This window comes from Balaenoptera musculus, chromosome 4, assembly GCF_009873245.2.
Source record: "Balaenoptera musculus isolate JJ_BM4_2016_0621 chromosome 4, mBalMus1.pri.v3, whole genome shotgun sequence".
NCBI classification, from domain to species: Eukaryota; Metazoa; Chordata; class Mammalia; order Artiodactyla; family Balaenopteridae; genus Balaenoptera; species Balaenoptera musculus.
Window position 1 is genome coordinate 34853730 of NC_045788.1, and position 144179 is coordinate 34997908.

The window sequence follows — 144179 nt, forward strand, 5'->3', positions numbered from 1 at the left end:
CATTTGGGAGCTTCTAGCTGGTTCACTTAACAGAATCAAGGACTCTTAGACCAGGAAAGTATGTTAGATAACATATAGTCCAACTTTCATTTTGTAGAAGTGAAACTGAGGCTCACAGCTTAAATAAATATTCTGAGTTTCAAAAATCAACTTTTAAAGACTATTTAAGATCAAAATAAGCATGTCCCAGTATTTATTTCTTAAAGAAGTATATAAAATTATGACATAATCTCATTTATAAAATAATGTATATGAACATAGAAAAAGAGTGGAGGATGTATAGTAAAAGCATATACAGATACAGATGATTATTGTCTTCTTTACATTTTCTGATGCTTCCTATTTCCTATAAATAAATAACATGAGCTGCTGTGTTTGATCCCAAGTCTGGGCTCCCTAAAGTTGTTTGCTCACCTCTCCTTGCTCACCCATTGCCAATAGTGAAGGCATCTCCATATAAAACTTAGTTTTCTGTGGAGCAGAGTTTTAAAGTAATTAGGATAAACATTAAAGCAGTTTTCCCCAAATTTCAGTCATTTGTATATCATGTTAGTGAGTTTGACATATCTGAGTACGAGCTGAATATTACTTACCTTATTGAAAGTTTTTAAAAATTATTTTTGAACAGACACTTTAGCAACAAGATATAAGGATACCAAACAGGCACGTGAGAAGTTATTCAAAGTCACTAGTCCTTAAAGAAATGTAAATTGAAACCACAATGAGACACACTACACACCTGTTCCAATGGCTAAAATTAAAAGATTGACCATACCAGTGCTGGCAAGGATGTGAACGAAACGGAACTCTCATACGTTACTGGTGAGAATAAAGAAAGCTAAAACCACTTTGGAAAACAGTTTGGCAGTTTGTTAAAAAGTTAAATATTACTACCATATCCAGCCATTGCACTCCTAGGTATTTATCCAGGAGAAATGAAAGCATATGTTCATATAAAGACTTGTACATTAATTTTCATAGCAGCTTTGTTTGTAATAGCCTAAGTGGGAAACAACACAAATGCTAATGGATAAACAAACTGTGCTGTATCCATACAATGGAACACTACTCAACAAAAAAAAAGAATGAACTTTTGCTATTACATGGATGAATATAAGAATAACTATATTAAGTGAAAAAGCCATACAAAAGAGAGTATACTTTTATAAATCTAACTAACTACATATATATGTGTATATATATATATATATGTAATGATTACATTTACATAAAATTCTAGAAAGTGAAAACTATCATATAGTGACAGAGAGCCAAAAATTGTTGCCTGACCATGAGAGAAAGTTAGGGGAGGGCAGGAGAGAAAGATTATCAAGGGACAGGAGGAATTTTTGGAGAAGGATGGATAAATTTATTATCTTGATTGTGGTGATTCTTTCATGGATATGTACATATGTCAAAACTTATCAAATTGTACACTGAAGTATGTGCAATGAATTATATGTCAATTAAACATTTATCACGGCATTGAAGCCAAAATAATTCCCCCCAAAACTTGGATACTGTAAGCTTATCTGATACAGTATCATTGGTGTTACTAATCAGCTACTTTTTTTGAAGTCTCTATACTTATAACCACCTTTTCCATTCTAGCTGGACTACCACTCACTTAACAGAACAAGTTTTACTAAATTTGGCTTAGCGTGAGTGACATTTGAGACCACAGAATTTTACAGCAGTAGGGAGTAATTGAAAGTTTTTGAACAGCTGAGGAGTGAAATAATCTGAGCTTCTGTTTAAAACAATCAACCAGGGAGTAAAGTGAACAATAAATTGGGATAAAGAAAAGATGAACTTGTGCATTTGTAAGGATAATGATTAAAATGTTAGTGTAATAATTCAGAAAAAAATAAGAGCATTCATGCTGGTTAATGTTGGCTTTGGGAATGGCACGTAGGGGAAGAATTCAAGAGATCCTGTGGAGATAAAAATGTTAGTACTTGGAAACTTCCTGTATGGGTAGTAATATAGAAGTCATTAAAGATCACTTGGATGTGTCAAGCCTAGATGAACTTGGACAATGTTGATTCTATAAAATGTATGGGTTCACTAAAGCATGGGTATGTGAAGTGTCCTGCAGATGGAAGGATAGGTGGGTCTACCATTCAGGAAATACACTGGACAAACTGATGTAGACTTGGTAGTTGTCTGTCATGAGATCATAGCTGAGATAATGAGAATGGATAAAAATAATCAAGGAAGAAATGGTAGAGAGAGGTTGGTTCAAGATGGTGGAGTAGAAGGACGTGCGCTCACTCCCACTTGTGAGAGCATTGGAATCACAGTTAACTGCTGAACAATCATCAAAGGAAGACACCGAAACTACCAGAAAAGATACGCCACATCCAAAGACAAAGGAGAAGCCACAGTGAGATGGTACGAGGGGCGCAATCACAATAAAATCAAATCCTATAACTACTGGGTGGGTGACTCACAACTGAAGAACACTTATACCACAGAAGTCCACTAACTGGAGTGAAGGTTCTGAGCCCCACATCAGGCTTCCCAACCTGGGGGTCCAGCAATGGGAGGAGGAATTCCCAGAGAATCAGACTTGGAAGCCTAGCAGGATTTGATTGCAGACTTCGACAGGACTGGGGGAAACAGAGACTCCCACTCTTGGAGGGCACACACAAAGTAGTATAGCATGAGGACCCAGGGGGAAGGAGCAGTGACCCAAAAGGAGACTGAACCAGACCTACCTGCTAGTGTTGGAGGGTCTCCTGCAGAGATAGGGGGTGGCTGTGGCTCACCACAGGGACAAGGACACTGGCAGCAGAAGTTCTGGAAGAAGACGGTGGAGTAGAAGGACGTGCGCTCACTCCCTCTTGTGAGAGCACCGGAATCACAACTAACTTCTGAACAATCATCGATAGGAAGACACTGGAACTCACCAAAAAAATACCCCACATCCAAAGACAAAGGAGAAGCTGCAATGAGATGGTAGGAGGGGCGCAATCACAATAAAATCAAATCCCATAACTGCTGGGTGGGTGACTCACAAACTGGAGAACACTTATACCACAGAAGTCCACCCACTGGAGTGAAGGTTCTGAGCCCCACATCAGGCTTCCCAACCTGGGGGTCTGGCAATGGGAGGAGGAATTCCAGGAGAATCAGACTTTGAAGGCTAGTGGGATTTAATTGCAGGACTTCGACAGGACTGGGGGAAACAGAGACTCCACTGTTGGAGGGCACACACAAAGTAGTGTGTGCATTGGGACCCAGGGGAAGGAGCAGTGACCTCAGGGGAGACTGAACCAGACCTACCTGCTAGTGTTGGAGGGTCTCCTGCAGAGGCAGGGGGTGGCTGTATCTCACCGTGAGGACAAGGACACTGGCAGCAGAGGTTCTGGAAAGTACTCCTCAGCATGAGCCCTTCCAGAGTCTGCCATTAGCCCCACCAAAGAGCCCGGATAGGCTCCAGTGTTGGGTCGCCTCAGGCCAAACAACCAACAGGGAGAGAACCCAGCCCCACCCATCACCAGATAAGTGGATTAAAGTTTTACTGAGCTCTACCCGCCACCACTCCCTCCCATCAGGAAACTTGCACAAGCCTATTAGATAGCATCATCCATCAGAGGGCAGACAACAGAAGCAAGAAGAACTACAATCCTGCATCCTATGGAACAAAAACCACATTCACAGAAAGATAGACAAGATGAAAAGGCAGAGGGCTATGTACCAGTTGAAGGAACAAGATAAAACCCCAGAAAAACAACTAAATGAAATGGAGAGAGGCAACCTTCCAGAAAAAGAATTCAGAGTAATGATAGTGAAGATGATCCAGGGACCTTGGAAAAAAGGAATGGACGCAAAGATCGAGAGATCAAGAAATGTTTAACAAAGACCTAGAAGAATTAAAGAACAAACACCTAGAAGAATTAAGAACAAACAAACAGAGATGAACAACACAATAACTGAAATGAAAATACACTAGAAGGAATCAATAGCAGAATAACTGAGGCAGAAGAACGGATAGTGACCAGGAGGACAGAATGGTGGAATTCACTGCCACGGAACAGAATAAAGAAAAAAGAATGAAAAGAAATGAAGACAGCCTAAGAGACCTCTGGGATAACGTTAAAGGCAACAACATTCACATTATAGGGGTCCCAGAAGGAGAAGAGGGAGAGAAAAGACCTGAGAAAATATTTGAAGAGATTATAGTCGAAAACTTCCCTAACATGGGAGAGGAAATAGCCACCCAAGTCCAGGAAGTGCAGAGTCCCAGGCAGGATAAAGCCAAGGAGAAACATGCCGAGACACATAGTAATCAAATTGGCAAAAATTATAGACAAAGAAAAATAATTGAAAGCAACAAGGGAAAAACAAAAAAAAAACATACAAGGGAACTCCCATAAGGTTAACAGCTGATTTCTCAGCAGAAACTCTACAAGCCAGAAGGGAGTGGCATGATATATTTAAAGTGACGAAAGGGAAGAACCTACAACCAAGATGACTCTACCCAGCAAGGATCTCATTCAGATTCGAAAGACAAATCAAAACTTTACAGAAAAGCAAAAAGCTAAGAGAATTCAGCACACCAAACCAGCTCTACAACAAATGCTAAAGGAACTTCTCTAAGTGGGAAACACAAGAGAAGAAAAGGACCTACAAAAACAAACCCATAACAATTAAGAAAATGTTAATAGGAACATACATATCAATAATTACCTTAAACGTGAATGGATTAAATGCTCCAACCAAAAGACACAGGCTCGCTGACTGGATACAAAAACAAGATCCATATATATGCTGTCTACAAGAGACCCACTTCAGACCTAGGGAAACATACAGATTGAAAGTGAGGGGATGGAAAAAGATATTCCATGCAAATGGAAATCAAAAGAAAGCTTTAGTAGCAATACTCACATCAGATAAAATAGACTTTAAAATAAAGAATGTTACAAGAGACAAGGAAGGACACTGCATAATGATCAAGGGAACAATCCAAGAAGAAGATATAACAATTATAAATATATGTGCACGCAACATAGGAGCACCTCAATACATAAGACAACTGCTAACAGCTATAAAAGAGGAAATCAACAGTAACACAATAATAGTGGGGGACTTTCCACTTACACCAATGGACAGATCATACAAACAGAAAATTAATAAGGAAACACAGCTTTAAATGACGCAATAGACCAGATAGATTTAATTGATATTTATAGGACATTCCATCCAAAAACAGCAGATTACACTTTATTCTCAAGTGCTCATGGAACATTCTCCAGGATAGATCACATCTTGGATCAAAACTCAAGCCTTGGTAAATTTAAGAAAATTGAATTCATATCAAGCATCCTTTCTGACCACAACGCTATGAGATTAGAAATCAATTACAGGATAAAAAGGAAAAAACACAAATACATGGAGGCTAAACAATATGTTACTAAATAACCAAGAGATCACTGAAGAAATCAAAGAGGAAATCAAAAAATACCTAGAGACAAATGACAATGAAAACACGACGATCTAAAACCTATGGGATGCAGCAAAAGCAGTTCTAAGAGGGAAGTTTATAGCAATACAAGCCTATCTCAAGAAACAAGAAAAATCTCAAATAAACAATCTAACCTTACACCTAAAGGAACTAGAGAAAGAAGAACCAACAAAACCCAAAGTTAGTAGAAGGAAAGAAATCATAAAGATCAGAGCAGAAATAAAGGAAATAGAAACAAAGAAAACAATAGCAAAGATCAATAAATTGAAAGCTAGTTCTTTGAGAAGATAAACAAAATTGATAAACCATTAGCCAGACTCATCAAGAAAAAGAGGGAGAGGACTCAAATCAATAAAATTAGAAATAAAAAAGGAGAAGTTACAACAGACACCACAGAAATACAAAGCATCCTAGGAGACTACTACAAGCAACTCTATGCCAATAATATGGACAACCTGGAAGAAATGGACAAATTCTTGGAAAGGTATAACCTTCCAAGACTGAGCCAGGAAGAAATAGAAAATATGAACAGACCAATCATAAGTACTGAAATTGAAACTGTGATGAAAAATCTTCCAACAAACAAAAGTCCAGGACCAGATAGCTTCACAGGTGAATTCTATCAAACATTTAGAGAAGAGCTAACACCCATCCTTCTCAAACTCTTCCAAAAAATTGCAGAGGAAGGAAAACTCCCAAACTCATTCTATGAGGCTGCCATCACCCTGATACCAAAACCAGACAAAGATACTACAAAAAAGAAAATTACAGACCAGTATCACTGATGAATATAGATGCAAAAATCCTCAACAAAATACTAGCAAACAGAATCCAACAACACATTAAAAGGATAGTACACCATGTTCAAGTGGGATTTATCCCAGGGATGCAAGGATTCTTCAATATACGCAAATCAATCAATGTGATACACCATATTAACAAATTGAAGGATAAAAACCATGTGATCATCTCAATATATGCAGAAGCCTATGACAAAATTCAACACCCATTTATGATAAAAAACTCTCCAGAAAGTGGGCATAGAGGGAACCTACCTCAACATAATAAATACCATATACAACAAACCCACAGCGAACATCATTCTCAATGGTGAAAAACTGAAAGCACTTCCTCTAAGATCAGGAATAAGGCAAGGATGTCCACTCTTGCTACTATTGTTCAACGTAGTTTTGGAAGTCCCAGCCATGGCAATCAGAGAGGAAAAAGAAATAAAAGGAATACAAATTGGAAAAGAAGAAGTAAAACTGTCACTGTTTCCAGATGACATGCTACTACCCATAGAGAATCCTAAATATGCCACCAGAAAACTACTACAGGTAATCAATGAATTTGGTAATGTTTCAGGATACAAAATTAATGCACAGAAATCTCTTGCATTCCTATACACTAATGATGAAAAATCTGAAAGAGAAATTAAGGAAACACTCACATTTACCATTGCAACAGAAAGAATAAAATACCTAGGAATAAACCTACCTAAGGAGGCAAAAGACCTGTATGCAGAAAACTATAAGACCCTGATGAAGGAAACTAAAGATGATACCAACAGATGGAGAGATATACTATGTTCTTGGATTGGAAGAATCAATATGTCAAAATGACTATACTACCCAAAGCAATCTACAGATTCAGTGCAATCCCTATTAAATTGCCAATGGCATTTTTTACAGAACTAGAACAAATCATCTTAAAATTCGTATGGAGACACAAAAGACCCCGAATAGCCAAAGCAATGTTGAGAAAGAAAAATGGAGCTGGAGAAATGAGGCTCCCTGACTTCAGACGATAATACAAAGCTACAGTAATCAAGACAGTATGGTACTGGTACAAGAACAGAAATATAGATCAATGGAACAGGATAGAAAGCCCAGAGATAAACCCACACACCTATGGTCAACTAATCCATGACAAAGGAGACAAGGATATACAATGGAGAAAAGACAGTCTCTTCAATAAGTGGTGCTGGGAAAACTGGACAGCTACATGTAAAAGAATGAAATTAGAGCACTCCCTAACACCATACACAAAAATAAACTCAAAATGGATTAATGACCTAGATGTAAGATGGGACACATAAAACTCTTAGAGGGAAACATAGGAAGAACACTCTTTGACATAAATCACAGCAAGTTCTTTTTTGATCCACCTCCTAGAGTAATGGAAATAAAAGCAAAAATAAACAAATGGGATCTAATGAAACTTAAAAGCTTTTGCACAGCAAAGGAAACCATAAACAAGACGAAAAGACCACCCTCAGAATGGGAGAAAATATTTGCAAACGAATCAACAGACAAAGGATTAATCTCCAAAATATATAAACAGCTCATTCAGCTCAATATTAAAGAAACAAACAACCCAATCCAAAAACGGGCAGAAGACCTAAATAGACATTTCTCCAAAGAAGACATACAGATGGCCAAGAAGCACATGAAAAGCTGCTCAACATCACTAATTATTAGAGAAACGCAAATCAAAACTACAATGAGGTATCACCTCACACCAGTTAGAATGGGCATAATCAGAAAATCTACAAACAACAAATGCTAGAGAGGGTGTGGAGAAAAGGGAACCCTCTTGCACTGTTGGTGGGAATGTAAATTGATGCAGCCACTATGGAGAACAGTATGGAGGTTCCTTAAAAAACTAAGAATAGAATTACCATATGACCCAGCAATCCCACCACTGGGCATATACCCAGAGAAAACCATAATTCATAAAGACACATGTACCCCAATGTTCGTTGCAGCATTATTTACAATAGCCAGGTCATGGAAGCAACCTAAATGCCCATCGACAGATGAATGGATAAAGAAGTTGTGGTACATATATGCAATGGAATATTACTCAGCCATAGAAAGGAACGAAACTGGGTCATTTGTAGAGACGTGGATGGACCTAGAGACTGTCATACAGAGTGAACTAAGTCAGAAAGAGAAAAACAAATATTGTATATTAACACATATATATGGAATCTAGAAAAATGGTACAGATGAACCAGTTTGCAAGGCAGAAATAGAGACACAGATGTAGAGAATAGATGTATGGACACCAAGGGGAGAAAGTGGGGTGGTGGGGTGGTGGTGGGATGAATTGGTAGATTGGGATTGACATGTATACACTAATATGTATAAAATAGATAATTAATAAGAACTGCTGTATAAAAAAATAAATAAAATTCAACAAAACAAAACAAAAAAACAAGAAAAAAAAGAAATGGTAGATGAAAAGAGAAGAAAAGATGCTTAATTTACTGGACACAGAGAGGGAAAGGAGGACAGGGGAGGCTAGTGTAGGCACAGTGATAGCATAGTGTTGCAGAAACTGAGAATTGAAAGTTCAAGAAATATATGTGTTAAAGATTTCAGGACTAGAAATAATGGAGAAAATTAAAGAAGGTTTTCAGTAAGAAGGGTGAGAGTGGACAGCTCAGAGTTAAGAGAGGTTTGTCCAGGCCCAGGATAAGGTTGGAGGGACCATGAGCATCCCTGTAACAGAAGAGCACTAACCTGACACTTTTTTTTTGAGGCACCTTAGAAGAATATTAATCATTTCTTGCTAGAATGTGAAATGGTGCCCTAGCAATTTATTGAAGATATTGGAGGAGAAGAAAAATTGTACTTTATGGAGAAATCTTTTTTACTTTTATATTAACACCTACTTCAAAGAGTTACTGGAGAAATTAATCTGGCCCTGGATTCCTTAGCAGAAAGAAACTCAGTGAGTTTCAAATGAGTGAAAAGCAGTACCGTCAGCTTAATGGACTGGGAAGAGGCTCCATTACCTTCAGCTGCTTTAATACCCGGATACTGGCTCAATTTAGCAAGAATGTGACTGTACTTATCCCTTATCTTGTGACGTCAGGCAATCCTAGCAAAAACACCTTACTGAGATCTGCCTTCCTACCCAGCTCCAGAAGCAGCCGGAAGTGGGCATAACCAGAGAGCTCAGGAAGAGATTATTTTCCCTTGGGAACGTAACTGCCACCTCTACCCAAAACCAACAGGTATCACAGGTGGACTTGGGGAACAGACAATAACTCTTCTATAAAAATACAATTTGTTTGATAGGACAGAAAACATGACAAACCACAATGTTTAATATTTTTGAATCTTTCAATTATATCAGTTTTGTCCTAGTCAAATTTCTTTAATTTTCCTGGCCTAGTTTTGAAAGTTACAATGTATTAATGTGTACTGAATAAACTATTGTGAAGTAGCATTCCCAAATCACTATACTTGAAAAGGTTTTTTACTTTAAAAAGCATCCTGCAGCAACGAGCTGTTAGTTTTACTTAGGAACTGGCATTCAAATATTTTAAACATTCTTAAATAATACATGCACTAAAAGCCACTACGTACATACGTCTGCATGTACAGATCAGATTGAATTTTAAAAAGTTTTCTTTACAGTTGAACTTAAAGAATGTAGGTAAATGCAATAATGTTGAGTCGGTAGGAATGACTGTCTGGTGGAAAGGATAAAGATTGATGGGGTTAAAATAAGCTTTATCTTTGCAAATGAATTGGTACAGCATAAAGCAGAAAACATAAGAGTCTAAAATCAAGATATTTCTATTGCACTTGGCACTGGACTTCCTGGAACATTAGGGATTCAGGAGAAGTTGGGAATCAATTATATTTAAAATATGAGTATATCAAGGTAAGATGCAAACTTCCCCCTTCAGGGGTTGCTTAGAAGCCACATTTCTTTCCTTTATCTTACTTGTCCTAGTTTTGACTATTTGTAAACAGCCCTCTCCCCCCTCCGCAGTCAGAGTCAGAAAGTACCAGAGATTTAAATGTAAACTGTGCCAAGGCTAAACAGCTGTCCCCAATCTGGGTTCTTCCTGTGGCTGCTGCTGTGTAGTATTCAACTCCCTGCTCCTACCCCCAGAGCCAGGGCCACAGATGTCCACAGGAAATGCATCAGAGAGGTCTAACGGGAGTGAATCAGATGCATATGTTTCTTGGTATGTGGTGATAGGCATCCTCAAAGTGCCTGTCACAGGCAGTACTCCCTCCAGGCCAGAATTTGTGCGTTTAGGTTCCAGGCTTGTGAATGTCAAGTGTCCACACAAGTTTGCTGTAAAACCACCTCTCCTTCCCCTTCTCTGTACATGATCAGTTACGGAACTTTGGAGAGTTGCTGTGATGAAACGTGTAATCATCTTGGGATGTGGAGGGATGAGCACATCTTTGCAATTGAGCTTAGTCAGGTCCTCATGTGAGGGGGGAGTGCAGGCTGTCCCCAGAGGGACTTCCCTGCCCCTCAATATCAGAGCACATGGAACAGTTTAGCCAGAGAATAGGCTCAATTCCACGTTTTAAAATGTAATTTTCAGTCAGTTATAGTCAATCAAAAAACTGCTTGATGGGTGAAGCTTGAAGTTACAATGTTTCTGAGCCTTATTTGTTCATCATCACAATTAAGTATTACCTTTGGCACATAACAAACATTTAGATCTTTTGCCAGATTGTCAGAAACAACAAACATCCCATTGTTATGTTCTGTCATATGACAGAAATGCTACAATTTCAACAATTTGTTCAACATTCTATCTACAACTCACCACCACCAGCACCAAATATTCCCTGTCTCAGTGAAGTGATAGATCCAACTATTTTCCCCAAACTACAGGAGTCATTCTAGATTCCTTCTTCTGTGCCTTCAATATTAAAAAATCCTAAGGCCTATGGTTTCCACCTCAAAAATCTCTCCTTTGATTGCCTTTGATCATGTGTTTTTAAGACACCTCTCATAGGAATTACTGCGCTCGCTTTCTAACAGATCTCTCTGCCTTCATTTTTGCCTCCTCTGGCCATGCTTCTCATTACCATCAGTGCGGCATAGGTATTCTCATGTACAACTCGGACCTTATTGCTCCCTTGCACAAATTTTACCATGCTTTCTATTGCATGCAACCAAATGTAAGCAATTTACAGAGCATACAAATTCCTTCATTATCTGGTTCCTACCTCTTCAGTCTTCTCTTGAGAAACTGCTCCCCCCTCTCCTCCCTCCCCATGCCTTTTATACTTCAGCAGTACCAAACTGCTCAAAGTCATCAAAATTTTGCAATGTACCTCATACAATATTCAAGACATAGAGAAGGTTCTCTATGTTCTCTCTGTCTTGAACATTCTTATCCTCTCCTTTTTCTGCCAAATACCTCAAATCAAATAAGAAATGTGTTAAGTGATGGAGCGTTCTGATGTACCCAATGGTAAAAAGTTGCCCTGTCACATATTTCAAATGAACTTTGTGTATATTATTCAATTATAAAAATAACCATGTTCTATTGTAAATGCTTGTTTGCGTTTCTCTTACCCGCTAAACTATGGCTTCCTTTATTACCTAATCGTCTTCTCTTTTGTTTTCTTTGTATCTACCCAATTTTGCAAAGGATTTGCTTGCTTTTTCACTCAACATTATCTTTCTGAGTCATCCATATTGATTTGTTTAGCTGCAGTTGGTTATTTTGCCTTCTGGGTAGTATTCTAGTATTCCATTTTATGAATGTATTACAATATTTTATCCATTCTTCCATCAATGGACTTTTGTGTTCTTTCTAGTTTTTTTCTTATTATTATTATAGACAATGCTGCTATGAAGCCTTGCACACATCTTCAGATGCACATGTGCACAAGTATGTATTTGAAGGTAGACTTGCTGGATTGTGAATCATGTACTTCTTCAATTTTTCTAGATAATGCAAGTATTTTCCAAAGTGATTTGCTAAAGTGTAGTTTTGTTTTGTTTTTTTTCAAAACTATATTGGCCAGTCAAAATTTTATTGGCCAATGCCAGTTAAATGTTATGTTTGGCGTTATCTTTTCAATGGAAATCAGTAGAATCTCTGTCAGAAAAAGTTATTTGCATTGTTTTGAACAACAATCATTTCTATTGCTATCAGTTTCCTACAAATTACTAAATCTTTGAATACATTTACATTACTATTGATTTCCAGAAAGGGATACCTTTTCAGAGTTGTAAAATAGCATGGCCCATTGAGAGTCAACCGCTGTATAGACCAATAGAATCAGTTAATCCTGGAGGATCTGCTAGCCAGGGATCTGCAAACTATAGCTGGCTGGCCAAATCCAGTAGTAGCCTGCATTTTAGGCCCAACATACTAAGATTTTTTTTTTTACATTTTTAAAGAGTTGTAAAAAAAAAAATAAAGCAACAAACATATGTGGACAAAGCCTAAAACATTAACTATCTGGCCCTTTACAGAGTAAGTTTTCCTACCTTTGTGCTAGCCAATTCCCCAAATTCCATTAAAAACAATCTTTTTTTTTTTTTGTAATTTATTTATTTATTTATATTTTTTCTCAGTTTCCCCATTTTTATTTTATTTTATTTTTTTTCACACACACACTGTATTTTATTTTTACAAGAGATAAATAAACTGACACCAAGCATTGTAAATGGATGACCACAACAAAAGCAACGATTGCAATTACCAAACACGAAACACACTCATATTATGTCATAATATTGACATTCAGTCCAGTAATCCTCCACTGTAACAGCTCCTTTACTTTGCAGTGAAAACTGATTTGTATATTTTTGGCCTCTGAGTCCTTGTGGAATCTCTTTTGTCCTTTATAAGGACAATTTTTTTTTCCTCCAGGCAGATTGTACAAATTAATATTCTTACCAGTGGTGTGTAAGAAGTCAGGTGAGTAAAATTTGGTTTTATGTTGGAATTTTAATTGGCATTTACCTATTAATTAGTGAGATTGTCTATCTTCTTATATGCTATGGTCATTTCTATTTAATATTCATTTTAATGCCTGATTATGTCTCTTATTCATTTGGGGTGATTATTTGGCCTCCATTTGCAGTTCTTTATGTACTCTAATAATTTTCCACTTTTATGTGTTGGAGATATCTTTCCCTAGTGCATCGCTTGTCTTTGTATATTCTTTGCAAAGTTTTTTTGGCAAGTAAATAGAATTTAATTTGTAATTAAATTTATCAGTCTCTTTATGTTTTGAACTTTTTGGGCTTTGAAATCACTCCATATCACAAGGTCATAAAGATATTCTCTTATATATATTTCTAACACTTTTAACACTTTAAAAAAATTTGCTTACCACATTTAAATTTCTAATTCATGTATAAGTTTTTGTACTGTGTAGAAATGCAATATTTTTCCATCTGAGGTCTCATCACAATTTAAAGAATTTTAAATCCTTTCTCTATCTGTAATATCAACTCTGCATATATCAAGTTTTCTTAAATACATGAGTCTACTTTTTCTATCCCTATTTTATTCCATTGATATATTTTCTTTGAACCAATAAACTACTGCTAATTAGTAAGTTAGTAAATTACTATTAAAATTACTTTGTAAGTCTTGTCATCTAGATGGTCAAATCCTTTCTAGTGGTTCTTCTTTTTCAGGATTGCCTTGGCTATAATTTTCTCTTTGTTCTTTTGTGAACATTTATAATCAGCTTATCATCTTTCAAAAAAATGTTTTGGGCATTTGATTGACATCTAATTTAATCTATAAATTAAGAATAACTGATATTTCTATAATATTGAATATTCAACTCTGAGTTCTTGATTTGTCCCTCAGTTTACCTGGTTTTCTTCAGTAACTTTCAGTGAAGATTTATAACTTGCATGTCTTTTATGAGATTTATTTCTAGGAAATATCTTTCTGTATCTGTAATTATATTTATATCTATCTGTCTATACAGATATATGTATTACAGATATATGTAATATATCTATATATATATATATATACAGATATATATATATATATACAGATATATGTAAGTCCTGTATTACTGTAGACAGGACTTTTTAAGGTTACATTTTCTAAATTTTATTTCTGTTGTAGAAAAATGCAATTAACTTTTTAATACTGACCTTATATTCAATGATCATATTACTGTCTTACAAATACTAATTTTTTTTATTGATTGCTTTCATTTTCCAGTATTGACGATCATACTATTTTCAAACAATGAAAGTTTTGCCATCATTTGCTTAGTTCTTTCCTTCTTTTTTCTTTTCTCCTTCCTCCTGCCTTCCTTTTCCTGCCTCCTCTCTTTCTTTCTTTGTTTACTTTCTAACTGTATCGTCTCAGTCCTCTAAATACTGTACTTAATGTTGAACCAAACTTGTATTCCTAGTTTTTGGATCATTCTTATACATTGCCTGCATTCAGTTTGCTATTATTTTGTTTTTGCTTTGAAACTCATGAGTGAGTCTGATCTTAATTTTCCCTTCAGATACTCTTCTGTTATTGGTGTCAAGGTTATATTAACCTCATAAAATGAATTAGGAAATATTCTTCCTTATTATATTCTTCAGGAAAGTTTGTATGAGAATGGAATTGTCCATTAATAAGGTAGAATTTGCCTAAAAAAAAAAGTCTAGGCCTGTTTCTTTTTTCTTTCTTTATGAGAAGATTCTTAACTGTTAGTTAATTTTATTTAATGATTATAAGATTATTTAGGTTCTCTATTTCTTCTTGAAACAGGTTTTGCAATTTGTATTCTCCTAGGCAACTGTTCATTTTATCCAATTTCTTAAATATATTGGATATAGCAGAATATAACATTTTCATTATCTTTTAATTTCTGCTTTATTTTTTGTTTTTTCTTTTATTCATGCCATATAATGTTCAATTACAACCTCCTGACTCATCCATCTTATTTAGCCTTGCCAGTTTTATTTGCCTTTTCAAAGATCCGACTTTGGATTTGTTGCTCTTCCCTATTATATATATTTCATGAATTTATTATTCTAAGGTAATTATTTCTTTCCTTCCATTTTCTTAGGATTTATTCTGTTGTTCTTCTTCTAACTCCTTAAGTTGGATGCTCACCTCATGAACTTTCAGCTTTTTTCTTCTAAAATAAAAACTTTTAAGGCTATAAATCTCCTTCTAGATAAGTCAATTGTTATTGATATGCAGTATTTTCATTGTCATCCAGTTATGTTTTTTTAACTTTCGCTATGATTTCATCTTTCATTCATGTGTTATTTATTTTAAAACACAGTTCAATTGAGTAAAATATAAAGATCTAATGGTATTTATCCAACGACTCAGGAAAGAGGCAGCATTCAACCTAGCAGGTAGATAGGAGCTCTGAAGAGCTATACAGGGCAAGAGATTTAATAGACATAAGGGATCAGGAATATGGAAGTTGTACTAGGGAAAAAAAAGCAGATTAGTTATTCCTTTGGAGGATGGCAGGGGTCCACCAGGCAGATTACCTAACTAGTGCTGATCAGGCAATCCTGATTGGCTAGTTTAAAATTCCATTTTTAGAATAGCCAAACCTGTCATTAAGTTCAGTCTCACTTTGGTGTTGTGGGGCTTAACATAAGCTAAACTCCATTTGGGGCCTGTTATCTTGTCTTTAACATATTTAAAAGTGTCTATGTGCATCATTTAACAATTTCTAAATGTACATGTGGTTTTGATTTAGCTTTCCTTAGTTGTGTTAAGTTCCAAGAATGTGTTATTTATAATGAAAAGTCTTTGAAATTCATTGGACCTTGTTTAATGGCTTGGTATATAATCAATGTTTATAAATATTCAATGGATGCTTTAAAAATGTGTGTTCTCCAATTCTTGGGTAAAATGTTCAATACATTTCCATTAGACAAGCTTTTAGTATTGTTATTCAGATCTTCTGTATCATTACTGATTTGTGCACATGGTTTATCAAATATTGTGAACAGTGTATTAAAATCACCCATTATCGTGGTGAATTATTAGTTTCCTCTTGCAGTTCTTCTGTTATTTTTTTATAGTACACAGTTCAACTTTATGCTATTGGATGTAACCAAGTTTAGAATTGTATCACCCTTCTGAACTGATTACTGTCTTTTTTGGTAAATTTTAAGTTTATTTTGTCTGATTACAATATCGCTACACTACACCAGCTCTCTTTTGGTTCATATTTGTTTGACATATCTTTTTCCATCGTTTTGCTTCAACCATTCTATATTATTATGTTATAGGGGTGTCTCAAACAGAAGATAGCTGGATTTTGTTTATTTGTTGTATTACAATCTTTGTCCTCTAACTGGAGAATTGGATCCAGTTATATTTATTGTAATTAATATATTTGGATTTATTTCTACCATCTTATTTCTAATATTTCATTTTTTCTCTTTCCTTATCTTCATTTAGATGGCTTTTTATTTAATTCTAGTTTTTTTCCTTATGTGAAATTTGACCTTATACACTCTATTCCTATTTTTTTGGTGGTTACACTAGTAATTTTTACATGTATAATTAATTTAATAAAGTCTAAAATTAATCAGTATCATTATCATTATATTAGAGTGCTTTAACTTAATTAACACTTTCCCAAGTTACAATCACCATTGTCCAGTATTTTAGTTGACCTTTTTTCCCCCATACATTTTTTTTAGTCAGTGTTTTCTTAGATTTACCTATATTGTTACTGTTTGCTTACCAGTCCTTCTTGCATATCAGATTTTCTATCTAGTATTATTTTGTTTCACAAATTCATTCTCAACAAGTTCCTTTAGTGAGGGTCAGGTGGCAATAATTCTCTCAATTTTTGTTTGGCACAGTCTAGATGGGACCACTTTACTATAATTTTTTAACTTGGGAATTTTCAGGTCGCACAATTAATATAAATCTCAGCCCTACATCCATCTGAAGTCTGGTCTGATCATGAATTTTCACCGGAAGCTTTTTGGTATAAATTTGCCTGCCTGAAGTAGAGGCTAAAAAAGCAAATATATTTATGTTTGGGGAGTGGGAAAGAGTGGAAATGGGATTTGAGTTTTTTCTTTTTTCTAGTTCACCTCTTCACTGCAGATGTTTCTTTTCAGTAGTCTCTGCTTTATGTAGGAATCTCTGACCTGACTTTCACCTTGTTCTGGACTAGGTTTTGTAAGAAGTCACAAGTTGTGTTAAAATTGAAGCTCTAGGTCACCTAGGTTTGACAAGGCCTCCTGAGATAGGTAAATGTCCCTAGGGCAGCACCATCTTCATCACTCAAATGCCTTTCTGGATTCCTAGCTCTCCATTTTTTGGCTTCTCATGTTTTCCTTCCCTTTCTTGCTGGCTCAATGGTGCATTTAAAGGGGCTTTAAAAAATACTTTATCAAGCATTTGTAAGTGTTGCATACAAGTACAGCTTTTAAGGATCTACTCTGCATCTTTCTAGAACCAATGCATTCCACTCTTAATAACTTATGCATGGCAGCCAGGAGGACTACTGTTGTTACCAAAAGGGGGACCCCTTCCAGGGCCTGAGAGTGGACTCTTGTCTAACACTTGGAAATGAATTGTCTGAGGAGAAACCTGTGCTGACAAAGCCAAAGACTTCATTGAGAAAGGGCACACAGGTGGAGAGCAGCAGGGTAAGGGAACCCAGGAGAACTGCTCTGCCACGTGGCTTGCAGTCTCACATTTTATGGTAATGGGGTTACTTTCCGGGTTGTCTCTGGCCAGTCATCTTGCCCGTGTCCATATTTGGCCTGATTCAAGGCCCTCCCTGGCAGTGCACGAGAATTTCTCAGACAGCATGGTTTCCAGCACAAGGATTTCTGGGACGTTGGTGGGACATATTATGGGCTGACATCTCCTCCCTCCTTATGGCCTCTCCCGAATTCTCCAAGTTAGTTTTCAGCAGCAGCACTGTGTTCCTTATCGTGACCTCCTGTTGTAAAACAACTTACACAAGCGGTTATTACCATGCCTGGCCAAGGCGGGCAGTTTCAGTCAGCAGTTCCCTAACATTTTCTCCTCCATCCCTGTAACTCACCAAACTGCATGCCTTTGGACAACCTCTGCAAACCTCAGTTTTCTGAGTTTCATTATCTGGTGCCTCCTTATTAGATCCGTTAAAAGAGAAATTTTTTCAGTTTACATAACCTCCTTCTGGGAAGAGATTTAGCATTTTTGATAAAACCCTTAAATTTCTGGGGAACTTTAATAAGATTGAGACTTCTTGTAGGAAACACACACTTGCTAACAGGCTAAAGTCTCATTCTAAAAATAACTTTACACTTTGATTTTCGTTAGCTGTATACTCTATATCCATTCTTTTCCCCTATGAAATACCCTTATCAAGAGTGAATCTTTGAATTGGATTCCTGCAGGGTTTTTTTTTAATTTTACAGTAAGATAGATAAATATGATATATGCTCATAACTGAATAGTCTGAAAAGTTTTTATTAGCTAATCTTTAATTTTTAAGAAAATTTAAATGAATTACTTTTGTTTTCATCTTTCAGCTCTAAGATTAGAGGCACTATAAACAAATCAGACTATCTTAGTTTCTACTGGAAATAAGATATTCCTGAACTGCAAGGATAAATATTACCTTCCAAAGGAACTTTTTCTGTTTAAAAATTTTGTGCAAATTTGAAAACAGAACCTAGCTTGAAAAGTTTAAACAGAAATGTTAAGACCAAACCTATAAGTTTTACTTGCATTTCCTGTTGATATGCAAATTTGGTGATTATTCTGGCCAAGGCATTCCCCCTCTACCACAAACTTTCATCCTTATGTTAATCAGAAGAGATGTATTAAATTTTTAATGAACATAGCTCCTTATGAAGAAACTAAGGACTGGCTACATGAAAAAAAGAAAAGACTTTTCTAGCTCATTTTAATTTATTGTTAATTATGTAAGTTTGAAATAACATTTTGGTGATTTAGCTGAAAAGTAATAAAAATTAAGTACTGGAGTGTTAGAAAATCTAGATTTCTCACAGATTGAATTTGAGTAAATCACCTTTCTATGCTTCAATATTTTCTATAAAGTGAGGATAACAGTAACTCAGCATTTGAGTCAAAATGAACTGGATTCAAATTCTTGGTAGTTTTAACTTAGAAGAGCTCCTTATGCTTATTTGTGGGGTAATTACATCCATACTGTAATACTGTGAGGATTAAGTAGTGTCTGCACCATGCACCAAGAAAGAGTAAAGAATAGAGATATGAGGAGAGTAATTTTGTTGCCGGTGAATTTAAGGTTCTTTCTTTGTCGCGAAAGAATTCAGAGACGAAGTGATAGGTAAAAAGTGGATTAAGTTAGAGACACCACAGACAGAGCGTGGGCCATCTAGGAAGGCAAGAAGCAAGAGGCCTTGAAATATGGGGTGGTTAGTTTTTAATGGGCTGGATAATTTCATAGGCTAATGAGTAGGATTATTCCAACTATTTTGGGGAAGGGGCGGGGAGTTCCAGGAATTGGGCCACTGCCCACTTTTGACCTTTTATGGTTGACCTCAAACTGTCATGCACTGAGGGTGTGTTCATTTAGCTTATGCTAATGTATTACAATGAAATATGATGAGGCTCAAAGTCTACTGAAAGTCAAATCTTCTGCCATCTTGGATCCAGTTGGTTCTCACTAGTTTTCGTCATGTCCTGTGGCTATGTCATCTTTTAAAGGTGTGCCCTAACCCCCTTCCCTCCTGTTTCATTTTTGATTTTGCTATATTAATTCTACTTATTTAATGATGTTTTAACTTTTCTTAATGTATCTCCACTGTATTCCATTTACCCTTCATTAGCAAGTACCACTTTTCTCCTGCTTTTCAACTTTCTCTACTATAAAAAGGATGCCACCTTTGTCAGTGCAAAGGGACTTCTCTCAAGCACTGCATCATTTTGATGTTAAAAATAGCCAATTGCATGTTCAGGAAAACCCACCTGTATTTCCCTATGAATTCCCCCAGGGTGTGTGTGTGTGTGTGTGTGTGGTGTTGTGTGTGTGTGTGTGTGTGTGTGTGCGTGCGCAAATATATAAGGAAAAGGGGATCAATGTTAAAGCTACTTATATACTTGGCATTGATTCATTGAACCAAAAATCATGGAAGCAAAAAAAAAAAAATTAGAAGAGGTTTAGTTCTTCTGAGTTTATAGCTGCTAAAAACAGCTTTTATAAAGGAATCGCCTTTGTGCAAAAAGTATTTTCTTGTTTTTTACGCCCTTGAAAAGGAATCACATGTCTTACATGAAAATGGTGTGCTGCTTGACTGCAATAAAATGACAAGGGTCCAGCAGACACATTATAGCTAATTTTATTAGGTAGAGCAGACACACTTGAGCTTATTTTTCTCTGACTTTCTCACTCCCCATTCCAGCCCCTCAGGTACGCACGTTACAAGATTCCCTAGAGTCAGAAGATGGGAGTGGAGAGTTTCAGTACAGAATGTAGCTCTGGACATCACCAAGAAAAAGAAAGGAAGGGAAGAAAGAGAAGAGAGGGTAAGCAAAAGGGAGGGGGAAAAGGAACGGAAGGAGAGAAGGAAAAAAGGGGGAGGGAGCACAAGAAAAGAATGAAAGAAAAAAACCAGAAAGCAAGGAGAGAAAAAATAAAGAAAAACTGAGAAAGGAAGGAAGCTTCGCTGAAGGGAGGAAAAGGAGCGAGGAAGAGGGGAAAGAAGAGTGTGAGAAATGTTTTTGTCTCAGGTCCATTAGAGAGAGAAATAGAACCCGTATCAGCACTACAGAATCTCGAAGAGGCAGTGTATTTTCTTGAAAGCCCCGAAGCTAAGCAATTCCAAGAATGTTTGGCAAAGCCCTTTGGGGAAGGGTGAGGTGGGGGACGGGCGTGGGGGGGGGCTTTCTCACACCCCCACCCCCGGCCCCGGCCCCCTCACAGGATGTGACAGGATTTGGGAGACCTAGCGGAAACCTTCAGGTCACCCAGGGAACTGCTCCTCTCGCTGGTCCTGCAGTGGCGAGGCGGGGTGGGGGGTGGTGAGAGCGCCGAGACGCGCGGGGCGCGGAGATGTGCAAGTGGCGAAGCTGGACCCAGCGCAGGCGGGAGAAGCCGCCCGACTCCCGGCGCGGGATCTGCTGAGAGACCACGGTGAGTCTCTCCGGGTGCGGGTCCGAGGGATGCCCGGGTTCCGCGTCGCCCCCGGGCCCGGGCCGAGACGGGTCCGGAACCTCCCGGGAGTCCGGCCTGGGCTCGGCGCCGCCGCCCGCCGCCAGGAGCCCGCGCTGCTCCGGACGCGCCTGGGCGGACGCACCGACCGACCAGCGCTCTGCGGCGCTCCCCGCCGCCCGGCGACCCCGTGCGCTCATTGGTCGGGACGTGTCTGCTCTGCAGCCTCCAACTTCTCCCGAATCCCACGGGTGAGTCCCGGGAAAGCGAGCTGGCACCTGGGAGCTGGGGGGAGATGGGTCCAAAGGGCGCGAGATCTCCCCCGGGGGCGGTGGGAGCCGTTGGGACGGGAGCTGGAGGGGAGCGGCGGCCGCGCGGAGCGGCTGCCTGGGAGGCGCACGGAGCAGGGTCCGCGGCTCAGGTCCGGCGCGATCAGAGCGCCCGGGACCCCGCGGCCGTGGGCGAGGGAGGCGTGCCCTGGGAAGAAGCTGCAACTGAGACTTGAAGAGTGAGGGACTGGGGTTAGAGAGGGTGACCTGGACGAGGGCTCTGCAAGTGATGTCAGGTCGACTGTTCAGGTTCATTTCCATAGCTTCCTGCAGCCTCTGCCTCGGAGAGTTATGTCCGGTTACTGAGATCAGCGCTACGAAATTGCAGCCTGGCTGATTTGGGGGCTGGGAATTTGCCATTCCGCTGTAAAGACACTGTTTCTGTTTGTTTGTTTTTGTTTTTTGTTTGTTTTTTAAAGTAAGGTTTGTTTTCATTTTGGTTTCTGTCAGATTTTCTTCTCATTTGTAACTCACTTTTCTATTTTTACTTTCCCTACCCTGAAGATCTTTTCATTATCCTACCTCTTCATCTTGCTTTAAACCATAGTTTCCTCTTACATGATTTATGCTGATAGAGTGCTTAAATCTCGAGGGTTGGTTGGTGGGAGTGGTGGTGGGAGTTCTTTTGCAGATGAAAGTTTCCTTAATCGGTCTTAACCTATTTGTATTATTTGAACAAAAGAGTAATTGCAACTGAACTGTTCTCTTTATTTATTTATTTATTTTTAAATAAATTTATTTATTTTTGGCTGAGTTGGGTCTTCCTTGCTCCGCGCAAGCTTTCTCTTGTTGTGGAGCCCAGGCTCGCGGGCTCAGTAGTTGCGGCTCGCGGGCTCTAGAGCGCAGGCTCAGTAGTTGTACAGGACGGGCTTAATTGCTTCGCGGCATGTGGGATCTTCCCGGACCAGGGCTCGAACCGCTGTCCCCTGCATTGGCAGGCAGATTTTTAACCACTGCACCACCAGGGAAGTCCCAAGCTGTTCTCTTTAGCTGCTTGATCAAGTTTACTCCTCCCCCATATACGATGCAAATGGTAATTTTATTAAACTGAAAAGAAGTACCTCGATTTGCAGTGTCAGCATTTGGAAGCTACTAGTCCGCAAACCGGCTATGAAGGCATCTAGCTGGCATTATTGCTGGGTTCCAGCACTTTAAAAAAAACTGTCCAACAGTTTTTTGGACTCCATGCTGTGTCTTTTGTTGTATAGCTACACTGCACATGGGAGTAATGTGTTTGGGGCTTTGCGTTCAGAACTCCGTATATCAGATCCGGGAAACACCTACAAGTTTTCCTTGTCTGGAGAAACAAGGAGGTGATTCCTCTACCACATGTGCCTCCTCAAATTTGCAACTATCGTCTAAATATGGAACCTGTTTCTCTCTGTATTTTTTGAATTGAAGTACAGTTGATTTTAAATATTGTGTTAGTTTCAGGTGTATAGCATAGTGATTCAGTACTTTTGTAGATTATATCCATTATAGGTGGAACCTCTTTCTCTTGCTTCCTGTACCTCAGTTTCCATAATACAAACTGTAATTGCATTGAGTAACCTCAGAGACTTGCAGAAATGTTAATGTACTAATGTGTTGTGAAGATGAACATTGTTTTGGTTTATAGACTTTTCAACAAACCAGTTATCCTCTGGGTTCTTTGATTTGACGATGTGATAAAGTAATGTGTACACTCAACTGGTATAAAAATTGCTGCTGTATATTGCTTTGAAACTCAGTTTCTACTTAGGCAAAAAAATCTTTTATTCTTTTGGAGATGTTGTCAAGCTGAAGTTTGCAGTATTCTTGTTAAGGTAGATGTCCTAATCCTCTATCCTCTCTTGCGGAAGTGTCTACTTTTTGGCTTGAACTTTCCAATATATCTCCAATTGAGTTGGAATACTTTAAGGATGTAGGTATGTTTTGGCATATCCTGCTTTATATGGGACTACAAGTATCGACTTTATAATTTTTGTATTCTTTTGTATAATTGCCTCCTTTCCCCCCATCTCTAAAATGGGGTTGGGTGTGGTTGCATTGGACATCCAAGTATCTGAGGGATGGTGATATGTTTTTTCCTGAGGTTCAAGATTCTGACCCCTATTTTCTTAAAAGAAAATAGGGAATCAATTGGAATTACTGGAAATGAATGACAAAGTTAATTAGGAGGTTAAACTTGCCTCATTTCTGCTTTGGTCATTGCTGTTGAAAAGTGTATCTTAGGAGCAAAAGACTGAAAATTTGCAGGACGTTTATAGGAGGCGCAGATGGAGAGTTTGCAAGTGATTCAAAGATGATATTATTTTGATTCAGGTATAAGGACTAAACAGCTTCAGTCACTGCCTTCATTTCTCCCTGTAACAATTTCTGCTGTCTAAGGTGCAGAACCATTAAGAGCCCAGCTGCCTCAGTACCCCAATCTCAAGGGTAAGAAGTAGACGCCAGGGAAAAGTAACCCAGAAAGGAGAAGGACATACCTGCCTACTAGTTTTCCTGCATGGTGGAAACCTGGTGGCGCCAATGAGCAGCTTCAATTTAACCCGTGGCTGCCCTGGTTCCTGGCCCTAGATTTTACTAAAGAAACTAATTGTTTTTTCTAAGAAAGAACTAAAAAGAGAAGTGGGTCATATTATTAATATATCGGGAGAACATTTCTCTAGATTGTTTTCTGAAATATTATTAGAGCAGGGGGAGAAATACTCAGGAAGTGGAAATACTCAAGCAAATGTGATTAATATTCAGATGTTCTTGAAGTCAGTCTTGAATTCATCTGGGAGAAGCGGGAAAATTATTCTTTATTGTTTACCTCTCTGTATGGTGTCCAAGCGTTAAGTGTGTTTCCATCTTTTCTTTCCCCACCCACCTCCCCTATTAAAAATCCAAGGACTACTATCAATGCAATTCCATATCATAACCCAAGAAAGAGGCTGTGAGACTAAGCCAACATGAGTCATATAACCATTAAGACATTTTAACATTCAGGTACACTACATTCCACTTTTATTGAGCAGGCATGGTTTTCATGGTCTAATAAAATATTTTTATTTGATAGTCTGTCCTTGGTTATAGCCTCATGTAATGCCGGGGACAACATGCTTAAGACTTTGTATCCAGAACTTTAAAGTCCAGTTGTGGCTCACTTATTAATAACTCACTGAGGAAATTAAATTCCTAGTTATCTGCTGATAACTGATGGCCTGATCACCCAGGCCATACTTCAAACGTAGAATCCGTTTCTACTTTATCCTGTGCCTCAGTTTCCACAAAACACACTCTCAGAAAATTATGTGTATTCAACAAAGATTTCTAGCTATGAGAGCATCTCTGAGCAGTCACTTCATCTAGGAACTACATTATATGCTTAATTTGCATCAAGCTATAAACAGCTAATCTGTTAGTTTACGATGCTCTTTTCTACAGTCAGGCAGAAAAATTGAACTTGTGTGTTCTAAGCTTTGGTGAATGGCTGATAAAGAGTCACTAGACCTCTAAAAGAAACATAATGAAATCTAATATTTAGGCTAATATCCCCTTAATTTTGCCCCCTAGACTTCTGCAATAAGGTTTAAAGTAGCTATCATTGTATGATGATGCAATTTTCTTTCAAAATGTGTTCTTTGTAATTGTATTCTTTGAAATGTGTTCATTGTAAATGTGTACTTACTTGTGTAGCTTTTGGCAAGTTACCTGGCTTTTCTGTGCCCCACTATCCTAAGGTATAGAACTGGAATATTCAAATCCGCCTTACAAAGATTCAGTGAATTAGTACATGCAAAGCACCAAGAACTGTGAGTGACACATGGGAAGTACTCAATAAATATCGGCTATTATTAGCAGAAGTATTAATATTATTAATTTAAAAACAAGTTAAGTATCTTAACTGTTATCCTGACCTGGAAGGTTGAATTTTTTTAATCATATTTTCTTCTTCTTCAGTTGTACAAAGAAACAGTACTTACAGTTAGTATCTTTCATCCCAGATTGTAAACCATGACTTTTGGTCCAGTGAGTGACCATTTTCAAAATGTTGTCTAACCAGTTAATAGATACCCATATTAGCAGTTGTTGTAATTTTGAACTGTAAAATAAAAGATGTTTTTAAGATGAAAAAAAAAAACTACTACAAGTGTTTGTTCCTTTTTGTTTTTATCTGTACTCATATTTAAAATTATTGCTTAGTCAAAACCTCGAAGCATTAGTCATTGATTTCTAAGCTTATAAAGGAAGCCAGTGGAGCAAGCTATAAAATTCACCTTTGATGTTGTACAAGGTTCAGAAGGATGAGTTTAAAACTTTCCTTAATGATGGTACAGAAGTTATTTTGCTTATGAACTGCTGAAGGAATCCTCCGTGAGTATTTAACTGAGTTTCCTTGTCTGATTTTGCTTGGATCTTCAGTGATATGTCAAAAAAATCCAAAAGATTGTGACCAGGATCTGTCTAACTTATGTGACTATATACTCTTTGCTTTCAGAATCGAAACTTTGACTTTCAGCAAAAAACTTTTATTTCTAATTTAAAATGAGTTAACCTTTTACTTTATTCAGCCACATTAAGCATTTAGAAAATTGTATATAGATCTCTTCTTTTTATCTATTGATTAATTTATTATGATTAGTTTTTTTAAATTTTTTAATGTTTTTTTTTTTTTTTCAGACTTTAGGTAATGGGCAGATCGGAAAGTCAGATGGATATAACTGATATCAACACTCCAAAGCCAAAGAAGAAACAGCGATGGACCCCACTGGAGATGAGTCTCTCCGTCCTTGTCCTGCTCCTTACCGTCATTGCAGTGACAATGATAGCTCTCTATGCAACCTATGATGGTGAGTTACTCACACACCTGTGCCCACAAACATGCAGAAGACAGTGAAATCTTCATCTTAGGTTTTTCCCATCTATTAAACAATGTGTTAAGGAAAGAGACACTTAAAGATGGTGATATAAAGATTCATTTATAAAATGTAGCATCAGTATGCCAGAACAACAAACTTTGACTAAAGTACAATGTCTTTTATGCTTGAGCTAAGTTATTAATTGCCAAATATGTTTAGTGCACTCATATGTATTTTATGAAGATTCTAATGTATAATTTTACTTGATGAAAGTATTCACAGTTTTATGGCCAACTTCAGTTAGTCAACTTTTATTGTGTCATTGAAATTCGAAATGGCTTTACAAGAATTTAAGAGGTCTAATTTGAGCCTTAGAAGTTTTTCACAATAAGGATTAGAAAAGATGGGTTCATTCATGGAAAAAAAAATGATTACCAGACTAAAACAACTGATGTTTCAACTTAATAGACCTAGGGCTTAGTGGTCAGGGATGATATAAGAAATACATTTTTTTCCTTCATTTAAAAAATTTTAAATTTAGGATTTGCTTATTTTATTCCTCTATATTTTCTTCTAACTACTGTCAATGATATATATAATACTTAGGTTTTAGTTCTTGCTTTAAGGAATTGATTATTTAATTGAGCGTCTATAAAAGAACAAAAGGTAGGGAGAAAGAATATGTGTATTGCAAATATTTATGCATATATCCTCCTTTTTCTAGACGGTATTTGCAAGTCATCAGACTGCATAAAATCAGGTAAGAAGATAGTTTTTAAATTTAATAGTTTTATAATTAATGTATAACATTTAAAAATCAAATGCTAATAGATCTCTATATTTGCTTTGTGTATATTTTTATTTGTTATAGGTCATTAATTAATAGTCAAAGAACATCAAAATATACTTTAGTAGATTTGTTAATTTATTCATTCCAAAAAAGAATTCACTCTTTTCAACCCCAGAGTTTATGGTAGGGTAGAGATGGAGAACTATATCTGTAGCTTTATGGAGCTTGCCATGTAATTGGAGAAAGAAAATCAGCACTTGAAATGGCACGCATCATATCATTAAGTGCTAAAATTCTCAATGCAGATCATTAGAGGGGTAAGAATGAAAAAGGGAGTGACATATAGTCCTGTAAAGCAAGGTGGAGAAGCTAGATTTGGGAGGGGTCTTGAAGCAGGGCTAGCATTTGGAAGTGGAAGTACAGAAGAGGGAATTCCAAACTAGGAGAAAGAACAGGAATAAATCGTGTAGAGAAAGCAGTGCAAACGTAGGCATGATAGATAGGGACATGTTATGGAGAGCTTTGAAAATTCATGTTTAGCCTTGATTTTGTAGTAAAAGAGAAAAGGATGTTTTCCTGAACAGATCACTCGTTAAGGCAAAAGTTGGAAGATTCGATTCTGGGAATGCTAGGCTGGGTGGATTGAGTGAGAAGCTAGGGAGGGAGGGCAGGTAGGGGCTGCTTCTGTAATCCAGGTGTGAGTTTAGGAGGGCTGCCTGCGGTGAGATGAAAGAGCTATGAGACAATGTGAGGAACAATGGGATGGCTCAATAGCACTGACTTGCTAAATGAAGGATATGAATACTTTGAAAATGACACCAACTTTGAAACCTCAAGGGACTCGGGAGACTGTGGCAGCTCACACAGAAATAGCAAAGTTACGACGTAAGTTTGTTTTAGGGAAGAATGTGATTAATGTGGATTTAGACCTATTGCATCTAAGTCAGGGGTAACATCCAAGTGGAGATAGACAGCAAGAAAGTAGAGATCGAGTGAATTTAGGATCTGTCAGCCAAGGGGTGATAGCTGAAGCCTTGGGAATATTTGAGTTCCTAAAAGTAGAAGAAGTGTAAGAGCTGAACTTAAGAGGACATCAAGAATTAGAGTAGAAGGAAAAGAAAAGTCAGAGAAGGGAACAGAGAAGTGTATGGAGCTATAGAAGTCACATCAATTAGAATGTGGTGAAGAAAAGAAGAACATTTTGACAAGGAGAAGAAAGGTGGTAGCTGGCATAGCACCTTGGATATGAACACAGTATTTATGCCCTTTGACAAGAGATTCTAAACTTCCTTTCTGATGCCTACATTTCTTCCAAGAAATAATCTGTCCCAAATGATTTTTAACCATTTTCTGTTGGACTGTCTTATCTGGGTTTTTGTTATTCACTGACCTTTGCAAAATAGTAATGGGAAAATATTTGGGGATTCTAGGTTATAGTCTAATGTCCTTAGTATGTATGTGCTCTTTGTTTTTCTGTATTGCTTTTTGCCTTTTTTTTTTCCCCCACTGCATCTCAAGTGCACATGTACACTCTGGGACATGATGTGGGTAGCTTGAGGGAGACCTGCTTGGGATACCAGCCATTTGCTCCTCAGTGTAATAACATGCACTTTCCCATCCAAGGGCCTTCCCAGAAACAAAAGAAGTTTCTTTATTCCTCAGGGAAATGGCTGCACAGGTGCCTTGGCTGGGAGATGCCCAGGGTCTCTGTGCCAGAGTTGGTATGCGCCCAAGTTGTCAAAGTTACCATTTGCTTCTCCCTAAATCCTACCTCTCCTTTCTCTCTACCAGCTGCCCTATTATATGCTCATGCTATTCTGTTTTGAGTAACTCCCACTTATGTGTTGCCCTCTAATTATCTCTAAGTTTCTCAGTCCTCAATACACTTGATGCATCTATTAAGTCTCTTAATCTGTAGGTTCTCTCAGATTTTTCTCCCTCTCACTCTTTTTTCTTGGATTTTATTTTTGAAGAAACTAGATCCTTTGACTAGGTAGGCGTATCTTTGTAAAATCCTACAGGTGATTGTACCCCAGAGATCTGAGCAGGTTCCTTTAGTGGTACCCACCCAAGGAGCAATATGACATTTGGAATCTGGAATCTTACATGTGACTTAATGTTTAGAGGTATGGCTTTGGCTTTTTTTTATACTGGTTGGCAAGGCTTAACTCATTAAAATGTATTTAAACTGTATCCTTTAATTGTAGTTTAGAAATCATACCAAATGTAAAAAGCACCTCACAGAACTATATCTTGGCAGAGAAATGTATACAATAGAAATAGCTTCAGTGGTAAACAATGTTGCTGAATAGCTGTGTGTTTTTCTTCATTCTGCTCTGTTGGTTCACAAGCTGCTAGAATACTTTCATATTCGTAAGTTACTATTCCTCCCTGGGGGGAAAATGATGAAACTCACTCTTATGGATAAAGTTTTCACGCCCTACACATACACACACGCACACACACACACACACACACACACACACAGAGTCCTCTACTGGTTAGAAAATATTTTCTGCCACAGAAAACATAACTATTGCTTTTAGAAGTTGCTTCAGATTAAGAAAACTCTAGGGGAAATCTTGGACAGAAAAAAAAGGGAGAGAGTGAAAGAGTGGCGTGGATGGAAAGAAAAGAAAGACAGAAAAAAAGATGTTGAAAAAAATATAAAGTCTCCTACCAGCAATTCTATAGATTACTTTAAAAGATTGGGAGAATTCAAACCTGAGCACAGAAATTGTTGAGAATTGGAAAAGTTAGGTATTGATACCCAAGGTGCTTATTTCAAGTGAAAGTTGGTTTTAGCTGAAGTCTTTCTCCTCATGGAAGCGAAAGTCATGGCAAGTGTACTTCTGTCTTTGATCCTTTGAAGTCAATGGATGGAGGTCAAGCCACACCAAGGCAAAAATAGAATATTGCAGAAAGCTGTGGATCATCTTGAAATTTGTTTGGTGTTGGGTCCTTAAGTCTGAGCCTCTACAAATTTAAATATTTGTAATATACATAAAATGCTGTTTACAGTACATACTTTAAATTAACTTGCCTGTATAAGAAATTCATCCCTGTGAAAGATTACACCAGACCTAAAATGAAACAAGCACTTCTTAACAAATAACAAGTTAAGGCAGTGTTCAAAACCCTACTATTAAAGTATGAGTAATACTATTCATCTCTTATTTACTATATAAGATTGTTAAAAACATGGAATTATAGAGCTTGGATGTGATTTCTCAAACGTCTCTGTGTAAATCTAAATCCTGAAACTGGCTTCCATTGCATTGCAACCTTACTAAGATTTCAAGGAATCATATACTTTAAATCAGGGTTTCTCAGCTTCATCACTGTTGACATTTTGGGCTGGATAATTCTTTGTTATGGGGAGGGGGGCAGCTCTGTGCATGGTAGGATGTTTAACAGCATCCTTGGCCTCTACCCACTAGGTGACTAGCAGCACCTTCTCCAAGCTGTGACAACCAAAAAGTATCTCCAGACATTGCCAAATGTCTCCTTGGGGCAGCAGTATCATCTCCACTTGGGTACCACTGGCTTAAATAATCTCAAGAGATCATCTAATGCTTTTCCCTTTGTGGTAGACAGAATAATGCCTCCCTAAAGATGTCCACTTCCTATCCCTGGATCTTATGAATATGTTACCTTATAAGGCCAAAGGTACTTTACAAAGATGATTATTAAGTTAAGGATATTGGGGAGATTATCCTGAATTATCTTATGTGATCACAAGGTCCTTATAAGGGGAAGGAAACAGGAGGGTCAGAATCAGAGAGAAAAATGTAACAACAGAAGCAGAGGAAGCCAAGTTTGAAGTAATACAGCCAAGAGCCAGGGAATGTGTGCAGTCTCTAGAAGCTGGAAAGGGAAAGGAATGGTTCTTCCCTAGAGCATCCAGAAGGAATGCAGCCCTGTTGACCCCTAGAGCCATAAGATAATAAATTTGTGTTGTTTTAAGTCACCGTTTGTGGCCATGTTTTGTAGCAGCAATAGGGAACTAATAATACACCCTTCCATAGTTCTTTTATTTGGGGGCTGTCTTTGAAGAGTTAAAACACACACACAGTTTTTCTTGCTAAACTAGTGTTTTATTACTAAATTGAGGTACGTAACATACAATGATAAGGAAGAAATGTTAAATAGGTTAATAGAGGGGTATAACAATACAGGAGAATATTAATAGAATATAATAAAGTAAAAATAGAAGATAAAATAGAATAATAATAGCTAACACTTACTGAATGTTTATGTGTCTGACACTATTGTAAGCAGTTTACATTTGATCCTCATAATGACCTTGTGAGGTAGGTACCATTATACATTCCTTTTACAGATGAACAAACTTGAGCTAGGATTGCACTCCAGGCAGCCTGACTCCAGAACCTGTATTCATGACCACTTTTCCCTGTTGCCTCAAAGGAGACCAGGAGTCTATCAAACTTCTAATACTCTATGCCTGTACATACAGTATTTGAGAGCAGATTGCCTCCGCTCATGCTAGAACTTGGAACGAAAGGACATAAGATGACTCTCAGAGAGTTGAAATAATTAAATACAGACTAAGAAGGAGGAGAATGAATATCTCTTTGACCAAGAAACAAGCTACTTTACTAAGGACATATGATGACTCTCAGAGAGTTGAAATAATTAAATACAGACTAAGAAGGAAGAGAATGAATATCTCTTTGACCAAGAAACAAGCTACTTTACTAAGGACATATGATGACTCTCAGAGAGTTGAAATAATTAAATACAGACTAAGAAGGAGGAGAATGAATATCTCTTTGACCAAGAAACAAGCTACTTTACTGAGAACAGCGATCAGCTTTATCAGTGATTTTAGTACATCAAACACAACATGGAATTGAGGGGTTTAAAGAAGCAAACATTAACAGTGTAGTCCTAAACTCTCCAGGGGATAGAGAAACCAAGTTAAGGTACATGAGCAATACAGTTCTCAAGAGAGAGCAAGACCATCTGTACAGTTGTGCAGGTTGTACACTGCACAATTGTGGCAGCCCTGAGGGACAGGTTTGTGGAGCGTCAGGACCTGGATGAAACCTCTCATAACTATCCATTTCCTTTACTTTAATTCTCTACTCATCAAGCAAACTTTTGATGAGTATTTAAATATTAATACAAGGAAAGGAGGCATTCTGTTCACTTGAAAGATATGTTAAGCTTGGTGAGATTATGTATTCATATTCTGATTTATAATCACTTTTGTGTGGCTTGAGCTATAACCCTTGAAGTAAATGAACCTTCCAAATATCTGATCATTTCTTCAAGGGCCAGATCCTGGTAGTGCCCTAAGTGAAGTATCTTGTTACCAGCTGGCCTTTTCCTGGCAGCAACAAGGAATCTCTGCATTGCTGTGGGCCATGGTCCCTCCTTTCTTGCCTGTTAACACCCTAGAAGCCTCCACGAAGAAAAATGACACAACTGGATGAGTACAGGAAAGACCACGGACTGACTCTTGAGGGCTGCCAGGCATGTAACAGCCTTTCAGAGTGGGAGATGAGGCTATTTCATTATGTAATTTAGCTTGAAAAAATCCTTCAGGCAATAAGAACGCAGCCGGCATCTTAGTGGAAAGGCTGCTGAAGCACACCTTTGTTAATTTAAACGTGGCATGTGGCAGTTTGCTTTGGGCGGCTTCCCTGACACCATTCTCCTGACAATTGTGTAGCAATACTTGCTTCAAAAATTCTCCAGTCAAAATTAGCATCTGTCAATCACATCCTTTCCAAGAAAGGGAATCAGTGATGTGATAAATACATATGTAACTTTTTTTTTTTTTTTTTAACCTTCTGGGTAGATTTTAAGCAGTAGTGCACCATCTTTTTTTAGTGCAAGGTCAAGGTATTGAAAACATAGATAAGTTGGACTAAGTGGTTAAAGGGAAAGAAAATTAGCGATGCCTGATAAGCTTATTTGGAATCTTAAGGTTTATTTTACAGCTGCGAACGTTACCTGTGCGTAAAGGAGTGGATATAAACTCCAGCTTGCGGGGGTGGGGGGAGTGAGGACTCCAGCTTTACATTCAACATTGTAGACTGAGAAATATGGGAAGACCCCTCTGCAGTTGAAGGGTCTTGCTTTGTCCTGCTTGCCAAAATCCATGGTGTAGCAAGGTGCTTCCCAATAAGCCTTTGATATAATATGAAGCTCCAGTTAATAATATTAATAGATTTTTAAAGGGAAATTGAAAAATAAAGCGTTAAAACGCCTATAAGGGGAAAGTTACACAAGCCCTTGAATCTTGAAAAATTTTGTTCTCTGAGATCATTCAGAAAAGGAAATTCTGGGGTGGGGGTTGGTTGTTTTGATCCGATTTCTGAGTGACTGAAGACTGGAATAAATTCTCTTTGTTCAAAACACCCTCACCCCATACCCACTAGAAGGGCTATAATAAAAAAGATAGACAATACCAAGTGTTGGTGAGGATGTGGAGGTTAGAACTATCATACATAGCGGGTGGGGATGTAAAATATTTCAGTACATCCCAATGCGATATATAAAAACCATTTTGGAAAACATTTGGCAATTTATGTGGAAAATTAAACATACATTTTCCATACAACCCAACAATTTCACTCCTAGGTATTTACCTAAGAAAAATGAAAATACATGTCCTCAAAGGGATTTCATGTGATTTTTAAATTACAGCATTATTCATAGAAGCCAAAACATGGAAACAACCCAAATACCCCTCAATAGTTGAATAAACAAAATATGGTATGGCTATAAACGGGAATACTACACAACAGCGAAAAGGAACAAACTATGATACATGCAACAATAAGGAACCTCAAGAATGTTATACTAAGTAAAATAAGTCAGACAATAATAAAACCTGCATATTATATAATTTCATTTATATGAATTTACAGAAAAGGCAAAACTATAGAGGCAGAAAGTAGAATAGCTATTGCCTAAGGCCTGGGAGTGGAGCAGGGATTCCTGCAAATGGGCACAAGGAAACCTTTTGGGGTGATGGAATTTTTCTAAATTGGATTGTGGTGATCGTTGCACAGCTGTATAAATGTATTAAAAGTCATTGGGTGAATTTTATGGTAGGCGGATAAAAAGCAACAAAATCACCCTTATCCCTTTTTTTCCCATCGCTCCAGTGTCCATTTGTAAGTAATTATCTTCTGTTTTGATCTTATGCTTGTTATTGTAATTAAATGTTGAGTCCGTTGATTCCTATTTCCACAATTCAAAGTGATTATGTGTAGTTTTCAGTGCCTACCAAGTCACTAAATAACAAGCTTCTCAGTTTGAGTGAGTACCTATTATTTGATCATATTAGTGTTATATTGATGAAAAGTCTGTGGAAATTGTAAATCAACTAGGAAGTTGAAATTATTTCGGAATTAGACATTGGAAGCATTGTTTGCATGTGCTGGAGTTTCACTTTCAGAGGAAGTGAGAGATATATGTGGTATGGTAGGGCCAGGTGGACCCATCATCTCTAAATCAAAGGCAGAATACTGGGTCTACCACAAAGTAGTTACTGGGGATTATCATGCTTCTGGGAAAATGTGTTGGTTTTTCATAAGGGTTCTATGAAATTTTTCACCTTGACTATGAGTGTGTCAAGAGATTTGTTTTTAACCTATAATTATAATCTTTGTATACACTTGATTCATTAGCATTATTCCTGCCCTCCTCTTTCTTTCTCAGCTAATGTATTTGATTTTATTTCCTGTATCCCTGTAAGGCCACTTTGAATTCTTTTATGAACAATGTAGGTTAATAATTAGATGACTAGAATATAGATAAATTCCAACAATAGATATGTGCAGGAGCAAGGCTGTTAAATAGTAAACTTTATTTCAAAGAGATGCAAGTGTTATGAATAATTAAGGCACAATCTTTTGAAAGATTACAGCTTTTTTTTCCACTAAGCCAACAGCATGGTAGAACTAAGATGTAAGTTCAGGCCACATCCTGTGTTGTTAGTATGCGATCTTAATTAAGTCAGTTTAGCTCTCTGCATTTCATTTTCCTTATCTACAAAATTGAAATTAAAAGTGTCTTATTTTACAGAGAAACAGCAAAGATTAATGACAGCCTATTTCACGTTATGCATCCTTCAAGGAGATGCACCACAGGTATAATGCACAGATATAGCCCATCTAATGTGTTCTTTCATGAAAGTTACAGATGCGCTATTTAAAGCTATTTATTGAGAAAAAAAAAAGCGATTTAGTGAGAATCAAAAGAAGGCAGTCAATATATTTTTTAAGTGGAAGGTGTAGCCAAAAATAGAGAGAGGGTAGGGGGTGGAGGGAGAGAGAGAGAGAGAGAGAGAGAGAGAGAGAGTAGTACATTTTAGATAGTCTCGGGTAAAAATGTGTCATCTCTTATTAACATTTTCCTTGACTACTGTGCTCTATCTTAGCACAGGGAGTGACAGTTCAGCCTGTGAATGAACTGTAAAATGAACACAATCAGAAACGGGCACTTGGATCCATGTTTCCTGTAAAGCAAAACGCTTTTTTTTGTTTGTTTTCTGTAAAGCCAGTCAAGCACAACTTGATTTGAACACGTAGCTATTCTGTGCTCAACCTTGCAGACATTCACTGTTAGCCCTTCCCTCCCCAGTGATTAACCCCTAAAAGTAAATAAGCCAGAGGCCTGTGGTAAGAGGAGAATAACTAGATTCTTGTTATTCAAAGCGTGGTCTACTGTACCATCAGCACCAGCTGGGAACTTGCAAAAATGCAAATTCTCAGGCCCCACCTCAGACCTATTGAATCTGCAGCTGCATTTTTAGTAAAGTCCCCAGGAGAGGAGAGTGCACAGTAAAGTTTGAGAAGCGCCGAAGACTAGTGATTCCCAACTGTGGCTGCTTATTAGGATAATTGGGGAAGCTTTTAAAATATACCCATGCCAGACCTCCCTCCTCTCTGACACGCAGAGTTCCAATTCCTTCAGCGGAGTGGTCTCTGATAAGTGTTGGGGGAAAGGAATTTAAGTAAATAAATTGACATTAAGATATGTAGGAATTCCCTGGACATTTGCATTTTTAAAAGAAGGTATATGTTAACCAACTGGTTGCTTTAACAGGTGCAATTTCAGACTGTGCTGCTCAGTAAAAACTAAGTCAGAGCGGAAGGTCACTAGGCCTGTTTTTCTACTAATAATGGAGAAGCTGAACCTGGACTGTCCCCCTGAATTTCCCCAGTAGAAAGCGGGCACGGATGTTTTCATAGAGAACAATGTCTTTCCTCATCCATTCATCTATTCCTTCGATCATTTTTTTATATTTCTCAAAATCATTAATTGTGCACCTTCTAAACATTGAGCACTTTTCTAGACACTGGGAGTATGAACTAAGATAAACCCTGCCCTCAGGAAAGTGACAGTCTGGTCAGCATGACAGACCAATAAACAAAATTACCATACGGTTTGGGTAAGTGCTAAGGCAGAGAGAAGCAGTGTGCTACAGGCACTCTGAGAACAGGGTGCCTAAACCACATCAGTCATTATAGATTGGCAGCTAGAGTGATTGTAACTAACAGGGCCAGGAAAGCATTTGCAAGAGGAAATGTCGCCTGCTAGTTCAGAAGGCCACTCAGAGGTTGCCAGGCCAGTGGAGCAGAGGGCAGCATGTGCCCAGGCTGGATGCAAGACGCATGCAAAGGCTGGGTGAGTGTAGGACCTGCAAGTGGTTCATGATGGCTGGAGTGTAATGCGAAATGCGCTGGGTTATAATTCCTCTTCAAGTCTATAGAAAATGAATAAATATGTTATGGGGAGCATCTAAAGGATTTTAAGCAGAGGTGGGGCGTATTCAAGCTTGCCTGCTGGCTAGCGCAGACTTGGTGAAGTGGAGACAAAGATTTACCCACACAAGGGAATACTATTTCTGGGTCCCGGGTATGAGGGAGAGCTTAGCAAGGTTGAAGAACTGGAAGAATGGCTATAGGGCTGAGTCACAGCGGGCATGAATGTGGATGTGAGGGGGGGTGAGAAGGGTGTTTGAGTGCTGGCACAAGAGCTAGGCAGAAACTGAATCTTGCAGTCTGTGGTAAAGTGTTTGAGCCTTCCTAATAGCAATGGGAAGTTACAGAAGGAAGGGTTTTCAGTGAAACATGACTTGATCAGAATTGTTGAGAAGGATCACTGACTGTACCTAAAGAATGACTCTGGGCAAGGAATTGGGCTACTGCGCACTTAATCTGGATGAGAGCTAATGGTTGCCTGGATTTGATGGTAACAGGGTGGAGAGAATAGATGGATCTGAGAAATATTTAGGAGGTAGAGTTTATAAGACATAGTGTTTATGTAAATATGTGAGGTTGTGAAAAAGAAGTGAGTGAAATGTAACTCAAGTTTCTGGCTTGAGAAACTAGGTGGTAAGTGTTGCCAGTCACTGAGCCAGGGAACACAGAGGAAGAGCTGGTTGGATAATAGGCTGGGGCCCATGCAGCGAAAAGTTCCCTTTGAGACAGTGTAGATTTGAGATACTGGTGAGTCTTCTGTGTGGCGAAGTTCAGGAAAGTCAAGGTTGGAGACAAGGATTCAGGAGTCATCAGCGTAGGGGTGAGGTGGTTGAGATTTCCCAGGAAGGAATGGAGATTTTTAAAAAGGAACTGAAGAGGAGTAGGCAAGGAGGTACAAGGAAAATCAGTAAAGTGTAAAATCACTGAAGCAAGAGTTAGAGAGTATGTTAAAAATCAGAGTCTGATCACTGAAGTTAAATGCAGCTGAGAGGTTGAGTAGGACAAGAAATGAAGGCAGAAAGGAAGAGGTTGGAGATTCCAATGGAAGATGGGAAAGTTGATGGATCTTGTTCCTGGGGATGTAAGAGAGGATATATCCAGAGAAAAGATGGCAGGACCACTCTTAAACAGAGGAGGACCCCCTCTTCCTCTCTTACCAGGGGGAAAGCAGCAGTGATAGTGTGCATGCAAGTACGGTTAGAGGCTGAGAAGGACGGGAAGCCATGTGGCTCAGCATCCAGTTACTTCAGTTTTCTCTGTGTGAGAGGAAGTAAGGGTATTGAAGGCTGGAAAGGGCCAGTGTATGGAGTGGGAGGGAAGGCTAAGCAGGACCACGTAGAAGGGCTGTGCACAGAACTGATGGCCCTGTTGAAGCTGAAGGCCATAATTTGAAATGGCATTAAACCAGGAAGTTATGGGGTTTTCCTAGCCTCACAGGTAATATCTTCCACAGATATTTACTGAGTACTGTTCTAGTTGCTGCAGATGCAGAAGTGAACAACACAAAGTCCCTGCTCATAAGGAGCTTGCAATAAAAAAGTCGATCAATACATCTGTAAAAAACATTCTTAAATATCTTAGCCTAGAGTTGGAAGGGAAAAGGTAGGCAGCTGGGAAGATTCAGGGTAGGCTCATTTGCAGGGGCGAGGGAATGAAATACTTTGCTGGGTTGATGGTTTAAATGATGACACCACAGGATGTAGGCTGGATAGAAGGTAAAAGAAAGACAAAGGAAGAACAGGGTGAGCATGAAGTGAGAATTCTCAGTAAAGTAGAAGAGCAGGTGCAGAGGGAATAAAGAAATGAAAGAACTTCTAAGGATGGGAAGGCCAAAGTGTAGGTTACTCAAGTTGAAGATTTCAAAGGTAGAACTATTCTTGGTGATAGCAACATTAGGACCATGAAAATGCAGGTACAGATGTGGAATGGAGGTGAAGGTCATGAGAGTTTCTAAGGTTAAGAAATTCTTAAGCCAGAGAGTAGCAGAGATTGTCCACATAGTCCCTGATGTTACTTGGGAAGATGGTAGAACATTTGTGGAAGGGAAGACTGCGCGAGGTGTTGAGTCTTCAATAAACAAAGATGAATGTCTAGGAAGTTAGTGGATGACAGAGATAAAGTAGATGAGGTGGGTGGGGATGGTCAGCTGGCAGAAGCCTAAATAAACACAGTGGAGAGGAATGATTTGGAGGCTGCATAGAGTGATAGAAGAAGACTGGTTTTGTTTTTCAGTGTGCAGAGTGCTGGGGGAGAGAGAGCTTCAGGGGAGAGGGTTTCCCTTAAATCAGAGAGCTGAAGGGAGTATCCATGAGTAGGCTCAGGGCTTAATAAATCATGCCTTCTTGCCCAAGATGACTCAGAAACGCTCTTCTAATCCTGTTTCCTCATACAACCCAAAGCCCTTTCTTTCATTCTCTAGAGGTAGGTTTGTAGGAGATACCCTTCTGAATGGAGGGAAATGTTTGCTGACAAGAGTCAGGTTCTAGAATCATAGTATGTGCCACCCGATCTAGAAATTAGTCCACACGGGGTAGGGTTTTCGACTTCTTTGTTGTCACATGTGATAATATCACTCCAGTGGATCAACAGCAGCCGGTAAAAGGAGACCCTGGAGGGCTGCTTGTCTGGCATGTTGTGCGGGAACTCCGTTTGATGGAATTAGAATTACTCATGAATTCATTTTTATTTATTTTTTCACCAACCTAGATAAAAACTCCAAGTGAATCAGTGAGTTCTTATCTCAAAACAAAATGTTTGTTTAAACATTTTTCAGAGGCACGATCTTCCTTCAAAATTAAAAGAAAAAAAAAATGTCCAAACCGAATTATCACATTTCAGATACCACATGTCTTTTTAAAAAAACTTTTCAATCCAGAGAAGTCTGACAGTAGGTACCTTAGCTTGAAACTAATAAAAAGCACAGCACAGACTAAAGGATTAGGAAGTCAAACTGAAATCAATTAGCAGGTAACCAGTAGCCAGCAGTGTATCTGTTTCTTTGTGCTTGATGCTTAAAGCAAAAACAAGCAAGCCAACTATAAAATGGTGAAGATGGCTTAGGCCATATCTTTTAAGTAGTTCCCTTTGTTAATCAAGGCTTTCTTGAACTTCCAAGAAATTCTTATTTAAAGAACTCCCAAATCATTAAAGACTTATAATAAGATGTGCTTGAGGATCTAGTAGTTATTTAAAAATACTTCCAGGAAAGAAAGTTTTTGTAAAATCTAGGGGCTTAATTTTCTGGTATGATGAAATTAATTGAGTGAAATTAGGATGTTTCTGATACCTCTGCCAGTCTGAAGCCAAAATGAATTCATTATCCCTGAACACATGTATATAGCAATTAATGATTTCACTAACTTAGAAGCAAAGAAACAAAGTATTAATAATTGTATTTGTTCAGAAAAATAATTTAATTATATTTAAGTGAATCAAATAAAAAAGCAATATATGAAAAGTCATTAACTGAACAGAATATTTCTCAAAGCCCTGTGTATATAATATTCTGTAGCAAGGAAATGACAATGTGTGAGAAGAAATGGCACAAGTGAAACCTTGAAAGTCCCGTTAAACTCGTATCCATGCAAATATGAATCTTTAAAAGAGAATATAAGTTAGCAGCTATAGATGCTATGAAACTTTACATGATGTATTTCAACAACTATGTAATAAAATTAAAACAAAGAAAAGAAGTGGGAAGATTTGCAAAGCTGACAAACTGGTTGAGTTCCATGAAGGCCCTTGTTGCAGGATCAGCCCCATTCCAGGCCCAGGCCCTTACTAAGAGCAAGGTCAGCGACTCTGGCTCCATCTCCAGTCAGTCTCACGTCTGGTGAGCTGCCTCTGACCCCAGCTCTAGTGAGTGGGTTCCTACCTTGTCCCTTGGGACCTCACTTCTGGCTCATTCCCTAGCTATGGAAATTGAGTTTCTGCTTTTTCTTCCCTGTCTTCTGGGACTGAAACCCAGCTTAGTTCTTAACCTCATTGCCTTTTCTTAAAAATAAATTTATTTATTTTTATCTTTGGCTGCGTTGGGTCTTCGTTGCTGCACGCGGGCTTTCTCTAGTTGCGGTGCGCGGGCTTCAGTAGTTGTGGCACACGGGCCCAGTAGTTGTGGCTCGCGGGCTCTAGAGTGCAGGCTCAGTAGTTGTGGCGCGTGGGCTCAGTTGCTTTGCGGCATGCGGGATCTTCCTGGACCAGGGCTCGAACCCGTGTCCCCTGTGTTGGCAGGCAGATTCTTAACCACTGCGCCACCAGGGAAGCCGTCATTGCCTTTTGCCTGAAGAACTTTCTTGGATCACCACACACCGTCTGCTGGGTAGAGCTCCCTCATCACAGCTGCCTGCTGCTCCTTGCCCCTGTGTAGCTTCTCTCCACTGCTCTTAGCCAGGAACTTCCTCTGTCGCTGATTCCTTGTAGTCTATCTAAAATAGGATTCAGTCTCACTGGATTGGCTCAGACTACTTCTACCTGAGCCCAGTTTATGTACATGACACACATTTTATATGGAAGAAAAATGTTTCTTCATTTGCTGAGGAAGAAACGACTCACTAATGTTGTATGCCAACACAGAAAGCCAAGGATCCGGCTTTTCCCTCAACCATCAGCCAACCACACCTATTAATTTTAAAAACTTAAGGAGGGAGGAATCAGTTTTTTGTCTTCTTTTATTTAAATATAAGAAAATCTAATTAAGTGTTGAAAGTTCAAAATTTTTCAGATACTGCCTATCTGACTTTAAATGAACAATAAAAGCCATTTTTATTCGAGTGTAGTAACAGGCAAAAGAAACGAGTATCAAAATATTTTAAGATCTGATAAAGTAAAAGTATGGCTTTTAAATAACAGGTGGTGATAATTTCCTAACAGAAGACTTAATTGAGAATGAAGGATTCTTTTGCAGTGTCTGTTATGAACTAGTCATTGTGCAAGGTGTTGGAATTAGAATCGTTGCTGTGGGTAAAGGGTGTACCTATAATTATCATTGTTTTTATATTCTGTGGATTACCTGGAAATATACTTTGAGTTATTTCTTAGAAACTGCACATCTCATACTGATAACTTATTTCATGGTTGATGGTCTAAGGCTCCATCTCTCACCTAGCCATACAGTCATACAAATGATGCCATGATGTATGAACCTTACAGAAGAGGTCGTCCAGCAGCTTAACATCTGCAATCCACGAGAACTCTGTCTAGATTCATGGGGAGACCTTGTCCAAGCTAGGGCTCCTGAAAGCCTAAGTTGACTTGGCAAGGGCATGTGTTGAAGAGATGATTTGGAACTTTTTGACCAGCCATACAGATAGATTGAGGATGAAAGGACCCGCTTCTATTAGATGCCCAAGATAAGGACTTCTAGGACAAGGCTGGCTGTTTCCTGCAAGTTCAGCAAGAGTAAATCTTTCTTCCCATGATCAGTTCTCTTTCCTAAACCGGACAGGGTGACAAAGGCCAAGCCCCTGACTATTAGTTCCCACAGGTCTCTTTCCACCAATCAAAGACAGGTAGGGTTCCTCCTGGGATGCTGAGGCCCTGGGGATCTAGCTCTTCATTCTTTATCCATCCTGTATCCTTCCTTCTGAGAATGGCCTATCTTTCCACACTCACAGAGAGCCGCTCTACACTCCAGTCCTCTTTCGGTTGCCTCTTTTATCAAGGCTGTCACTCACCTTCTCTGCCTGGACCACAACTCTGTTCCTGACTCAAATATCTGTTGAATGAATGAAGGAATGAAATGCCTTCCCTCTTCCATCTTTGCCTAGCTAACTCTTTCGCTCCCAGCACATCCTATATGCTTACCCATAACTCACGTCTCACTTGTAGTTAGTTGTCCAATGTCTAGTTTTGCCCCCTGTAATAACTATTTCTATCTTACTTATCAGTCTGTTTCCAGCAGCTAGGAAGGTGCATGGCACATAGTAAGTTGTCAATAAATATTGGTTGCATAAATGAATATTTTATTTATTTTTTATATTTATTCTGTCAGGTTCCTTATCTTGGTCACAAAACCAATGTTGTCTAGGCAAGGTGTTTGTTAGGGCACCTGATACACAAATACAGCAGCAAAGAAGTGGTCTCATTCTGGCTTTGTCCCACATATGTAAATCAGATTTCTCAGTTCTGTATCTCCCTGTCAAATATCCTGAGTTTAGCCCTTTTCTGTCTGATCTATCTCCTTTACTAGCAGTAAAGTCAATTACTCTCTTCCTTGGTTGTTTAATTTACCTAGTTAATTCTACCCTCCTAAGCTAGAACTGGGTCAACAAGGAAACAGTTTCTGTATGCATTTCTCTTTCCCACTATTTTCCTGTTTCAGGGAGATTTTTCAACTCATTTCCTACTCAGGTAAGCATTTCCAGCTCCTTGTGACCAAAATCTCCACTAGTCTGGCCTTTCTTTTCCAATTCCAGTTCTCTCAGAGCCTCTTCCTTCTCAGTAACTCATCTCTGCTCTCCTTTAATGAGGCCCTGTGCTCGCCTTCTCTTGAATGTCTCTATTTGGCTAAGTGCTGCTGGTTTTTGATCATCGTCCTCGAAGTTTCCTCTATCCCAGGTTGCTTCACTCATAGTACGCTCATTCAGACTCCTGGTCAGCTCACACATACACGCATAATAAGCCTATTTATAGACGCACACTGCAAGTGACTCCTTACCTCTAAGTTACAGAAAATAGGAGCTTTACTTGTCAACTGAATACTACATAAGTTCAGGAATTGGAAATGAGAACAGAGCATAACAACCCTTCATTTCTAGATATAGTTACATTATAGGAGTTCATATGCATCATGAAGAAACAGTCTTGTGTCAGAGGAAGCCCTGCAAATTCTGTGAGGGCAGGGATTATATCTGTTTATTCACCATGACATATAATCAGATCCCAATAGTGTCAGACATGTAGGGGTACTCAAAAATAGTTGTTGAAATGAAATGAAAAGTTTCAGAGTCTTTTCATGGTCCACAAGGAAAAAAGTCTTTTTTGGAGAAGGCAAATGATTTAGCATAATCCTCTGAGTCTTCTATAATAGAACAGAGATACGTATTCATTAAAAAAATATGAACATGTGGAGCCTAATACCACCTTGTGTCAGCTAAATGCCTAGTTTGTTAATACATACTAAATTTCATAGTGCCCACTGGAGAAGAGTTTTTTTTTTTTACAGTTTTGACTTCGCTTTAAGTAGCATTCTACAGCACCAGTGACCCAGCTGATCCTTTTGCTGTGATCTTTTTGTACCACTCCCTAACCAAAACTGATGCAAAGGCAGAACGTTTTGAGTTACTCTCAGTAATTACATATTACTGAAGTTGGACTGATCATTTTTGTTCAACAGTGTGATCCAAAATAGCAAAATGTTTAAATGGGAGAAACATGGGTATGTAATTTCATTGCTTCCTCTTCAGAAACATCCACCAGTGTCCAGGAAGCTTGGGATCTAACTGATGAGAGTTACTTAGGGAACAGTGTAGCCTTTTCATAACCTTCTATATCTTTCCTTAAAAAAGGAACATTATTATTCATTAACATTATAATCAACACAAAGCCTTGATAACTTATTTTAAGTGATATATTGTATTTAAATTGCAGTATAATCTCTAATAGTTTTTTGCCAGCAAAGACTCTTTTTGGATTTAAAATGCAAATTGGACTTGAAAAAGAAAATTTATTTTTAGACTTACAGCACTTTAACTTAACTGTAACACAGTTTCAGGGCTTCCATTTGTTAACAGAATGTTTTTGGTTGTGAATTTTGGAGGAATCCCTACTGGAAAATTATTGACTGTCCTCTCTTGGCTGTGAGCCATTCATTTAAATGGGCTATGAGATAAGGCTGAAGAATTTCACTAATTTGGGGAGAGCCAACTAAGGATTATTACTGTAGGTCCATTAGACTTGAGATTTCTGTAATTATCTCAGCAAGTTCTAAAAATCTAGGGTCAGACGAGGTGAAAAAGTTTATGTAGCTATGCTCATGTTATGGAGCAATAAAATCTTAATTGGGCATCAGAAAGACAGTGATTGCTACATAATTTAATTTGGATTCTCTCTCTCTGTGGAGCTTCCAAAATTTTGTTAATGCTATTTGGAGTTACAGAAGGATGATACTGTAGAAAAACATCAGTTTAAAATTAGACCTAGGCTCTATCTAAAGTCATATTGGTGGCTTTGGGCATGTAACCACTCTATGCCTAGGTTTCCTTAAAACAGAGGTAACATGTCCTATTTATAGAGCAATGGGAAGATATTACAAGGAAGAAATATAATTAAAACCAGAGAAGCAGTTTAACATCATAGTTAAGAGCCCAGGCTTTGGCCACCAGACTGCTTGAGGATAAACTTCAGTTTTGCTACTTACCAACTGTGTGACTTTGGGTACAGATTCCTTACCATCAATTTCTATAGCTCGAAAGTGGGGACAAAAATATTGTTACCGTATACAGTTAAATGAGAAAAAGTGTCAAGGAATTTAGAAAATTGACTCGCATGAAGTAAGCACTTGGTGCCTGACACAGGTCAAACATTGACTTTTTATTATTATTATGACATGAGCATCTTTGGCTGAACCCTAATGAAAATCCTGTAGTTTACATTTTGCCTGTAAATCTGACAGTGAGTTTATCTGTAAATCTGATAGCAACTGGATTCCAGGTTAACTATGTATAGCTTGTGCCTGTGTGTATGTGGGTGTGAGTGTGCGTTTGTGCCTATGCATTCAAGGTAAATTGGTCACATGTGTACATGAAATACAATTATAAACTACTCGTCAAGCTAAAACACAAAAAATAGTTCTCCTTTCCTGAGAATTGCAGCTCTACAGAAAAAATTCACTATCTTGGAACTTCCCTCAAATCTACTTGTGTAAATCCACAGGTAATTTCTGAACAGTTGTATAGAGATGACTTTTCTTGGTGCTGACCAGTTGGACTAGTGCAAGACTTGACCTTGGCTTAGCTGGAACTTACCCAGTGGCTGACAGGGAGTGTTTGACTAAATGATTAACTAGCAGTCCTGATTACCTCCAGCATCGGGTGTTCCCTCCCGTTCTTCCCCCCAACCTTTCTACAACCAAGGTATCACAAAAGCAATTTGAAACAGGGATTTTGTTTAAAAGAGAGGATTGGATTTTGCAAGAATCCAGAATGTTTGTAAGGAAAACTGTTTGGTTTTATTAGTATTAGTTTGTGTGCTTGCTAATTTTCAGTCATTTTCTCTTTAGGGATGGTCCCCCAGATTCTAGTTTCCACATTGCTGCCTTCTGAATAGAGTCCTTTGTGACCCATTGTGATTACATTGCATTTTCCTTGTGTTCTTTCACAACGTTCTGACTCTGCCTTAATTTTGGTCAGGGGATGGTGGGAGGAGGGTGGCAGCAGGGGAATGAGGTCAGCAATACTTTCAGAATGTTGTCAAAGGAGATTTTTAAATTGTCAAAAATTGCCTAGTAAGTAATATCAAGCTTGGTATCTATTAATAAAGCAAACATTTAGGATAGGAGTTTTGGGTCAGAAATGAATGTCCTAAGGCCTTCACAGGAGCATTTGCTCCTGGGTGCCCCAGCATTTCTCTGACCTCTTCTGGACACTTCCATAACAGTCATAAGCCAGGCTGATGATTACAGTGATTTTTAAGATACCAAAATGAAAATGTTGTGTGAAAATGTTTTGGGAGCAAAAAACCAAGGGCATAGGCCGATTGGGAGAGAACAAGCTGAAAACAGTTTTGCTCGTAAAGGCTTCCTTAAACCTTACTTACACAGGGCAAGAACAATCAGTGAAGAAATTTTGCTACCAAGCCAGATATGTGGCATATATGTTATAAATAGATGCCTAGCCTATTTAAAATGTTCAACACCAAAATATATATTGACCAGGATTTTTTTAAAAATACAGTAGTAATTGAGAAAGAAGTGATTTGAAACCATTCCCACTTAATACTGTTGCTTGTTTTGCACATTTTCCTGGATATTTTTTAAAAGCCTCAAAGAAAAAATGGACAAAAGTGTAGTCAATCCTAATCACTTACAAATTTCCTATTTGCTAATTCACCTACTGGCTAAAATTTATTTGTTACCCCCAAATCAATACTCACGGTGCTTTCGAGGTCATTTACAGACATACACAGGTTGATGAAAGATTTCCATCACTCTGCACACGTGTACCCAGCTGAGGTCCAACAAGGAGATTGTAAACAAGGGTCCTTCTCTCAGTCTATTTAGTGCCATGTTTTTCACATATTCTGTGCTTTTTGTTAGTGATTTAACTGTTTAAAATGGCCCCCAAACCTAGTGCTGAAGTGCTGTCTAGTGTCCCTAAGTGCAAGAAGGCTGTGATGTGCCTTACAGAGAAAAGACATGTGTTGAATAAGCTTAATTCAGGTATGAGTTGTAGTGCTATTGGCTGTGACTTCAATGTTAATGAATGAATGATATATATTAAATCAGAAATTAAACAGAAACACACATAAAACAAGATTATGTATTGATCAGTTGATGAAAATACTGTGTGATCAGAGGCTCATAGGAACCTAACACTGTATTTTCCAAAGGTCAGTGATTCAGTATTTGTTAATTCAATGTTAGTGTTGACTTTAGAACAAAACCCCATCAAATAACGAGAATCAGCCCTATGCATAATTCCTGTTAATTCATTCGCATGGGAAAGCATCAGTGATCTACTAAGTAGGGATCCACATTAAATAAAATTAAACCCACAATTAAGTGCCAGCAGAGAGCTTCATGCTATCCAGTTTATTCATTTGCTGCTTGTGGCAATCATATTTATTTGAGATTTTCATTATTTTACTGAGAGTCTCCCCAGGATTACTCGACACATGCAGAAATCTCTTTAAAACACACATGAACATTCACACACACAGGACCAGAAAAGTAGCCTCTATGGAATGTACATGTATAAACATAGAAATATTTCTTGTGTATAGTGCCTAAAATTCTATTTTCAGTTAGCAAGCTATTGATGCTGTTGGAAAGCATGGCATATAGATAAGAAAGGGGGATCATGTGACATTGGAAGCCATTGGCATTCAAAGACAGACCAAGGATTGCCCCTTCTTGAGGTAGACATGTAGCAGGTTTCCAGTGTATCTGGAATTCTGCCATGTCTAATCATGTCTGGCAATGAGTAGAGTGGTTGTGTCTCTGGTCTGTTGCCTGAGAGGGCCAGGAGCCTCCTCAGAGAGAGCTCATCTCAGAGGAATAAAAAGTCAAGCTCAACAAAAATGTCCCTTGAATAAAGCCTTTCCCATCAGAGAAGTGATTCCGAATATAGTTTAGCTTTTGCTGTTGCAGTCTTCCCCCAAACCAGGCCCATTGGTCCTTGTGGTTCTTGGGAGAGGGAGGCATGGAGATAAAATCTAAGAGAGCTCTTCACCTGGAGGCACCATGAGCCCTCCTCGGAACTCCTCTAGGACAATGATGATGGAAGAGAGGCATTCTCCCTGTATCACACGGCTCCCACCCCAGAGGTTATGGATGGGGTCTGGGGCAGGAGGTCATGGAGGTAAAGCCAGTATAGAGAGTGGAGACCTGAGGAGAGTGGATTTGTACAGGAGACACATGTGTGGCTCCCTGCCATCCTGTGCCAGGGACTCAGAAGGGACAATTGTACTTAGAAATATGGGTTGTCATGACATGGGCCCATTTGTACTTACAGACTGGAAAGGCAAGAAGAAACAGGCCTGATTCATCTAAGTATGGGACCATCTTTACTTCCTGATCTTAGATTCCCTTGTTTTCATCTTCCATGTTTCTCTATTGTCTAATCTGATAGTTCTCCCCTGGATGGACATTAGAATCACTCAGGAAGCCTTAAAAAATGCCTGGACCACCTCAAAGATTCTGATTTAATTGATCAGGGATCTGTCCTTGGCATCTGTATGTTTAAAGGCTTCTAAGGTGATTCATATGGTTAGCCAGGGTTGAAAAATACTGCTGTACAACGTATCACTGAGAATTTTCACCCTCCGTCATCCATCCTGTTCTATCCAGAGGAAGGTTAGGCAAGAACCCTGCTACGTGTCCACCTCAAGAAGATGCACTTCGGGGTGTGCCTTTGAGTACGAAAGGCCTCCATGCCGCTTTCCTGTCTGTTTGCCCCACTGTGAAGAATTCATCTGTTTTTTACCCTTTCTTCCCGGCTACAGACTCCAAATTCTCCAAATTCTGGAGACTCCAGATTCTGATGCTTTCTCCTTCCTTGGACTCAGCACTCGTTGCTGGTGATAAGGCTGACACTGAGGAGGGAGGGACGCTGTGGCGACAGAAAGGCAGGGAGCAGACAAAGTAAAGAAGGGGGCATGGCAAGGGGAGAATAAAGGCTAATTGGGAAGGAGTGGAGGAGGAGAAAGCGCTGGAGCATGCTCTCTGCTTCTCACACACTCCCACCTGATGCAGCCAAAGTGTGGAGGGGAGAGGGTGAGCTTGGGGCCACACACACCTAAGTGCGAGTCCTGGGTCTCCATCATTTACTAGCTGCTTGATCTTGGGGAAGCTACTTATTCTTGTACAACAAAAAAGTGGGGAAGCTCAGGGATTCAAAACAAGTCTGCCTGATTTAAGCACTCCAAACATTTTCTCAGCTTATACAACATCTCCTAATCCATACCCTCACAATAGACCCTGGTAATGAATACAGTAATTAATAACATCCCAGACGGTAGTTGAGCTTGTTTTTAAATTCCTATGGTCAAATAAGTTGGGGAAATGTTACAAGAAGATTAGTTGGGAAAAGAATGGTGTGCCATTTATTATCAGCGTAGAACATTCAGAATTGTCATTCATAGGAAGTAAGCTCATTATTAATAGATTACTTTGCTTGTCTTTATGTGACTATTTTCTTAAATTAAAAATAAAGTTTTTTCTTATTGCAAAAGCAACACACGTTCATCTAATACAAATTGGAAAATAAAGATAAGCAAATAAAACAAAATTAAACACACTCATAATCCCTCCACCCAGGTATAACTGCTGTAAAGGCCTTTTAGACTTTCTTTGTTTTTATACAGATTTTCAAAAATCATAATATACACTTTCTTTCACTTTATAAACATCTGGTCAACAGCATTCCATGTCAATACATTGGCCTTTACTACATCACTTTTTATGTCTGCTTACTAAGGTGAAATAATTTTATTTGTTTTTAAACCACATTTGTTTACTCAGATGTCAGAAACCCACAGATAAGGAAACATCTGAAGAGCCCAAGTGTGGCTATGTGGAGAGGCTGAGTAATTCAACGTGCAAAATATAAAAACAATTATAACCAGTTTGACAGTGGTGCGTCTGTTTCCTGTGGCCCTTCTACCCATGAGTTTACCGCCGACTTCAAAGAAAAGTCAGCACAGAGGGGGTCCAGAGGATAAGGTGCAAAACGAGAATCAAACCCATGATAAGAGATTAAAGGAAGGTTGATCAAAGCCCCAGCATAAAAGTGCTAGCCCATGACTTGCCTTGGCCCATGGCCCCAAAATATTCATAAGAGCAGAGCTCTCTTTGAAGTGATTGGAAGCGCCTGTGCTCAGATGAGCTCTCTGGTCAAAGGGCCGTTTTAAAAGTGGCACAGAAGGGGTTGGCAGAGTTGCCTCTCCCTCTCTTGTCTGCACATCCCTCACAAATTGCTTGAACGCTGCTTCTTTGGTTTGTTGTCCAGATGTAAGTAGTGTAACTGGGTATCAAGTGAGCAATTCAACCTAAGAGGGAAAGGATCATCTTTTTCCGTTATGGGAGATGTGGGAAGTAGGGCTGCACGATCATGGCAGTGGATTTGCACTCATGAGCATGGAACTGCAGCCACTGCTCATCCTTTTCAGGTGAGGCAGGTGGTACTTCCAGAGAGGCATTGAGACTTGTTCATTACTCTCCCTGTTCATTCTACTTGCTCGTTCCTTGTTCGCTGCTCTCCCAAATAGGAGTTTATGGCTCTTTGTGGTGTTAGGACATAAACCACCCATTTCCTCAGAGAAGAGAAGAAAATAGAAGTGCCCCCAAAATGGCAGTTGCCTTTACAACATTCAGCTTACATTTTGTAAAGTATGTTAAAAGACAAGAGTTAGGGCTTCCCTGGTATCGCAGTGGTTGAGAATCTGCCTGCCAACGCAGGGGACACAGGTTCGAGCCCTGGTCTGGGAAGATCCCACATGCCGCGGAGCAACTAGGCCCATGAGCCACAACTACTGAGCCTGCGCGTCTGGAGCCTGTGCTCCACAACAAGAGAGGCCGCGATAGTGAGAGGCCTGCGCACCATGATGAAGAGTGGCCCCCGCTTACTGCAACTAGAGAAAGCCCTCGCACAGAAACGAAGACCCAACACAGCCAAAAATAAATAATAAATAAATTTTTTTTTTAAAAAGTAAAAATTAAAAAAAAAAAAAGACAAGAGTTATATAAAATTGCTAAAAATGTGTGCTTAGAATGTCTTTATGTAGCAGTTCTTTCAGGCTCCAATTTTCTGGTTTTTCACTTTACACGATAATCTTCTATTCTTTAGGGTCTTTATTTTTACTTCCCCTGTCATCAAATCTTCATTTCCTTCAAAGTGCAAGGGATTTGCATTTTCTCTCTACCTTTTTAAGGTCAATTTCTTAATCTTTACTTGAGGTTTCAAGTTAGAGTTTTTGCTGACAAGTCTTTACTGAGCACAACATTAGGCCCTGAGAGAAAACTGGAAAATGCATCTCCTCCTTTTCGGGAACCACAGTCCAGGTGAAGAAACAATGAATTTTCCAACAAAATAATGAATATGATGTCAGTCGATATGGGCTTTGTAAGGACGGTCCTTCGTGAAGAAGGAGAATTTGAACTGGGCCTTGAATATGCCTGAATTATGGTCAAAGTTACAGAAGCAGAGAACTGTAAGTTGTCTCATAGCAGAAAATGAATACATTCATTTAACTGGGGCAGATGCCTCACATTAGAAAGTAGTGAGAGAAGCTTCACTAGGTATATTAGGGTTAGAATGTGCTGTGAATCTGGATTTTATTATGAATGCAAGAGGATTATATTGAAGACTTTGGCGTGGAAAATGGCGTGCTGAAATGACAGGACAATGTGAATCTGACTGACACACAGGATGAATGGGGTGGGGAGAGACCTGGGGCCATAGTCTGGTTGAAAGGGCATGAATAGAGCCTGAGAGAGGAGGGCCCAAGAAAGAATAGAAACTGGGACCTGGAAGGATGGGATGGGCTCTGGAGGCTGTGAAATGCGAACTGGTCTGACCTGCAGGAGCTGGGGAGGGGGACGTGTAGGAGGAGGGAAGAAGAGGACTCACTGATGATTCAGTAATGTCATCACACATAAACTTAACTGCATGACTTTTACTGAAGTGCTAGGTGATGGGGTTACAAAGAGGTTAAGTTCATCAACGGAATGGCTAGGAAGACACAGTAGGTATTCACCTGAGAAATTCAAAGTAGCCTCATCTAAAGCCTCTTTTAAGACCGAGTGAGGCAGTGAGCTCTCAGGAGTTCAGAGAAAGAAATCTTCCCTAAAGTTTGGAGTCATGGGAGCTTCAGGAAGAGATGGGACATAAGCTGAACCTTGAATAGTGGGTAGAATTTGGAAAGAATGGGAGGAGGAGTTAAAAGGGTGGGGTGAGGGGGAGAGAAACAAAGGCACGAGGTAGAGAAGCACAGGAGTGTTTGTGACACGTGGAGTTAGCCCATCTGGCTGGAGCAGAGTTTGTATGAAAACTCAGAGAGGAAAAAAAAGATAAGGTAGAGACTTTTGATTAGCCAAGTTAAAGAGTTTGTAATTTAACCTGGGCAACGTCAAGCCACTGACATTTTTGAGCAAGGGAGTGGCCAGAGCAAAAGGGTATCTGGTGAAGTTTAATCTGTGAAAGATACGTGACATATGTATAAAATTAGGGAGATAATACTAGCAAGAGGAGTAGTTAGGTGACTTCTGGTCAGAAGGGATGAAGATGTAAGATAGGTTAACACTGATCATCTAAAGAGTATAGAAAAGAGGCAAAAGAGTTACTGATAAGCCCAAGGGAGAGCAAGAAACACAGAATTTTACTCGAGATTTCAAACATGGAAGGCTGTGATAACGATTGTGCTGTAGACCAAAGTATAAACGTCCAGAGAGGACTGGTTTGGAGGCAACCCAGAGAGTTTAGTCTTAAAGAGATGGAACCTGAGATGACAGCCAGGCAAACGTGTCCAGAAGCGGTTAGAAGCGGGGGCTTGAGGCTCAGCTGAAAGAGAGATTTACCATTCCAAGTTGGAAAAATCCACAGAGCTCAGCAGTCCTAAAAAGTGTTTAATTAACTTATTTATTCAGAAAGTGAAGTATTTTCAGAAGCTCATTTGAGAATTTATACCCTCTTGATGCAGATGAATTCTCAACTGCTCTTTTGTTTTCCTTGCGAAACAGTTCAACTTGTATGAGAAAGAACGTGGGGAGGGCAGTGGAAGGGTTTCCTCACTATTCCAGGTGTAGAAATTGTGGGCATTGAGCCTCCTGTAGGTAATATTCTTCTCTTCAGTGGTAATACTTTATGAAAATTTTACACATCTTTCTATCAATTGCCACACCCATCACAGTCAGTGTTTTGCACACTGTAAATACTCAGTGTTGGTTGATTTGCACTTTCATCATAAATCTCAAAGATAAAATAGTGGACATAAGAAAAACTAACAAGCTTACAGCTAATCTTATAATGACAGACTCTACATAGACAAATGGAGAGCGGATATCAATTTTGAATTGCAAAAATGTTGTAAGCGAAGTACGAGAAGCAATAACTGTAGTTTCAGATCTTTACTAAAATGATAAAATCCATTAACAATCCCACATGCCTTGGAGCCAGCCTCCCAGACATTCAAAGGTCACAGCACCTTGAAGAGCGGAGTCAACAGCCAAAGTTATCAGAGTGAAGAGTGACTCCAGGCCCAGGACGGATAAGGCAGACCTGCATTCACTTTTTCATCTGAGATAGGAACTAGCAAGAACCTCAGTTATTTAAAGGAGGGGGTGAGATACAGGATAGGAGGACCCAGACCTCTCAAGAATAAAACCAACCAACTACAGTAAAGGAAGGAGGACTATACACAGATAATATTCATCATTCTACCTGAATCCACAGTTACACAAGTAAAAAGAGGAGCATCAGTCTGGTTGACTAGATCATAAAGAAGCAATGTGTCTCTTTTTTCCCCTTCCAAACTTACAAAAATACACCCTTCATGTTATCTCATCCTTTCTGTGGTCTTTCAGCCGCTCGACTGATCCAGAACATGGATGCCGCTGCTGAGCCTTGTACAGACTTTTTCAAATACGCCTGCGGAGGCTGGTTGAAGCGCAACATCATTCCTGAGACCAGCTCCCGTTACAGTAACTTTGACATTCTAAGGGATGAATTAGAAGTCATTTTGAAAGGTTAGTAGTGGAGTTTGTGTCTGTGCATCAAAGATTTCTCTCTTAATATATCCATTTCTTAAGATACAGCTCTTAGCGATTACAGGGAGTATCGCAAAACATTAAAGTCGATAATCCCTCCAAGTTTTGGGGACCACCACTGAGTCACTCTGAGGGTGGTAGACGCTGAAATGGATATGTTGGCATCTCTTAGCATTCCTGCCTTCATTTGTAGGTACACACGATAAAGCTCTATTATCCCTGGAGATGGCATCTTTATGCCATTTTATTACAGAAGAAATTAAATTATTGCCAGTAAACACCACCTGCATGTTCTTTCTACCCTGGCCCTGTGTTGAGATCACTGTGAGATGTTACTGAGATTTACCTTCCCAGAGTAGGTATATCTGTTCTAACCCAGTTAAGACACTCTCCCTGGGAAGCTGAGAAAGCAGTGTCTAGTCCTTTACTATCCTCCATTCTCTGTTCTCCTCTTTTAGAAGTTACTTTGTAAAAAAAAATTTTGCTATTTTCTAATATCCAAACAAGAAGAACAGTACATTCATTTCATCTGGAGCATGAACAGTACAATCACACAAAGATAATTATTTTCCAACCATCAAGAAGACTATCATATTAAATTCCAAATTCCTCTGTAGTATTTGTTTTCTTTTTAATCTCAATTTCAAAAAAAGTAACTTCTCTATGGTAGAGCAGTACACATCACTGTTCCCCCCCCAAAAAAAAAAAAGCTAATCTAGTCAAAAAGACTTTCATCTAAGTTGGGTAATGAAACTAACTCCCAGTTCTGCACCAGGAATAATGATCTGGTGTAAGGGGTTTGGTTTTTCCTATAGGGTTTTGGAATGGGAGATGTGTGAACATATGTACAAAAGTTTTTTTTTTTTTACCAAACCTGCATTGAAAATGTTAATTGCAGCTGCAAATAAGCAATTATACTGATGTGTTTTATCAATACCCTATTTCAGATGTCCTTCAGGAACCCAAAACTGAAGATATAGTAGCAGTGCAGAAAGCAAAAACATTGTATAGATCTTGTGTAAATGAATGTAAGTGCTCTGTATTTTATTTTATTAGGAGTATGCCAAAATATGCATAGTCTTCATAATATATTTATATTCATTATTTTCAAAAGCTGCTATTGATAGCAGAGGCGGAGATCCTCTACTCAGACTGTTACCAGATATATATGATTGGCCAGTGGTGACAGAAAACTGGGAGCAAACATATGGTAAGGCAATTTTCCTTCTTTTAAAAAAAATTATTTCCATATAAAATCTGTTATTATTATAGTATCATATTAATGCACTAAAGCATCTAATGATATACTTCACCTTTCATTGCTTTAGGTTCTTGGACAGCTGAGAAATCTATTGCACAGCTGAATTCTAAATATGGGAAAAAAGTCATTATTAATTTTTTTGTTGGCACTGATGATAAAAACTCTACGAACCATGTAATTCATGTAAGTTTGTGTGGCCGACAGCCAAAGTTACTTTAAGTTGCAGTAAAACTTCCACACGCATTGTTGTTATTGATATTTAGAAATAATGCATATTCTCATTTGAATTGCATGAGCAAGGTGGTAATAAGTTCAAGGACAGATGCCTGGATTCCCAATTTTGAAAGTGTTTTCTTGATGCTGTGTTTTAGACATTCAACTCTCCTTCCTGCTACCTTTGTTTTAGATACCTCTCCCTTTATAAAAACAAATGATAAGAAAGGAACGACTTCGGGTCTCTCCTGTTTAGAAAAAGCACCTGATTTCTCTGTATGTTCATGAAAGGAACATGGTCTGGTTTATATAAGTAATACAGGTCAGAAATCAGAAATGCCTAATTGATTCCAAAAAGATCATAGAAATGGGATTTTTAACACAATTTTGGTCCTTGCTAAAGAAAGTCTGTACTTTTTTCTCAATTAAGGTAAACAGAATCCCATTCTTTTTAAATGGCTTTATTTGATTTTTTTAAAGCGTAAGCCATTCATTTAGGTTTACCTAGGATTTACTTAACGAGTTTGTTCGGAATAGAGTGAAACATTTAGGGAGCTTTTATTTAGTCTCCTGTAAAAGAAACTAACCAAAAGTTGCAGGTCACAGAAGCATAATTATGTCACTGTTGCATAAATCTTTATGCTCATTTGTATTAAAATCATGAAAGAGATTGAACCCAACTCTTGCCTACAGTGGACCCCTTTCTTCCTGCGTTCTCTCCTTTGGCTCTCAAATGCCAGTATCCTGCATGATCGCCATGAGGGGGTTTCCTAAAGAGGGTCAGGAGGTTGGAGAAGGAGTAGGGCTCTGCCCGTGGGGATGCCTTCTGGCTCTTTCCTTACCAGTCCTCTGGGTTCTGTTTCTTTTGTATTGGCCTGGCTCTTTACAGCTGCTAGGATTCTCACTCTCACCCATAAACGCTCTAGTTTATCTTACCCATCTTACCGTGCGGCGCGTAAGAGGGACTCTCCCCAAGCCGCGAGTACGTCCAGAAGCTTTTGCTAGGTATCCAAGGTGGACTGGGCATACTAGAACCGAGATGAGTTGCCTCTTTCTCACACTCAGCTGGCAGCTGGGTCTGCTGACGTCCTGAGCAGGACAGCTTTGGCGAGAACCGAGGAGGAATCTCCTCTATCCCCTTAGGGTAGAGGATCTCAAAAAAATCTCCGGCAAGATTTCTGCTAGCTTAGAATTTCTTGAGTTACCATAGAGGTTTTCCACCTTTTTTTTTTTTTTTTCTGTCCCAATTAAGGGTGGGGGTAGAAGAGAATGTCCCTCAGGGGAGCATATTAGAATCTCAGGAAGCCAAAATGTCCTGTAAAAGTATAATGCTCCCTAGTCCTAGATTCTAACATGTATTTGTTCACCACCCCCTTTATTATGCATTAAAAATCCTTCCCTGTGTGCTTTTTTTTTTTGTTCAAGATTTCTTTGGTTTTTCTCAGATATCTGCAGCACAGACTTCCAGATTATCTAGCTACCCATCAGTTTAACACTTGGAAGCAGTAGTGTGGAAACCATTTCCTAACTATGTATTCACTCAGTGTCTGCTTGTTACCCTTATAAAGAACAAGAACACTAGGATCTTTATTTTTTTTTAAACATCTTTATTGGAGTATAATTGCTTTACAATGGTGTGTTAGTTTCTGCTTTATAACAAAGTGAATCAGCTATATGTATACATATATCCCCATATCCCCTCCCTCTTGCGTCTCCCTCCCTCCCACCCTCCCTATCCCCCACCCCAGGTGGTCACAAAGCACCAGCTGATCTCCCTGTGCTATGCGGCTGCTTCCCACTAGCTATCGATTTTACATTTGCTAGAAGAACACTAGGATCTTGCTCATACATAGATAGGCGTGCTTGTAATTTGTCCAACTGTTCTATATCAACTGAATACTTTATTTTCTTCTTCGCATATTTTTGTATAGATTGACCAACCTCGACTTGGCCTGCCTTCCAGAGACTACTATGAATGCACTGGAATATATAAAGAGGTAAAAACAAAAACAAAAATCCAACAAAATAAAAAACTACAGAATTTAAACTTAACCCTCTATGTCCTTCACTCAGGCAGATACTGAAAATCACATGTGATAGTGAGCTTCCTTTGACTGAATGAATATTCTAAACTAAGAAACAAAGAAACTTGAAATTCCTTGTTCGTGTCTTGATCTTAGTACTTAAGTCACGTGACCCATTTTGAAAAGTCAATTTTAAATGTTTTATTTTCTCTATAAATTTGATCATTTAAAAAATGAACAGATTAATCATGGTCTAGGTCAGTGCCAGTGAAGACCAGGAATGGTCCAGTATCAGACACATCATACACTGCAGCACTCTTCTAGAGCCTTCTGATTTGACTTTCCGAGGACTACCCAGATAGGGGCATTGGGTTCAGACAAACCTTTGCAGTCACCTTCTGATTCTAACATTCATCATACCCAACAGAACTGCTTCTCTTTGCCTCACAGCCTTGCCTCCCTCAGGCTGGTGTTGATGTGCTTTTGCTTCTTGATATAAAGGAACCATAGATGATAAACTTAGCAGTGTAATATATTATTAGGTATTTGGGGAAGGTGTTGGTTCCATAAATGTTTTCCTCATTATTTTGTAGCTCAGAAGTAAGTTAAGTTTACCTTTGATTATTCTAATGGGTCACAATGGTGGTGTGGCTGAAATTACTTCTTAATTAAAATTATTAGCTTTATATGTTTATACTGAGTGTGCATTTTGCCTCATTATTAAGTTCAAAATAGCATGGAATAAATTCATTGTAAAGTATCTTTTTGAGTGGCTACACAACATTGAAATGAAGAAAAAGATATATTGTAAAAGTCCACAGTTAATAGCACAGACAGTCAAATGGATGTGGGATATTTGAGTTCATTACAGGTATTGTGTGGGTTGCAGCTATTGGCTTTATGAGCTGTCTAGCTGCTTCCTATTGCAGAGTTGAGGGTGATTGAAGAATTCTGGCTCATTATACTACATTTTCATTGTCATCAACTAGGATGTTTTTCAAATTTAGGATTTTGTCCTAAAAACATAGCAAATTTGTCCAATCCTAAAAAGGTGTACTTTTTTTTTTGTATTTTAACATTCCTGATATTAAAGTATACCCAGCAGTTAGTGTATACATTTAATGTGGTAAAGTTTCTTTTTTGTGTTTTTTCTTTTGGAAAGGATCCTGTTGTTAAGATGATAGTGTATTTGTGCATTTTATATTCAACGCTATCTCATAATCAAGAAAATGTCATAATCTAGAGCTGTCTTTCATGGGCTTGGGTCATATGGAAGCATTTTGTTTAACCTGTGACTGTTTTTTTTTTTAAATTTTAGATTAGATTATATTTTGAAAAATGCATATTGTATTCCTCTGGTTATTGTTCTAAACTTAAATACCTCAATTCCTTTTTGTTTTCTGTACTTTCCTTCCTAAAGAGAGAACAGGCCTTAAGGCAACAGAAACTCAAAGATATATATTCTTATATTTTTTACATGGCAGAATGGTATGTTTTCTTACTAGTTAAGGTTACTTATGCACAGACTTTAAGAGCTAAATGGGACATTAGAGAATTTAGTTCAACCCCTCATTTTACAAATGAGAAAACAGAGACCCAAATAAGTAAAATGATTTGCTTAAGTCATGGATTAGAAGATCCACGTGTCAGGAACATTAATTGTAAGCAATAGAAACCTACTCTAACTTAAATTCTGTAAAAAAAAATGTTTTCTGTTTGTCACACCTAAATGTAAAGTTCTAGGGATGAATCAGGCATGGTTGGTTCCAGGGGTTCAACTGAACCATCTTACCTCTTTTCCTGTTCTCAAGGTGCTACTTTCTTCTGTGTTGGAGTCCTTCTCTAGCAGGCTTTCTCCGTTGTAGCTTCAGAGATGATCCCTGGCTGCCTTAGAATCCAGAAAAAAGAAACTCTGTCTCTCTTATTCCTATCAGTTTCTGAGGAAAGGGCTCTGATTGTTCCTGCTTGAGCCACCTGCCCTTCTCTTGACCAATCACTGTGTCCAGGGAACTGGGCTCTCTGATTAGGTAGTTGGTACTGCCAACCCATCTCTACAGCTCAGGAGGGGAGACCCCTTGATCGATAGTTCCACCAAGAGGAAAGAGAATAGAGGGTTCTGTAGCTACTATAGCCCCCCTCATCATGATCCTGTCTCCTGGTTCCCAATCTATCTTTCCTTCTAGATGGTGCTATTTCTACAGAAAAACCTGGAGAGCAAATCTCATTTAAAATTATGAATTAAGCCAGCTCATGTGGATGACACAAGGTGCCAAACAAGACTACATAAACACTCTTTTTCCAGGAGTTTATAATGTAAATTTAATAACACAGTGTTCCTACCAAATGTAAAATAGATAGCTAGTGGGAAGCAGCCACATAGCACAGGGAGATCAGCTCAGTGCTTTGTGACCACCCAGAGGGGTGGGATAGGGAGGGTGGGAGGGAGACGCAAGAGGGAGGGGATATGGGGATATATGTGTGTGTATAGCTGATTCACTTTGTTACACAGCAGAAACTAACACACCATTGTAAAGCAATTATACTCCAATAAAGATGTTAAAAAAAAATAACACAGTGTTCTATAGGCCAAATATTAGTCAGAAGGCCACATAGCCATCTGTATAAATACTGAACAAATACATACATTTATTTTAAAAATTGGGATTTATCTGTGTGGCACCTTGTTGTGTAAAGTGTCCTTTCCCAGGAAATAAATAGAACTTCCTAAATGTCGTGGCAGAAGAAACTGTTCTCAAAATGGGTTCATCAAGGAGCCACTCATGCTGGATGTCTCTTGTTAAAGAGATAGAACCTTATTTCTGAGGTATTCTGATTATCTGAAGAGATCACTTAATGACACATTGCTACCTCAAAGGACAGAAGTAGTGAGATTTGAAACAGTTCTATCCCATACAAGAGTATACATTTCTATGCTAGGAAAACAATATGAAAGATACATATTGCCCATAAAAAATAATCATCCCATTCATGGAATTTTAAAATGGAACCAACCAACTACTTCATGTGAGAAAGCTCTTGCTTACTGATTCACTGAAAGGAATGACAACCTTAATTTTCTTGAAAAATCACCACCTCCAGAAGAGTCTCTGAACTCTATTGGGATGAATTGGAATTGGTCTCAAAGTTTCCCTTTCTCTACCTCTTTAGCTTTTCAAGGCTGATTGCTGCCTTGTCCTCCTTCATAACGAATCTGCAGGTTAGGTACCCAAAATATTTGAGCATAATTGGATTATAGATATGTTTATGTTCTGTGTGTGTCTGAAAAGGTAGAATTAGCCAGGGTAGTGGTTTCTGAACCTAAGGACCACTTTGTGTGTGCCAATGACAGTGCTCTCTGTAGCCACACCTTCATGTTTACATTCTTCAAGATTCATTTTACTTATTTATACATTAACAAAACATTATTTGAACAGAGCATTTCAGGGCTAAAAGAAAAGTGAGAAAACCACTGATCTAGCAAATGAGAGCCCTAGGAGGTAACAAAGGAGTTGGAGATTAGAAGCTATATAGTATAATGCTATGGGGCCTGGCAAGGGTGGAGGAGGAGGCCAGAGTCATGAAGAAATTTAGAGCACTTAGAAAAATTTGATGTTCATTTAAAAAAAAAGGAAATATTTCAGGGATGAAGATAGAGGACTTGGAATATGGCCAGGATGGTTAGAAGCCAAAAAGAGGTGATCTGGGGCCTGTGTACTAAATAAAACACAGTCCAGGGAAATTCTCTAAGCTGTACCTGCTCTGGAAAGAGCACAAGCTGAGTTTTGCAGTCCTTTAGATGAGCAGGTATTGGAACTGAGGGTAAACCTAGAGAGGATTTTGTTTGCCCACTTACCCAAAATACAAGCTCAGAGAAACTGCTCCGGACTTGGACTGCCATTAGAAGCCTGATGACATAGGAGGTGAGGGAAACTTACTCAATATACTTACAATTTAACTTTATTTTTATTGAGCTTCTACTATGTGATAGATGCTTTTCTAGGCAGTAAGGATACCAAGGAAACAAGGCAGAAATGGTCCTTATTCACATGGAACTCATGTTCTAATCGGAGAAGATAGATGATAAAGAAACAAGTAAATAAATTAAATAAGATAAATGGAGATAGTGTTATAAAAGAAATAAAACTGGATGATATGATACAAGGTGAATGACTGGGGGTAGCGGTCGGTGGATAATTTAGACGTGATTTGATTTGGTTTTTAAAAAGATTGCTGTGACTGCTGCTTGGTTGACTTGATAAAACGGATCCTGCAAAGGAAACGGCTGACCTCATTTTGTACTTTCTGGGCACCAGGTGACTAATAGACAGGAGGTTTCACCCAGTCCACAAAAAAAACATAAAGGAGCTTTTGAACTTGGGACTTCCTGGATATGACAAAAGAAATTTTTTAGATCAACTGAACTCAGTTTGTAAAAAGAACTACATGCACCTTCCCAAACATATGCAACAAACCTTAGAAGTTACCCAATAAGTTCTCTCATATGTATCTGCAGGCTCTCTCATTAATAACTTGATGAAAGCCCCCAACAGTCTCCATGCTGGTCCATAGTGGATCCTCTTGTATCCTGTGTTTCTCCTGCTCCAGAGCCCTGCTAGGATTGGGGGGCTGTTTCTCACTTCCTGTCCCCAGGAATGGCTGCGTGATTCTCTCTGTCTGTGCCCATCTTTGGGGAGTAAGCCTCTGTGTTCTGGCAGCTGCATGATCCCTGACATGCTGCTTCAAGTGGCAAAAAATTCCAAGCCTTCTGAGAGGAAACATCTCTCTCCTGCTGGGGGCCCCTGTGTGTTCCCTCAGGAAACTTTTCTGTGTAACACTATTAAATAACACCACCCGCATCAGTGGCTTAGGAATAAGACAGTTCTGTGACTTTTCAGTCACCTCACGCTCCACATTATGTCTTGGAAAGGGAAGCGCAGAAAATTGGTAAGAGCTAGGTGTCCCGGAACAGAATCTTTCAAAGTGAAACCCCTGGTCCATAGTTGTTGGCACACCAAGGTGCACAAATATCAGCCAACCGGTCCAGAGAGCTATCTGTTCCTCCCTGGGACTTGCTGTTACTTATTAACAAAGATACCAAGTGTGAAGGACAATAGTGGAATGGCATCGCTCTCTTGCTCTTTGGCAACTCTAACAAATATCAGCTTTTTTCTAAGCAGGAGAAGTCCGATTTCTGAACAGAGCCAATATATAAATATTATTGCCTGGTCCTGAAATATGAAGATAGTCCTAATTAGAGTAACAATTCATGGTGTTGGGTATTGGTAAATATCATCTCACCAATAGTGTGTAATTTAAAAGCTCACAAAACTGCAATTAGGGATTTTACCCAACCGTTTAAAACCAATTAGCATCTTTGAACCTGCTATTATAAGCATTAGGATTTACAGTTGTTCCTTCCTTCCTTTTTATTTTTAAAGCAAGGACTACATAGACATTTAGGTTTTGGGGGTTTTTTCATTTGTTTTTGTTTTTGTTTTTGTTTTATCGCATAAAGGATTCACTGTATCAAAGCTTCAACTAGGCTACCTTATGACTGTCGAAAAAGGTAGCTGCCTCTGACCCTTGTCGTAATAACTAGTTGCTCTCTTAGTGACAGAAAAGAAAAATTGACATCTGATTTTAAAAATATCCTGGCCAATGTACTTTTTAAATGTTAAAATATGTGTTGATTACTTTCTCCCCAAATTATGACAATTGCTATCATTTGGCATTTTACAAATCTAGAAGTATCTCAAGGAAGAAAATCAGTACCTTAAGGTAGAATCATATCTTGTAGAAAGGATTTAACAGCAGCAGTAAGCCTGGGTTCTGACAGCTACTAGATAAATTTGGAAGCCAGGAAAGATAATCAAGATACTAAGACGTGTTTTCATCAGTCACATTGTAATAGGTTGCCAGGTAGTGGAGCTCATTAAAGGAAGTAGTGTATTCCATGTAAGTGTATTAAATATTCAAGCATCTCAGAAATTCATGGTATAATATGCTTCCAGTTTTCTGGGAAACTTTACCAGCTCAGAAGACTAGAAGCATTTTCCAAAGTTCTTCTGCGTGCCAAATTCTATAGTCTTTAAATAGATCTGTAAGGATAAAGATACTGGAGTAAAACCAGTTTGCAGAGTCAACAAAATGGAGGAGAACACTCATTATTGTTTTCTCACCTCATTAATGAAAAAGCATCCCATAGAGTAAAAAAAAATATCTCAGTAGATTGATACTGGAAAATTTAAATTACCATTTCCTTCGTAGGCAGTAGTAATTCCCTGCTGAATGCAGATGAATGTATATGATTTGAAATGCTGTTAATTCAAAACACTGCATGCTTGTACTTTGGAATAGTTGGTCCCATGAGGTATGAACTCAGACATATTTGTTTTCTTCAAAGTGAAACAAGAATTCTGATAACTTTTTAATAGGCAAAGAATGGAGTTAGCAAGAATATACATAAAAACATCCTTTTATCCCTGTTACCTTAGTGATTTGGTTTTTAATACAGACACATGGCTGAAAAGTAGTTTGTTCTATTGAGTAGCAGATCCAGGGATAGAGATGCCAGCCAGACAGCCTCACAATCGCTCCATATCCTTGAAAGAGAGAGCCCTCTCCCTGGGAAATTGTTTACTTAGCATTTAGTAAAGGTCATGGAATGCCAGTATCTAAAGATGTCCTCTTGAATTTGAAATTAATGATGACTTTGTACATTTTGCTTAGGTTCTTGCTTGATAAAATATTTTCATTGCCCCATAAGTTTTATGTTTGATCCTCTTAATGAGTCACTGTGAATTTATTTTATTTTTATGGCTGTGTTGGGTCTTCGTTTCTGTGCGAGGGCTTTCTCTAGTTGCGGCAAGCGGGGGCCACTCTTCATCGCGGTGCGCGGGCCTCTCACTATCGCGGCCTCTCTTGTTGCGGAGCACAGGCTCCAGACGCGCAGGCTCAGTAGTTGTGGCTCACGGGCCCAGCTGCTCCGCGGCATGTGGGATCTTCCCAGACCAGGGCTCGAACCCGTGTCCCCTGCATTGGCAGGCAGATTCTCAACCACTGCGCCACCAGGGAAGCCCAGTCACTGTGAATTTAGATGTGCCTTTGCACTCACAGTGACTAGAAGGGTACCCCTTTCACTGATAATCAATTAGTAGGTTGTAAAAGCCCCTTGAAAGTGTGGAATTGTTAAGCACTCTACAGCTTTCCTTCATATTTACCCTGTGTGGACAAGTCTTTGAAGCATAGAACTACCCACTGATTCCAAACTTGTGTGGTATGGCTTTCCTAATTGTGGTCATCTGCGTGTCGCCAAACTGGTGCTGGGACTTGAGTTTTGAATAAATTTGAATGTGGTGGGATCATAATTTATTTTAACTGCTGATAGAAAATAATAGCTAAATAGCAATGTTATGAAAGTGGTATTAAATTTCCTGGGTTCAGTGCCACTCTGAACTTGAATAAGGTATTTATATATTCTATAAAAGGTCAATAATAAAACTAGTTTATAGCTTATCTTCATGAAGTTAAAATGTGTGTGAAGATAAAATGGAAAGAATTTGAGTTCTTAGAAGAAAGCTGATATTCAAATCTATGGTATCTTAGAAATTTCACAGTAATGACAGCCAGCTTTGGAATTAACTAAAACCCACAGATTTGTGTTGGAGGAGCTCATGAGAACACATTCTCATTTAAAAAAAAAAAAAAAAAAACTGCTTGGCCAGAGAAGACAAATAAAAGATGTCCTGATAATGTAATATGTTTGTGGCCATCTCTTCATGGATAGTTGAAAAAATATATATATGTGTGCAGAGAAAACCTGATAAAAGGAAATTTGGCAAAATAATTTATTATTATTTAAGAAAAAAATACTAGGTTATTGCTTACCAAATGTTTTGCATCTCCATTCTTATTAAAGCAATTTAGTTTGATTAAAAGTTGAAAGTTATAAAATCTCTGTAACCAAATGGTTATAAGTTACTTAGTACTTTCAGAGTGATCCTTTATTGTTCTGCTATAATTCAAAGACACATTGACTTTCTGAGAATCTGTACAGGTCATTTCTTTTAGGATTCAGGAATGGATTTCTATTTTGTTGTGCTTTATCTGTCACCAAAAATTAATACTGAATTGAAAATAAGTTTTAAGTTAAAGCGCCGTGATGAATATTTAGAAGGTTCTTCAGCAATGTACTGTCATTTATTTCTTGCAGGCTTGTACAGCATATGTGGATTTTATGATTTCTGTGGCCAAATTGATTCGTCAGGAAAAGGGACTGCCTGTCAATGAAAAACAGCTTTCTTCGGAAATGAATAAAGTTATGGAATTGGAAAAAGAAATTGCCAATGTAAAACACATTTTCTCTGATACACTGAACAATGTCAACCACTTTTTATTTCTTTCTCTTCTCTATCGTATTTTAAGGGTAAAAGGTACATCTCCTTAACTAAGTGATAAAAATGCATAGCTCGGTAATGGATCATTAACTTCAAGAGGACCTTTAAAACTGGAATTTTACAGTAAACCAGGTTCCAGACATCCAGGAGACATACTTAATTTGACAAATATTAAACTAGATGTACTTAATGACCTATTATAAGTGGATTACATCAATATCCTAACTATTTACAGTCAAACTGTTGTTGAGATGCCCTTGAGATCAGGACACACTTGATTGCTAGCTATTCAGTAAAGCTGTTTTAGTTTTGATATGTACCATTTTACTTTATTTTATTTTAAAGTTTAAGGTGACCACAGAAATTGTCTCTATCCCTTTGCTAAGAAGTATTAGCCTCTGAACATGGCCACACTACAGTACGATATCACTGAGTTCAGACTGTCAGGCTGCTTATTAGCTCAGGGGAGATCCAAGAGGAGGAGTTTATCAGCAAAGCCCAAGGGGTGTGTTCCTGAGTTTCCTCTAGTTCCAGGTCAATCCTTAGAGTCTGAGTTGGCACATTCTTGTCTGAAGTTCCTCTGACGGGGTCTGCAGTCTCAAGCGAGTGAACTCTGTAAACAGCATCCAGGTTATTGATTGAACTCACGGTCAGTTTCAGTCTAGGATCCACAGAGCTCTCTGACATTGCAAACAGCAACCTGCACTCCTAAATCCCCGTCTGCTTGTCACTTTACCATCAGAATCTTGAAGACTGAAGATCTTTGAGGGCAATTTTGGCTTTCCTGGGGCTACATGAAACCGAAAGTCTAGAATCAGAACCAAACTTTGCTTGGAGCTGCAGCTGGATGAATGGCAGCTTGATGGGTTACATGTGGTTCAGTGTTGGAAACAGAATTTTTAGAGAACAGTTTATTACCCTGGGTTTTTACCTCTGGCACCTTCCAAGACCGTGTTCTCCTTTGATCAGCCTCAGCTTCTGTAGTAGTTGTATCTTACCTCAGAATTCTTTGTGTCTACATTTTCTCTCCCCTCTGACACTCTGAGATTGTAGTGGGATCTCAGTCCTCCCTGAATCACCTGTGTGTCTCTAACAGTGTCCAGCACGTTATTGCATGCAGATGTTACAAACATAGTTTTTAAATGAATAAATAAGTGACCTAAAGGGGAAATTGGAGCCGTTGTCACTTGAGAAATAATTCCCATTTTTACATTTTGTTTCTTTTCACTTAAAATTGCTTTTACTCCTTTCAACCACTAGTTGGGCAGTTGCTATTGAAATTTTCTTTTTTGATTCAATGAAAAAAATAATACTGGATGCTGTTGATAACACTGAACTCGTTAGGCCAGATGAGCGGACAGTCACAAAAGTAGATGCTAGAACTCTCTTCAGATAATTTGCCACCTACCTGTGTTACGTACTAGGAATTTTCTCAGTCTTACTTGCTTTAAATTCTTGTAGAAATCATTGTGCTTTTTTCTACTCTTTTTCCTGTCTGAATTTTAACTGGGACACTGAATGGTGGTAGGTGAGAGAAAGAGTATTTGAGAGATAAACTGGAAATGACTATATTCAAGAAAGTCATTATCATATGAAATAACCACAGACACAACTGAGCTGCCCATTTAGCCATAGAAGGAAAGAGGCCTGTAAATATTGCTGATGTGGTTTGGCAGTTATGAAAATATAAAAAGATTTTTAAAAAATTTTATACTTGACACTGTAGCCAAATCTTGATAATTGTTACTGAATATACTTAAAATCTCTTATATTTCTCTTTTCTTCTTGATAGGACAAAATAAATTATAACACAAATACAGAATAGAACTTAAATATAATTATGTTGTACCTATGCCATATTTCTTTTTCCCTTGTATATAGTTATATTTTTCTAAAAAGTTCTTGATCCAAAATAATGATAAGAAATTAAATCCATAGGCTACAACTAAATCTGAAGATCGAAATGATCCAATGCTTCTTTATAACAAAATGACATTAGCCCAGATCCAAAATAACTTTTCACTAGAGATCAGTGGGAAGGTAAGTAGCAGTTTTATGTACTCTCTTATTGTGCCATTTCTAAAATTATAATATTAAAATGCAGTTTGTTAAAATGTAATGATTTTTTTATTTATTGAAATAAATTGAACATCAAAACGAATTTAGATGACATCAACCATTTGACTTCATGAAAAAACTTGAAAAAAAACTATTTGAAATAATTATATTTATATTTAATTAGAGTGAATTTCAAAGGTAAAAGTCCTTTCAAGGCAGCTATGTAATAATATTAGAAATTATCATAGAAAAGGGTTTGGAAACATTAAAAGCAAAAATCCTTCTGAAAGACCATTATATAGCCATTGGACTTGGACAGTCAAATAATATAAGTACCAGATTTCTTTTTAACTCTGAAAAAGGATAATTTATTCATAGAACTTGCCATGTTCTCATCAAGGCCATCTATGGAGGTGTTCAGAGCAAGAATGGAGAAATAGAACACAAGAAACAGAAAAATCTATAGATTCCATTTATAAACATCAATTGACATCTTTTTGCTTAGTTGTAATTCCTTAGCTAGTATCTAATCATCTCTTTTAAGGCTATGCATGTATTCTATGTATTAGTTGATGCACACAATCAGGTAATGAAGCAACATTCATGGAAAAATCTACAAACCACCACATTCAGTGATGGAATTCTCTTTGGCACTAATTGCTGAAAACAAGGACTTTTTAAAGGCATAACCTACTGAGTTAGGAATTTGTTACTTAGAGCTTTTTAATATAATAAGTGTTTAATAAATATGTTTTGAAATAATGGTCCAAACTGCCAAAGGAAATCAAGAAAAGCACATAGCATCTCATACTTAGCAAGTGATCAGTGTATTTATATACTTCTAGGCATATATATATAAAATGATAGAGCCTAAGATATTGGTAATCTTAAACATTCTCAAACATTGAAATGTGGCATTTCAGCAAGATCTGCATAATCTCCACTTCTGCTGTTTTTTCTTATATCCATTGGTGGTTGAATAACCACAATTCCCATTTAAAGAATAATAGATAAGACTCCATCTTCTGGCAACTCCAAACCCAGCTTCTGAAGTGTGAGAACTGCATGCCTGTAGACCTGATATTGATAGCTTAAAGTACATTTTGTTCATCTTCATTGGACCATCTGTGTTGTATCTATACATCTACTATACCTCTGCTAGGACAGCAGTGTGCTTTCATTTACAACACGAGCTCCACTGAGATGTATTACTGTGTTCAAATGGATTGTTTATTAATATCTACTTTTAAGAGATAAACATTTTATACCCATTTAAATTTTTGCATAAACCTAGGAAACTTTATGTTTACAGCTAAATTTCTTTTTCTTTTTCTTTTTCTTTCATATTGGTTAGACCAAGAATTTGACACTGAGCCTAATTTCTAGCATATGTTCACTAAACTTAGAAGCTTTGCTTTTGCTCTTAAATGGTTGGTTTAATTCTTTTATTTAAATAATTATGCTACAGATCTAATTTTTATTCAAAAATTGACTGAAGCAATTAGAGAAAAATCCCAAACAGATATCAAACTGACCATTGTGATAATTATATAGTGATGCAACTGACACTGTAACCTGTCTGACCCTGTAACCATAACTGAGTCTTGGAACCAAGAAGAGAAATCCATAATTACTGAATGTTTTGTGCCTGCTTTTTTCCAGCCATTCAGCTGGTCAAATTTCACAAATGAAATCATGTCAACTGTGAATATTAATATTCCAAATGAGGAAGATGTGGTTGTTTATGCTCCAGAATATTTAACCAAACTTAAGCTCATTCTTACCAAATATTCTGCCAGGTAGGTATGTCCGAGCGCCCATGTCCCCAAAGTTTACATTTAATATCACTCTTTAGAAGCTTTGCAGCCTCATCTTTTCTGTTGCTGGGTGGTGGGTTTTTTTATGCAGAGATCTTCAAAATTTAATGTCCTGGCGGTTCATAATGGATCTTGTAAGCAGCCTCAGCCGAACCTACAAGGAGTCCAGAAATGCTTTCCGCAAGGTGAAGAAAAAATCTCTCTTTTCTTAAGACTTAAAGCATAAAACGATCCATGGTTATGAAGGCTTGCCATGTACATTACTAGAAGTGGTAAACTTTGCCAAGAGACAAAATGCCAAATGCTGGGTATGTTGCCTGTATTTAAGCCACGTTGCCTAGGAAAGCCAGTTTTCGGGTGCTCTGTGGTCCTATGATTGTCTACTCTGGCACCGTGATTGAATTGCCCGGGAAGGGCATGTATTGGTTATTTGAGCAGTTCATGGAAGAATACTAGCTTGGTTTTTTGTTGTGTTCAAAGTGATTTCAGGGGTATCTATCTCAATTAATTTGATTTTTCTGGTGCTTGTAACATACCTAGACATTCAGACAGTTGGACCACATTGATGCGGACAATGCCCTGAAAATATACCTACCTGGAGATAGCCTTAAGACCTTTTATTAGACTGGACCTACATTATTGAAAGAATCATCATTTTTGTCCTATTGTGAGGGGAGAGGGCAGGAGGGATTGAGGAAGGAGAAATTCTCACAAATGTATTGGTTGGTGTCATGCAAAGGAAATAACTCCCTGATTGATTGAAAGTTTTAGTTTTTACCCTTTAAAAGAAAATGTAGACATATTTTTTAAATTAGAGAATGTAAAAATGGTGTTTTGCTAAATTTCCCTTCCGTAAGTTAATCCCTTTATTGGTTCTTAAATTTGTACACATGCAGTTCTTCTAAGTACTGGAACTTCAGCAAAAACTTTAGAAAACAAGAATGTGTTTTCTTGTATACCAGATCTCTCCCCTGTTACATTTATTGAATATTACTTCACATTTATGTTTATACAGTGGCAACAGTGTTATTTTGTTTGGTGGAGAGGGTTGTTTTTTCTAACGCTGTCTAGAAGGATATTAACTTGCAATAGTCAACAGTTTTTCTAGGACGTGCTACTGAAAATATACCTTATTTCCAGATCATATGTAAGTAATAATTCAATTGGATTACATTTTATCCTATGCAAGGACATCCTGACATGTGAGGAGAAGCAATGAATATTGCAAGAATTTAGGAGACATAAAGAATAGAGTCCTGTGAAATTTGTGCTCTTACCACACTTCGGCCGTCTACTCTTGGTCAAATGCCATTTCCTTTTTCTCTCCCATAGGCTCTTTATGGCACAACATCAGAAACGGCGACTTGGAGACGTTGTGCAAACTATGTCAATGGGAATATGGAAAATGCTGTGGGAAGGCTCTATGTGGAAGCGGCATTTCCTGGAGACAGTAAACATGTGGTAATGTTTTCTGCACAATACTCTATCAGCATGTGTTTGCACTGATGGGCAATTACAATAGTCCATCATTTGGTTAAAATTTTATTAATTGGCAGAGAACTTCTGAATCACAATTTGCCATTATTTCCCAATAAATCTTATTCTCCCTCTCCCGCAGGTCTGGTTATGTTTCTGATCCTAATATTGTTTAACCCAAAACCAATTGTCCATTTTCCAGAAGCAATGTATTCACAATACCCAGTCACATGTTCTAATGATACAGTCATTTGTAATCTCTTCTGTTACCAAAATTGACTAAGAATTAGTATTTTCTTAAAAACCAGAAAGTAAACCAGGGTTTATTTGAAGTGTAAGACATGTACTTTATTTTTTATTGTTACTGAAATGAATACAAGGGAACTTAAAGACATGGTGAAAGAATCTATTGAAATGCTACCTCATGCTTAACTAAACTACTAATAGTAATGACAGTATTTTATGTTAGTTCGTCTTTCATGATAATGGAAACCATACATTCTGAAGGTGATTTGTATTAATGTATGCATTATGACCTATTTAATCATTAGTGTTGATAGTAGCAGTGTTGCTTTAAAAATATAATTACCCACATATATCCATTTGTTTAGATCACCAATTTGTTTATAAATTTACATTTATTAACATATCACTGAATCACATAAAGACAGCTTATAGCTCTATTTTTTTTTAAATTTGTGTTATAAAAAATTAATTCATGGCCTAAATTTGCCTTCTGTTCTTTTGGTTTAAGGTTGAGGATTTAATTGCACAGATCCGGGAAGTTTTTATTCAGACTTTAGATGACCTTACTTGGATGGATGCTGAAACAAAAAAGAAAGCTGAAGAAAAGGTAAAGAGCAAGGCAGGGCGAATTATCAAAGAAAAATCTATAAGAAAAGATTAGCTTTTAAGAAATTTGGGGAAAACATAGTATTCAAAGATTGCGTAAAATAAAAGCAAGCTCCTTCAAGATGTAATGTTTCCAGGAACGCTTTTCATGGTTGAAGATTTTTTTTTTCCTATGATTTTCATCTTTTATTATCTCTTTGTAACTAGCTCCTACTCTCCATGTTTGGCTCAAAACTTTGAAAGATCTCCAATTTTCCTTTTTTATTTTTTTAAAGGAAGTCTTCACAAAACAAGAGGAAAATCTTGTGTGAACAAGAAAGCATTAAAAGATATTATCAGTGGTTCATATTTTTCCTCCTTTTATGAAAAATATTTAAAAGACCTCTACCAATATCTAAAAATATCCCCTAATCTTTAATGTAAACTTCTAGCTAAATTTTTTTTAAGCATGCACTATTTAGTTTTTTTTTAAATGACCTAGGGAGAAAAATACTAAATTTCTATTCAAGCAAATGTAAGGTAGTGCATTATTTGAGTACTATAAGGTGACCTACAGTGAGAGGGATGTTGAAGGAGCTTTTTATAACTATTCTTATTTACCCCCATTGTGCACCTTTTATTGGGACTCTTAGTATCTTGCATTAGAATAAAAGTGAGATGTCTAAGGAAATCTCAGGTTTAAATTTACTATGCCATTGTGTTCATAACTATATAAACCTAAACAGAACCTGTCCAGTGAAAACTGTATGTGTTTATGAGCAGTATTCACATGCAGCCTGATTATTGCTCTGTAGTTAGGGTAACAGGAAGAACAGACCATTCTTTGAACTAACACAGAAAGAGTCCATAGATCTGTTATAATAAAAGAATCAAGCTGTAGTCTAGTTCTCTTTCAGGATTAGGTCACATGGAAGGATTATCTTTTTCAGCTATCACAGAGCCCTGAGTGGGTCAGGTCTAGAATTTGGCACCCCAGTATAGCTATCTTTCCATCATTCTGTAGGTCCTCAGAAGTTCAGGCTGGATTTGCTCCTTTCATGTTCTAGCTATCACAACATGGTACTATTTGATGTAGCCAATCAAATTGTTCTAGGTAATCATTTCCCAAGGTGGTGTCATGAAACTCTGGACCTGCCAAGTTGCTCTATGAAAGAGTCCCATGGTCAAAAAGAGTTTAGGAAACATTTCCTGCAGGAAGGCTTCCCTGATCCCACCCTCGACTAGGTTTTATACCTGTAGGGTGTGATTTTATGGCACCATACATCACACTTGAGAGTTAATATTCATTTTATTGCCTACCATTGACCATTATAGTAAACTCTCCAGGGGTAGAAATGTTTGCCTAGCATTGTGTCCTCAGCCGCTTACAAAGTACCTGGCTTGTTGTATACCCTTAAAGACAAATTGAATGAATAAATAGACTAATTCATCCCATTGGACACTTACAATTACTTAATTTTAGACTCTAAGAAGTCTTTCAATGAAGAAGCCTGCTCAACGTTTGTGTCACAGTATTTACCCCAAATATTTGACAATATATCCTTTTCTTGTAGTACCTCCTATTTCTGTAGATTTTGTATCCCTTAGAACACCTTTTGGGGAAATATCTTCTAGAAAATAAAGTGCCATTGAGAGGGAGATGATTCGTTATGGGCTGATGGTATGGAAAGGAAATGGGCTTGGCCAAACTGATTTAGTGACACATCTGTCTGATCCACTGGGGAAATCCTACGCTTATGAAACAGATTTGTAACAAAACCACATCCATTTGATGGTAAAACAAATAATTCAGAGATGCAAGCTTAATATCCCATGAAAATATTAAATTAGTTAAATTATTTAAGAGTAATGTGATATGACAAAATCAAAAGTCAACTATCTTTGAGAAAAATGAGAGAAATAAAAAATAGAAATAGAAATAGCAAGTAGTAAACAAGTGGTACTGATGAAATAAATACAATAAGTAAACAATTTTAAAATAATAAAAATAGAAATAGTAGTAAGGTAGTGGTAAATATGAGATGGTATAACAAGGAAAACCCTGTTTTCTACTTGTTTAACTAATGTCATTCATTTAACCACGGGAAGTTAGGTACACTAGCTCTGGAGACCAAAGGAGAACATAAAAACTCCAGGAACCAATATTTAGAAAGAATATTAGCATTAAACCTGTAAGCCCACATCTGTTTTCTCAGCCAAATCAGTGAAGTGAAAAGATAATTATAAGCTGCTAGAATGGAAGTTCTAAATATTACTCCTCCTGTAAAATTGAAGAAAAAAAGCCTTTCAGAGAAAAAGTTCATAAAAGTACAATACATGTGGAACAATGACTTGTCAGTTTTCATTTTGGTTTTCTTGGGAAAGCTGCAGCCTATGAGAATAGGGTATTAGAAGCTAAATTTCAGAACTATTTTTTGTTTATTTTGAACTCCAAGAAAAAAGCCAGTGCAAAAGATCTCTGTTTAAACGTTGTCAGATACTCATCTTGTACACAGTATGGAGCAGGTTATTCAACTGCTGTCAAGGGCAAATTATAATGTTTGCATTTGAAAGTTCATAATCATGCTCACATTCAATATTCTTATTTTCATAGGCCTTAGCAATTAAAGAAAGGATCGGCTATCCTGATGACATTATTTCAAATGACAACAAACTGAATAATGAATACCTTGAGGTAAGTCTTTATAAAGACTGCACTGATGATGCCTGGGGCTGGTGGCAATGTCATTTCTAGCTATGGGGGGGGGGGCCAGAAATTATGTGAAATAGCCTACACCCAGAGGTCTTATTATATTGATATTAAGCCTTCAACACTGAAGCCAGAACTATGTTTGTTTTAGTTTTAGCCTACTGTTTCATGGGCTGGTCTGTATTTGGTTTTGTTATTTTGCTTTCCATATATTCCATTTTAAGAGTAGTGATAAAATCTGGTGTTTTTAAAGAGCATTAAGACATAGACATTTAAGTGATGAAACAGGCAGTACTCAGGCTTCTTATCTCATTTTATACACGCCTGAAAAGTCAGATCTTCAGCTTTCCTTCCACTTTCTAATTATTCCTCCACTGGGTAAACCAGGTCATGCCTTCTCTATTTGAAAAAAAAAATCTACTATTTGAGAATGGGGAACTATTTTATTCCCCTTTGGTAATGTAACAATGAAAAGAAAACAGAGTTGATTGAAGTCATTACAGTATTGATTTCAGACTCAGCTAAAGGTCCTGTTGTTAACCTTGCAGTCACCGCAACTACTTGAAACCCTGGTGACAAGGTGACCCTTGCCTAGATCTGGGGATGACAGCGATTCCTAATCCGTTGAGTACACGGGAGTTTGCAAGGCACAGTGTCCTCTTTTCTTTTTCCATTTGCAGAAAAGCTTTGACTTTTTAAAAAATGAGCTGGCTGTAACATGTGAGTCCCCGGGGCCCTTGTGCAGGAGTCCAGTGGCTGAGCACATAGTCTCACAGCTGAATTGCTTGGGTTCAGATCTCAGCTACACCTCTCACTAGCTGGCCAGGAGCATAAGCTCAAAGCCGGACTCCTAGGGTTCAAATCTCAGCTCCATCACTCATTAACTTGGGCAAGTGACTTAACTGTGCTTCAGTTTCCTCAGCTTTAAAATGGTGGTAACGGCCCACCTTCATAAGATTATTATGGGGATAAAAATGTGATATATGAAGTTCTTTATAACAGTGTTCTTATAACATAGTGGGTACTAATATGAATGCTTTTATCTTGTCTGTCTGTAAGGTGAATATCAATATGGGAAAAGCTTGTTTGACATTTAGTTTCATTTGACTCATTACAAAAGAATAGACTGAAGTAGTGATTCAGCCAGCGCAGCAGTGACCTGTAATGTAGAACTAATAAGCTAGTTGGAACTTAACTTTTCTTTGGCAAGTTTTAACGTCCTGTTAACTTTATTAAGTGATAGAATTTAAGAAAATATCTCTTCATGCTATTTAGCAAAAACTTTGAAGATACCGGTTTTAATATTTTTCCCCAAATCTTTTAAATCAATATAGTTGAGCTACAGGGAAGACGAATACTTTGAGAACATAATTCAAAACTTGAAGTTCAGCCAAAATAAACAGCTAAAGAAGCTTCGAGAAAAGGTGGACAAGGATGAGTATGTATATTCCAGTTTTCTAACATGTTCATTCGGAAGAGGGCCTTTGTCGCATTAAGAGAAAGAACCTGACTTAGAATAATGTTAGAAGGTGTAATGTTCTCTTTCTGTTGAGTACTTCTAAGAGCATCTAAGAATGTACTAAAGATGAGTCAGGGATTTAATCAAAATTTAAACTTTTTTCATTAAGGCGTCCTTAGACTACCTTTGGTTTCTTCTCATATTACTGTCTGTCCCCTCTACTTTGTCTGTGGAGAGGGCTCTCAAGAACACCTTAGCCTAAGTAATCCATAGCTCCTTCAAGCCTTCTCTGAGGCTGTATTACTGTACTCAGCATTATCATCTGCCCTCAGCCCCACCTGTGTTCTATCGGTCCGTCATCCTGCAACTCCATCCCCTTCCTAGATTGCTCCAGGTAACACTTCTGTCAACCTTGTGGTAGCCAAATATGAGATATCAGGAATCAGTCTCATTCGTAGTTTTCAAATGCTCTTAATCTCTGCTTACTAGTGGCATGAGTACATTGTAGTAACTATTAGCTTAATGTTCATTTTTCAGTTAAATGGATGTGTCTAACATATTTATCAACATAAGTGTTTATGCACTTAAATCCCTAGAACTGCTTGTGCTTTTAGCTCCTAGAGAACAAGGGACCATTCAGCACAGTGCTGGACACATAGGAGGTTTTCAGTTAAAACTAAATTAATGAATGAGTGAGCAAGTGAAAAGTCAATATACTAATTTGATTTTTGTGGTAACTGACACAATACCATACCAAGTCCAGGTGTCACTGGGAACTGGGAGAATCAAAGGTGAGCTTTGATTGTATTACATTACATTACAACAGCAGAGGGTATGGAAGACGTGTTATAATAAACTGTATCACCAGGAGGGAAATGTGCCAAGAAAGGTACAAAGTGCAGAAGGACTATTTGATAACAGGGCTCTTCTATTAGTAAGCCAAGTCCAGGTTGGACAAAATTCCTAATATGGAAATGCCGGTTTATTTCAATCCGTGTACAACATTTTGAGCCCTTAAGGTACCCCGAAAAAGAGATTGATTTCTTTTGCTGACCTCTATGTTTACACTGGAGCAAATGTTATATTGTCTGGTGCTAAAAATGAGACAGCAAATGTCACAGAATGTTTAGTGTCCCAGGTGGGAAAGAAAGATGGAGAATGGGCACATATGGTTTGTGTTATAATCGGTTGTCAATCCTTTCTCTAGAAACAAATAAAAAGTCATCAAAAAATAATATCCTGTGGGAAAATTTATAATCTGAGAAGCTCCTTATAAGTCTGAATATTTTTATTTCTTTAAAACTACATATAGTTACACTTAATGGTTGTTAGCACTGCGTAAAATATCTACATACAAATATCATCAAATATTCTTTTTGAAAATAGCTAATATAACCTGCACCCACCTGACATCAGAAGATTTCTTCATAATTTTAAAAATAGTTGTTGAATTATTGCTTGATGTTTTCTTTAGAAGTTAATATAGTCCCAGCTCCATAATCATTTTGTAATATGGTGTGCAGTTTTCATTCCGTTTTATCGTATGTGTTGATTTTCTCTGAGTCTTTTTCTCTTTACTATAGATAATCAAAAGTGACAGTTGTATATAATATTTAAATGAATATTTGCTCAGTAGCATGCATAGCTCAGTAGTACTTTGGATCCTTTCCATGAGCTTCTGACTGTTAATCACAAGTGCAATAAGACGTATAAGGTCTTCTCTGCCGTACCAGGCTAGTTTTTCTTCCTTCTCCATCTTCTGCCTGTATGCTGAGTACAAGGGTTCAAAACTCAGGCTGCACTTTAGACTCACCTGGGGCAGAAACAGAGACACAGCTGTAGAGAACAAACGTATGGACAGCAAGGTGGGAAAGTGGTAGGGTGGGGGGGTGGTGGGATGAATTGGGAGATTAGGATTGACATGTATACACTAATATGTATAAAATAGATAACTAGTAAGAACCTGCTGTATAAAAAATAAATAAATAAAGTTCAAAAAAAAAGAAATAGTACTGATTCCCCAGGTCTACACCACCCTAGATTGTGATGTACATACCTGTAGGTGGGGACCCAGGTATTGGTATTCTTTTTAAGTCCCACGCCCCCTTCTCAAGTCAGAACCCCTGCGTTAGTGTTTGTTCCTTTTTGTGTTGACTCATACTTGCTCATATTCAATTTTGTGAAATTTTTTTACAAGATGATGTCTTTAATTTGGCAATTTAGCTTTAAAATTTAGTGTTTGTCTTCCAAAATATTGGAAGTACTTTTGACAGTGATTGCATTAAATCATTAGGACTGTACCCTGTAGATTACAACATAATAAAAGTTCTTCCTATTTTATTGAGTTTTCTTATAGTGAAAGTTTTTGACTTAATTTGTACCTGCTTAATAGCAATAAAGTCACTATGTTTTCTTTCCTTTTTCATATAACATCAAGTTCAAGTCCTCACTGTGTATGTTCAGGCAGATAATATCTATTGCTTCTACTTTATTCATGTAGCCTGCAGTTAACTCAGAGAATTACATTTTCAGGTGCTCAAGTCCTCACTCCCAGGGTCTTGCAGGATAAACAGGTGTCCATATCCACAGTAGATGAGACAGAGATGAGAAAAGCTATTGATTATAGTACGGTTATATTGTAGGGTATTATAGAGAAATGATGATGCATTAAATTTTCAAGGCAGCAATTAATTTAAATAAATTCAGTCAATTAAACAAATAGTGAACTTCAGGACTTTTTCTTTTCTCACTCCACATGCTCTCACCGGGCAAGCTCGTATACTTATTTGCATCTTCTACTATCATTATGACCACTGAATATATGTATCTGGCCCAGGTCTGTTTGCTGCGCTCCAGATCCAAATGTCTAGCTGTCAATGAAACATCTCCATGCAGGTGTTCCATTGACCCTACAAACACAGCATTTGCCTTTTTGAGCAAAAATTTATCATCTTTCTCCCTTGATCCCCCTAGTTTCCAACTTCTATCTTATTGCTACCAAGACAGAAACCAGGGGTTCATCATCCTAGACCAATCCCTTTCTATCGTCTCTGATGTCTACAGTGATACCTACTTCAAATCCCATCCAAAAAAAAAAAAAAAGTTTACATCCACCAGCTGCTAATTAAATATTTTATAGGCATGAGGGGCTGTGGATCTCCATCTTAACCATCTCCATTGTCATGCCTTAATTCAGACATTTCTCATTGTTCACCAGAGTGATTATAATATTTTCCTAATCTTATCATCAATCATCACACAGTCCTTCAGTCAACTCTCCATGCTACTGCCTTAGAGAGCTTTTAAAGACACAAATTGAGTCATGTTATTTTCTGATGAAAACCTTTCAATACGTTTGTTTTGCCCATCTCATGAAGCGTGTACAGGGCTCTGCGTACCTCCCTGTAATAGCACTCCAGAATTCCTTTAGAGTCACCCTACCCCACAGCATTGCCCCAAATCTCCACCCACAGGAATTACTGTAAAGTCATTGCTGCATCTCTTCCTCCTCCTTATCGCTTACCTTGGGCCACCCTTTCTGCCCTGTTCATTTAACAGAAACCTACATGGTGTGATTCAACTTGAGCGTTATCTCCTTACTCATAGCACCCCCTTACATTATTCTCTTCATCTTGTCCCTGTGCTATACGTTACACACATTTTAGTCACAGCACCAGTACATTTGATTACATTTAGCTGGACTAGGCCTTGTTGAAAGCAGAAACCATGTATTTGTATCACCAGAGATTGAACATTGATGAGCAGAATGTCGACCTTTCCTCAATGAGGATGGAGTGAATATTGATAAAATTGCCAGTTTGTAATAATGCTTATAAAGTGAACTCAGCCACTAAAGTAAATATTGACACATCCAAGCATTTCACCATCATTGTTGGTGAAGATGTCCAACATGATCTCTGCTGTTCTCTCTGCTTAAAAATTCAAAAAATTAAGGAGGTCAGGAAGTCTGCATGTGATATGCCTGAGTTAATCATCTGGCTAAAAGGACTTCTGCCCATTTGAGCCCCTGGCAACTGCAAAGGACAAAGATTTAAATTTAAAAGGCTCTTGGCTCATGTGGTTTCTGAGTGCCTAGCTTGTGTTTCCAAAATTATCTCAAACATCATGTTCTCTGGGGACTTAACGACAGTTTGTAAAGAGTTTCAAACATCATGTTATCAAATAGTAATAATGTTAAATTGAGACTGTAATATCCATTGGCAAAATTATTTAGTGATATATCTAAAATGATTTACTTCCAGTAACATGATTATTCACTTAGACTCCATGGAACAAACGTAAACCTCTGAAAAGAAACAATGTACTAGAACAAAATAAAATGAATTCCTTTTCTTATTTTTAGACTTGATATTATTTTGTTAGTTTCTCAGGACAGAATTTTCTGTAATATAATTGGGACAGATAGTGCCAGTGTTTGTAAATTATGACCACTGAGCATGTGGAGTTGCATTTTGTAAACTACGAAGACTTATTTCATTGCTGCTTCTTTCCTGCTGTTGTACATCAAAATAAAAACAAGCTGACATTAACAGCAGCCAGCTCAATAAACATTTTATCCAGCAGCTACAGTGTGCAAAGCACTGTGCTAAGGATATAGCACAGTAATTAATGAGTAAGGATAAAGAGGATAAAGTAATGAGTAAGACTCATAGCTTGTAATCTAGTAGAAGAGGCAGGTGAGCAACAATGAAAGCTGATAGAAAGCAGAGTTGGTTGGTGCTATTACAAGACAACAAAGTGCTAGGATAGCACTGTTTTTTAAACCACAATTAAACCTTAACTTATTAGTAAAACATTCTCTGGAAACAACATGTCAGCATTTAAATTAATATTGAGGTGAACAGAGGATTCACTTAAAACAAAACCAGACAGAATGGTTGGTTCATTTCTGTCTTCTCCTTCATTGCTTCAAGTCTGCTGTCTTTTCTAATCTGGGCTAATTGAATGTTTGCAAGCCCCTGAAATGAGTGGTGGTACTGAGGTTGGCAGCCCAACAGCTGTGGCTTTATGTGGTTCTTCCTGAAAGGCCAACACCACCAAAAATAGCAGGGTGACTGACCGCCATAGTTTTGCCACTGCCGTGAGTTACTATCACTTTTTCGTGTCTTAGTTCTGCCAGTTACTATCTGTGGCCTTTTAAAAGCCATGAAGTTTCCTTATGTATAACATGAGCAGGTTGATTTAGACTCCATAACATCTCTAAGGTTCTTCCCAGCACTAAAATTTTCTGGCCCTTACTGTGAAGTTTTGACAAGAGCCAGGATGTTTTACTCCCTGGCTTCTCCACATCAAGTGACCCAAGAGAAAAAGAACATGTTCTTGGGAGGTAGGGAAGCACCTCACTTCTCTCTAAAATATCTCTTCTGATATTTCCCCTTCACTAATGTTTCTAGACTCAATCTTCTAATTAAGTCTGTATCATTGAACTTAAAGAAGAATAGTTATAGAGGACTTATGTGGGTAAATGAGATGGCACACAGGTGGAGAGTTGATAGGACCTGTCCAGGGTGGGCACGCAGAGTGCTGGAGACTGGGGACACAAGTGACTCTCCATGATGTAGATGTATGGGGAAGATACACCAAACAGATTATTCGGCTCATCAAGTACTACTCAGCCAGAAAGACAGAATAACAGATAAACTGAACTTGGACAAGTCACTCTAATTCCCTATGGCAGTATCTGCCCTGGTGTGCCCATGTTCTACACATATTGTAATAGATTAAAATGTTAGAGTTCCATCTTTTAGATTCCCATTAAGCCAACAGACTATGCAATTTTTCAACATGTTTTTGGGTTATAAGCAAAATACATTTTACCAGTAAAAACATTTCTGCATTTTAATTAGCGCCCAAGCAGGGTTTTGTTTTCAGAGGGGGAAGAAGAAGTAGGGAGGGAAGATAAAAGTTAAAAGGTTTAAACAGGGAGAACTTTGCAAAAGAAGTCTAGAACTTTATACCAGTATACCCTCTTGAGAGGGCAATGTCCAGATAGTACATGACTTCCAGTTTCCATGGCTCTCTACAGCCTGCATAACACCTAGGCTTAGTGCCCTCCACCCTCCCAGGGTCCCAAGGATGAGAAGGGTCAGTACTCTTGGGGCTTGGAAGGACCTACTGATATGCCAAGACCCAAATATGTATTGAGTGCCTATCATGTTCCCAACGCTGTGCTAAGCCCTAGAGATACTATTAAGAACAAAACATGAAATGCACAATTGGGACTACATTGAGCTTAAAAGCTTCTGCATGGTAGAAGAAATGAAAAGGCAACCTAAGGAATGGTAGAAAATATTTGCAAATCGCATATCTGGTAAGGGGTTAATCTCCAAAATATATGTCACTCCTACAATTCAATAGCAAAAAAATTAATAACCCAATTAAAAAATGAGCTAAGGATTTGAATAGACGTTTCTCCAAAGAAGACATACAAATGGCCACCAGGTATATGAAAAGATGTTCAACATCACTAATGATCAAGGAAATGCAAATCAAAACCCCAATGAGTTATCACATCACTACCGTTAGGATTGCGTATTGTTTTTTTTAAAAAAAAAAAAGACAAAAAGTGTTGCTGATGATATGGAGAAATATGAACCCTTGCACAAATGGTGGGAATACAAAAGGGTGCAGTAGCTATGGAGAACAATATGGAGGTTCTTCAAAAAATTAGATATAGAACCACATGACCCAGTAATCCCACTTCTGGGCATATAGCCAAAAGAATTGAAATCAGGATCTCAGAGAGATATTAGCACTCCCATGTTCACTGCAGCACCATTCACGTTAGCTAGGATGTGGCAACAACTTGTTTCCATCGACAGATGAAAGGTGAAAGAAAATGTGGTCTATATATGAAATGGAATACTACTCAGCCTTTAAGAAGAAGGAGATTCTGCAGTATGCAACAACATGGATGAACTTAAGAACGTTATGCTAAGGGAAATAAACCAGTCACAGAAAAATAAATACTGCACGATTCCACTTCTATGAGGTATCTAAAATGGCCAAATTCATAAGGTCAAAGGAGGGAATCATGATTACTGGGAGCTGAGGGGAGGGGGAAATGAGGAGTTGTTCATCAACAGGCATAAACATTCAGTTAAGCAAGATGAATAAGGTATAGCATCATACCTAAGGTCAGCAACAATGTATTGTACACTTAAAATGTGTCAAGAGGATAGACCTCGTGGTGAGTGTTCTTACCCAAATTTTAAAAAAGAACAGAACATGGGACATTCCTGCCTTCATGGAGTGACTGTCTAATGAGCTAGGCAACAATGGACTTATAACATCACGTTATATCATTGCTGAGGGTTATACAGGATGTAAGAGCTTTCATTTCTTTCTTGAAAGATCGCAAGGTTATTCTTAACCAGGAGAACAAGTACCAAAAGAAAATTCTGACAGAAAAAATCCACCCACCCATATATGTTCCAAATTGGGCATTTCTCTGAATTTGGCCCGTGACCCACATGAGGGCACACGTGCGTGCATGTACACACATATAGAGTTATTGAAGACTAAAAAGATGGAGTCTTGCTGCCAAACTTAGAGCCTCACACAACCAACTGATGACTTCTAGGAAGAAAATTAGAGTAGCGATTTGTGTTGCTTTCTGTTGAAAGAGAAGTGGATTCTCCCAATGTCATGTCAGCATAGGAGTCCTGGCTCTCACCTCTCAGAGGATCAGGTGAGTCACTCAGAGTACTTCAGTCATGTAAACAACTCTTATGCAACAACAGTGAACAGTGGAATAGGCTCTTTGGTCCTACCGTGCTTTTGCCTTTGGGTAAAATATTGTACCTTAGGCAGCAGTGGAAAGAGCTTGTGCTCTGGAGTCGGGGCTGTGATGGGAGGTGGGGGGTAGACGGAGTGGGCAGTCCTGAGGTAAGATTCTTCCTCTGCCACTTATTCGCTGTGTGAACTTAGACAACCTACATAATACCTCTGAGCCTCAATGGTTCCTTTATAAACTGAGGATAATAGCATTTACTTTTGCCTTGTGGGTCATTGTGTATTGTGTAATGTGCTTGCCACATAACTTAGGTGTTCATTAAACAGTAGCTGTTGTTGTTAAGATCTGGTCATGATGAGACTTCAGGGTGGCGTAGAGGCCAGCATCCTAAAGCTTGTTAGGGAAAGGGGCAGCCCTAAATGTGAAGCAGTCTAAAAATGAGCACTTTCATTTTAAAAGAGGATGGCAAGGAAATGGCATTCATTTTTGTGATGAAATTTTATGTGTGATGCAGATCAACATGTTAGAAGTAGGGGATTTGATTGGAAGATGAGAGGGTCCTCTTTCTCCCTAGTTTATATATCCTTTTCCCAGTTGTATTGCTAAGTCTGTAAATAGGAACAAGAGTTTGAGCTATGATGTGCCTTAGTTTCTACACCTGAAAATTGGAGGTGTCCTCTATCTTATATGTATGGTTTGAAAGGTGAATGAAAATATATAGAAAACCTTGAAGTCTTGATGAGGGAATATTAATAATATAAAGCATTACAGTGGCAACTGCAATTACAAAATGAGAATCCTCCTTTCCAGAAGTACTTGAGGAAGGAACGAGAAACCATGTATTGTACTGCTGATTTCAAAGGAGTTGCTTCGAGGCCACAAGATGCTAAGAACTTGACCGCTTTCAGGGAAAGGGGCATAACGATTTTTGTTGCTTAAATTTTTTAAACGTCACAACATGAGTGAGCAAAAGAAGTTTTATTCCAGGTGCCTTTGCAATCCAGTGGGTTTATTATTTCCATAAGGCTTATAGGATCAGCTCTGTAGACTTCTGCTTTTCTTCCCTGCAGTAAAAATGATGTCTGTGTGCTTTCATCTCATCACCACTTAGGTTCTTCAGGGTAATCAGAGATAGAAGAGAAACACACCTGCTCCCCCTCTCAAGGGTATTTCAGTTATATTTCCCACCTACATTGTTAGTTCAGCTTCGAGGGCCATGCTGCTTATAATGGCCCTTTGTTCTACTGTAAGTGCCCCAAAACAAGAATAAGATTACCTGACAAAATTATGTCTCAGAAATTTAAAATAAAGTTTGCTTACTTCTTGCTTCCCCACCCTTCACTTTATACCACACACACCCATACTCCTACACACATACCGGAGGCAGGAAGAGAATTCAAAGAACAGGGTGATATCTACTCCATCTCTCAGGTTCAATACCTGCTCTAGGAGATGCTCGTGTCTGGCCCCCATACTTTAAAGGTATCTTCAGATAACCTGCACTATCCATTATGTTAGTGGATACTTGGTTTTCTCTTTAGTTGTGCAATTTCTCTTTTCTATGCTGCTATTCAGGGTCAGATCTGTCTGTTTTCCATAAATGAAAACTTCTCCTGAAACTTTGAGGCTGCATCCAAATCAAAAGAACTTACATTTTTTGTTACACATCACCATTTACTTTGAAAAATATTTTCTTTGTCCTATTAATTTGGCTTTTATAGTAACATAGTGAAATATTTCATGATTGACCACAAATGTTAGACATTGAGTCTGTAGCTGTTATCATCACTTTAAGATGTAATGATCCAATCACAGTACCTCAAGTTCTCATCATTCCCAGCGACAAAGTGCCCTGTACTTTTGAATCTGGGTAATTACCCAGAGGTGGTCTGAGGACACACTGTGAAAGATCTCAAGGAAGAAAAGGCACACACTACACACTAGTGCTCTGTGAACCTAACCACCATAATTCTAATTTTATTTGAGTGTCCTGTGGTCATAAATAGCTACCTATTTTCGTGAAGGTGTAATTCACAGTGGACATTTTAATATGTAAAACCCTCCCTGCTGGAAAGTTACAGACAGTAATCAAAGTGCAATCTTAAACCCCCTCAAAGTAATGTAACAGAAGAGCAGAAAAATCACTAAAACAAAAGGTGTGACATTTATTTTTACAAAAGCAATAAACATGAGATGGGTAATATAAACTTCATTCATCTGTGTCCTACTTCTGAGATCTGTTGCTATCTGAAACATTAGTTTCCTATATCTAGTTCCTTTCCTCTGTAATATAATAATTTAAAAAAAACAAAAACATTTTGAAGTGGTACCTTTTGTATTTCATTATTAGCATTGTGCCTGAGTCCAGAACCAGCAATTTGCATATTATTTGTTACTACCCATTAAAGTCCATGCAGAGTATACTATCACTAAATCAGAAGTTCATAATTGAACAAATGAGACCTGAAAATATGTTAAATTAATTTTTATAAAAATTGAAATTTAATAATTTTAATAATTATAAGCTGTTTATGCATAAAATCTACTGCCATATTTGCTATTACCAGGGAGGAAGAAATTTTCCTCTACCCTTCTAGGATCTTCTGGCTGGTCTAAGAATTAAATTGACATGAGACAGATTAACAGGAGAAAAGTCAAACAAAGTTTAATAACATGTATACATGGGAGAGACCCAGGAAAACTGAGTAACTTGCCAAGATGGCTGAATCCCTCACCTTAAATACCATCTTCAGCTAAAGACAAAAGGAGGTTGGAGGAGTGGCTGGAGACTTCAAAGGGGAGGAGGGCAATTCACATGGAGATGAAAAAGCAAATGTTTGGTAAACACTTGTTCTCTGGGTCATGCTGAGACAATGGGATACAGAGTGAACTCTGATCTCTGGGCTCTGTCAAGTTTCTCCCGCCACACCTGGCCCATATTCTTTGAACTTACCTCTGCTGATGGCTCTATTCCTGGAACAGGGCCTCTACCTAAAAAATTTTTAGGCAGTTAGGGGGCAGGTCAAAGTTTCTTCCTGAGTCTTTTGGGCCTTGATTTGTTTTCAGGTCAAAATAACCCTCATACCAAAGAGACATTTTGGGGTGGCAAGTTTTGCTCTCCTACACTATCAGAATGTTGAGGACACATCAGAGATATGTTTCTAAAGTCACTTCAAGGAACAGCGTTTCTCCTCAAGAGTAGTATGAGCACATTTCCTATTTTGCCCCTCCTGCCAGACAACCTTGAACCAAACTTGAGTCATAATAACTGTGTGAATATATATAAACATAGTCCTAATACATCATTTTCCCTGATCCTGAGTTTTATTTATACAAATGTTTTCTTTCATAATCTTTTGGGTCACACAAACAAAATCAACCTGTCCTATGTAGTTTCTGATCTCTAGATTTTAAACTAACACCCCTGGGATTACAAGTATATGTTTTTGTTGCGAGTCACCACAAAGCATGTGGGAAAAGGTGGAGTTTAATTAAAATAGATAAAATTATATGCTTGTAATCAACAATTTGCAAGAAATTAAAATATTGATGACTCAGCTGTGATGCAATTAGGGAAGACTGAGCTATCTGTCACACCATCCTGTCTGAAAATGTTTTCTGTTTGCAACAACAAAATCAAACCAAAGAAGAAACACATTGATCAACTATTCCCCCACCCACACCCTCCATCTTCAAAGTTATTTTCTTCCTAAAGAAAAATTCACAGAAATTCTATCTGGATTTTCTTTTCAAGTCCCAAATCCTTTATATGAAAGTCTTAGTCCTGTTATTGGAGACAGAATTCATGCTTAATTAGAATTTATCAGACAGTTGTTATATGTGGCCCTCCCTGAGTTATTTTTAAGAGATCAAAATAGGACTCACATCTGAAATCCGACAGTAGTTACTGAAATTGTAGCTAAAATGCTGATTTAGGGGTGCTGACTTTGTACTGCTTACCTTGCAAAGCAGGGTCTGGAAACAGTTCTGATTTAACCTCATTGCACTAATTACTATAAACTCCTTCCATGAGTAGGATAATAATTGCCACTCTAATTGTTGCCCTAAAAGTGGAATAACTACAATGCAGCCATTAGATAATAATATATGATTGTCTTAAGTGTATGCGTGTGTGCTGACATTTAAGGAGGTCTCTGAAGTCAAGCAGTACCCATTTTTCAATGAGTATATAAGGATATGTGTAATAGTCTATTAAGATGGTAATATTACTCCTGTTGCACAAAAGTGTTTAACAGTGATTATTGATGTGCGGTCTTCATAACATCTGAGCAGAAAGACATGGGAACACTGGCACCATCCTTTAGCTTAACGCTGGCTGGGTGGTTGTTGTTTTTTTTCTCATTCTGTCTTGTATTATAGTTATTTATGCCTCTTTATCATCTCCTCAACTAGAGTTTTCTAAAGTCAGGAATTGTATTTTATAAAATCTTTAGATTCAATATAGAGCCTAATTCATGGCATACACAGACAAATCTACTTAAGAACCACCTGGATTTCATTTTACAGTCATTATACAAAAATATACCTTTGCTCTCGTAGCTGGTATGCCATATTTTAAAGAAATAATTTTAAATGGCAATAATCAGAGGCGGCACATTACCCAAAACTAAATACCTGCCAAGGGGATCTCTTAGTCCCCAGAAAGGCTCCTTGTAATCTATGAATTTAAAAAAATTTAATTCGTAGTTTACAAAGAGTCTGAAATTTTAGCAACCTGTATTTCGATATTCTGTCAACTGCTCCAGAATTGTTGGCATAGTTTACCTAGTATCAGAAACACGGAGCTAAATACATTCCAATATAATTTTAATCCATTGCAGTTTCCAAAGAGATACATTAGAATGGGTTTTGTACTGTCGATTGCCTCCATTAAAAATTGATGCAAATTAAAAAACAGATTGCAGACCTGGATATATTCCTATATTTCAAGAAGTGGAAATACTTTCAATGAACTCTCTCACCTAGTGAGCTAATTTTAATTTGTTGATCATATTTTGAACAGAAAGTTAAGATTCATCTAGGAACAGTGATAATGCTTTTATTGTGGTGAGCAGATTAAATCAGATAATGCAGTATCGTTTGTAACAAGTTCTTATGTTTTCTATAGGTGGATAAGCGGAGCAGCTGTAGTCAATGCATTTTATTCTTCAGGCAGAAATCAGATAGGTAAGGTCTACTCCTAAATAATTATTTAATATTTCTCTGTTGTTCCCAAGCGGTAGTGCTTTGCGTGACCAATTTATTTTACTCCCCATAAAAGCACAGCGAGACTGAGTTACGGATTTATTGAATATCCTCCTTGAAAGTAAATGCATCCATGTACCTCTTTTCACTATAATAGCAAAATTTAAATCAGTATAAATCACATTAAGTAGTTTTGTTTCTTTTACAATATTCTCATTTATAGTTGAATGGTTTATCATATTTCTAACTACTTTTATTTTATTTTTAAATACTTTTTAAAAGTCCCTTATATCTCCATAAAGTTATATTAACTTTAGGACTTTCTAAGCATCAGCATCTTAAGTGGTTTAAAATTCCAAGAACCAAATTTTCAGAAATCCAATTTTTCTGTCAATTTTGTACGCTGGCACTGGTAGAGATGGTCCTGTTCTGTATCATCTTTTTTTCTAGAAGATTCCAAGAGGCTCAGAAAGTTGAAAAGTCAATTATACTAGGTTGAACCATGTGCAATTTTATTTATTAACCACTTTTGATCAAAAAAATTTTATATGTTCCCTAGTAGTAGTATCACAGAAATATGCATAGAAATTAATACATGAGTGAATAATATAATGAATAATGAAATGGCTTAATATAACTAAGATATATTTTTTTCTTTTCCTGGGAATACTGCGACATCTTGAAACTCTCTCTTAAGTATCTCACAAATAGACCCATTTTTTCCCAAGGGTTTTTAGTATGTAGAAAGGCAACCAACTGATTCAGTACTTCAATGGGAGTATTCTAAACAAAGAGTACAGGCAACTTCTCCAGGTGCACTCAGTCCAGCCCTTCATTTCTAAGTGTAATCAAGAATCAAGAGGGAAGATAAAATTTGATGACACTTTTCTCCATTGCTTTTATTTTATTTTTATTTTATTTATTTATTTATTTGGCCACGCCACGCAGCTTGTGGAATCTAAGTTCCCCGAGAATGGATTGAATCCGGGCCCTTGGCAGTGAAAGTTGTTGAGTCCTGACCACTGGACCACCAGGGAATTCCCCCCCCACCCCCATTGCTTTTAAACCTAGGAAGTGTTAAATTAAGAAATCATCCACATTTTCTTCTAGTATTTTTATAGATTTTTATTTTTGGAGCAAATCTTTAGTCTATCTGGAATTTATTTTGGTACATGAGATGAAAATGAATTATGATCAGAAAAAAAAAAAAGTTTGTCTTTATATAACAAATAGGTAATAAGTAAGGCATGTGTACTGGGTTAAAGTCAGTTAGTTCGAAGTCTAGGGTAATACATCTCCCAGATAGTGAAATGATTACCTAAACCTAGATCAGAGCCTGTTTAATGATCAACTCAGAACCCATGCAGTCTATCCTTTGTAATGTATTCCTAGACACCATTCAGACCTTTTCTTAGAAGTGCCATTATCTTGGGAGAGTCTTCACTTTGAAGACCTCTTGAGGTCTGTCAGTGTAAGATCTAGTTCATTGTAGACTTGGACAGAACAGGATAATTGACTTTTAATGGAATCCCAGGGCAAATTGAGGTGGCCTTGACTTGAATTCTGCATTAGGGCAGACTAAGGGATATTGCTTTATTTTAATCCAGCGCAGGATCCTATCAGACCTGACACTGATTTATCCCCATAAGAAGAGCCATACAGACCTTCTGTGGGAACATTCTGGCATGTTCATCCTTTCATTTCTTCTCTAGAGCAGGTCCACCCAGTTTAGGTCAAGACGGGCCTAGTTTGGCTTTGAACTACCCGGTATCCCTGAGGCTGGCTCAAAATTGGTCCGCCTCAGAGATTCCCTGATCTGAGAAGACCTGGGAATGTTCTCATTTTGAATTTAATACCCTCAAACCAAACAAGCGTACAGCAAAAGGAAAAAGAAGGTAAAAGTTGGCTAACATTTCACAAAGTAGACAAATATCCTCTGAATAGTCAAGAATTGGCTGTGATAAGCATCCTTAATATATAAGAAAGACCTTTTAAAGATACTCAAGATAAATTCATATGATGGAAATAAGAAATCCGAAAAATTGCTAACCTCTTTTCGTATGCTTTTCATATGCTTATCTGCTAATAAAAGCAGTTCGGAGAAAGGGAAAGTGTCATGCAAGAGGAGAAATATTTGACATGTGTACATTTTCTCCTTAACAATTCATTTAAATCTCCGAAGTGGGGATTGTCTTAACTAAAAACAATTGAAGATCCAGATCTGTATCTTTCTTCTTGATAAAAGTGTATTTGTGTGTCTATCCATACCTAGACATATAACTTTTGCAGCACTATCTTAATGAACTTGATATGATGTGCATTACAGAATTAGAATTGGTATAGAATAACATGTCTCATAAATGATCCTCCCACCTTCACACAAATACCCTAAGCTAGATCACATACAGTTTCTCATGGGATTAGTCTTTTTATGTTATGGTGAAAAATAACTTGTTTTATTATTGTATAGGGAATTATTCATATTAGTAATTTCTACTGTTTAATGCAATTCCCACCACTTTTGTCATAACTCACACATGTAGGCTACATTCCAATTTTTATGCACCCTCACCACTTCACATAAATAAAAAAAGCCAACCTCCAGGACAGGAAGGCATGCTGAAAGTGTTAAATTCTCTTGTTCCTATTCCTTGCATAGTTACTCCATGGAACTTTAGGAATCTTTCATGCCGTAAGGAAAGCTGCGCTTGAAAGTTTTGTCAAATGTTTCTCTGTAAGTTTCAGACACCACTCAATCATCCTATTAAACTTTCAGGTCGTTTCCAAGGAAATGATCAAGTCACTTGGGAAGTCTTACTACTGCTGCATTCTCCTTTTTCATTAACAAGAAATTTTTTTTCAATTTTAGGAAATTTATGGATTATTTAGTGTATTCAGTCTGGGTGATCTATGACTACCTTGACATAATTAAATTTTCTAAAGTTGTCTTAGTCATTGTTAGGAGTCTTATTTTCAGACCTGAGAATTAAGAGTAAATGTTTCTGAGCATATTGCTATTTCATTTAATATAAAAAACAATGTTTAATTTTTTCCACCAAAATTGAGTTTATCTGAATGCACTCCGAGCTTTATATCAAAGGTTCTAAAGTCGAATTGCTTGCAGCCTTAAAAAAATAAACCAGGGCAGTGAGTGGCTGGGGGTGGGGAGAAACAGCCTTTTGTTTCATGGACCAATGACTTATTTAATTAACTAACTTGTTGACAATCATGAACATAAAAAATGCACAACTAAGCAGTTGGTTATTATCAGGAGTTGTGATGTCTACTAGCAACAGTGATAAGGCTAATGGGGAAAATCCTCATCATAGACATTTAGCTGACAGAGTAAAAGGAGAAATCATAATTTGCAAAGTTGAGCTTGAAGACTAGTATTTAATATGAGCCATGAAAATCTTATCACTTGCCTGAAGAATGGCATATCAGGGTATAATTAAAGCAACAGGATCTTTACAGTTAATGTTTAGTCTTGATAGCACATTTCATAAGAGCATTTTATATAATGGATGGATTTTAATCAAAGTACATAGTGTGGGAGATAGTGTTCACTTTAAGTTAATAAAGTACTGCACATAATTTTTGTACTTCAAGCTAAAAATAATTTCTTGGCACTGTTGATAGCTCAGGCAGCTACATGTGAGGTATAACGTTCATCAAAATTCTCCAAGGACAAAAGTATTTTTTTTGTAATTTTGTCATTTTGAATGTTATGGCAACTTTCCAGATTTTTTTTAAAGATCTGGAAAGCACTTAAATTGCCCAGTGTATTTTAAAGTCTCCTCTGTAAATATCTAATATTTATCCCTGAAACCCTTGCAAGGTTTTGTCATACTCACCCCACCTGAATGACAAAGAAACAAGATTTGCTACTCTGTATTAGCTAGGTCTTAAATTTCTTAAGGTCAGGGCCTTTCTCTTGTACTCTTGATATCCCATGTAGCAATGGCCCAGGGCTTTGCATGCATAGTAGGTGTTGAAACTAATGATTTATTTTTCAATTATAGAACATAATGCTTCAGTGGATACTAGAATTGTAGAACATGAAAGATAAAATTACAAAACCATGGACGTTATGAGGGAAGGGGAGAGTATGGGGGAGGCGGAGAAATAGAAGACCATAGAGACAAAGGCCAGGAAGAAGAGGCTGTGTTTAGTTAGGGAGCAATGATAAGCCATCAAAGGTGTTTTAGCAGAGGAGAGATAATGACTACAGTGGCACTTTAATCGGCAGACAAGATAGGTTAGATTTAGGATAGATTGTAGTAGGGTGAAACTGGAAGTAAGAAGACTGGTTAGGAAATTAAGTTCTTGAGGCAAGGAATGAGAGTGTGAACTAGGAAGGTGGCAGTAGGACTGATAGGAGGAGATAAACAGAAGATATGCTACTGGAAAGAAGGTACATGACCTGGTCTTTTCCTAAATAGATCATATGAGACTTTGTAAAAGAAAGGAGACATCGAAGATAGATAGAAAAATGTTCAGTCTGGGTGACTGAGACCCTTCACACGCTATTAGCAGAAATAATAAAGTCAGAGTGATGGCTTCGAAGGGAAAATGATGGGTTTGATGTTTGACACATGAAATTTAAATAGTGTGAGACACCTAAGTGTAGAAAGTTAGCAAGTTAAGACAGATGTCAGGGTAGACATAAAAATTACAGTTTTTTTACTTGCAAAATCTTTAGGACATCATAGGAAATTCACTCATTCATTCATTCATTCATTCATCATCATGGATTATTCATTTATTCAACACATTTCCTGAGCACCTGTTATGTTCCAGGCACCATCCAGTTTCAGGTGCTGGAGATAATGAACTGAGAATTCAAATGGACTCAAAAACAAACACACACATGTATGTACAAACAAATCTCTGCTCTCAAAGAGCTAATATTTGAGGTGCCATGGGGACAGACAAGAAAAAGAAGGACCAAACAACCATAAATAAATAAATAAACAGTCATACATGCCTTGATGAAAATAAATAAGGGTGGTGTAATTGGGGGATACTTTCGATTGAGTGGCTCTGTTTATTTACTAAGCTATTGTAGATGGATAAAATATTAGACACCTTAAAAGTAATACTTCCATTATTAAGTAACTATTTCTCCCAAATATTTGCAGCGGGGAAAAGACCTTCTGAATGAAGATGATAATTTTCCTTTGCTCTAAACTCCTTACAGTGGGAAAACAATCTTAATAGATGTTACAAAGTCAATTATGATTATAAATCGCAGATGTGGTGCCACTCTGAGATGAACTCTTCACTGTCATCAACAATAAAAGACCTGCATTTGTTTCTATCACAGAAGATTTTTGTATACAATTATAAGTGAAACTGACATACTGGAAAACAGCTCAGCAGGCAAGAAGCCAACCCCAGCCCTGTCATCACAGAATAAAACCACAAGTAGTCTTAACTATCTTCTTTCCTCGTAGTCTTCCCAGCTGGCATTCTGCAGCCCCCGTTCTTCAGTGCCCAGCAGTCTAACTCATTGAACTATGGGGGCATCGGCATGGTCATAGGACACGAAATCACCCATGGCTTCGATGACAATGGTAAAGTGCAATTGATGCTTTTCTTTGGCTGCGATATACCCTAGTAAACCTCATTAAGAGTTATTATAATTTATCAATACAAAAACACATTTATTCATCAGCATATCATTGGTCTAATAATCACCACACTTTTAGTGTTCCTTTTAAATTGTTGCTTAAGAAGATCAGAATTTTCTAATAGTGAGGTTAGCAATGTGTGCTTTTTACTCTGACAGAATAAAACAAATATTCATATTGAGAAAACATTGTGATATTTGTCAACACCAATGATAATGTTTGGTCTTATTTCATGATTGTTTATGTCTTATCTCTCTAGACTTTTAGAAGGCAGAGTCCATGTCTTAAAAATCAGATGTAAACTCAGAAAGTAAGGTGCCCACAGGACTTTTAACTGCTTGTGGTCAGAGACTTTTTTTTTTTGCTGCATCTTACACCTACTACCTAGGTTCAGGGCCTTGAAAACAGTAGGCAATTAAACGTTTACATGCTGCCCAAAACGCAAAATAGTTTTAGAAATGAAATTTGAGAGGAATGGAAGTAAGGATGTGAAATATGTAAAGAGGTAATAGTTGAAGTTATAACAAAGATCGATTCACAAGTGGAAAGAAAATAACAAGAGAACAGTAGAGGGAAAATAATTAAGCCTTAATCCAACTTTAGAGAGCCAGAGGAAGAAAAGGAGACAAGAAGGACTTAACTAAGCTTCTGTTAACTCAAACTATACAACAAACTTCACAGGTAGGTATTAATACTATTTCCATTTTTCAAACAGAAAAATATAGACGCACGTAAGACTTGCTCAAAGTTACAAAACTGGGAATTGGTGGAACCAGGATGTGGGTTCAGGTAGCTTGTCTTTATAGCCCTTTTCTTATTCACTACATCATAGATAACTGTTTAAAAGATAATAAGATCAAGTATCAAACATATGACGTATATAAATGCTGCTAAAGCTCAAAAGGGGAAAGATCAATGTAGTTAAGATTAGCAACGGGGAAGGGTTGGGCAGAAGGGATAGTTAGGGAGTTTAGGATTGACGTGTACAAACTGCTATATTTAAAATGAATAACCAACAAGAACCTACTGTGTAGCACAGGGAATTCTGCTCAGTATTATGTAACAACCTAAATAGGAAAAGAATTTGAAAAAGAATAGGTACATGTATAACTGGATCACTTTGCTGTACACCTGAAGCTATCACAACATTGTTAATCAACTATACTCCAACATAAAATAAAAAGTAAAAAAAAAAAAAAAAAAATTAGCAAGAAAGCTCCAGGAGAAAAGGTGACTTTTTCTTTGTACTTGAAGTATAGCAAAACTATGAGTCTGCAATGTCTAATGAAGGGTTTGAGATATGAAATGAATGCCAGAGTGAAATATTAACATCTTCACAATCTCAAAGCATCAAATTAAACAGATTTGGTTCAGGTGAAAACCATCCGACAGAAGCAGGTCATGATTTCAGGAGTGTTTGTCTGGTGGCCTTGGCTGAGACATCAACAGCCAAGTGGGTGAAATACCTGGATTAATACTAAGACACAACAGCAAAGAAAGTCCCAGCAGCCCGGGTTTCATCAATTCTGGATGAGAAAGCAGAACAGTTTATCTCATCATCTGTCCAGTTTAATGTTCTCTCACATACTGGTATTTCAGTCCTTGCACTTTGAATTAAAGATATCTTACTGTAATTGATTAATTGTAATAAGTTCCCATTTTAGTTAAATAAATATATATTCCAGGCAGAAATTTTAACAAGGATGGAGACCTCGTTGACTGGTGGACTCAACAGTCTGCAAATAATTTTAAAGACCAATCCCAATGCATGGTGTACCAGTATGGAAACTTCTCCTGGGACCTAGCAGGTGGACAGCATGTATGTCATCAGCATTCTCTTGAAAAGTTATATTCAATCTTAAGTGAATTATTGATGCTTTCTTAACAATCCAAACATAGTTAAGGGTCTTTAAGTGTCTTTTTTTTTAACAGCTCAATGGAATTAACACACTAGGAGAAAACATTGCTGATAATGGTGGTATTGGCCAAGCATACAGAGTGAGTAATAATATTTTCTTCCCCTTTTAGTGATTGGAGTGTATATTGATCATATTTAATCATTCATTTAAAGCCTTTTGCAAAAGATATAATGTAAGCAATAAATGGATGACTAGAAAATGGAAAATTCACAAGGAGAAAGGGGATTGTAAATACGCTAACCAGAAGGGGCAATACAGTTGATATGATTGAGCTGAATACCAGTCTCTAAGCTTTGAAGAAGCCAAGCAGAAAAGGAAACACAGAATATTTGAATGATAGAATTGAGATAAGCAAGTTCCACAGAGGAGGCGATATTTTTCTAAGAAGTAACCTCTGAAATAGTTCTTTTAGAAAAGATAGTATATAGAAAGGTTTATTTCAGAGTCATTGATTGATGTACTGAGCATGACCCTCAGTTTCATGGCAGATGAAGCAGTATTTGAGAACAATAATCAACATAAACCACAGGCATAATATTAAACTACAGTCCATTACAATGACAGTGAGGGACTGAAGTGATATGGTCCCAGCATGTGGCCTTGTAATGGTCTAAACCATTAGACTCAGAGGAATGTATTGTTGGAGCATCCCTTAGAATCTCATTTGGGCTTCCATTCATTCTTAACATTCGACGATACTCTCTGAGGGCTTTACTCTGTGTTTGGCACTTGGTGCTGGAGATCCAGCTTCACACCCTCCATAAAATACGCCATTATTTGATGATTTGAACAAGGATTAAAGATGGTCTAGTGGATACTATGTGCACAAGAAAAAGTAGGGGTTTTCACAAAACAGTGGAGGAATAATGGTCTTGGAAGCAGCAAGAAGTGAGCATGATTTTGAGTTGTTTTCCCAACGCTGAGGTAGCCCACATGTGGGAGAAAAAACAGAGTCTACTTGAGAGGGTACAGGGTACAAGGTGTCCACAGGATAGAATCAGGCTACTGACATAAAGATGGATGGAATGTTCATTGGAGTGGGGGAGGATATAGGGTTATTTGTTCTCCATCGAGATGTTTGGGTTGGAGGGGAGGAGGGAATATCAGAGCAATGCGGGAGAGATGACTGGTGGGGCCTGTGACTTGGCAGTGACCCTGGATGATCAAAGTGTGAGGCTTGGGAGATTAATCTGGCTGCAAAGTTTCCAAAAGAATGAGTTCCAGCCAAGTCCTGGGAGATGGTAGATTACTGCTTCTTTGAATACTTGGAAATTTTTTTACTGGATGCCAGACATTGTGCATTTTACCTTTTTGGGTGGTGGATATTTTTGTTTTCCTCTAAATATTCTTGAGCTTTATTCTAGGATGCCATTAAATTCCTCAGAAATGGCTTGGTCCTTTTAGATCTTGCTTTTACAATTTGTTAGGCATGTCTGGGGTAGTGCTCAGTCTAGGGATAATTATTCTTCACTGCTGAGGCAAGAACCTACAGTATGAATCTTGAGGTCTTTCGTTCTTGTCTTGCATGATACCAGACATTTTTATCTCTAATCCTTTTCTGTGGTTCCTTCCCTAGCCTTGGGTAGTTTGCTCACATGCATACTCAGGTACTCAGCTGAATACCTGAGGGGCCATTGATCTCTGAGAGTCTCTTTCTCTGCAGCTTTCTCCTCTTCATTACCCTTTCCTTGGTGTCCCTGAATTCTCAGCACCTTCTCCTCACCCTCTCAAGGAGTCCGCCAGGCTCCCACTGGGGTTTCCCACTCTATTTTGTGGCCTGGAAATGCTCAAGTCAAAAAGCTGGGGCAATCGTAAGGCTCCTCCTATTTGTTTACCATCTCCCAGAGATGACTTTCCTTTTTGCCTGATGTCTAGTGTCATGCAAACCATTGTTTAATATATTTTGTCTATCATTTGGTCGTTTCAGTGGGAGGGTAAATTCGGTCCCTGTCACCCCATCTTGCCTGGAAGTGGGAGGCATTGGGCCTTTTAAACTCCATGGTGATTCTAATACCCAACCAGATTGAGAATCACTGCTGTAAAAATTCGGCCAAAGTCTGGGTTAAGGGTACTTGCATGGAGATCCTCATGTAGAACAAGTACAGATTTATAATAATGAAGCAAATTACAATTGTGCAAATATGTTATTATACATGAAATCTTGACTTGTAATGCTCCCTGCTAGATTGTGAGCTCCCTAAGAGGAAGAGGATCAAGTCTTTCCCATATCCCCAGCATCTTTGCACATTACAGACTCAATAAATCTATGTTGATGGCAAGTAAGAAGAAAAGAAATATATCTTCTGTGTATCTAGTATCACCTTTCTTTGTATTAAACTGAAACTAACACATCTCAGAAAGTTTGTTGTCAATCCCTTTCTTAAGTGTATTTAGTAGAGGAAAACTACATTTTTAATAGTGTCTATAGATCCTTAAGAATTAAGAAAATTTCCTGATGTTCAAGTAATCTAAATTCCTTCTTCTTAATGCGACTGAGGTTCAATCTATTTTGCCCTGTCTTCAGGGGGCCATAATAATTGCACATCCTTATTCTTAGAATCATAGGGTGCTAGGCCTCTAAGGGCTCTTAAGAGACTCCCTTGACTTTTGTCAGGAATCACTCATATGAAGTCTGGTGTGAGTCTCTTTTGCTGAGAGTAGTAACCAAGCCAAGTACAGCAATTACAGACTCCCTTGGCAATCTTTTCTTCCAACTGGCTAGAATCACCCATCTATATAACAACATTTAGATAAGTTTTTCATCACTATTTAAGTCATCCATTCATTCAGCTAACATTTGCTGATCATCTGACATATGCTAGGCTTTTATCATCTGTTAATCATTAATCTTGTTCTTTTCAGAGCATTTGTAAGTAAATTCTAGTTTTCTTTCTAATCCATTAAATACTTGTAGGTTGCCATAACTAAGTATATTATTATGGTGATTCTGACATAAAAGGTTAATTACTTGGTTACATGATCTTTGCATAGATTTATATATAAATTTGGAAATTATAAACATCATGTTTCTCTTTCATTAACTGCCTAGGCCTATCAAAATTATGTTAAAAAGCATGGTGAAGAAAAATTACTTCCTGGACTTGACCTAAATCACAAACAACTGTTCTTCTTGAATTTTGCCCAGGTATTGTATCCTTCTTGATTGATAGATATGAAAATCATTTTGAGTTATAATTTCATAGTAAGTTAGATATTGCATGCTGAGTTTTCTTGTTTTAATCAATTGTGGCAGAGCATTTGATTGACTAACTTTCATTGTGTGTAACAGACTGTCAGACCATATTAATGATAATTATGTTCCTGGCTGCCTATTATTGAATATTATTTGAAGAGTAATTGGTTGAGGAATGCAGAATTCCGATTTAATTTTTACAATAGGAAGTTTGCTTTGCCTCCAGATTGCCCAAACAAATAATCCTTGATGGAACCTAAGTATGCTGCTTTCTTTTTTCTATTTCTGTCCCTAGGTGTGGTGTGGGACCTACAGGCCAGAGTATGCAGTCAACTCCATTAAAACAGATGTGCACAGTCCAGGCAATTTCAGGTGCGTGGTTATGAATAGCTGTTGAGGTGCTCCAATATTGGCTCCATTATTTCAAATTTGGAGGGTTTTTTCTAACTCTGATTCTGTAAAATTTGGAAATCCAGTACTTTTCTTTTTCCTTCTTTTTTTTCTTTTTTCTTTTTGAGGGTCTCCGAAAGGAGTAACAGAACACTTCAGGATAGATGTCATGTTTACACAAGCATAGCCGTGACTGCTCTTATCCTCAGAATGTATGTGACCTAGGCCCAGTGCTTGATGAATTCCAACAAAGATGTCACCTCAGAAGAGTGGCTCTATTTAAAGCTAGCAGAGGCATTTCTAAGAGGCTGCAAAAGGCTTAGGCCTAGAACCAATGAGTAGCTGTTCCAAAGAAAGATTTCCATTCAACACAGAGGGAAACTTTCCAGTAATTAGAGGTCCCAACCTCTAATAACTTCGGAGCAAAGTTATCCCCAAAGCTCCAGGAGAGAGTACCATGAAGAAGAGGTCAGAGAACAACCTGCTAGGGATGCTGGAGAAAAATTCTGTGCAGAGTGGAAAGTTGAGTTATAAGATATCTAAAATCCATCCCAAATCAGAAAACCTAAGAGAACACTGGATTGAAAGAGAATCAACCAACCAGCATTTGAATGTCAAATTCTAGACCCCCATGTATCTATTTTAGGACTGAATTCCTAATTCCTACCCCTTCCGCAGGCACTAAAATCTTCATCGCCGATTCACTGATCAACAGCAGCACCCCTCAGGCATGAGTGTGTGAAAAACAAATTAAAATTTTTGTAGGTTTGTTGGAAAACAGAGTTTGAGAACAAAAGAAAACTAATGGGCCAATTTTAAAAGATCTTCCTAAAATAGACATGAACATACTGCCCAGATCATTCACTCCTGAGGAAAAAACTCATGCAATTGTGAAACAATAAAATAGCACATTTAAAATTAAACAATTTACTCAGCTTGTTCTAGTATCATCATCATCATCATTTGGTGTTTGCCTTAACAGTTTTTTCAAAATTCATTCACTCCACAATTGATTATTGTATGCCTATTATATGTATAGTGCAAGCTAAATTTAGTCTTGCTAGGATATACACATTAGCTTCTTTTTCGGTGATGAGCAACGAAAGTCCCTGGATCAATTGTCATTATGGTTTTGTAACTTTAGTTTTAATTTTTCTTTCTTTTCTTTTTAAAATTTTTCTTCCAGTTTGATTGAGATAATTAAGATACAGCACGAATAAGTTTAAGAGGTACAGCATAAGGGTTTGGCTTGCATACATCATGAAGTGATGACCATAATAACTTTATTGAGCATCCATCATCTCATATAGATACAAAATTAGATGAAAAAACCATTTTTTCTTTGTAATGAGAACTCAGGTTTTACTCTCTTAACTGTCATGTATAACATACGGCAGTGTTAATTATATGTATCATGTCATACATTACATCCCTGGTACTTATTTATCTTATAACTGGAAGTTTGTACCTTAAGTTTGTACCTTTTGACTACCTTTATCCAATTCCCCTCCTCCCCATCTCCCACCTCTGGTAACCACAAATCTGATAGCGTTTTCTCTAAGTGTATTTGTTTGTTTGTTTGTTTTTGAGTATAATTGACTTACAACACCATGTTAATTCCTGGTGTACAACAGTGATTCAATAGCTTTAATTTTTTAAAGTTGTCTTTTTCCTTACTGAAGTTTCAGAGGTTAAGATCTAACAATCTGAGGATAACAGAGTATTTATAAGCTCACACAAATGACCATAACAATCTAATTTGTCAAAGTTCTGCCCTACATATCCTCAGGAACCAAAGCATATATCCATAAAAAGCCTAGGTGAATTTAAGTAATATTAATATAGTACCTTGTACATCTGGCATCCTCAGAGAACAAGAGGTGGCACATTAATTTTTGACAGCTAACATTTGTCTCTTGAGTATTAACATTTTTATCTTAACCCATGGATTAAAATTTCTCTGTTTAAAATAACTTTTCTAACTGCCTCCCTTATTAACACAGTATCCTGAAGAAAACCTAAGCTTTCGTTTTTTGATGACAGACTTCTGTTATGACTATTACTTATGGTTTCACTGTTTATTAGGTTAGTGAAAGCCTCAGAAGCTATAACATGTGGAGTTATTTATTCCTACACTACAGAGCCATTAATGGTGATTTTCTTGACTTTTCAGTTTAGTTTTTTATTAGAGTTTTTCTATTTGTTTTTCTCTTCCCTAGTTCTCTTTCTTGTTAAGGTATTGCTTGCATTCAGCTGTGCCATCCCTCCATTCCAATTAGCTCAGAAAACATATCATTATAATTTATGGTAAAAAATGAATGCAAGCTTTGAAGTAAGAAACCCTTGAGTTCCATCAATGGCTCTGCTGTTTATGAGCTATTCCTTAACCTCTGGGTCTCAATTTCTTGATATATAAAGTGAGGATTAAATTACCATGAGAGCTGCTAGGAGGATTAATGTTAATGTATATTAAGTGCCTATTACATATATGTGTTTGAAAATTAGTACTTGAATTACTTTTACATGAGAGAGATACGAACAGAATAAGAGTTCCTATGAATAAAGTATATGGATTTTGCAACATTCCATATTTGCTGACAGTTAAGGGCTTTTTTTTTCTTTTTTTCTCATTTCTTATGTCTGCATAGCTCAAAATGTCAGTAACTGATCACTGGTTAAGTGATCATGTAGGTAAATATGTAATTGTTTTCTACCCCCAATTTTAAATTGAGAAAAGTATTTTATTAGAAATATGTGGAATTATTTGTAACTTTTATTTTCTTTGTTCTGGTCCAAAAGATGCCTCTTTGACTATTTTTCATTCATAATAAGAGAAGTATGTGTTGATTTTTTTAAAAGGGTAAATGGAATGCCAACCTTTTGTCAAGGAAATTATTATTTTCTCTGGATGTAAAGGGATTTCCTTGGCAAAAGGTTGAGGTCACATTTAGTTTTGGAAACAGGCTGCTTCCTGGCTGTGCAAAGTAAAACACATTTTTTTAAAGAACCTTAAAAACTAATAGACATTGAGTTGCTATTGAAAAATTGTGCATGGTGGTTTCTGTAGAAACATTTCTGAAACAAAGGGCGATTTTGTAACCTTATGCTTAAATAACCACAGTATCAAAAGCAAAAGGCAAAGTATAACTATAAAGAATCTATAAAACCGTATAAATCTGAATCTATAGGTCTAAGATATAATTATTTTATTCTTCCTAACTAAAGTTTTTTGTACTTTAAAATAAACTTCTAAAACTTTAGTATTTAAAGCAAAACCATTTCCCTCTGATATTCTAGAAATTTAAATGACTTCATTTTGGAAATCCAGCTTCTGTTAGCTGTCTACAGTTGCTTCAGGGAACGGTTGTTATGATAATATTTACTATATGATCTATAAATGTGTTTCTAAAGTTATTCAGATATAATATTTCTTTTTTTTAACATATTTATTGGAGTATAATTGCTTTACAATGGTGTGTTAGTTTCTGCTTTATAACAAGTGAATCAGCTATACATATACATATATCCCCACATCCCCTCCCTCTTGCGTCTCCCTCCCACCCTCCCTATCCCACCCCTCTAGGTGGTCACAAAGCACCGAGCTGATCTCCCTGTGCTTTGCGGCTGCTTCCCACTAGCTATCTATTTTACATTTGGTAGCGTATATATGTCCATGCCACTCTCTCACTTCATCCCAGCTTACCCTTCCCCCTCCCCACGTCCTCAAGTCCATTCTCTACGTCTGTGTCTTTATTCCTTTACGGCCCCAGGTTCCTCATACCCATTTTTTTTTTATTCCATATATATGTGTTAGCATACAGTATTTGTTTTTCTCTTTCTGATTTACTTCACTCTGTATGACAGACTCTAGGTCCATCCACCTCACTACAAATAACTCAATTTTCATTTCTTTTATGACTGAGTGATTTTCCATTGGTATATGTGCCACATCTTCTTTATCCATTCATCTGTCGATGGACACTTAGGTTGCTTCCATGTCCTGGCTATGTAAATAGAGCTGCAATGAACATTGTGATACAGACTCTTTTTGAATTATGGTTTTCTCAGGGCATATGCCCAGTAATGGGATTGCTGGGTGGTGTGGTAGTTCTATTTTAGTTTTTTAAAGAACCTCCATACTGTTCTCCATAGTGGCTGTATCAATTTACATCCCACCAACAGTACAAGAGGGTTCCCTTTTCTCCACACCCTCTCCAGAATTTATTGCTTGTAGATTTTTTGATGATGGCCATTCTGACTAGTGTGAGGTGATACCTCATTGTAGTTTTGATTTGCATTTCTCTAATGATTAGTGTTGTTGAGCATTCTTTCATGAGTTTGTTGGTGATCTGTATATCTTTGGAGAAATGTCTGTTTAGGTCTTCTGCCCATTTTTGAATTGGGTTGTTTGTTTTTTTGATATTGAGCTGCATGAGCTGCTTATAAATTTTGGAGATTAATCCTCTGTCAGTTGCTTCATTTGCAAATATTTTCTCCCATTCTGAGGGTTGTCTTTTCATCTTGTTTATGGTTTCCTTTGCTGTGCAAAAGCTTTTAAGTTTCATTAGGTCCCATTTGTTTATTTTTGTTTTTATTTCCGTTTCTCTAGGAGCTGGGTCAAAAAGGATCTTGCTGTGATATATGTCATAGAGTGTTCTGCCTATGTTTTCCTCTAAGAGTTTTATAGTGTCTGGTCTTACATTTAGGTCTTTAATCCACTTTGAGTTTATTTTTGTGTATGGCGTTAGGGAGTGTTCTAATTTCATTCTTTTACATGTAGCTGTCCAGTTTTCCCAGCACCACTTATTGAAGAGACTGTCTTTTCTCCATTGTATATCCTTGCCTCCTTTATCAAAAAGAAGGTGACCATATGTGTGTGGGTTTATCTCTGGGCTTTCTATCCTGTTCCCTTCATCTATATTTCTGTTTTTGTGCCAGTACCATACTGTCTTGACTACTGTAGCTTTGTAGTATAGTCTGAAGTCTGGAAGCCTGATTCCTCCAGCTCCGTTTTTCTTCCTCAAGATTGCTTTGGCTATCTGGGGTCCTTTGTGTTTCCATACAAATTGTGAAATTTTTTGTTCTAGTTCTGTGAAAAATGCCAGTGGTAGTTTGAGAGGGATTGCACTGAATCTGTAGATTGCTTTGGATTGTATAGTCATTTTCACAATGTTGATTCTTCTAATCCAAGAACATGGCACGTCTCTCCATCTGTTTGTATCATCTTTAGTTTCCTTCATCAGGGTCTTATAGTTTTCTGCATACAGGTCTTTTGTCTCCTTAGGTAGGCTTATTCCTAGGTATTTTATTCTTTTTGCTGCAGTGGTAAATGGGAGTGTTTCCTTAATTTCTCTTTCAGATTTTTCATCATTAGTGTATAGGAATGCAAGAGATTTCTCTGCATTAATTTTGTATCCTGCTACTTTACCAAATTCATTGATTAGCTCTAGGAGTTTTCTGGTAGCATCTTTAGGATTCTCTATGTATAGTATCATGTCATCTGCAAGCAGTGACAGCTTTACTTCTTCTTTACTGATTTGGATTCCTTTTATTTCTTTTTCTTCTCTGATTGCTGTGGCTAAAACTTCCAAAAGTATGTTGAATAATAGTGGTGAGAGTGGACAACCTTGTCTTGTTCCTGATGTTAGAGGAAATGGTTTCAGCTTTTCACCATTGAGAATGATGTTGGCTGTGGGTTTGTCATATACGGCCTTTATTATGTCGGGGTAAGTTCCCTCTATGCCTACTTTCTGGAGAGTTTTTATCATAAATGGGTGTTGAATTTTGTCAAAAGATTTTTCTGCATCTATCGAGATGATCATATGGTTTTTCTCCTTCAGTTTGTTATTATGGTGTATCACATTGATTGATTTGCATATATTGAAGAATCCTTGCATTCCTGGGATAAACCCCACTCGATCATGGTGTATAGATATAATATTTCTGTATAAGATATAAGGGTCTGATCATTTTTTAAAATAAATAAATTAATTAATTTATTTATTTATATTTTTTATTTTTGGCTGCATTGGGTCTTTGTTGCTGTGTGCAGTCTTTCTCTAGTTGTGGCGAGTGGGGGCTGCTCTTCATTGCGGTGTGCGGGCTGCTTTTCGTTGCGGTGTGCAGACTTCTCATCATGCTGGCTTCTCTTGTTGTGGAGCACGAGCTCTACACACGTGGTCTTCCATAGTTGTGGCACGAGGGCTCAGTAGCTGTGGCTCATGCGCTCTAGAGCGCAGGCTTAGTAGTTGTGGTGCACAGGCTTAGTTGCTCTGCGGCATGTGGGATCTTCCTGGACTAGGGCTCAAACCCATGTCTCCTGCATTGGCAGGCAGATTCTTACCCACTGCACCACCAGGGAAGTCCCTGATAATTTTTTAAAGTAAGTCCAAATAGACAAAATGATATCAATGTCTGCTACCTAAATAGTAATGGTGCTAATTTAGATACTTATATTGCTTGAGATCATCTTCCAGTCAGAATAAAGGACACTTTATAGAACCTACGCCACTAATAATGCTAGAAATGTTTTCCACAGCTTAATATCTAATACTTTTAAAAAAATATTTTTTCTAGTGTTTTATTTAGACATTTTAAAGTAATATGGCTATTTTTTTCCTTATTATTCTATGATTTAGCATGCCTAAGCTAAACCCTCTTTGAAATACTGATGTTTCCTCCATTTACCTTAAATATTAGCATTGGTTTCTGATATTTTATAAATGGTGTGGATTTTGGTGGGCCTTGTAGAATTTCTATTAGCACTTATTAATCTTTAGCCCATACCTGGGAATCTATTCAGGCATTTATTTCTTCATGAATTTATAGAGTAACATGTGTAGACCAATGTGACCTTACTTTAAAAGAATCCTGAACATCAGTTAATGATAAAAATTGGACAGTTTACTCATGAATGAAGCTGGTTAACCTTGTAGCCCAGTTGTTTATTTAAGAGAAGTAGCAAAAGATTGTCAGAGAACTCATTAATTGTAAAAAGCTCATTCGGTAATGAAAAAAAAAAAAAAAAAACAGTTAAATTCAAACAGGAGTAGTCAGATATAAAGTTCATTGTTGGTTACATGATGTTCAATTCCACATCTCTTAGGTATTTTCAATACAAGTGATTATTTGCCATGGGAATAAATAGCAGTAGTATGATAAAACAGCAGCAGTATATATTTTATATAATAAAGTAAAAATTTCAAGTAACTTACTTTAGGAAATAATCAGTAAAAACCTTTATTATCTTCTGTTATTATAAACACAACACAAAAAACAACCAAACACTAATTAGAGTCCTAGGAAAATAAGTGAAGCCCTGGTACATTGTTGACCTAATTATTCAGAATCATATTATCTAAATGGAAGTTTTTGGATGGAAAGAGAGGAGCTGGAATGGAGACAGAGGGCTGAGTGTGCATTAGTTTGGGTGTTGCTGCATGGCCAAATCCCAGTGGTGTCTTGTGAAGACTTTCTTGTTTTAAGGTTTGTGTTTTTTTTTAATTTCTTTAATATTTTTAAGAGAAATGTAGAATTAAGTCTTGGGTTTGGACAATTTTACTGAAGTACTTATCTCCATATGGTGATATCTGAGACAACAATCCCTTGAAAAAATGTTAATAGAGTAAAAAACAAAAAAGAGCAGCTCTTTCAGCCAATGACCCTCAGATGCTTACCCTGTCCATCAGGGAGCTTGCTCCCCAGCTAGAGGAACAGTCAGACCACCAGAATACTGTCCCTCAGCCAGTGTATAGGGCTTCCTAATGTAGGAAGAGGATCAGATTAAATGAATCAAAGCACCTCTCTAACTCAGAGTCTGTGAGCCTAGAACCTTAAAGACTAGGTACTAATATAAATCCCCAATGTCTAAAATCTTTATATTCTTACATATATGATCACTTTGACCATGTATCAAGTGAATTTGTTCGAACTTTCAGGTGTAAGAAATGACACATTATTATTATTATTATTATTAATCAAATTAATTCAAACTCTAGGCTCCCACCCTAAGCCAAGAGGTGAGAAATTTAATTTCAGTCATTTTCAGTGTACTCCTTTCTAGGGTTATACTGGAATCCGAAGGCATCTCATGAGCCTAGAAATTAGGGAATAACCTCCTTTCCCAGCCTGCTATGGGTGCTGACATCCTTGCAGTCTGATCGCCCTATCTGAAGTCGGGTGGCTCCATTTCCTTCCATTGGTCATGGTCAAGGGAGGCAAGAACCGCCACTCTGGACATTCAGCCTCCTCGACAGCCACGTACCATCCTATCAGAAGTCCTCTCAGGGCCCTGCTCAGAGTGACAGGCATGTCCTTGTCATTCATATAACCTGCCTTTCCTGGGCCCCTCTTCAGTCTTGGGGAGGCCAGTCTTCTCCCTCTCCAGCCAGTGGGTGAATAGATGTAAATTCCTCTGCTCTACCCTCCCCAACCTCAACCCCCAGCCCTTCATACCAGAGAGATTCCTTTCAATCTTTAAGACTCCTCTAGGAGTCCTCAAAAACATGCAACCAAAAAAGTTTTCCTCCCTGAAGGATAGGGGAGTTTGAGAAATAGCTGATGTGGTGATGGGTGACACAGTAGGAAGGAGAACTTTTAGAAGTTCGACATGGAATGGAGATAGGGAAAGGAAATGCTTTCTTCCTCTCTGGTTGGTCCACAGTAGCAAATAAACCAAAAACACTGAGCAGTGTTTTTCTTCGTAATGCCCTGTTACTCTCTGCATCTAATCACCATGGCCAGGTGATGGGCTCATTCATTATTTCCGGAGTCCTGCAATAAGCAAAGCACTGTGCTGGGCTTTGGTGGTGCAGCCGGGAACAAGGTATACACAGTATTTTGTCCTCATAGAGATTATAGTGTAGAGAGTATGTCGGGAAGTAAAGAAGGAGAGAAAAATCATTGCACATCGTGATAAGTGCTGTGACAGGCTAGCACAGGTGGGAGAGACTCACGTGGACTCTATTCCAAGAAGACCTCTGAGGAGGTGTGTTGAAGCAGGGGCATGAAGGCTGAGAAGGAGCTAGCCGTGTAGGCACCAGGGAGTAACTTTGCAGGGAGTGTGGTCGGCAGGAACAGCAGGTCCGGAAGAGGGCGAGAGCTTGGCGAGTTTGCATGATGGAGAGTGAATCCGTGTAGTTTGAGCTTAATGAGGAACAGGAGGAGAAACAGACCATGAGGAGGCCTGGAAGGTAGGCTGGAGCCATCAGGACGTTGGAGACTGTGGAGAGCAGTTTGAATTATCCTTCAAGCCCCTGGAGGGTTTTAAGGAAGAGAATGACTGAACTTGATTTAAATTTTCAAGCTCCCTCTGACGGCTGTGTGGAGAAGGGGTCAGAGGGGAGAGAAACGCTAGGACGTATACACGTCCACACATCTGCCATGTAGGGAGATGTCAGCAAGTTAGAACGACCTCCTAGCTTCCCACCACTCCAGCCCACTTGCCTCCCAGCCCCCTGCCCCCAACCCAAGGTGGCTGAGGTGGGATGGTCCCAGTGGGAAGAGAAGGGAAGGAGCTGGTTCAGGCTTGATGGGAAAACATCACCTCTGCATCACTGTACTGACCTGTCCGTCCCTCAGATGCTGCTTGGTGCCAGTAATGAGCTGGACAGTGTTGTTTTTGCCTACTGGGGTTAGAGTTAAGAGGAAATTGACATCTTGCCAACCCTTTCCAGTTACTCAGGCTGGATCCAGTTTCTGATATCTGTGGGGTTCTTTTGGGAAAAAAGAAAATAATTGTTATCTTCCCTATTAAATCAAATATCTATTTAAAGTCTATTATATTGAAAGTTATTGTGTGAGGCCTTTCAAGATACAGTAAGAAATCATAATTTTATTCTTTAACCAAATTCTTCTTAAAATAACTGCAATTCCAAATATGAATTATTCACTTATCTTACAAACACATGTAGAGTGTTTATAAATTAACTCCCCATACCAAGCCTAAGATGCAGGTAATATTATTATATGCATTTTACCGAAAAGGAAACTGAGGCACAGAGAAGCTAAATAAATACAGTTCATAACCAGGATTCAAACCATGCAGTCTGTCTTCAAAATCTGCTTTTAACTCCTGTAGTTTGCTACCTCTGCATTTAAACATTCTGTTAATGAAAAGGAATGGGCTCATTCTACCAGTTGTTTTTTTTTTTTTTTTTTTTTTCTTAATTTCCTTTTAAACTGAAAGTTCCAAACCCACACAGCTGGCCTACATAAAAAAATTCTGTAGAGCTCCTGCATGGTATGGACATGAGTATCAAATGCTGATGGTGACTTTTGTTTGTTTGTTTCACAGGATTATTGGGACTTTGCAGAACTCTCTTGAGTTTTCAGAAGCCTTTCATTGCCGCAAGAACTCATACATGAATCCAGAAAAGAAATGCCGGGTTTGGTAATCTTCAGAAGAAGCGGTGCAGTCCTCGGCTAGACTTGCCTACATCACAGAAATGGGGAACTCTATCTGAGAGAGAAAGGGCCAGAGAGGTCACTGATTACGTGGAGGTAGTTCACGGGGATGAGAGCAATAAAAATGAAACTAGGTTACTCTGGAAAAATATGGAGGGAGGAGAGGTCTAATGTCTATCAAATCAATCACTTCTCACTGTGTAAATAATGCTTAATCTCTAAAGAGAATATTGCCATTCATTTCTGTTTCTCATATGATCTGCCAGTTTGATGTTTTCTCTTGATGTAGACCGGGATTTCTAATCAAAGGGAGAAAGAAGAGGTGGAAGAATTCAGTTGGCACCAAAAGCACAGCAGTGACGTGAGAGTTAAAAACATGTTGCTGATGTACTTATTTTTACTTTTATTTGCAAAATTTATGCTCCTTCAAAACTCTTCCAAAGAATTCTTATACATATTGGGGCCTTGGGACTTAATGTAGTTTTAATCTAATTTTGCCAATCATCAGTTTTTTTCATTCTGAGAGCATTGTATTTTAAGCACTCTTAGGGCAAAAATGAGTGTCTAAAACTGTTTTTTGTTGTACCTGCTTTGACTGATAATGAGATTCTTGAGGCTCCCTGCAATTTTCTAAGCAATTTCTTGTTTTCTCTCTCAAAACTTGGTCTTTTTAAGAGATTTGTAGTAATGTGTAAATAATAATTTTTATATTTAATTATTAACTACACTTATGACTAAGTAATTGTTATTATAGCTAATCATTGAATATTGAAGCTTCAGACCAAGATAAATAGTTATGAACCAAGATCTGTAAAGTGATGTACAGATGAAGAGTTGAGACTTTTTAAACTTATAAATCATATTGATGAAAAGCTTTAAACACAAACTTCGGGTTAAAAATTGCCATTGGACAGTGGTCTAAAGATACATAAGAGTTGTGGTTTACAAGCAGGATTTTCAAAATTAAATCTGTCCCTGAAGGTGGCCATGATAAAAGGGCAAAACTGCATCTGTGTAGCGCTGCATCTCCTTATCTTTTCAGGTTTGTCATCTGATGGAAATATTTTGATAATAAATTGAAATTGTGTACCCATTACTCACTAAGCTTATTGTGCCAGCCATCTAGCTTTGGAAAGCGCATTTCTGAATAGAAATGAGAGGCCTCTACACATCGAATGGACTTGCTTCTAAAATTCTACCTCACCTAGAGTTTTGGGAGGGGGAGGTCTAGTCCCTGATAGCAACTCAGCTCTTAAGGCTTTTATGTTCTCTTTTCCTGTCCTGTTTGCTAGTTTAGTTCATTTCATTACTTGATTAATATTTTACAAAGAAGTCCAAAATCCTTATTTTTCCTAACAAAACATGAAAGTGAAGGAACATCCAAAATATGAGTGTTGGTTTTCCTGCCTCTTGAAAAATGTCCATTTACATGTTTTTTAAAAATGGTATTAAAATATAACATATATACCAAAATTTAAAAGCATAAGTGTACAGCTCAATGAACTTTCTCCCACTGAACATGTCCCTGTAGCCAGGACTTCTGAGAAACAGAACATTACTAGCACCATAGAAGCCCCTTCTCCCAACTATCACTTCACTCTTCCAAGGACAACTACTGTCCTGACTTCTAATATCATCCATTAGTTTTGCCTGTTTTTGTCTTTTATGTAAATAGAATCGTTCAGCATGTATTCTTTTGTGTCTGGCTTCTTTCACTCAGCTTTCCGTTTGTGAGATTCATCTGTATTGTTGCATGTGATTGTGGATTCTTTGTTCTCATTGCTGAACAATATTCTGTTGTGTGACTATACTACAATTCATCCCTCCCATTGTTGATCCACTTGAGAAGTTTCCAGTTTGGGGATGTTACAAATAGTGCAGTTATGAACATCCTTGTGTATTATCATCTTTATGTACTTGAGATTTTAATGGACTAATTTCCACAAGTCCTTCCTAAAATTATTATAAATATTGAAAATACAGTTTCAAGCTATTCATGGATAAAACTTTATCTTTTTCCCCTTTATCACTACCACCTTTATTGTGGATAATTCAAAGTATACTTATATGTATATTTCCTTAAAGTAAACTTAAGACATTCCTAAGTAATATTAATAGTTGGAGCATCCAGTGCTGAAGAGAAAAGCTATCTCTGAATTATTTAATTTCCATCCTGTCAGAGCAGCTGAAGAACCAGAACTGAAGAGTGACTAGTACAGATTATAAAAAGGCACTAGACTCCCCACTGCCAGCTCTATAAAACAGCCGGCTCCCATCCTTATGAAATAATTTGAGTGAAATTTTCTGGAAAAAAAAGTTTCTCCAGTGCCTGGATCTTTTATCTCTAGAAATATAAGACTTTCTGAGGCCAAGGGCTAGACCAAAGTCAGAATACCAATACCTCCCCAGCCCTCACACGTGCGGACATCACTAATTGTACGTGGCACAGTTGTTGAGTTGTATGGGACGTTATGGTCTCTCATAACCATTCCCAATCACTTGGTGTTATCCCATCAGTTAAAACCTATCTGTAATGATCTCACACGTAAGTCTAACCATGCCCGACTCCGGGTCAAGGAAAGAGTTAATAAGCTGAGACACCAAAGGTTGGGAGCTGATATCACTCAGGGATGAAGATAGAAAAAGTTCTTGGCAACATCATTGGTAAGGTGTCTGCTCCATGCTGCACTGTCTATGTAAATTCTAGGTGCAAGGTGGAAAGGACGCCATCCTGTCCTGGGAGAAGAGTCTTTTCTTATTCTAATCTGATTCTGCCACTAATGGCAAAGTGACCTTGGGCATTTGATCTCTTCTCTTGGGCCTCTGCTTTCCCCACCTGAAATAAAGAGAATTAGGTTTTGTTAGTAGTTCTTAGTAAGAGAAGGAGAATACATCCAGTGCTGTCTTAATCTATTCCCCAGTTAAGACCCATTGGATAAAATAATCTCAAAACTCCCATGTAAATGTCTGAGTCCAGTTAAACCACATTATAATCCAAAGAACAAAGACCAAAGTTTCATCGAGTTTGGGTCTGTGCTGTTGTTAGAGTTTCCTCAAAAGCCTTTATCATTCCTGTCGTCCCAGATGTAGTTCTTCAAGTAGACGATAACTGTTAGTTTGGAAATAAGACTCCACCCTGCCAAAGATGGAAAATCGGGAAGTTTTATCAGGTTCCAGTCTTAAAAATGCAAAATAAAAACAAATATTTTTCATACTATTGCTTCTATTTCTAGTCGGCTCTGTTCCAGCCTCCCCACCACCATCCCTCCCACCCCAGCACCCCCCATGTAAATCCTCACAGCATTTATGTCTTGAAAAATGTTAAGGCCAAATGGAGCTTTTATCTCTGTAACCTTACACTTCCTGCTAGCTTCAAATTGAATCTTTAAAAATGAATGATAGGGCTTCCCTGGTGGTGCAGCAGTTAAGACTCCTCCTGCCAATGCAGGGGACACGGGTTCGAGCCCTGGTCCGGGAAGATCCCATATGCCACGGAGCAACTAGGCCCGTGCACCACAACTACTGAAGCCTGTACGCCCAGAGCCCATGCTCTGCAACAAGAGAAGCCACCACAATGAGAAGCCCGCGCACCGCAACAGAGAATAGCCCCCGCTCGCTGCAACTGGAGAAAGCCCGCGCGCAGCAACAAAGACCCAACGCAGCCAAAAATAAATAAATAAATTTATTTTTAAAAAAAGAATGATAGAAACTATTTGACCAATATTTTCTTGTTTTCACCACCCCATTCTTGCAAAGATACCACAGTTTTCTGATCTGATTTGTTTTCAAAAGTTAAGCAAAAAAGGTGGCCAAATGCTATAGGGAATTACAGGCATAATCAGGTGACTCAGGCGGGAGCCAAAACTGTTTTTGTTTTTGTGCACTGTCCCTGGACTGAGGGACTTGACTTTTGGTTGATCAGGTGAAGAGAGGAGCCACGTGTGACTGGTGTCCAAGTGGCACATATTTATTGCATTCTAATCTTTAACAGTGTTGTCTTAATTTCAACTCCTTTTTTTTTTTTTTTTTTGCATTTCCTCTAAAACAGTGAGAAACTCTACTAGTGTTTTCATCCTCATAGACAAACTGCTTCTATTTTGTTTGACAAAGCAGATCCTCTAGGTTGTGCAAGCGAAGTCTGGCAGAAGAATGAGCATTGGCTCTTGCTGGAAACAAGGTTGAGCTCTCATCCTGGGCAGTGAAGAAAGACGAAGTTCAGCCATTGTGACTAATTTTTATACTTCTGGATTTCCTTTCTAGCCAAAACTAACAATTTTTTCAGGTCTATCAGGCATATTAACATCTGATTCCACTTCTGTAAGTACACTTGCTGTCATTTCTGACTTGATCATCTCAAATTATAATGCATCCTGAAAGTTTACTCTATATCCAGAAGACAAAAATGGGATCAAGTACCTGGATTATCGATTACCTTGGTGTTAATCCTTCAACACACATGCTATCCAAGCTCTGTGTTCCCTACAGTACGTCGTCAAAGATGTAATGGCAAGATGGTCACAGCAGCTTTATCCATGACATCAAAGAAAAAAACTAAACAGCAGAAAATGTTTAGATTTGTTCAAAGAAAGTATGGAAAGGACAAAGTGCTGAGTATGCGTCATGATTTCAATCATGTTAAAATACTGTTGCATAGGAAAAGAGTTGGAAGAATATATGCGAAAAATTAATAGGGAATATCTTTGGTGATATTACAGGTGATTCTTATTTCCCTTTTTTCCTGAATTTTAAATATTTCTATAATGTGAAAACAGTACATTTTAAGAACCATTTTTAAAATGTCATTTGGAAGAAAAGAAGAAGTATGGGAGAAAAGATGGAAGGGAGGGAATGATGGAAAAGTTGACCAAAAAGAGAAATAGAATTCCCCTGGGTTTAAGCTGTGTTGATTTATTTTAGAAGCTATTCACTTTGGTATCTCAGTCTACTTAGATTCAAGGAATTCAGGGCAGAGAATTTGGGTCAGGAGCTTCCCCCCACCCCCCACACCCCACGACAGGCCAGATCTCAGATTTATGGGGTGGCTTTTACACACATGGCGTAATGTAGGGCAGAGGGATTTGGCAGACTTCCCACTGACTGCTCGAAGTGGTTCTGTGAGAACAGAGCATGTAGTCCAGAGGGGTGTGTTTGGGTTCTTTTACCCCTGAAAATACTAAAGGGCTGAACTGATCCGGCCACGCTCTTCCATTGGTCTCCCTCCACACAAAACCCTAGCATTTGCCAAACACTGACGAAAGTTAAGGATACAGTCTCTGACTGTGAAACAGAAACCAGTGAATTATACAGTGATCAGACCTAAATGCTCCACCTGGTAGGCACCATGATTTACCTGGGGGTCAGATGCTAACGTTCAGAGGTGGATTGGGAGGAGGGAGCAGGATACAGCTAATTCTAGGCGATTCACTGCTTATATTTGACTTTGGTTACAAATGTGAAAATCAAACTCATGCTAGTTTAGCCAAAACTGGAGATTGTGTTGATCCCCATAACTAAATTTGGGGCAAGTAAGAGTAACTGGGCCTTCTTTCCACGTGGTCTGCTTTATGATTGCCAATAGACTTTCTCCACAAGGAAGCCATGCTGGTCAACCATGACAGCCTCAAAGATTCTCTGCTTCCTTCCCAGGGGAAGCACAGCCTCTAACTGCAGTACCTTTGACAAATCCTGGAGAAAAACCAATTAGCCCATTTTGGAAACATGCCTACCCAGGTGAATAGGCCATGGGGAAGTGAGAAGGTTGTAGAAATTATGATCATTGATCCCCTACAGAGTAGGAGAAGGGCAGTTTCCCCAAAGAAGAAAAGCACCATTCCTAGAAGAGAAAGGAAAAGACACGGATGTCCGAAACGCCAAGTTATACTAGATATTTCTTAAAAGCTTTGCAAAACATCTCAGTTTGGATTACATTGTGCATATTAAGTTTCAAATGTGTCAATTTTAATTTTATTTGACCAAAATGAAGATATTATGCATTTTACTTAGATTTAATTTTTAAGAAAAAAGTTTTTAATAAAAAAGGGTGGGAAGGAAGGAAATAATACATTTTATTTATTGTGAGTAAGGCCCATGATTTAGGTTGTTTGTATAAAGTTTCCATTTAATGTAACTTTCCTGTGAGTTAATGTTAGTACTCCTATTTTACAGATGGTGAATTTGAGTTTCAGAGAGGTTAACTGATTTGCCCAGATTCACAAAGATAGTAAATGACAAGGGACCAAATCAAGGTATGTTGAAGTCCAAAATCTATATAAATTTACTATCAGAGTTTTCTGTGTCACTAAAAAATGCATTTTAGCCTATCAGAATCAACTCATTTGTAGCTAATAATTCCCAAAACATATCTTTTATAAGAAACAATATATTTTCTAATTTATTACTTTACATAAGCCTTTGTTATTTTTAAAAGGATGTTTAGTGTTTTAAGCAATTATAGCAGTGAACACATTGAGCATCTGCTATGTTCAAGGTACTATATTAGAAGGAAAAATAAAAATAGCTAGAAAAGAAAAACAAGATAAACTGATATTTTTGGTTGGCACTACAATTGTCCACTACACCCATTCACTTACTCATTGACCAAATGTTCGGCACCTTTTATGTGTGATGCACTATATCACATATAAAAGAGTCCTTAGAAGATTCTTCTACTGGGGTCATTAGAAGATAAAAATAAATGAAAACAGCTGGCCTTTTAATTTAGTAGAGACATTAAAATGTACACAAACACATTATGCAGCTGAATGTGCGATATGTCAAGAGATACAGAGAAAACACAATTTGAGAATTCAGGGGAATTTCCTAGTATGGCAAAGACATCTGATGGAAGTAACACATTGCATTTGACAGTATGGATGGGGTTTTGACAGTTGAAGAAAGAGATAAGGAAATATTGCTGTGTACACCTCATATACAAAATTAGGCAACTAAAAAGCAAGAACCAAATTAGTCTAGGTAGAAATGCTAATTCTGGAAGGAGACAGCCAAGGGGAGTATGCACTCTGAGATTGACACAATTGTTCATTATTCACAGTTGGCTCTTGACATGTCTTATACCAAGAAAAGCTTTTTAAATTTTTTCAGGTATCTTATGCTGTTCTCAAAGTTTATGCATTATCATTTTACTTTGAAAGAAGTTCTGTGCATTTCTTGCATTTGCTAGAAGTTGGGTGATAGGATAACGTTTGTTTCTATTCTTGGGAATTTAGAATACTACTCTTATTCCAGTCCTGTTGCTAAGTCACTGCATTGAGCACATAACTAATTTCTCTGCATTTTCATTGTCTCAGAATTAAAATCAGAGTAAAGATCAAGCCCTTTTCCAAACCAGAAGGCAGGCAGGTGAAATGTTTTGCAAATCGAACCTTTTGGAGATGGCGAAAGATATCAGAGTGCAGAACTAGGGCACAGTGTCATGGAAAAATTTGAATCCAGAGTGATCCATATAGACCCAGGGACACGCGGTCAAAGCAAAGATCAGCCAAATGGCTACATGGGAAACATTTGACTCCTCTCAGCTTCAATTTCCTCCTCTTCAGAATGGTCATAATCACTGTACCTCTCTGGAAAGGGTATTGTACCAGTTGCCAGCAAATTGTATTTTCAACCACATTGAAGTTTAGTATCTTGATTAAGCCTGTAGGTCTTTAAAAACATGAGGACTTTTGGCTTAAAGACTAGAATTTTATATTTTTCTTTTTACCATATTGTCTGTTCTGTTGCTCTAGGTGAGTCGCTTACTTAATCCCTGTTGAATCATTTTCTCACTAGACACTCTTGAAACAGAAAAGGCACAAAACGTGCAATCCTTTAAATAGCAGAGGATTTCTTCAAAAGTAAAAAAAGCAAAAGGAGCACACTCAAAACAAAATTGAAGTTTTGAGCGAGATGACAATTTGGGGGAAAACAGTTTATGCAAGTACCTTTACTTTGCTCAGAAAATGGCACTGGCCCAGAGATCTTGGGAAAGCTATTTAACCCCTTTGAAACTTAGTTTGCTCAGAAGTAAAGTGTAAAAATGTAAATGTATTTTTGTCATGTGATTATGTAGTAGGCAGAATAATGCCCCCCTCCCCACTCAAAGATATCCACATCCTGAGTCCCAGAACCTGTGAATATGTTAGGGTACGAGGTAAAGGGGAATTAAAGCTTGCAGATGGAATATAGGTTGCTGATCAGCTGACCTTAAGGTGAGATTATCCCAGCTTATCCAGGTGGGTCCAATGTAATCACAAGGGTTCTTAAAAGTGAAGAGAGAGGTAGAAGTCAGAGCCATGTGATGTGAGAAGACAACCAGCTGTGGCTGATTCTGAAGATGAAAGAAGCGGGTCACAATCCAAGGAGTGCAGGCAGCCTCTAGAAGCTGGAAAAGGTGAAGGAGCAGATTCTTCCCTAAAGCCTCCGAAAGGAACCAACCCTGCCAAGACCTTTATTTTGGCCAAAGGAGACCACTGTCCGATTTCTGACCTACAGAACAGTAATGTAATGAATTTATGTTAAATCATTAACTTCATGGTAATTTGTTGCAGCAGCTATAGAAAATACACGATATAAATAAATATTCACTCTATAATACTTAAGAATTATTTAAACTTTTTGAAAATTATGCCAAGCTTAGATATTATCTTCTAATGGTAAAATATATGCAACTATAAAAAGTTGGTCAAAAATATTTATTATTCTTCACTTATCTGTTATTAGATTGTGAAGTATATGGATACAATACCAGTTTGAGATAACTAGATATGAGTTACCAGTATTTTCAACTAATGTGAGTAGTCATAATTGATTCACTCATGCAAAGACTAAAACATTGGCCTTTATAAAATAAACATAATCCATCTTACAGAAGTTAGGTATTTGACACTTAACGAGCCTTGCCTATCACCCACCTTTCATCTCAGCATGCAAACTAATTAACCACAAAGAGTACCTTACTTGTATAAGCATTAATATGCCAGGAAAATATTTATAGCTTTATCCACTAAAGTAGCTAAAATATAAATTGTTTAGGCAAAGCTTTGAGAAAATAGAAACCCAGGACCATGGAAGTACTAACAAAGCAGCCTTAAGATCTTACTGTACTTGGCACGTTGCATTTTCCTGAAAGATTATTTATAGGTATTATTTTTACCTTAGGCAAGCTAATGAATTGCCATGTTCTCAGGAACTTCTGTACTTCAGCCTCAGAAGTGTGTTGTAAAAAAGATATGTTGCCCCAATGCTCAAATATTAAAGAGATAGTCACACTGGCAAGTGCTGTTGTCCTTGGTAGCAATACCAAGAATGTTCCTAATTTTTTAATGTACAACACCTGTAAGTTTCACATTTATGTTACTTAGGGCTTCTTCAATATTTATTGAGTTCTGTAGATAGCAAAAATGAATGAACAAAGCCCAACCCATGATGTGCAGGAGTCAGCTCTTACTAGCTCATGAGAGCCCATTTTTAAATTTGCACGGATTTTGCAAGCCAGTTGATGTCATCTTGGTAGTTTGACATTAGCCAACACTACAAATCAGGGTTGTTTGGTTGGTTAGTTGGTTGGTTGGTTGATTGGTTGATTTTCCCAGAGAGCCAGCTATTCAAAATTTACCAGCACACCACTGACCATGACCAATGGCAAATCACAACCTAGTAAGTAAAACCAGAGTGACCATCTAAAGGCCAACACTATCTAGGGGACTTCTTACATGTCTTAGATATAGTAGATTTGTATAGTGGTAACTTTTTCCACAGATGGCTATATTTTTTTTTATTCTAACATGTAACAACAATTTTCTAATAGATGAAAGTAAAATATCTTGAGGAAGGGGTACTTTTTTCTAATTCACCCAGTGGCAATGTGTGGGCTAATGGTAATTTAAGGGAGTTAAGTCAGAATAACTATGGTATAGGATTTAATCATGATACAGATGCTGAAGGAGTTCAAATGAGGAGACCACATCTATTTGCAAATATTTGCAAAAGCTTTAGGAAGATGCATCATTGAGCTAGGTTTTAAAGATGGAGAGACCTTCCTCAGGGAAAGTAGCAAGACCGGAATTGCAAGAGAATAGAACAACCTGGACCAAGGTTGGTAGTTGGGACAGTTCTTCAAAGAGCCAGTTGGGTTGTCTCAAACTAACCAGAAGAAAATTCACTTCTCAAGGTAGTTTGTGGCCTAATTGTAGGGATCTAGAATTCCAAACAAAGAAGTTTAAATTTGGAAATGCATTTGTGTTTTTAAAGCCTGATTTTCTGCCAGAAAGGGGGTTGTACTAACATGAAACAAGAGACCTAGTTAACAACAGGAGAATTCACGTCTGTTTTATTCACCATTGTACCTTCAGGGCTTTGTATAGCACCCAGTTCATCACAGCACTCAAATTTTTTTCTGTTTGGGGACCATGAGCTGAGTTTATGCCATTGTCCTTAATCCTTCTACCACAAAGCACACTTGTTAAAATACCTTTAATACATCCCAACTAATCCAATACTAAACCATTTCTTAAGTCATTTTATAAAGTGACTTTTACATTCTTTCCTCTGGTGAGGTATTTTGCCAAATTAAAATTAAGAGGTTAAAGTTAAGATGCAAGACTAATGATAAGGAGACATAATTAGCATAGAAAATTGTGACACATGGCTAGAATAAGGGAGACTTGCTTAATAGTGTGGTTCTCATTCTGTCACTAGAGCCTTGAATCAGAACCAGCAAAATGGTACTCAAAGAGTGGCCAAGACAACAAAAGAAACAATGGAGTTCAATGAAATGGGAGGATACTTTAGTAAAGAGGATCATTTAATTTCAGCCTCAGGATCGTTTGTTCCTTGAATAGAAAGTGTGCTAGGCTGGAGCCCTTCCCTCTTCTGACAGTCCAAGCAAATCAATAGCAAAGGCCAAGGGTGGTAAGGTAGCAAGGTTTGGAGCTCTACCAGATAAGGCCTCAAGCCCTAGATCAAATAGATCAAGAACATTAGCTGTGAGGTCCCTATTTATAAGACAAGGAGAGATGGTAGAGAAAATGTCACAGTAAGTGTCACTAAACGGTCTCCCTGTCTTCACTCCCATCCATCATGTAGGAACAAATTCCTGATCCCCTCAACTTCCTCTCAAATATTTCTGAGAGTCCTGTAGGGGCCTCACACATGTACCATGTCAAACCAAGTTCAGTACTCTTGACCACTTAAGAATTCTCTCTGGCTCCACTTTTCTGCAAAGACTTCTATTAATGCCAATTCCTTATGCAGCAGCTATGCTCCTGTGATCACAGAGGGGGCTACTGCTGCTAACCCCCACAAAGGCACAGCCATGTCCCCAATGATACAGCTCTCAGAGTGTTGAGCCAGACACTGAGGACATTGTCATCTGACTGAAGGGCTCTGTCTCTTGTTACTGCCAAAGACTCCAGCATGGAATCTTTCCATTGCATCAACTACCATGTTATTGACATCTTGTGTTCCCACATCCCACAAAGACTTTTATTTTTATTGGGGAGGAGGAAAAAATATATATATATATATATATTTATATATATATATATATTTTATATATATATATACACATATATAATGATGCCATATAATATAGTTGCTATCTATATAGTATTTGCCCTGTTATTGCAGACCCCTTGACTTAGGACTTAAAATCTGAACTCATGGCAACATTCTGAGTGACAGACAATGCACAATCTCCCTTCTTCCAAGCCAAACTTTTGAATCTCAACTCTCACTTCCCTGAGGATAAATTATTTCTATGAGGCTCTTCACTTCACTCTAAACAAACTCCTGTTGAGCTTTCCCCATCTTAGACAGGGCTAACACTCAGCTGGTAGGTGTCTATATGGGTGTGCCATCTGTTTACAGCTGGCACCCATCCCGATTGATTAATAAGAAATATTTTGGCTAGTCTCATGCTTCCAGAACTGCTTAAATCCGAGGGAAAATACAGTGGAGGCTCACAGAATGACACTTTTAAAAATATCACAGGAAAGTATATTTTCCATGTCTTCATTCCTTAATAATGGGAAAAAATATAAGATTGCTATATGATAAAGGTATTGATTATTAATTTCAGGGAATGTCAATGCTTCTCATTTGTAAGGGTATTTACTATAGAACAGCACAAAATATGGCAAACAGATCCCTTCTGATACTGAAACATGGCCAAAGGTCCCAATGTGGTTAGGTAAAAACTGCTGTGTTCCCATGTCCCTTCTCCTCTTCTTCCTTTTTATAAAAGAATTTCTGAGTTTTGTCTGGGCACATGGCTACTCAGCTTGAGACACATTTTCCAGCCAGGGGTGGACATGTGATTATTTTTCAGCAGATAGAATGTGAACAGAAGCCATATATACAATTTCTGGGTCATGTAGTTTAGGAAGGAGATTGCTTGCACTCCTCGGTGCAGACTCAGACATACAGATGTGATGCTGATGAGCTAGAATCCACCTGGGATGGAAAAGTAACAAGACGGATAGAGCCTGGGCCCCTGGGCAACCTCACTCTGGGCCTATTCTGGACTATTTAATGAGAGAGAAATAAACTCCTACCTTGTTTGAATCAGAGCATTTGGGGGTGAAGAATAGGACTCTTACAGCAGTTTAGTCTGTGTGCAAACAAATACAAGGAGTCATTATAAAGTCATCAGCCTCTGGAAGGAGGACACAAAGGTTTGAATATCTGTATTTGAATGACCAGAGAAATTATGTCATACAACCTCAGGGACTGTGCAGTCTATGTGGGAATAATAGCTATTGAGAAAAAAACTGTGGACTTAAACTTTAGATGTGCAATATTACATTACAAACTATACAAGTCTGGAAATCTGCATTTAATATGACAGAATTATATTAGGGAAATTTTCTGATGTCCTCTAAAGCCACCACTTCATATTAATTCCTAGGCCATCATAGTCAAATGAATACATAACTAAAAGTTAAAAGACAGTTGGATGTGTCTAGGTAATTACTACGAGCTACCATAACAAACACTCCCCAACCTGGAGAGCACAATCACAGAACTTCTCCTTCACATGAAATCCACTGGAGCTGGGCAGTTTTACTGGGTGGCTCTTCTCTTACCCATGACTGTTACCTGGCTCCTTTTTGTATTTTTACCCACTGTCTTAGAATTCTTTGCTTCCCACCACATGGATGGGGGTTGAGAGTTGGGGATGTAGAGAGAGGGCCTGAGGAGGATACACAGAATACACTATCACCCAGGCGTAGAAGTGAGAGGCAAAATTTTCACTCACATTTTATTGACCAGAACTAGTCAAATACAAGACTGGGAAATATAGGGAGCTCATCAATATTCATGAGTATTTTCAGTCTCTTCCACAACAGCCATTTTGAAAGCAACAGCCCAAAACATATTGGTTATAATCTGTTGTCCCCTTACACACTTGATCCCCTCAACTCTGTGAAGTATACCCTGAAGTGTAGTCTATAACATATGTCAGAGTTAGGAAGGATTCAGAATAGCCCCCATTCTACAACATTGGTCCTAATTTTATGAGAGCTGAGAGATTAAAATTTATTTTCTCATTATTTCATTTGAAACCCTTGATGAAATGCTGAAATTACATCTTAACTTAGTTCCAACTCAGAATTTAATTGGCCTTTTCAGGTTATACCCATAAACTGTTGTGGGCAGTGATAAACCACCTTTAAAAAAAAAAGCTGTGTCAGGAGACAGAAGACTTGTGCTGTCAATCAAGCTGTGTCCCTAACTGGCTCTGTGGATTTGGGAAAATCACCCTGTCTGGGCTCCCTTTTCTCATCTGTGAGAAAATAAGCGAGTAAAACATTAAAGGCTAGAGAAAAAGGAATTGAAATTAATGATTTCTGTGGTGTCTGCCACATCCAGTATTCCATGGATCACTATTTTTTTTTTAATTTTTAAAATTTTTTATTTTTATACAATTTTTCAAGGTACTTCCACTTATAGTTATTACAAAATTATTGGCTATATTCCCCGTATTGTACAATACATCCTTGAGCCTATCTTAAACCCAGTAGCTTGTACCTCCTACTCCCCCAACCCCTATATTGCCCAGCATCCCACTCCCCACTGGTAACCACTATTTTGTTCTCTATAACTGTGAGTCTGCTGCTTTTTGTTATATTCACTGTTTTGTTGTATTTTTTAGATTCCACATATAAGTGATATCATACAGAATTTATCTTTCTCTATCTGACTTATTTCACTTAGCATAATGCCCTCCAAATCCATCCATGTTCCTGCAAGTGGCAAAATTTCATTCTTTTTTATGGCTGAGTAATATTCCATTGTATATAAATACCACATTTTCTCTGTCCATTCATCTGTCGATGGGCATTTAGGTTGCTTCCATGTCTTGGCTATTGTAAATAGTGCTACAATGGACTTTGGGGTGCGTGTATCTATTCAAATTACGGCTATCTCCAGATACATGCCCTGGAGTGGGATTGCAGGATCATATGGTAGCTCTATTTTTAGATTTTGAAGGAACTTCCATACTATTCTTCACAGTGGCTGCCCCAATTTACATTCCCACCAACAGTGTAAGAGGGTTCCCCTTTCTCCACACCCTCTCCAGCATTTATCATTTGTAGACTTTTTGATGATGGCCATTCTGACCAGTGTGAGGTGATACCTCATTGTAGTTTTTATTTGCATTTCTTGAATAATTAGCGATGTTGAGCATCTTTTCATGTGCCTTTTGGCCACCTGTATGTCTTCTTTGGAGAAATGTCTATTTAGATCTTCTACCCATTTTTTGATTGGGTTGTTTGTTTTTTCTGATATTGAGCTGCATGAGCTGTTTGTATATTTTGGAGATTAATCCCTTGTCAGTCACATCATTTGTAAATATTTTCTCCCATTCTGTAGGTTGTCTTTTCATTTTGTTTATGGTTTCCTTTGCTGTGCAAAAGCTTTTAAGTTCAATTAGGTCCCATTTGTTTATTTTTGTATTTATTTCTATTACTCTAGGAGACAGATCCAAAAAAAATTATTGCTGCAATTTATGCCAAAGACTGTCCTGCCTATGGTTTCCTTTAGGAATTTTATAGTATCCAGCCTTAGATTTAGGTCTTTAATCCATTTTGAGTTTATTTTTTTGTGTATGGTGTTAGAGAATGTTCTAATTTAATTCTTTTACATGTAGCTGTGAGTTTTCCCAACACCATTTATTGAAGAGGATGTCTTTTCTCCATTGTATATTCTTGCCTCCTTTGTTGTAGATTAATTGACCATAAGTGCATGGGTTTTTTTTCTGGGCTTTCTATCCTGTTCCATTGATCTAGAAATCTGTCTTTGTGCCAGTACCATACTGTTTTGATTACTGTAGCTTTGTAGTATAGTCTGAAGTCAAGAGGCATGATTCCTCTAGCTTCATTCTTCTTTCTCAGGATTGTTTTGACTGTTTAGGGTCTTTTATGTTTCCATACAAAATTTAAAATTATTTATTCCAGTTCTGTGAAAAATGTCATTGGTATTTTGATAGGGATTTTATTGAATCTGTAGATTGCCTTGGGTAGTATAGTCATTTTGACAATATTGATTCTTCCAATCTAAGAACACAGTATATCTTTCCATCTGTTTGTGTCATGTTCGATATCTTTCATCAGCATCTTACAGTTTTTGGAGTACGGGTCTTTTGTCTCCTTAGGTAGATTTATTCCTAGGTATTTTATTCTTTTTGATGTGATGGTAAATGGGATTCTTAATTTCCCTTTCTGATCTTTCATTGTTAGTGTATAAAAATGCAACAGATTTCTGTATATCAATTTTGTATGCTGTAACTTTACCAAATTCATTGATGAGCTCTAGTAGTTTTCTGGTAGCAACTTTAGGATTTTCTATATATAGTATTGTGTCATCTGCAAACAGTGACAGTTTTACTTCTTTTTTCCAATTTGGATCCCTTTTGTTTCTTTTTCTTCTCTAATTGCTGTGGCTAGGATTTCCAAATCTATGTTGAATAAAAGTGGTGAGTGGACATCCTTGTCTTGGTCCTGTTCTTAGAGGAAATGCTTTCAGCTTTTCACTTTTGAGTATGACTTTAGCTGTGGGTTTGTCATATATAGCCTTTATTATGTTGAGGTAGGTCCCCTCTATGCCCACTTTCAGGAGAGTTTTTATCACAAAGTGATGTTGAATCTTATCAAAAGCTTTTTCTGCATCTACTGAGATGATCATATGATTTTTATTCTTCAATGTGTTAATGTGGTGTATCACACTGATTGATTTGCAGATATTGAAGAATTCTTGCATCCCTGTGATAAATCCCATTTGATCCTTTTAATGTTTTGTCAGATTTGGTTTGCTAGTATTTTGTTGAGGATTTTTGCGTCTATGTTCATCAGTGATATTGGCCTGTAATTCTCTTTTTTTGTGATATTTTTGACTGGTTTTGGTATCAGGGTGATGGTGGCCTCATAGAATGAGTTCAGAAGAGTTCCTTCCTCTGCAGTCTTTTGAAATAGTTTCAGAGGGTAGATGTTAACTCTTCTCTAAACGTTTGGTAGGATTCTCCTGTGAAGCCATCTGGTCCTTGACTTTTGTTTGCTGGGAGTCTTTTAATCACAGATTCAATGTCAGTACTTGTAATTGGTCTGTTCATATTTTCTATTTCTTCCTGGTTCAATCTTGGGAGATTGTACCTTTCTAAGAATTTGTCCATTTCTTCTAGTTGTCCATTTTATTGGCATATAGTTGCCTGTAGTAGTCTCTTATGGTCCTTTGTATCTCTGTGGTGTTTGTTGTAACTACCCCTTTTTCATGTCTACTTTTATTGATTTTGGCCCTCTCCCTTTTTTTCTTGATGAGTCTAGCTAAAAGTTTATCAATTTTGTTTATTCTTTCAAAGAACCAGCTTTTAGTTTCATTGATCTTTTCTATTGTTTTCTTAGTCTCTATGTCATTTATTTCTGCTCTGATCTTTATGATTTTTTTCCTTCTACTAACTTTGGGTTTTGTTCTTCTTTCTCTTGTTGCTTTAGGTGTAAGTTTAGGTTGTTTATTTGAGATTTTTCTTGTTTTTGAAGGTAAGATTGTATTGCTATAAACTTCCATCTTAGAACTGCTTTTGCTGCATCTCAAAGGTTTTGGAGCATCATGTTTTCATTTTCACTTGTCTCTAGATATTTTTTGATTTCCTCTTTGGTTTCCTTAGTGATCCATTTGTTGTTTCATAGCATTTTGTTTAGCCTCCATGCATTTGTGTTTTTTGCAGTTTTTTTCTTGTAGTTGATTTTTAATCTCTTATCGTTGTGGTTTGAAAAGATGCTTGATATGATTTCAATTTTCTTAACTATACCAAGGTTTGCTTTGTGGCCCAGCATGTGATCTATCCTGGAGAATGTTCCATGTGCACTTGAAAAGAATGTGTATACTGCTGCTTTTGGACATGGATCACTAATTTTAAATTTTATGTCAGTCCTAGAAACCAAGGTATTTTAACAGCTTTCTAGACCTTGGGTATTTTTACTTTTAAAAGCTTCACCCTACTTCGTACCAAACATATTGAAATGTACTCAGATTTTACATAAAATATAATTTATGTGTATCTATACATGTGTTTCATACTTTTGAGCCCGTAACTTTTTTCAATTATAAAATATTTCATTTACCTTAACACTATGCATATAGGTTCCAATGATACATTGATCCTCCAAAGAACCATTCTCCAGATTCCCACAAAATACATTTCAGTATGACTCAGTGGGTTCCACCATGGAGAGCTCCTCCAAAATGAAACATATATTAAAACACTCTATTCTTAAGAAATGGTGGCCACACAAGTCACTACACTCACTAGGAAAATCAAAGCAGCTGGAATAAGGATTGGCAGAAAGGGTAGCCTAACAAGATGAAGAGACCCAGAGCTATTCAAGCAATGTGGGTCAGCAGGCTTGATGACTCTTATGTGCTCTAAGAATGTGACTGTGGGAAGATGTTAGGTGTATTTAAAAGGGTCTAGAGATTTGAAAGGGAATTTTATGTGAAAACATGATTTACAGCAGTTGAGGTACAAGAATATGAGAAGTAGTCACCTCAAAAATTACATGTATTATCAGACTAATTGGTCTCTGTTCCAAAGAACTTCAGTGGGTTGAACCCTTTCTACAAAAGGTTAGGCAGCTAGCTCAATCAATATTTTGCACTAACTTCCATGAGCCCCCAGAGAGAATTGTTGCTAAAGACTAGATCTACTCTTTAACCCAGAAGGGCAATCCAGCTGGAGACACTACTTAGGGATTTTTGAAAAGAACAACACTTCCTTAAAAGGACTTTCTGCCCAGGAACTGCATGGCCTGTAAACCCAGACTCAGCCCAGCCAGGCGAGTACCCATTTATGCTGCTCATTTGTTAGGATTCCAGCTCTTCCTTAATAAAGTCATCTAGGAGTCAGTGAGAAAATCTGAGCTGGTGAAGAGTTTGTCAACACAAGAAATTCTTAATAGGCTTACCAACAAGAGTCAAAATAAAACAACACTTGTGGCAACACAGACTTCCACGATGTCTGTCACCACAGGTTGACCTAGTGACCAATAAGCTCATTTATCGCGTGTGTCTGCAGGAGGAAGATAGGGAATGCTTCTTTCTTGACACTAATAAAACCGAATATTTATTCAATAAATGCCTGCAAGATACCAGCTTTATTAAGAAATATAGAACTAACATAATAATCCCTTTGTTGGAATGCCTGTGGCTGATGTACCATGTAGAACAAATTTAGAATTATTTGGCATTCCCAGACTTGATCATTATAACTCTTTTTTTTAACCCAAGATTACAAATAAAGTTATCATGTAAGGCCAGTAGTAAAAATTAGTGAAAAATATTTTAAAACCATGGTTTAGTCTGAAATGAACTGAATTTGGAAAGTATCTATCTAGTTACAAACCTATTTTGTAACTTGGAATTAGGCCAAGCCATTAAGATAGACTGTACAAAACAGGCCAGGCTAATATAAGAGGAATTCAAAAATTAGGATGAACCCAAAATAAGCAGAGCAGCTGCCTAACACCTGGCAGTTAATGAAAATCAAAGTTAAATGGTAAGAATAACTAGCAAAATGGTTGAAATATACACAGTAATAGACCATGTCAAGACAACTATTTATAGAAAAAGAAGGAATACTGCAAGGAGGAGGAAAGGATTCAGGTTTCCCAAGGTAATGAATTCTATTTCAGACAACCCAAGCTCAAATCACAGAGAATCTCAAACCAACCAACAGCTTAATTTTGATAAAAGTGAGGAAAAGATAGGAGAAAATTCATGTCCCATGTATAAATATATAGAGAGAAATTGACAATTATAAAATTAAAATCTTATTACTGTCTCTTATCTACAACTCCAAAAGGAAAGAGAATAGGACTGGAAGTAAGAAAACCTGTTATGCAGGAGGCTGTCACCTTGGACAAGTTACTTGATCTCTACATGCTTCAATTTCTCTTCTAAACTGGGGGACTTTGACTAGGTGATGTCTAAAGTCTGTTCCAGCTCTAATATTGTATTTTACCAAAACATTTGTGAAGTCTCAGCATGATTAACTAAGAGAAATGGTGCGTTACAGTAAGAATAAGAGCCCAAGGGGGCCCCATGCCCTCTTCATTTCTTATCATTGAATTAGGCCCGTAGTGCCTAGATTCAAAGTACTCGCCTCACTTCCTTAATAGGACATTGTTTCCAGTGTTTAATAGACAATATTTATGATATCACGCAAAGTTGCCTAGAAAGTTTTCAGTGTGCTGTTTTGAAGTGTATTCTTAATAGTATAGCCATAACAAAACTATTGAGCCTTACCTTATCACAATAATCACCGTTTAAAGGGCAGTGTTTACTTTTTTCCTCTTCCATCAGGACCAGTTCTAAGATATAGGTGAGTCTTGGGAGCCTTACCCTTATCACCCATAACTTTAATAGCATCTTTTCCTCAGGACCCTCCCTGTGTACTCACTGGCCCTCACATACAGGACCGTGCTTGTGCAGACACCTCTTTGTCCACAAACACATGGGCTTCTCGTGGGAGGAAAAAGTAAACCTTGTCAAAAGCAGCCACCAGCACTGATCAGAATGCCTGGCAAAGAGAAGGAGCTCCATTGATACCAGGTGAATGCCTCACAAGCATTTTAGATGTAACAAACCTGACCTTAGCACATTCCCTCAAGACCCTCTGGCTCATCCAATAAATAGCCTCCACCTCCACGTCCCCTAAGAGTCACTGGATGCTAATGTGTTCATGTGACAATCTCCCAAGTCAGAGGAAAACACTTTTTTAAAACTGTTGAGACTAAATGCCTTCAGGCTAAAGCCTAACCCAGGAGTCAGAATGGGAAACAGAAGAGTTCAGAATCATTCCTTTTTAAAAAAATTTTATGTATTTATTTATTTTTGGCTGCATTCCGTCTTCACTGCTGCGCACGGGCTTTCTCTAGTTGCAGCGAGCAGGGGCTACTCTTGCAGTGTAGCGGCTCTCACTGCAGTGGCTTCTCATTGCGGAGCACAGGCTCTAGGTGCGCGGGCTTCAGTAGTTGTGGCTCGCGTGCTCTAGAGCGCAGGCTCAGTAGTTGTGGCGCACGGGCTTAGTTGCTCCGCGGCGTATGGGATCTTCCCGGACCAGGGCTCGAACCCATGTCCCCAGCATTGGCAGGCGGATTCTTAACCACTGTGCCACCAGAGAGGTCCCCCATTTTTACAATACATATGCAGCCTCATCCTTCAGACACATCTTAAAAAATTACAATATGATGCTATATATTTTTCACTTATTTAAAGTCATTAATATGTGCAATTTTAAGGCTTAAAGCATAAAGGGAAGGAGAATGGAAAAGGGACTGGGAGAGAAGGGAAGTTCTGTTTTTGAGCTGGGCTAAATTACAGGTACAGTTCTGGGTGCTTTACATAGAGTGTCTCATTTAAGCCTCAAGCTGTTAGATCTTCTGTTTACTGACTAGGAAAAAGAGACTTGCAGAATTTGATTTGCTTATACAGCGTTATTTAGCAGGAAGAATGGCAGAGCTGGGACTGACATCCAGCTTTTTTTTATGTTTTTTTGTTCTTTTGTTTTGTTTTTTTTTTTACTATTTATCTCTTTTAATAAGAACTTTCCACTTGTGCTTGGCTCAGGTGTGACATAGTAATCAAAGGAATCAGAGTAAATCTTTATTCCCATGGCTTGTGAAGTATTTTGTCTCTCTCCACCAGCCCTTGTACTCTGCCCCTTCCGGGCCCAGCTCAACACTTGAAAGAGATTTTTATTTCTTATTCACTTTGCCTTACACCAATCCCTGAAAATAATATGCTACTGTTATGGATTGAATTGTACCCCCACCCCGCCCCCAACCCCGGAAAGATGTTAAAGTCCTAACCCACAGTAGCTGTGAATGTGACCTTATTTGAAATAGGGTCTTTGCAAATGATCAAGTTGAGTTCATTAGTGTGGGCCCTAATCCAATGTGACTGGTGTCCTTGTAAGAAGGGGAAACTTGGACACCAAGGCAGACATGGTAACGGGGAGAACTGCATGTGAAGATAAAGACAGGGTTCAGGGTGATGCATCTACAAGTCAAGGGATGCCAACATTTGCCAGAAATCCACAAGAAGCTAAGAAAGAAGCCTGAAACAGACTCTCCGGCACAGCTCTCAGAAAGAACTATCCCTGCTGACACCTTGATTTTAGACTTCTAGCCTGTAGAACCATATGACAATAAATTTCTGTTGTTTAAGCCAGTCCACTTTGGTATTCTGCTATGGCAGCCCCAGAAAACTAAGACTGCCACTGTGCAGTAAACACTATAATGTTATACCCAGGGCAACAAGGGAACAGCTGCAAATTATATAACGCAAAATTATTCAGAAAAGTCAAATAAAAATTCAGAAGGCAAAAGTAATCCAATATTTGATCAATGTGTATTTATTCTACTTTGATCAGTAGAGTATTCAGAAAATGAGGCAATCAGATGTAACCAAGTATTTTAATTATATTAATTGCTCACAAAAATAAAAGCTTTTAGTCTGGTAAGTAATTTCAATGCCTCCTAAAACTGTATTCTCTAAGATTCATGCATGTGAAATTGACAAACATGTTTTCAATTCACAGAGGAAATCAATGTTGCCCAGAAACTGAAAGATATTTAACTATTGAAACACAGTCATAGCTTTCAGCTCAGTGCAGGCAAGTTGTGATTCTGAAGCTCTAGGGAACGAATGGTGACAGGCAAGGACAGCCTTCATAAATACCTTTTTCCAGAATCGTTAGGAGTATCTTCTTACCATCAAACTCAGGCCATACTTTCATATGCATTTCTAGTTTGCTTAAAAGTATGAAGGGAAAGAATTCAAATAATATGAAAAACAAGATTGTGTTTTAGTGGACCCAGTTTAGTTTGTTGGCAAATATTGAAACTCATTTGTGAATTAGTTGGAAAATCGCCAGGCACAGAATTAAGATAACCATGGTTCTATTCTGTAGCAACTGAGGTTAGTTGGTACCAAGAAAAGAAAAAGAGACCATGATAACTGGTTATATAGATTAGCACATTCTGCATTTTTCTGTCTTATTTCTCATCAGCCACCAATCACCACATTTCTTCCAGCTCTAGCTTATAAGAATGTATTATTCAACAAACTATTGATATTTTAAAAATTTACTGGGAAGCTATTAATTCTCTTATTAATTCAACAAATATTTATTTTGCTTCTATAGTGGGCCAGGCACTGTCCTAGGATACACTGATAAACAGAATTACACTTTCTGCTTTTATAAAACCTACCCCTTGAGCTCATTTGTAAACTTGTGTTTTACAGAAAGGAGTGCACAGAAATGTAATATTCCCATGAGAAGTTTATGGTGTATTGCCTTGGGCAGCCATACCCAAGATTTCTCAAATAACAATGCAATATACAGACAGGGTTAGGAGGCCAGTTGGTGATGTTAACAATTACTGCTGAGTTAAGGAAAATCACTGTTTGTCACAGACACCCATTGCTCTTCTACCTGGAACGCCTCCTCTATGAATTGTCCTCATCATCCCTCCGTATCCATGATTGCACCAAAGGCAGCCACGTTTTAATGTGACTCTGACCCCAGGAACTGTACACGTAACCTACAATCATCTTTAATCTAAAATGGATTGTGATAATTGGTATAATTGCGTTGAAGTAGATAGCAGCTAAGGTTTTGCTGTCACCTGAAAATGTAAAGAAAATTGGCTTAAATCCCCAATTTTGTCCTGTGCCTCATAAATATTTTCAGCCTCCAAGTTCTACTCTGCTGACTGCTTTTTTTTTTTTACTCTGCCTTGTGAGTGTACCTTTCCACGGTTTCGAACCAAATATACCTCTCCAAAATGAATAAGTTAAAAGCCTCACTTTCATGAGGACTTTAAATGTGTGCCATACTTTACTGAAGGCTTTAGAAACACAGGTAGGATGTATGTCATTGAAACAGAGACCCTTAAATGGAATATCAGTGTCCCTATCCCAGCTCTTTAGGCTCCTCAGCCATGTTACTCAGCTGTTTCCCCAAACCGCACCCCCCCCCCCCCACTCACTGCAAACTCCGGTTCATTTCTCATGCACAGCAATTGGGCCACTTACTTCATTGCCAGGTCTTTTGCTATTCGATTACCTGTTTGGGGGATGATCAACACCTTTTCCTAAACAAAGGCAAATTCTTCCCTAAAAAAATTCTGTTCCCTGCTAATGAGATTTTTTTTTATCCCCACTACAGGCTAATAACCAAGTACTTTGGAAAAATATAAAAAGGAGACCGTCATTCTGAGAAGACTTAAGTGAAGAGGTGATATTTAGTTGGGTTTTAAAGGATTAGCATGTTTCCTCAGGCCAAAAATGAGATGAAGGGCATCCTGAGTGGAGGGGATCACATAAGAAAGGATAGAGAAATATAAGAATACAGAGCAGCTTCCAAGAGTCGTTAAGTGATGTTACAGGCATCTCACAAGTAGAATTCCAGGTCAGGTTGAAAGGTGACTTATGGTGAGGGAGGAAGTCTTGAAAGACTGACCTTTATTATGTTGAGGTATGTTCTTCCTATGTCCACTCTCTAGAGAGCTTTTATCATAAATAGATGTTAAGTGTTGTCAAAAGCTTTTTCTGTATCTATTGAAAAGATCATGTGATATTTACTTTTCAATTTGTTAATGTAGTGTTTCACATTGATTGATTTGGAGATATTGAAAAATCCTTGTATCCCTGATAAATCCCACTTGATCATTTTGTGTGATCCTTTTAATGTATTGTTGGATTCAGTTTGCTAGTATTTTGTTGAGAATTTTTCATGTATGTTCATCAGCGATATTGGCCTGTAATTTTTCTCTTTTTGTGATATCTTTGCTTTTGGTATCAGGGTGATGGTGGCCCCATAGAATGAGTTTGGAAGTGTTCCTCCCTCTGCAAATTTTTGGAATAGTTTGAGAAGGATAGGAGTTAACTCTTCTCTAAATGTTTGGTAGAATTCACCTGTGAAGATCAGGACTTTCATTTATTGGGAGTTTTAAAATTACTAATTCAATTTCATTACTGGTAATTAGCCTGTTCATATTTTGTATTTCTTCCTGGTTTAGTCTTGAGAGGTTGTATATTTCTAGGAACTTGTCCATTTCTCCCAGAATGTCCATTTTAATGCCGTGTAATTGTTCACAGTAACCTCTTACGATCCTTTAGTATTTCTGATGTGTTGGTTGTGACTTCTCCTTTTTCATTTCTGATTTTATTTATTTGGGGTCCTCTCTCTTTTTTTCTTGATGAGTCTGGCTAAAGTTTTGTCAATTTTGTTTATCTTTTCAAAGAACCATCTGTTAGTTTTACTGAACTTTTCTAATTTTTTTAGTCTCTATGCTGTGATCTTTATGACTTCTTCTACTTACTTTGGGTTTTGTTCTTATTTTTCTAGTTCCTTTAGTTGTAAGGTTAGGTTATTTATTTGATATTTTTCACGTTTCCTGAGGTAATGTTTGTATAGGTTTGTATTGCTATAAACTTTCCTCCTAGAATTGCTTTTGCTGCATCCCACAGATTTTGGATCATTGTGTTTCCATTTTCACTTGTCACCAAATATTTTTTTATTTCCTCTTTGCTTTCTTCAGTGATCCATTCGTTGTTTAGTAGCACATTGATCTACTCCTTTTGAATAATTTCCATTTCAGCCACATCTTTTTGTGACCTTCTTAAATATATCCATCGTACTATATCCTTCCTTTGTCACAGCATTGACCATCCTGTTCTAGAATTAGTTTATTCCCCCACTAAATTGATGTCCAAAAGCGGATTAACCATTGCTCCCATTAGATCTAACATCCAGGATAGTGCAGATGGTCAATAAATGTTTATTTAATGAAGAGTTGGATGATTAAATACTGGGTTATCTGCTCTCTTTAGATGGCTTTACTCTCTGATAAAATCCTCTGACCTTAAAGGAAATCTGTTAACAGGGCTATTCCCTGAAAAAAGTTACATCTCTTTTCATCCTAACGTAAGTCTTTTATATTGATAGCTCAGCTCAAAGAGTTTCTGTAGAAAGCTCGGATTGATCTCCTTGATGTCAAGGTTTAGACCAAGGCATGATCTAATTTTTCTCTGTTCTCATTTTTGTCTTTGTCATCCCTCAGCAGTTTGCCTTATCTTTTTTTTTTCTTTTTTAGTCCTGGGGGTTTTAAATTTTTAAAATTTTTACTATAATAAAAGTTAAAAATGTACATGGTTTAAGAAGTCAAATAGTTTTATAAAACTTGTTATGAAAAACAGCAATCCCCTAGCCTCCCAACCTATTCCTCACTCTCCAGAAGCAACCATTTTCAAAATGTTAAGCTTTCTAAATAGCACACTTGTGCTGATACATTTTGATGTTTTATTTTTAACCATTATATCTTGTTTTCCCACCATAGGAAAACACAGCCCTTTCACAACCCACCTACCACTGCACACCTGTACACTTCCTTTCCCCCTCACCCCCCAATATTCAGTTTTTATGTAAACTCTTTTCACAGCTGAGTCATGCAGTAAACTCTGATAACGCTTCCTTCCCTGCATATTTTTGCATCCATGGTGTTAATTTTCTTCTTTTTATATTTGTTTTGTTTCCTCTATACCTATCACTAACTCTATACCAAACTTTCTGCCAGTTGTACAAATCTCCTCCCTATCCCTTGCTGTAGATATTATTTCTGCTTCATCTATTTGAAGAAAATTTTCATGGAGTTTTCCAATGGGTCGCACTGTATTCTCAGTGTAGAACTTTTGTCCCAGCATCCCTTCTCTATCACCATGGGGAATTCCCTTCCTGTCTCTTGTTTCTTCCATATCTACCTTGGGTGTACATAAAAATCATCTGGGGAACTTTAAAAAATCCTGATGCCCAGGTCTCATCCAAACCAATTACTTCAGAACTTTTGGGTATAGGGCCCCTAAATCGGTATTTCTTAAACCATTCTGGTTGATTCCAATGGGCAGCCATGGATGAGAACCACTATTCTATCTGTATCTTTCTTTGTTTACTTTCTAATTTTGGTGAACTTCTGAGAAAAAGTACATAAAAGATAAAATTTTGAGATTTTGCTTATCTGAATATGCTTTTATTCTGCTCTCCACTTGACTTATAATTTATCTAATGTAGAATTCATACTCAGAAATAATTTTTTCACCAAATTTTTTAAGGCATTGCTCTACTAGCTCTCAATATTGCTTTTGAGAAATCTGAAGGTGTTCTGATTCCTAGTCTTTTGTATATGACCTGTGCTTTCCCCTCTAGATTTCTATAGGATCTTCCCTTTGTCTCCGTATTCTAATTTTTTTAAATAATTGCCTTGGTATGGGTCTAACTTCATCCATTTTCTTGCATATTCATAGCACCTGTTAACCTTGCAACTTGGGTCCCACAGTTCTGAGAAATTTTCTTAAATGTCTTTATTAAAGACTTACTTTCCTCTTTTTTTTCCTGTTCTTTTATTCTGGAGCTCATATTTTTCAGATATTGGATTTTCTTGACCTATCCTCCACCATTCTTTACTTTTCTTTCCAGTTTTCCATTTCTAAGTCTTTTTGGTCTATGTTATGGACTGAACTGTGTTCCCCCAAATTCATATGTTAAAGTCCTATCTGCCAGCACCTCAGAATGTGACTGTATTTGGAGACAGGGTCTTTAAAGAGGTAATCAAGTTAAAATGAGGTCATTAGGTGGGCCCTAATCCAATCTGACCGGTGTCCTCATAAGAAGAGGAAACTAGGACACAGACACACATAAAGTGAGAATGCCATGTGAACATGAAAGTGGTTACCTACAAGCTGAGGAGAGAGGCCTCAGAAGAAACCAAACCTGCTTACACCTCGATCTTCAACTTCCAACCTCCAGAGCTGAGAAAATATATTTCTGTTGCTTAAGCCTTTCTGTTGCTTAAGCCAACCAATCTGTGGTGCTTTGTTATGCCAGTCCTAACAAACTAATAATCTGCTTTTCTCTATTTTATAGCATTAATTTTAAACATTTATTCTATCTGCTACCACTTTTATTTAATTTCTGGGGTTTTTTTTTAATGTTCTTTATAATATCATCTTGCTCTTGCTTCAAGGATGTAATATCTTTTCTCATCTCTCTAAGGATATTAATGGTAATTTTCCTTTCTATGTTTTCATGTTTATGCATAGTTTTGGTTTCTTCAGGTTGTCTATTTTGTGTGTGTGTTTTTTAGTCTTTATCTTTTTCATTAAGATTTCTCAGGTGTCAGACTATCTGCTCATCTTTTAAGAAAAAGGCGATAAAAAAGTCGATCTGAAGCACTGAGTGGTAGAAGGGGTTTGTTAACTGTGGGCTTATGTCCTTTGATCTTTAACCCAAGGGTTGAAAACTAGCAGTCCACAGCTGAGTCTAAAACAAATACGTCTGTGTTTTCTTTCGTTTTTCAATTAGAATTGGGTGCCTCTAGCTGGGAATGTAACCTTTAACTACCTGCTCACCGCTCCTTTTTGATTCAAGCTACTTGTAAGCTTGAAATTCCTACCTAATACTTTTTTCTACGAGGGAAATTCTTGCTTATCCTTTAACACAAGCTCAGATGTCTCTTCCTCTGTGATATCTTCTCGGATACCCTCAGGCTTTACCCTTTAGCTACTCTGGATTTCACCATTTTTTTTTAAGTCATTCTTTTTTTTTTTAAACTTGCTTTTTAATTAATTGATTGATTTATTTATTTATTTTTGGCTGTGTTGGGTCTTCGTTTCTGTGCGAGGGCTTTCTCCAGTTGCGGCAAGCGGGGGCCACTCTTCATCGCGGTGCGCGGGCCTCTCACTATCGCGGCCTCTCTTGTTGCGGAGCACAGGCTCCAGATGTGCAGGCTCAGTAACTGTGGCTCACAGGCCCAGCTGCTCCGCGGCATGTGGGATCTTCCCAGACCAGGGCTCGAACCCGTGTCCCCTGCATTGGCAGGCAGACTCTCAACCACTGTGCCACCAGGGAAGCCCTTCACCATGTTTAATTTCTCCATTAGAGTCCCTTGCCATGGTCCTCCTTCGTGTGATAGACACTTGATGTGTATGTTGGATACTCCATGCGACTGTCCTGTGGAGGCAGGTACTCTACTTCAGGTGTGTTAGTATCTCATATAGAAGCTTTGGTAAAAGCTCAAGAAAAGTTACTTGAAAACCTTTATGCTCAATGGGGTAGGGAGGGAAAGGGGGAAAAGGAGAATGGGGCATAATTTGCTGTTCTTCCTAGAAGATCACATTTTATACTCATCCCTGAGTATTTGATTATTAAAATCATGAACTGTAATTCCCCCCATCCCACCCCCAAAGTAAGCAACATGCCATACCAGGCTGCAATGTGGCTTTAATATATGTCCAGATGATTTCACAGAGCATGATCTGTTTCACATGATAGAACATTTCTCAAGCTGTAACAACGGAAAGAAGGAAAAACACAAACTATCTAAATGAAAGAGGGACTCTTTCTGCATTTGGAGAGGTAATTTATCCTCATTTGTGAGCATGTGCCCTTTCAGAATTCAAATCAGATAAAGCATAAATCTTGGCACATCTTCAAAATTGCCCAGTACAATAAATCATAGTTTCTGGCAATATTCTGAAAGCAGTGTTCAGGTATCTGAGGCCTTAGCATTTCGACTGCTTTTATTTCACCATGGTCTCAGATGTAAAATATCCTCGATGCTCCGTAGCCGCATGAATTTTTGCCATGCTTCCCATCCATTTCCACTTAAAGCTCCAGGAACGCAATCTACCCTCTCATCCTGGTAGCGTCCCATCCATAACTGAACTTGTCTTTTTCTTTTTTTACTCAGCCACTCATGCTGACCCAGTTAGACAGCATTAGCTAACTCTTTGTTCTTATTAATCTTTCCCTCCCAGGACAGTTTGAACGTTGTGGTTTTTAAATTATTAAGAGAGCCCAGGGGGTTGCCAAATATAGACTCATTCATGTGAACAGTAAACAAAGTAAGTTTGGATTCACACAAGTTTATGACTCTGCAAAGACCTTGAAGCCCAGGTGGGTGTTAAGAACTGTAATTCCAAGTACTCTAAAACTGGACATGCTGTTTAAGGGTAGAATGCGGTACAGACAGCCTGAGTTCCCAAAAAGCCACTGCTTTATACAAACTGGGTGGCCTCAGGAACTATTAGGCTCGCTCTAAGCCCCAGTCCCCATCTGTGAAATGGACAAAATAACTGCACCTATTTCAGAAGACGTTTGTGGAGATCAAATGAAATAATGTGCTTGGCACACACTCTGTAAATATCCTTTGCTCTATTTTTTCATGAATGAGAACATCTTGGCTGAAACACAGCGTCCTACAAATAAACTACAGGAACCATTGACCATAGTTTGAGAAACGGATTAGACCCCTATACCTGACAAGTCCAAGCTGAAATAAACTGGTTGAATGAAACCAGAAATATTCAGAATTTAATATTTAAACAAATAATTTTTAATACAACATTTGAGAACTAGAATAATAAAGGAAATGACAGCACATGGCTTCCAATTTTTTTATTATTATAAAGAAAACTTCAGGAAAAAAGCAATAAACTGCCAGGTTAAAACCAGTGTTTCAAGAATCTTTTGCTCTTATTAGAAACGTAAATTTCATGGACCCTAAAATTCAAATCCTTCCTCCTTCCCAACAGTGTATATTGTGGCCCCTATACAGAAACCAGCCCACTTTCAGGAAGGAGGGCCTGGCTGGTAATGACAAAGGCCATTGGCAAGTCAAACTGAACAAAAGAATAAACCTTTGCCTAAGAGAGAATTAGCTTACCCACTTTTTTTTGCCCTTCTGGGTCAAAAAACAAAAAAAGCAATATTTTTAAGGCAGGAGCACATTATAAAATGTACTTTGCTTTGCTTTCCATTTGTTCATTGTGTTTAGGCTAAGTAGGTGGTAAGTTGACGTACACAATATACAATAATGTTGTTTTCCCTGAGTATTTGGATAAATTGATTATTTAAAATTAATCTAAATTAGCCTTTCCCTAACTGTCAACCACAGAACAGTGTTCCTAGAATGTTAATAAATATGCTAGGAGAAAAATGTACCAGCACAAATAAGTTTGAAATAGAGGTGTTCATTACATACATTTATCAGCATGTCAGAAGCACATTAGCATATAAAAGACTAAGTTGTCCTGTGGTGAAGAAACGTGTTTTGTTCTTCAATCCACATTTTCCCAAAATTACTTGAGCCTGGAATCCAGCTCCCTTTTAGCATCCTACAGAACACAGTTTGCAGAATTCCAGTTTGGGGATACACTGAGTACATTTGGACAGGGCTCATCTTGCAATTAATCGAAAGGCTATCGAACTAAAATTTGTCAGGGTTCCACATATCAATAATAATAATAGTAGGTACCACTTGTTGTGCATTTAGTAAATCTTAGGGAAAATGCTTCTTCCACACTCCTTACCTTCTTTTTTCCCTGAGGAGGATCTGCCCCTCAACACCCCTGGCTTCTTATCTCACTCTCTGAACTCTTCTCCTTGGAGGTGGAGAGCTCTCAATGGCTATCAGAATAGCCATTGGTCAACATTTCTCAGTTTGATGGAGCTAATATGTCAAAAGTGAGAATGAACAAAGACACTAAGCCTTTTCTCTCTCCTCTGCATCTGGACCAGGGGCAGTTAGTACCCTGGGTTACATGTCTGCTCCCGTGAAACAAAACTTCCCTCAGATAGATTATTCCAAGACCAAGAATGGGAGGTAAGGAGTTAGCAAGCCCATTTTTTGGTCAAACTAAGTTGTGTCTTGCAACTTAGCCTCATCATTGATAATGCTGATACCTTAGTTCTTCATGGACTAACTTTATTATACTGGGTTGGCCAAAAGTTTTGTTCGTGTTTTTCCATAAGATGTTTTTGGCCAGCCCAATATTTTAACTAGTTCAGAACTTGGGCAGTGAAGAGGAATATTGTTTTGAGTCCTACTCATAACCTCAACAACATATATCATGAATTCTCCATGATATTTTACATGCATTATTTCATTTAGTCTTCACAACAAACTTTTAAGGTAGATACTAGTTTATCCCCATTTTACAGATGAGGAAATTGAAACAGAGAAGTTAAGTAACTTACCAGAGGGGTTGTAGTAAGTGACTGGATCTCAACATTTTAATGAATGTAACATCATGCTCATTATTTAATTGTACTATTATTATAACTATTACTAATGCATCTCATAAGGTGGTGTTTATATTTGGACCTCTTTCTTATTTAGCTGTCAGCTTCTCTTGTATGATGCAACATGCATATTGATCTATAAGACCAGTCATATGGAATGAACATTAAAAAAAGAAAACATAACCTTGGTCAATGACTGAGGTACTCAGGGAAGGTTGAAAGTCAGAAAGGTCTAAATCTGAAATTTCAAACTGACAGCCAGCCCACAGACATGTTTTGTTTGGCTCCCGAAGTGTTAAAGATTTGAATTAGTTATCATGATAAAAATATAAATTTCTGGCTTCTCATTAAAGTGTGAACGTCTGGGCAGCCGTGAGCCTGAGTTGAAGCGCTGCTGTCTCCTTTGCATAGAGCATGTGCGGTCCCCATTGTGTCACTTCATTTAAGTGCTTTTTCTGCATGTGCTCCTGTAAGCATTTCAATTTGCCACCCTGGTGCAAAATAGGATGCCTCCCGCCCTTTCCGCATTCTCCCTTGAGGAACTTCACAGCCACTGCAAGAATCCTGAGGCTGGATGTCGAGTCAGCAGTCAGGGCACTAAGGAACAGTAGGTGTCTTGCTGTGAGACAGCCAAGCTGTAAGTGGCAGCTCTTCAGAAGGCAGGCCATTCAGTGCAGGGGCTCATCTCAATCCCTCTAGAAAAAAACGTTCCAGTTACACCCTGGAGAGACTTCAGGGAGTGAGGAGAGCAGCTGGACTGAGGGGTCTGAGCCCACCACATACACTCAGGTCAGTCTGCATCTGCTTTAGGTAAGGGACATCTATATCAATGTTATTCAAGTATGGGCTTCTTTGGCTTCTAAAAACATTATAAAACCATTTTCCCCCATTTTCCCTGAGCCCTCTATAATCTGATCCCCAACATTAACCTTTATTTCTACATCATTGTCTTTTATGTAGCAGTTGCTCAATAAAAATTTTAAATGAGTAAATGAATAGACAGACTTTGTAAATTCTAGAGCAGATAATTGTCCTTCCCTTAAGAAGTTTATATTTGAATGAGTGAAGAATGCCCGCCAAGGCTCTTTCCACCCTTTTGTTAGCCTCTGTTCTTTAGTCTCACCCCCACTCCATCACCAGGATGAGCAAGGCTATTTCCCATTAAGGTTAGGTATTAACTCTTCCAAGCGAATCTACATTCAAAGGATTCTGTAATGCTGACATGAAAAATCTGTCCCCTCCTGTAGGGATATCAAGCATCAGAAAACAGGTGGAGTAAATATTGGGAGGAGGGGGGACACATTCTCACTCCAGAATCAAGTCTTATAGACCTG

At 37.8% G+C, this 144179-nt stretch overlaps 1 protein-coding gene across 5 annotated transcripts; it reads left to right on the forward strand.

The window, feature by feature from the left end:
- The first annotated feature begins 21123 nt into the window (after positions 1-21123).
- Positions 21124-112309, forward strand: MME (membrane metalloendopeptidase). Of its 5 annotated transcripts, none has more exons than XM_036851267.1 (23): positions 21124-21336; positions 26331-26500; positions 27234-27269; positions 54282-54443; positions 55412-55492; positions 55579-55674; positions 55793-55908; positions 57870-57935; positions 66175-66309; positions 68297-68398; positions 70079-70215; positions 70325-70418; positions 71566-71694; positions 72464-72562; positions 75155-75235; positions 76585-76688; positions 89594-89652; positions 95127-95246; positions 96989-97122; positions 97236-97301; positions 100272-100367; positions 100711-100787; positions 111100-112309. In XM_036851267.1, exons 2-23 carry the CDS (start codon positions 26341-26343, stop codon positions 111197-111199), a joined length of 2250 nt encoding a protein of 749 aa, XP_036707162.1. In that variant the 5' UTR covers positions 21124-21336; positions 26331-26340; the 3' UTR covers positions 111200-112309. The 5 variants fall into 5 exon arrangements, with proteins under 5 accessions (XP_036707162.1, XP_036707165.1, XP_036707164.1 ...); XM_036851270.1 differs by lacking the exon at positions 21124-21336 and adding an exon at positions 21501-21605; XM_036851269.1 differs by lacking the exon at positions 21124-21336 and adding an exon at positions 21892-22049.
- Positions 112310-144179: the final 31870 nt, after the last annotated feature.

Excerpts from the sequence above, each read along its gene's own strand:
- MME (XM_036851267.1), top strand. The coding sequence starts at position 26,341 with ATGGGCAGATCGGAAAGTCAGATGGATATAACTGATATCAACACTCCA. Across the intron at positions 68,399-70,078 it reads CACTAGAGATCAGTGGGAAG|CCATTCAGCTGGTCAAATTT; the intron begins GTAAGTAGCAGT and ends GCTTTTTTCCAG. Across the intron at positions 70,419-71,565 it reads CCAGAAATGCTTTCCGCAAG|GCTCTTTATGGCACAACATC; the intron begins GTGAAGAAAAAA and ends TCTCTCCCATAG.